Source organism: Helianthus annuus, chromosome 11 (genome assembly GCF_002127325.2).
Source record: "Helianthus annuus cultivar XRQ/B chromosome 11, HanXRQr2.0-SUNRISE, whole genome shotgun sequence".
Classification (NCBI taxonomy): Eukaryota; Viridiplantae; Streptophyta; class Magnoliopsida; order Asterales; family Asteraceae; genus Helianthus; species Helianthus annuus.
The window spans coordinates 133,837,254-133,981,432 of NC_035443.2; the positions used below are offsets into that span (position 1 = coordinate 133,837,254).

The 144,179-nt window shown below is 38.9% G+C and overlaps 3 protein-coding genes and 2 long non-coding RNA genes across 6 annotated transcripts; 1 reads left to right on the top strand and 4 right to left on the bottom strand.

Moving 5' to 3' along the window:
- Window positions 1-18,708: 18,708 nt before the first annotated feature.
- Window positions 18,709-19,294, bottom strand: LOC118484076. Its single transcript, XM_035979968.1, has 2 exons — window positions 19,143-19,294; window positions 18,709-19,074 (listed from the first exon to the last, which is right to left on the bottom strand). The coding sequence occupies exons 1-2, from the start codon at window positions 19,164-19,166 to the stop codon at window positions 18,709-18,711; spliced, it is 390 nt and encodes a 129-aa protein (XP_035835861.1). The 5' UTR covers window positions 19,167-19,294.
- A 5,140-nt stretch (window positions 19,295-24,434) lies between these two features.
- LOC110891283 lies at window positions 24,435-26,672 on the top strand. 2 transcript variants are annotated; one of them, XR_002565206.2, is made up of 5 exons: window positions 24,436-24,711; window positions 24,808-24,889; window positions 25,183-25,269; window positions 25,383-26,191; window positions 26,376-26,672. It is a non-coding gene; the product is annotated as an uncharacterized LOC110891283 (long non-coding RNA). The 2 variants fall into 2 exon arrangements; XR_004873204.1 differs by having other exon boundaries at window positions 24,435-24,711; window positions 25,183-26,191.
- Window positions 26,673-41,676: 15,004 nt separating this feature from the next.
- LOC118484289 lies at window positions 41,677-45,950 on the bottom strand. Its single transcript, XR_004873205.1, has 2 exons — window positions 45,409-45,950; window positions 41,677-42,253 (listed from the first exon to the last, which is right to left on the bottom strand). It is a non-coding gene; the product is annotated as an uncharacterized LOC118484289 (long non-coding RNA).
- Window positions 45,951-65,518: 19,568 nt separating this feature from the next.
- On the bottom strand, window positions 65,519-68,551 carry LOC110887416 (PHD finger protein ALFIN-LIKE 1). The gene is made up of 5 exons (XM_022135066.1): window positions 68,443-68,551; window positions 68,325-68,357; window positions 67,108-67,336; window positions 66,199-66,319; window positions 65,519-65,958 (listed from the first exon to the last, which is right to left on the bottom strand). Exons 1-5 carry the CDS (start codon window positions 68,549-68,551, stop codon window positions 65,680-65,682), a joined length of 771 nt encoding a protein of 256 aa, XP_021990758.1. The 3' UTR covers window positions 65,519-65,679.
- A 33,606-nt stretch (window positions 68,552-102,157) lies between these two features.
- Window positions 102,158-132,265, bottom strand: LOC110888905 (troponin T, skeletal muscle-like). The gene is made up of 6 exons (XM_022136402.1): window positions 132,049-132,265; window positions 131,617-131,739; window positions 130,216-130,714; window positions 130,034-130,134; window positions 129,209-129,331; window positions 102,158-102,522 (listed from the first exon to the last, which is right to left on the bottom strand). The coding sequence occupies exons 1-6, from the start codon at window positions 132,263-132,265 to the stop codon at window positions 102,158-102,160; spliced, it is 1,428 nt and encodes a 475-aa protein (XP_021992094.1).
- Window positions 132,266-144,179: the final 11,914 nt, after the last annotated feature.

Genomic DNA, 144,179 nt, shown 5'->3' on the forward strand with positions numbered 1-144,179 from the left:
TTGGACGAAATTTTTCGAGGTGTTACAATAAGCCTTTTGAGTGGGGACCCAAGCAAGAAGAAGCGTTCCAAACGCTAAAACAGAAGCTGTGTGATGCTCCTGTTCTATCTTTGCCCGAGGGAAAGGATGATTTCGTTGTCTACTGTGACGCGTCAAATCTAGGCCTTGGTTGTGTCCTTATGCAACGAGGCAAAGTTATTGTGTATGCGTCTAGACAGCTGAAAACTCACGAGAAGAACTACACAACTCATGATCTTGAGTTAGGTGTTGTAGTCTTTGCTCTCAAAACCTGGAGACACTACCTACGAAGTGTGTGGTTTTCACATACCACAAAGTCTCCAGCATATTCTTAATCAGAAGGAGTTAAACATGAGGCAACGACGTTGGGTCAAACTCTTGAGTGACTATGATTGCGAGATTCGCTACCATCCTGGTAAAGCGAATGTCGTGGCCGATGCGCTTAGTCGAAAAGAGCCAGTCAAGCTTCATTATGTTCGAACTCTATCTGATCTTCAAACTCGTGTTCTTCAAGCTCAGCAATTTTGTGTTTCACAAAATTTGATAAGTGAGGAATTGCCACGTCAGCTTGAGCTTAAACTCGAAGCGAAGGACGATAGATTGCTCTATTTCAAGGATCGTCTGTGGGTTCCCAAACAAGACGATCTTCTGTGACAACCCGAACTCTCGAGGTTAGTGTTGTCTAGGTTAGTGAGTCTTGTTCAGTATTATTCTATACGTCATGGTCTGCATTATACTGGGATGCACGTGTTAAGTTTGTTAAACGTGCTTATTAATTCTATGTCACAGTCTACAATACCTTAAACGTGTTATGTGCTTGACTACCCATGTTGCAATGGTATAGCCTCATGTATGTAATAGAGAAAGTATTTGTATTGAGAAAGTATTTGGTTTAGTTACACTTGGGCCTACACTCCTCTCAACAATCAGTCTCGGCCTATGTTACCTGAAGTTCAATCGGGTCTTAGTGGGCCGGTTAGTTGGATGTTAGATATATTCCCACACACCGAAACAGTGGTTGGGCCGGGTGAGGCCCAAGTGAATAATTGTTTTGTTTGGGGCCGGTTATACAAACATTATATACTCACACAAGAAATTACGTAACTTTTTAGCAAACACATATTCAAACCCTACCTATTTCTAGTTGGTGTGCGGCAGGAGACCCCCCCCCCCCCCCCGAAGATTTTTGTGATCGAACACGTCTTTCCCCGCCCTGGTTAGTATAACTTCTCAATGTTTTGAATCTGATTCTTTTGGTCGTGTAAACATGGAGGTAGCGATACATGGTTGTTGCTGCCGATCATGTTCATATCTGATGTTAAAAAGGGTTAACTGTTTGCTTGATAATAAGGTTTGATAATAGGGTATTAATCATTAATAATCTGTTGTTTATCTGTTGGTTAATGTTCTTGTGTTTGATAATGGTTACGTTGACTATTATGATTTAATTATTATGTCAATTATTTGTGATATATAAATAAGTCCTCGATCGAATCAAATGATATTGCTAACTCACGTGAATTGAAGTGTGAATTGAATTTGCTTGCTAATTGGTCAAAGAAGAGTAAATTGCATGTGATTTGTATCAAAAAGTCTTGATAACTCACGTGATCTGAACAAGATATCATCGGTCCAATAAGACAATATTTTAGTGCTCAAGTCATGATTAATGCATATGTTAGCATTGCATGAGTATCAATTCATGATCAGAATATGTAGTGGTTAATTTAGGGTAGCATGTATATTAGATTTGACTAGTGAGAATATGTTATGCATCTATGTATCGGTTGTGATGGTTACCAACTTATTATGATAATCAGTGAGGAATTATTTGCATATATGTTGTTATTTGATGTTAACAGTTAGTAATGCATGCTAGTCCGAATTTCATTTAAGAGGTAAAGGTCCGACTTTTTGTAGATTACATGGCCTGACCTTTGTTGGTGAACATGGTCCGAAATTCTTAAAATGTTGTGTGTGTGTGTCCGAGCTTTAAACCAAGGACAAGACTGTCCGAGTTTTAGTAAATGATGGATGGTCCGACTCTTTAAGCAAGGGGAGTCCGACTTTTGTTGTGTGTAGAGGGTCCGAGTTTTGGGGGAAGCCCCCTTGTCCGACTTTGTGACCCCCTTGCCCCTTGGTCCGAGTTTCAAACCCCCACCCCTTTGTCCGACCTTGTGAGGAGAAACTCTCCCATGTCCGAGTTTTGGGGGTGTTTCCCCTTGTCCGAGTTTTAAAAGGGCAAGGCCCTGTCCGACTTTGTGTGATGATTAAATTGAAGCCATGAGTTGAGTCTGTTAAGATATGTATGTTACTTTGCTAAGCCACTAACTCCGTTAAACTTGTTAAGTTTATTAACGCTGTTAAATGTATTAAGTATGTTAACTATGTTAACTCTGTTATGATAACTATGTTATGTGAGTTAACTGTAATATGTTTCTGATTAACTCTGTTATGCATATGAACTATGCAAAGTGTATTAATTCAGTTAAGTGCGGATGATATTGTTAGATTAAATTGAGAAAGCCTTTAAGTGAAACGTGGATTGTATGAATGTGATTAACTGACGTATGATGCATGATATCAACTGTCAAACATACTCTGTGGTATTAATTGCATGTGAAACTTTACGAACTTGAACTGATTAAGTACACGTGCTTACTATAGGACTTGATTAATTAATTGGAAGCACATAGTTAAGCATACCGAGCAAACTAAGGTGAGTTCACACTCTTACTAAGGCATGGGATTCCCAGGGCACGGGAATTGGGATTGAAGGAATGAGATTGAATAGAATCGTACTTACACTATTACTAGACTACCATACCATCGTCCTCGGTTGTGCAGGACAAATACGTAAAACCTACGTATACTTGTATTGTTCATTGTCCTCAGGTTGCGAAGGACACTCACGTAAAACCTACGTGAACTTATACTCATTGCTGCCTCGGTTGTGTCAGGCACTTACGTAAAACCTACGTAAACCCCCGCGTACCCCTATCCTCGGTTGTGAAGGATACTTACGTAAAACCTACGTAAATTTGTACGTATTACTGTTCTCGGGATATGTAGAACACTTATGGTTACGAATAGTCTAGTGGATATACAACATGGGAAGCCCCCACCAATAGAACGTACTATCGGCCCAGTAGAGCCACATGTTACCAACGAACTTACTATTACGCACTTACTTTCTGTGAACTCGCTCAACTAGTTGTTGATCCTCTGTTACATGCCTTGCAGGTCGTTAGATACATGGAGCTTGCACAGGGAGGAGCTGGTCGTTGTGGGTTTGGATCGTGATTGTTTTGTTAAACACTTATGACATTTGATACTTTATTATGATGGGTTTTAATTATACGCTTCCGCTAAACAGTGATAACTTACTTGTGTTTTGAAACACCTTTCATATGGATTTGGTTTGGTTTAATGGCAATTAATTTTACTATATATATATATTGTTCTATATGATTGGTGGCTTGATCCTGGTCAGTCACACTCCCAAGCGGTGATACTCCGCAGGTGGATTTTGGGGGTGTGACAGATTGGTATCAGAGCCATTGGTTATAGAGAACTTGGTTTTAATATGGGAAAACGTTTTTATTAAAACCGGACTATAACCAGAACAGTGCTCTCAACGATCCACAACGACGCTTCGCTCCACGTGCAAGACTCGACATCTTAGGTAATAAGGTTTATGTTTATTGCCTACTTGTTAGAATTGCATAGAACCTTGCTCGTAGTATGCTTAGATTACATTGCTCACTATTTGTTATTACTTGAGAACACCTGTGTGCTTACACTCTTCTGTCATCGCACTATTCGCGAACATCTCTCACTCATGTTCTCCTTGATATCAAGATCATGGGTGGACGCGTTAACCTAACTCAAGCCCAGTTGGCGGCTTCGATCACTGAACAAGTTACCGCAGCACTCGCAGCTGCCCAGGCAGGAGGTGTAACCTGCCATCACCACTTACTCTAGGATCTTTAGATCCTACTCGTGCTCAAGTATGTTTACTCTTACGCACACGACAGGTCAACACGCTCAGCCACCTGTCTGCACATTCAAGAACTTCATGGACTGTCGACCAAGCACGTTCAGTGGCACGGAAGAAGCAGTGGGACTACTCCATTGGTTTGAGAAGCTCGAGTCAGTATTCGAAATGTGTGAATGCCCTGAGGCTCGCCGGGTGAAGTACGCCACTGGCACTCTCGAAGGAATAGCGCTAACTTGGTGGAACGCGCAAGTACAGATCCTAGGGTTGGCAGCTGCTAACGCCACACCTTGGGAAGATTTCAAGGAACTGATCAAACGAGAATACTGCACACGCGATGACATCCACAAGTTGGAAGTGGAGCTTTATCATGTGAAGATGACGGGGTCAGAGATTGAAGCTTATACGAAACGGTCGAACGAACTGGCCATCTTGTGTCCAACCATGGTGGACCCTCCGATCAAGCGTATCGAAGTGTACCTCAAGGGTCTAGCCTCAGAGATTCAAAGTTATGTGACATCGGCCAACCTTGCTACTATCCAGGATGTTACTCATCTTGCTCATCGCCTCACAGGTCAGGCAGTGGAACAGAACAAGCTGCCTAGACGCATTGGTGCTACTACTACTACTTCTGCTATTCCCAGTGACAACAAGAGAAGGTGGGATGGAACCTTCAGCAAGGGTTCAATTTCAGTTCAGTCTCAGGCACGGCAACGAAAGATTGATGACTATCAGAGCACTGGTCGGCAATCTTCTGGTAGTCAAGGGTTGTAACCTCGTCTTAGTTGGTCAGACATTCTCCATCAACCTCATTCCCTAGTCTTGGGTAGTTTCGACATCGTCATTGGGATGGATTGGTTATCCCAACAGCAAGCGGAGATCCTATGCAAAGAAAAGATTGTTTGTATTCCCCGTTCTGGTCAAGAACCTCTCGAAGTTCAAGGCGACAAGAGTGGTGCTGTAGTGGGCATCATCTCCTTCCTTAAGGCCCAGAAGTGTTTGCGAAAGGGCCACACTGCTATGTTAGCACTTGTTACTGACGCATCATTGAGAGAGAAAAGAATAGAGGATATTCCAGTTGTACGCGAATTTCCTCAAGTGTTTCCTGAAGATTTACCTGGTCTACCGCCTCATCGTCAGGTCGAGTTTCAAATCGAGCTAGCTCCAGGAGCAGCACCTATAGCTCGCACACCATATCGTTTAGCTCCAACTGAACTGGAAGAAATTTCAAAGCAACTACAAGAGCTCTTGGATAAGGGCTTTATTCGTCCAAGCTCTTCGCCCTTGGGAGCTCCAGTACTATTCGTGAAAAAGAAGGATGGCACTTTCAGGATGTGCATAGACTACCGCGAACTGAACAAGGTCACAGTGAAGAACCGTTATCCTCTTCCTCGTATTGACGACTTTTTCGACCAGTTGCAGTGGTCGAGTTACTACTCCAAGATTGATCTAAGGTCAGGGTACCATCAGCTGAGAGTCCGGGATGAGGACGTCTCCAAGACAGCATTCAGAACTCGCTACGGTCACTATGAGTTTCTAGTCATGCCATTTGGGCTTACGAACGTGCCTGCGGTTTTCATGGACCTTATGAACAGGGTGTGCAAACCTTATCTTGACAAGTTTGTTATTGTTTTCATTGATGACATCCTGATCTACTCGAAGAATCGGGAGGAACACGAGAAGCACTTACGACTTATTTTGGAACTCCTACGAACGGAACAGCTATACACTAAGTTTTCAAAATGCGACTTCTGGCTTCGTGAAGTCCACTTCTTAGGCCATGTGGTGAACAGGGATGGGATTCATGTCGATCCATCCAAGGTAGATTCGATCAGGAACTGGCCTGCACCGCGTACACCAACGGAAATACGCCAATTCTTGGGTTTGGCGGGGTATTACACACGATTCATTAAAGACTTTTCGAGGATCGCACGGCCGCTTACTATGCTGACACAGAAGGGTGTCACCTACTGTTGGGGCAACACTCAGGAAACTGCTTTTCAGCACTTAAAGGATAGGCTTTGCAGCGCACCTATTCTCTCATTGCCAGAAGGCACGGATGATTTTGTGGTCTATTGTGACGCATCGATACAGGGGCTTGGTTGTGTATTGATGCAGCGTGATAAAGTTATTGCCTACGCTTCGCGGCAACACAAGGTTCATGAACGGAACTACACGACGCACGATTTAGAGCTGGGAGCTGTTGTTTTCGCGCTCAAGATATGGCGACACTACCTGTACGGTACCAAGTGCACTATTTACATCGATCACAGGAGTCTCGAGCATATCTTCAAGCAGAAGGAATTGAACATGCGTCAACGACGATGGGTCGAGTTACTTAATGATTACGAATGTGCCATCAAGTACCATCCAGGCAAAGCCAATGTTGTGGCTGACGCTCTCAGTCGGAAAGACACTCTACCTAGGCATGTACGAGCCTTGCAGTTCACTATTCAGTCTGATCTTCCTGCACAAATACGAGATGCTCAGGTGGAAGCATTGAAACCAGAAAACGTAAAGGCTGAAGCCTTACGCGGCTCAAGACAACGGTTAGAACAAAAAGAAGACGGCGCCTACTATGTAACAGGGCGCATTTGGGAACCATTATATGGCGGTTTACGAGAACTTGTGATGGATGAAGCTCATAAGTCTCGCTACTCGGTACATCCAGGTTCGGATAAAATGTATCACGACATCAGAACTACATATTGGTGGCCTAGCATGAAGGCCCATATAGCAACTTACGTCGGCAAATGTTTGACGTGTGCAAAAGTCAAAGTGGAGTATCAGAAACCAGCGGGCCTACTTCAGCAGCCCAAGATACCGCAATGGAAATGGGAAGAAATTTCCATGGATTCTGTTACTGGCCTACCTAGATCCCAGCGTGGGAATGATACTATTTGGGTGATCATAGATCGACTCACAAAGTCTGCTCATTTCTTGGCTATCAAAGAAATGGATAAGTTTTCTACCTTAGCAGACGTCTACTTGAAAGAAGTTGTTTCGAGGCACGGAGTGCCAACCTCTATTATTTCAGGATCGGGATGCACGATTCACTTCAGAACTATGGCAAGCAATGCACAAAGCTTTTGGCTCTCGATTAGACATGAGCACAGCTTATCACCCTCAGACGGATGGGCAGTCTGAGCGCACGATTCAAACCCTAGAAGACATGCTTCGGGCATGTGTTATTGATTTCGGCAACAGCTGGGAAAAGCATCACCTGTTAGTGGAGTTTTCATACAACAACAGTTACCGCACCAGCATTCAGGCCGCTCCATTCGAGGCATTGTACGGACGTAAATGCCGGTCACCTCTCTGTTGGGCAGAGGTGGGGGATAGTCAGATTACAGGTCCAGAAATGGTAGTTGACGCTACTGAACGAATAGCACAGATACGACAACGCATGGCAGCAGCTCGTGATCGCCAGAAAAGCTACGCTGATAAACGCAGAAAACCGCTCGAATTCCAAGTTGGGGATCGAGTGCTACTCAAAGTCTCACCCTGGAAGGGTGTGGTTCGATTTGGTAAACGGGGCAAGCTCAATCCACGGTGTGTTGGACCGTTCGAAATCACTGAAAGAATCGGCAAAGTGGCCTACAGGCTAAACCTACCAGCTGAACTCGGTGCAGTTCACAACGTATTCCACGTGTCGAATCTGAAGAAGTGTCTGTCAGATGAGACCCTCGTAGTTCCTTTTAAGGAACTCACTATCGACGAGCGGTTGCAGTTCGTCGAGGAACCAGTTGAAATCACGGACCGGGATGTCAAGGTCCTCAAGAACACTAGAATACCTCTTGTACGAGTTCGTTGGAACTCCCGTTGTGGCCCAGAGTATACCTGGGAACGAGAAGATCAAATGAAACTCAAGTATCCCTAGTTATTCGGAAACCGTGCAACCACCACTGAGGCTGAAGCTACTACTGCAGAATTTCGGGACGAAATTCCAAATCAACGGGGGGATGATGTGACACCCCAGGAAAACTAGTAAACGATGCAACTTACCTAGCTTCCTCAGTAACCGCATGCTAAATTTCGGGACGAAATTTCTTTCAAGTTGGGGATAATGTGACAACCCGAACTCTTGAGGTTAGTGTTGTCTAGGTTAGTGAGTCTTGTTCAGTATTATTCTATACGTCATGGTCTGCATTATACTGGGATGCACGTGTTAAGTTTGTTAAACGTGCTTATTAATTCTATGTCACAGTCTACGATACGTTAAACGTGTTATGTGCTTGACTACCCATGTTGCAATGGTATAGCCTCATGTATGTAATAGAGAAAGTATTTGTATTGAGAAAGTATTTGGTTTAGTTACACTTGGGCCTACACTCCTCTCAACAATCAGTCTCGGCCTATGTTACCTGAAGTTCAATCGGGTCTTAGTGGGCCGGTTAGTTGGATGTTAGATATATTCCCACACACCGAAACAGTGGTTGGGCCAGGTGAGGCCCAAGTGAATAATTGTTTTGTTTGGGGCCGGTTATACAAACATTATATACTCACACAAGAAATTACGTAACTTTTTAGCAAACACATATTCAAACCCTACCTATTTCTAGTTGGTGTGCGGCAGGAGACCCCCCCCCCCCCTTCAAAGATTTTTGTGATCGAACACGTCTTTCCCCGCCCTGGTTAGTATAACTTCTCAATGTTTTGAATCTGATTCTTTTGGTCGTGTAAACATGGTGGTAGCGATACATGGTTGTTGCTGCCGATCATGTTCATATCTGATGTTAAAAAGGGTTAACTGTTTGCTTGATAATAAGGTTTGATAATAGGGTATTAATCATTAATAATCTGTTGTTTATCTGTTGGTTAATGTTCTTGTGTTTGATAATGGTTACGTTGACTATTATGATTTAATTATTATGTCAATTGTTTGTGATATATAAATAAGTCCTCGATCGAATCAAATGATATTGCTAACTCACGTGAATTGAAGTGTGAATTGAATTTGCTTGCTAATTGGTCAAAGAAGAGTAAATTGCATGTGATTTGTATCAAAAAGTCTTGATAACTCATGTGATCTGAACAAGATATCATCGGTCCAATAAGACAATATTTTAGTGCTCAAGTCATGATTAATGCATATGTTAGCATTGCATGAGTATCAATTCATGATCAGAATATGTAGTGGTTAATTTAGGGTAGCATGTATATTAGATTTGACTAGTGAGAATATGTTATGCATCTATGTATCGGTTGTGATGGTTACCAACTTATTATGATAATCAGTGAGGAATTATTTGCATATATGTTGTTATTTGATGTTAACAGTTAGTAATGCATGCTAGTCCGAATTTCATTTAAGAGGTAAAGGTCCGACTTTTTGTAGATTACATGGCCCGACCTTTGTTGGTGAACATGGTCCGAAATTCTTAAAGTGTTGTGTGTGTGTGTCCGAGCTTTAAACCAAGGACAAGACTGTCTGAGTTTTAGTAAATGATGGATGGTCCGACTCTTTAAGCAAGGGGAGTCCGACTTTTGTTGTGTGTAGAGGGTCCGAGTTTTGGGGGAAGCCCCCTTGTCCGACTTTGTGACCCCCTTGCCCCTTGGCCCGAGTTTCAAACCCACACCCCTTTGTCCGACCTTGTGAGGAGAAACTCTCCCATGTCCGAGTTTTGGGGGGTGTTTCCCCTTGTCCGAGTTTTAAAAGGGCAAGGCCCTGTCCGACTTTGTGTGATGATTAAATTGAAGCCATGAGTTGAATCTGTTAAGATATGTATGTTACTTTGCTAAGCCACTAACTCCGTTAAACTTGTTAAGTTTATTAACGCTGTTAAATGTATTAAGTATGTTAACTATGTTAACTCTGTTATGATAACTATGTTATGTGAGTTAACTGTAATATGTTTCTGATTAACTCTGTTATGCATATGAACTATGCAAAGTGTATTAATTCAGTTAAGTGCGGATGATATTGTTAGATTAAATTGAGAAAGCCTTTAAGTGAAACGTGGATTGTATGAATGTGATTAACTGACGTATGATGCATGATATCAACTGTCAAACATACTCTGTGGTATTAATTGCATGTGAAACTTTACGAACTTGAACTGATTAAGTACACGTGCTTACTATAGGACTTGATTAATTAATTGCAAGCACATAGTTAAGCATACCGAGCAAACCAAGGTGAGTTCACACTCTTACTAAGGCATGGGATTCCCAGGGCACGGGAATTGGGATTGAAGGAATGAGATTGAATAGAATCGTACTTACACTATTACTAGACTACCATACCATCGTCCTCGGTTGTGCAGGACACATACGTAAAACCTACGTATACTTGTATTGCTCACTGTCCTCAGGTTGCGAAGGACACTCACGTAAAACCTTCCTGAACTTATACTCATTACTGCCTCGGTTGTGTCAGGCACTTACGTAAAACCTACGTAAACCCCCGCGTACCCCTATCCTCGGTTGTGAAGGATACTTACGTAAAACCTACGTAAATTTGTACGTATTACTGTTCTCGGGATATGTAGAACACTTATGGTTACGAATAGTCTAGTGGATATACAACATGGGAAGCCCCCACCAATAGAACGTACTATCGGCCCAGTAGAGCCACATGTTACCAACGAACTTACTATTACGCACTTACTTTCTGTGAACTCGCTCAACTAGTTGTTGATCCTCTGTTACATGCCTTGCAGGTCGTTAGATACATGGAGCTTGCACAGGGAGGAGCTGGTCGTTGTGGGTTTGGATCGTGATTGTTTTGTTAAACACTTATGACATTTGATACTTTATTATGATGGGTTTTAATTATACGCTTCCGCTAAACAGTGATAACTTACTTGTGTTTTGAAACACCTTTCATATGGATTTGGTTTGGTTTAATGGCAATTACTTTTACTATATATATATTGTTCTATATGATTGGTGGCTTGATCCTGGTCAGTCACGCTCCCAAGCGGTGATACTCCGCAGGTGGATTTTGGGGGTGTGACATCTTCGCACTTTCGTGATGGACGAATCTCATAAGTCTCGATATTCCATCCATCCTGGTGCTGATAAAATGTACAAGGATCTTCATACCAAGTTTTGGTGGCCTGGCATGAAGAAAGATGTTGCCTTGTATGTATCGAAATGCCTAACTTGTCTCAAAGTCAAGGCTGAACATCAACGACCTTCTGGTTTGCTTGTACAACCAGAAATACCGGTTTGAAAGTGGGAGAACATTGCTATGGATCTCATCACTAAATTACCGCGTACTTCCAAAGGTCACGATGCTATTTGGGTTGTCATCGATCGATTAACGAAGTCAGCTCATTTTATTGCGATTCGCGAGGATCTATCTGCTGATAAACTTGCAAAGATTTATGTGGACGAGATTGTATCACGACATGGTGTTCCTTTTGATATCATTTCCGATCGTGATGCTTGATTTTCATCTCATTTTTGGAGAACCATGCAAGCTGCTATGGGAACCCAACTAAATCTAAGCATTGCTTATCATCCCCAAAAGATGGACAATCTGAGAGGACGATTCAAACTTTGGAGGATATGCTTAGAGCATGCGTGATAGACTTTGGTGGTAATTGGGATTCTCATCTGCCATTGATCGAGTTCTCTTACAACAATAGTTATCATGCTAGCATCAATATGGCACCATTCGAAGCTCTTTACGGTCGAAAATGTCGTTCACCTGTCTGTTGGAATGAGGTCGGTGAGGCTCAGCTTACTGGACCTGAACTCGTCCTGGAAACAACAGACAAAATCAAGAAAATTCGCGAAAATCTTGTGATATCTAGAAGCCGTCAAAAGAGTTATGTGGATATGCGACGCAAGCCCCTAGAATTTCAAGTTGGAGACCATGTCCTACTCAAGGTGTCACCTTGGAAGGGAATGGTGAGATTTGGAAGGAAAGGAAAACTTGCATCACGATACGTTGGACCATTTAAGATTGTTGAAAGAGTTGGAAAGGTTGCCTATCGACTAGAGCTACCCCCAGAGCTTGGAAATATTCATCCGACTTTTCACGTGTCCAATTTGCGAAAGTGTTTAGTTGGCGCTGATCTTCACATTCCTCTCAACGAGATCCAAATCGATGAAACGATGCACTTTGTCGAGAAACCTGTGGAGATAGTGGACCGTACATTCAAACAGTTGAAGAACAAACGGATTAAATTAGTCAAAGTTCGTTGGGAGTCCAAACGTGGCCCAGAGTTTACTTGGGAACGTGAGGACCAAATGAAGGAGAAATATCCGCAATTGTTCTCACAAATTTCCTAAAGTAGGGGAGACTGTGACAACTGTGCTCTTTAATTGATGAACAATGCAAAACAACGTTAATTATCAATAATACAATGTGCTTTGGTGTTATTATATGTGTTTTAGTGTTTGGTTTCGATTTCAAGCTTTAAATCGCTTTCTGGAAAGTTATACGCAAACTGGTGCATAAACGTAATCAGTTAAACGCGAAAAACACTCTGGGATAGTGAAATAGGCTTATCACACCTTAAATAACCTTCACCTAACTTAGAAATAAGTTTTGGATGGTTTGGTGTATCGAAAACAAGTTTGTTCGATCGCATGGGACTATTTGTGTCAAACTGCGAAACTATACCAATTTGTATAGTAACGAACATTCCAGAACTTGATCATAATTTAAATATGCCCTAAATATCCTTTACATAGCTTAGAAATAGGCTTTGAGGTGTTTGGTGCGCAAAAATAAACTTATTGGTTATTCAGGGACTAAAAGCGTCAAAAAGTGCACAAGTTTGCATTTTCGCGCATATCTTACGTTCTGAATGTATCCGGACATCCAAAAAATTTATGTAATCATTAAAATATTTTATTTTAGTGATTGGCATGATAAAATCCCATTCGTCGCTTAATTTGGATCGTTATTGCGTTCGTTACGACTTTCGTCGTAATTAACCGAACAACGTAACCGTACGACCAAACGAACCAACATCCGAGATGTTTTTTAGCATGTTTTGAGTTCCCAATACTTTAACATCACTTAGAGCCTTGAAATGAGGTTAACGGGGCTTAAACGTGTCAAAAATGAGCCGAAATGCATGTTTTGCAAGTTCAGGGACTAAAACTGACAATCTGCCAAAGATGGTCAGGCGGAGCGCGTAAGACTAAGTGAAGTGTTACGCGGGGCGCGAGGGCATGCCAGACAGAAACATTGAATTTGGTCATTTAGCTCGTTTTTGCTGGTTTTGGTCTCTAGTTTTCAATGCTAGGGGCTGGTTTGTGTCTTCTCCAAGTCCCCCAATCAGTCCTTAACACTTGTATGGCTTGGATCATTGCCTCTTCTCCAAGGAATGATCCTAACGGTTTGCGAAAAACTATATATAGCCCATCCATTTCATTGTTTCATTGCTCATTTCTCTCCTCTCTTCTCTACAATCTGCTTTGGGAGCATTCTCAACTGATTGGGAACTTGGTTTTCTTGTCGAAAAGATAGCAAGGACCCTTAGTGAGCATTCTTTCATTCTTTTTATTGTTTTCCTAGTTTGAATGTCAAAAATAGTTTGACTTTCAGATTTGACCACGAGTTGGTCAACGCAAAGTTCGGTTGAACTTTGCAACGTGAATGTAATCACGTTGGTTATAATCCTTAGTGATTATACCCGCTGATTACCACGTTAACTAGGTGTAGTGACGAGTCAAAGTTTCGGTCAAAATGCGTTTTAGCACGCATTTTACAACGGAACTACTATTGGGTAACAAAACACTTTGTTTTGATACCAAATTAGTAGGTTAAACATGCTTTGACATATTTAACTCGTCACTTTTAGTTAGTGCTTGTTTAGAGTCGTAAGTCGAGCGGTCTAAACCACCGCTTAGACTTTCGAACTCGACCCGTTTGGTCGATCTTTAGGATCCGACCAAGCATGTTTAGTGACCATAGTTGCATAAGGAATAACCTTCCGAGGTTATACCTTATGGTCACCGAGTTTAAGTAGTTGTATGATAGGTAGATTATATGCCTTAGGTAAATTACCAAAATGCCCTTTTCATGCATAATTGGATTTTAAGCCTATGTAACCTAAACTTTTGTCACCTAACTGATTATGCAACCTATTTAAACATGTTTAGGCATATAATACTTGTCATAGGACTAGTTAGACGTCTCGAACGCGCGTTTGCGCGCACGACGTGTTAAAGTAGCGTAAGCTACCTTAATGGGTCGCAATGGGTCGAAAGCACTTAGGTTAGGTTCCAATTAAGAATGTAGGCTTTGTTAAACCATATCACATGAGTTCCATCACTCATTTGGTTTACAAGACCTCATTCTGTCCGATCTTTCGATTTACGCGTCTATTGTTTGACTAAGTGATTCGATTATTAGGTGCTTCTTGAGTTTCCTTGGTTTGATTGAGCTTGTTGAGTTCTTTAGATTGAGGATACTTTGCACTTCAATGTGAGTGCATAGTTCCCCTATTTTACTGTTTTCAATTGTTTTGGGGTGATTCATATGTACAAAACGAATTTCAAGGTTTAAACAATGATTTCAAAAACGATTAAGATGGTTTATACAAAACTAATAACGATTTCAATAATGTGAACAAACTTGTTGGTTGTAATTACATAACGAATGACATTCACTAGCTCTGATCAAGCCGACCAGTATTAGGTTATGGTACCATAGGATCTGACAAATCCCATTATCAGACTACACCCATGGTTATGTGTGGGGGTTATGTAGGTAACGACCGAATCTGTGATTATTAACTTACCCTTTGGTGGTTTGTTAATACGAGAAACGAGGTAGTCGAGTCACAAAGGTTTGAATGTTGTTAACGAGATGACCAAAAGTAGTTTCACTATTAAAACGAATACGATTTTGGGACGAGTTAAATGATTTGAAACGAGATACACAATTTGAAACGAGTTAGACGAATTAAACGATTGGTTTTGGGTAGTGATTAGATAATGGGACGGGTGTAGCATGATAAAAGCATGGTAGATACGCCGCTGGTACATCTTAGATATAAGTGCTTCTATCATATTACATTGCGTGTCATTATTTAGTTCACTTGGGAAACGATTTGAAACGATGTCACAGTTTTTGAAATGATATAAACCATACGAGTTTTATTAACGAGTTTTTAAGAGATGTTATACGATTTGGTTTATTAAAACAAATGTTTTTGGGTTAGGAGTCATGGCTACGAGATTTTATAAACTATAATCAATTCGATTTGAGTTGGTTAACTATGATGCAATACACTTTTCAAAACGAGGTTTGTATTTTGACTCTTGTAGTCTAATGAGGTAATGCAACATATAAACGAGCCATGAATCAAATACTCTCATAAAACCTATGTACTCGCCAGCATTTCTTTGTTGACTCTATTTTTATATATGTTTCAGGTGGTATTACTTGATGTTGCATGCTAGGAAGCTTGTGTTACATAGGACCTGGACGAGGCCTTAGTGACTTAAAAACAGTTATAAACAAATATGTAGTTTGTTTGTTTGATTTAAAGATAATGTACATTACTTAATAATTCAATAAAACGAAACATTTGGTTACCATGGTTGTGGAACAATAATTCTGTTGCAACACTCCCCGACGTTTCTGCCACGGTTTGTTGTTTTAACGTGGTCGGGGTGTGACACACGCGGCTAAATCTTACCCCTTTATCAGCACTTTGCGCAACTGCCTAAAGAAGGAACAGTTCCAATGGACCGTAGAGGCAGAGAACGCTTTCCGGGAGATGAAAGAGTGTTTGATTCAACTCCCAACTCTCATCGCACCACGAAAAAAAGAACCACTAATCCTATACCTGTCTGCCGCGGACAACGCGGTGGGCGTGGTACTCATAGTGGAGAGAGAAGGAGTCCAAACACCAATCTATTATGTCAGCAAAATGCTAAACGACCCAGAGACAAGATACTCCATCATGGAGAAGTTGGTGCTCGCGCTGGTACATGCATCTAGACGGCTACGCCGATACTTTGCAAATCATGTCATCATTGTGTTAACCAACTACAGGATCGGACAAATCCTCTCCAAGCCCGAAATCTCTGGAAGACTTGCAAAATGGGCCATTGAACTCGGCGCACACACCTTGATTTATAAGCCGCGCCCAGCAATCAAAGGCCAGGTATTAGCTGATTTCGCTGAGGAGGTACCAGCGAATCGCATCCAGGAATGCGAAGACGAACAAAGCCCTACACCCCCACCGTCCCCATCAGACATCTGGGAACTAAATACTGATGGTGCGTCAGACGAGGACGGTGCGGGTGCAGGTCTGCGACTCGTTAGCCTTGATGGCCAGGAGCTTACTTACGCCATCCGCCTCGATTTCAAAAGTACAAACAACGAGGCAGAATACGAAGCTTTACTAGCAGGGCTATGATTGGCAGTCAAACTCGGCGTGCCACATTTGGAAACGCATGTCGATTCATTACTAGTTGCTGGGCAAGTCCGCGGAAGGGGATATCATGATCCTCTATCTCGAGCAATCCAAGCAACAGACATCACAGTTCACCTCCTTCAACATTCGCATCCACCAGCTTCCAACACCTAGCAAAGGAAATACGTATTGAAATCCTGCAAAACCCTTCAGTACCCCTGCGCCATGTCAACGTCATCCAATACGGTACAACGTCTTGGATACCAATTATAGGATGCCTACAATCAGGTATTACCCCCGAGAGTAAAGCAGAGGCACGCAAACTACAGTACAAGGCGTGTCACTATCAAATGGGGGACAGTATCTTATACCACAGGTCATACCTGGGGCCACTCTTACGATGCGTTGACCCTCAAGATGCCACGTATCTTGTCAGAGAGATACATGAAGGAATATGTGGCATATACACGGGCCCGCGCATGGTAGTGGCCAAAATCATGAACGCTAGGTATTACTGGCCTGGCATGCACCTGGACGTGGTTAAGATCTTGCGCAGGTGTTTCAATTGTCAATGACATGCACCAAAAACATTGCGCCCAAAGAACAACCTGATCCCGGTCACCACTGCATGGCCCTTCCAAAAATGGGTAATCGACATGGTGGGACCTTTACCAGACGCACTAGGTGTAGTGAAATTTATCATAGTGGCCGTCGACTACTTCCCCAAATGGGTAGAAGCAAAACCGCTAGCCTCTACCACCGCTGTGTTAACAAGAAAGTTTATCTGGTAACACATCATCTACCGTTTCGGTCTACCAATGTGCATCGTAACTGATAACGACACCAACTTCGCTGCCGATGATTTCCAAAACTGGTTGAAAGAACTAAACATTGAACACGTCTTTTCTTTAGTGGCGCATCCGCAAGGGAATGGCAAGTTTGAAAGCATCAATAAAAGTTTAGTCGAAGGAATAAAGGCACGATTGGGAACAGCCAAGCGTGGCTGGGTCGATGAACTCCCAAGTATCCTATAGGCGCATAGGATGATGGGAACAGCCAGGCGTGGCTGGATCGATGAAGACAAGCAATGGTGAGACACCCTTCAATCTAGTCTACGGCTCTGAAGAAGTGATCCCAGCCGAATTTGGTCTCCCTTCACCCATAATGTTAGCTGTTAACAAAATTGAAAACAGCGACGAGCACATGCTTGACTTAGACCTCTTAGAAGAACGATGTGAAAATGCAACAATCAACGAGGCTAAGTACAAAAACAAAGCTTGAAAAATACTACAAATCGCGCGTCCGAATTTGCACATTCAATCCGGGAGGTTACGTTCTTCGCGACAATGAGCTTCTAACGTAGAGTGCCCAGGCAAACTTGCACCCAAATGGGAAGGCCCCTATCTCATCCAAGAGGTTTTGGGCAAAGGCGCATACAAACTACAAACGTTAAAAGGAGACACTGTCGCAAGGACCTGGAACGCACAGCAGCTCTGATGCTGCTCATTGTAAGCTGCAATTTACATTTTCTATGTAACCCAATGGCCCACAGGCCACCTATGAATAAATGAACAGTTCAATGCAATATTGTTTATCTTTTTTTTTATCACAAATGCGTGTTCCACTTTGCGGTATCTACAAAAACAGATTGGCAAAATCTTCATTCGCGATACCATACAAAGTGGAAACCACACACAAATATTGTAATAGGCCAGCACGGACAAACGTTGCAGTGTATCTAGCCGGATGCATACAGCGGGTTGCTCGCAGTTTTTTCAAACCTCCTAGGCCCTACCGGGATAAAAACGTGAATTGACTACTACTTACATGACAATGGTGTACAGTATGCTCGTTACTTCACGCATTCCCTAACCAGTGGAACGTGACGGATGAAAGGTGTCGACTCACTCGCGCTCTACAACCAGCAGAGTCACACATTAACATACTTGCATGCCACCTAGACATGCAAATGACAAGCGATGACTTAGTATTATTTACATGCGCCTGAAACATTGGCCTTATATATTATTACTTCACCCGCGCTCACACAAAGACAAAGTAAATATTCTTTAATTATATACTTTGAGCCGCACATACTTGCATATCACCTTGACATGCAAATGGCAAACTCTGACTTAATGTGATTTACAAAGGCCTTAAACATTGGCCTTATAAAAACATTAACTCGCACGCGTTCAAACAAAAGCAAAAAGTAAAAACACTTGCATACTTTGAGCCAAAGCATAAATTTTATATCCAGAATACTTATACACCTATCAGGTGCATAAGGAACAAACTTTACATGGTTTCTTGAACATTTACATCAAAAGAAAGCAAAAGAAGGCACACAGGCCCAACCTAATCTGCCTTTGTACCGCTAGTGCCTGCATCATTCTTCGCACCACCAGTTCCTTCATCCTCCTCCGGTGGATCAAACAGCAGGCGCAAACGATCCACGTAATCTTCTGCCTCCAAACATTTCTCAATATCATCAAGGTTGGGAATGGAAAGTTTGTTATACGCATCCACCGCAATGATGTAAGCAGCTTCGGTATCTACGCCATGGAACTCTGATCGTTCATCAGTAAGTCTACTAGTAACGAACAGGGTCACATCACTAAGGCATTTGTTGTAACCAGCCTTGAACCCAGCCTGACGTGTACGCTCGTTCATCTCAGCAACTGCAGTCGCGTTCTCAGGTGAGTCAAGTATGGTTTCCATAATCTGAAAACATGAGAGTAACAAGATTAACAAAGGCAAACACAAAGATAAAAAGGACACCAGGTACTTACATGCGCGATACCGTGCTCACGCATCCATGCACAATCCGCAGTAACCTAACCGAAGGAGGTGGTCAACCCATCTCTGACTTCCTCAGCTTGACTTGCCCGCACCTCAGCTTCAGTGGCACGGGAACTCACTTCCTCAATGATAGTTACTCGGTTCTGCACTTCAGCCTGTTCGAAATACGCACAGAAAAGTATAAGCGGACAATGTATTACACTTATCAAAACAAGGAAACAACTCATCATAGTCATAGTTCATACCTGGAGTTCCTCCACAACCTTGTTTAGCCTGGTGCGGTCAGCATTCGCATCCACAAGCTCTTGGGCAGCACGCGCCTCCGCCTCCTTCAGCGCGGTAGCACCGCGTGTCTCTGCTTCTTTAACAGCCGCTTCGGCTGCGGCCTTTTCCTTGACCAACGCGGTGTTTGTGGCCTTGAGATTATTCAGCTCCTGGCGAACACGGAAAAGTTTTTCATTCTATCTAGCACAAGCTTCTTTCCAAAGCTTGCGCTCATCAGAAAGTAGTTTTGCAAGAGAACGAACATGTTCAAGACCGGCAGATGCGGCCCACCTCTCAGTCTGCTTTAACTTCTCAAAAGCAGCTTTATCTTTCTCCAACTGCTCTGCCCCTTCTCGAGCAGCCTTCACCATCACCTCAGCTTCATCCCGCAGCCGAATGGCTTCCTCTTCTCTACGAGCTAAGACATTATAGTCTTCCATAACCGTATTCGCGATTATGGAACTTCCAACAAGCATGGAAGCAAGCTGGCCCTACAAATATGGGCGACTTAGGCTGCGAGCCTGCGCAGTCTCAACAGGGGTCCCCGAACCCCTCAAAATCTCCCTGTAAGAAGAAGGATCTTTCAACACATCATCCCCCTGTAAAAAATTCCAAGGGGGACGATGGAAGTCAAAACTCTGCTCTTCCGCATAAGAACGATAGTAAAACTCCAATTCACTCTCCCCCGGCTGAATTGAGGGTTAATCTTCAACCCCCGTGCCCGCGGCAATAGAACTGGATGTGTTTTCAAAAACAGGGGATTTTGGCTTCCCACCCCCTGACCACCATCATCTTGCGGATCAATTAAGTTGTTGGAAGAGTCCAACGTATCAAAGATTGTCCCACCCGCGGTTTCCTTTGAGGCCTGCTCTGCATGAACAGACGGCAGAGTATCCCCACTACTCACCACTTCAATAGAAGGGTTTTCATCACCCTTCTTCTGGGTTTCCACATCCACCACTTTCGGTGAAGAAGCCGGTGTAGCAAACACGGAGACCGGTTCCTCACGAGGTTCTACAAAAGCAAAAAAACATCTATCAGATAAACTGCGGCAATAACGCTTGTAAAACATACTATCAACTTAACAGTTGAGACCGCATGTTTTGGCATCGGGACCGCAGTCGCCCGAGTTTTCCTAAACTTAGGGGCCTTCTCCCCACCAGCAACAGAGGCGACTGCCTTCCATTTCTTATCATCAATGGGCTTAGTACCCGCAGTCGCACCACCTGCACCCGCAGAACCACCTGGAACACCCAAGCCCTCAAGGGTGTCAGACACTACTACGTAATCTTCATATTTGCGTAAACGAGTATGAAGGATACCTGCCACCTCCGGCACCAAGGAGGGAACAGAAACCGCCTCGTGCGTCTTCTTCTTACGTTGACATTTATCACCAAACTTCAGCACAGTCTCCTTTGGAACACCCTTTGCAGCAGGGTCTCCAAACGCCCCAAGATGACATGCGTTTTCATCACAAAATAGTCACCAGGAACAAGTTACTCAAGAACAGTACAGGAAGAATAAAGTACGATACCTTTGCCTCTCGGCAACACCGCATTCAACGCGGCTTAATCGGGCATTCGGAAGTTGCCAATATTGGTGCGGTTCCATCCTTCTTCACCCGCATTGCACCTCACTATATCAATCTTGCCCTCAAAGTCAGGGCAAAACATCCTCCATAAAGGAGCTTCCTCTGTCAACCCATCTACAAAAATTATTAACACAAACAGGAAGGCAAAATAAACACACAGATGAAAAGACACTTACCATCATTCTTCTCCCACAGAACAGGCCTTGCTTTCCTTTCTAGCCTTCCAATTATCATCCGAAGCACCCACAACTGCCTGTTATCCAACTTAACGGAACCAATGATACGCAACCTTGGGAACCAATCCACCGTCTCCTCTCTGGGGACACTAATGTTCTCGGTTATAATCGTCCCCGTCACATTCCTAAACTGCAGCTTTGCAGTAATCGCAGCAGCCTTAAAATAGAAGAACTTGGTCTTCCATTTAGTCATGCCCTAGGGTGGGAGCATCAACTTGGGAGCATGGTCTCGCTGACGGAAGGAAAAGAAGCCCAGTTGCACGGTCAACTGGTAAAAACGCCGGAAATCTCCCACCGACGGCTCTATACCTAGAGCACAAAATGTATACTCAAAGTTTCGAACTCGAATCATCCCTAACGGACTAAGTTGAGAAATATGGAGTTTGTAATATTCCAATATTTCCACCACAAACACTGTCAAGGGAAGCCGGAGATTGCAGTCCCTAAAAAAGTCGGCAAACATGGTGACAAACCCTGCCGGAGCATCACCGGCGGTGTCACCCTCCTGGGGATGTCTAGCCCCATATTCATCGGGCATTTGGGTGTTCGTCAACAACGTCTGGAATGCCGACTCCGTCCACCTCAAAACCGGCAAGTTCTTGCCAGGAGCGTTCACTTCAGCCTCCTCCTCCGCCGTCGGCGACGACGGTTCAGGATTTTCAACAGCAGTAGACACCGGATGGGAAGGCTCTGCCATTGAGAAAAGAAACTAACAGACGAGTGCAAGAAACTCTGAAAACTCTCACCGGAAAATCAAACTTTTGATCGGAGAAGACAAAGAAATCGGTTTTATCTCACCGGAATATTTTTGAAATTTCGATAAGTGAGGGGAAACCCTAAAGGGTTTCCCCTTTTATACTCATCGCAATTAATGCGATCACAGAAACCGAACAGATGTGCAAATCCGGAGCCCGTCATGCGTCGCCACGTGTCCAACGACGGTCTCTCTGACAGTTACCACGCGCGCATGGCCGCCCACACGCCTGACATTAAACGACCTTTTGCACTCCTGCTACAGTGCATTAATTACCTCGGGCAGTGCAAACGTCCTTTCATTTCAGCACCTGCCAGGTAAATCTCACCAACTTCTACCAACCCCTACGTGCGGTCTACAACGTTAACAAAAAGCGACAAATGAAGACAAAACTCATGTACACGGCATGTCGTTTTTTACATACCCCCTCAAAAAAGAAAAATATATATATACACATTGTGTAATGGGGGACAACCAAGATCTTCATATCTACATTTCCACACGTGGAATATGTGGAGATGACACACACGAGCCCGCATAGGTGTGTCAGTTACTCAGAACCAGCAATGTTCTTTGGACTGCGAAAACCGCACCGCAAGAACAGGCAAAGCACCATGCCTTAGAGCTTCTTCAAGCTTCAAATCCCTCGTTTCCGGTTCACAACCACAGAGGGGAAAGAAACAGCTCCTCCACAGGGAAAGGACATGTATGATGAGCGATCGCACATCAGCAACCCTGACTCCTGAACCTTCAAGAGCTACATCCGATGCGAACCTCTTTTAAAGCGAGTCTTCTGTTATAAACCGGAGACACTCATGATTCGCTGCGGTCGTCCCATGAATATGGAAACGGTAGCTACGGAAGAGCCACGACTAAGTCATCACACAGATGATCAAAGCTACTTCATGGAAAACTGTTCCTTAACTTCCGATGAAGGAATGTGGCTACAGAACGAATGCGGACGAGTTTCACCCAGATTCTTAACTATCCGCAGTGATCTCATTGAGCAACAAGCCAAGCAATGATGGTAACAAGTCTGCTTATGACTTTGTTTACCAACCAGCTGACTGCATAGAATAAACAATGGTGGGCTTTAAACATGCCTATGACCATGTTTATTTGACCATTGTTCATCTGAACGATTCGCATTATTCGACCAAACACGGTCAACAATGCAGGACAGACCCACACATTGTTCGACCAAACACGGCCAACGATGCGTGGGAACGAGGTAACCGCAAAGGACGTACGGTTACTTGAAAGCTAAACTGGAAGAAAACGAACACCCCACAAAGTAGGGATCATCGTTACATGTCCAGTTGATAAACATAAAGCAACAGCATGACACTTTCGTATTGCATCAGCAACCGCAAAGGTTACACCTAGAGTTGCGAGCAATAGAGAGTTCGTACTCATATTCGGCCACCATCTCAAAGGTTGGTTCGGCACACCAACAGGTGATAATCATGCTCGATGACATCAGAAAAAGGTAGGCACACTACCAGAGTCATCAGATGATGTTAGAGCATCAGCCTGAACTTGCTCACCGGTACGGAAGAGTCATCACACGACTCTACCAGATCTCCAGCTTGATTTACTTGAAGCAGGAGCCACCGGTCCGGCCTAGAATCTTCTCCAAACCGACTTCACAAACACCCACTCGACCTACTAGTCCAGTGTTCCTCCCACCGGCAACTTGCATGAGGAAGCAACCTTAGACTGGGGGGCCTTGAAGGGGTATGGTCCCAAATCTCGCACCAAAGCAGTCGCGAGTGACCATCACCCTTATCAAATACTCCCACCGGCTAAGACTTATCTGCGTCCGTGCGGGCACACTCGAACACAGATACCGAACCCAATCTGTCAAGTGATGAGAAGCCTTACCTTGTGTATGAAAAGGGATGTCACACATAGCGATGCGGTCCAACACCGCATCCTATACACATTTTCGTCACGAAAAGGGATCTAGGTAACAACAACGGTTACCGCATACGGCGATGCGGCCTGGCACCGCATCCCGTACACATCTTCATCATACCAGGGGACGCGGAAACAACTGCAGTTACTACGGGTTGCGATGCAGCCTGACACTGCATCCTATCCACAGAACAAGTGGGACTGACACCTTAACAGCAAGTGGCACCAATGACGGTCGCCTGTCAGCCCACACGTAAGCAGCACTGGCACACAGACTAACAGCAGCAGTGGGACGTGTTGTCACCTCCGTGACCAACAAGCCTGACACACTTGCAAGGGGCTACGCGTTGTCAGTCTAGCCACTCCATTACCCTCCTTCACTCCTCGGCTATAAATACCCATTCCGGACCAGGTTTGAGGTATCGCTTATCAAACTCTCTCACTCATACTACTATCACACACTTTGCTCTCAAGCAACTTACTGATTCTCACGCCGGAGAGTGGTAACAAGGAGCACTCGCCACCCCATCCTGCTTGTTACGAGTCACGGTGTGTTTCCTTGTGTAGGAGACAGATCAAGCAAACGATCCAGCCACCGATCCTCGAAAAGAAGGGACTAGTGAATTAACCTCCCTTGGTTATCCACTGTTTCATCAGTCATCCTCACCGTCTTCTCAACTCATCCACAATTTCTCTTCTAAACTCGGTATTATTATGATGCCCTAATTTGTAATATGCCGAGTTCATCATATTCTACAGATACAAATAGACACAAAGATGAGCAATCTTCAATCGCGGTCTCAACCCTTCATTCAAGCGTTATTTAATCACAATCTAGTAAGTGTCTAGATTTGATATATGGTTTCTAATGATTATGATTTTTGTGTTTACAGACCGAAAGATCGACCAAATGAATTTGGGTAAATCAGCAACAAGTTTGTCGAGAGGACACAGGTTCTGTTTGATGGAAATTCCGTAAGTGTTCCGATAAGCATTAATTTTGGCTACCAGTTAGCCATTAGAGTTTTGTTTAGTTCATGATTGATCCAATTTCAACCAACTTTGGAGCTTTTGGTATCAACAGTAATTTCTTCATCATCATCATCATCCACTTTTTATAATAAAATTTAAGACACGATCTAGGGATAGACGTCAACGTTTGGGGAACTAGACCGACCCTTTTCACGTCTGTATCGTAATTCGCATTTGTTGTGCTGGTTTTAAAGTTTTTCTGTTATTACTTACTGTTTTTATGTTGTTTGGACCAGCAATATGATTCAAACGGGAAGTTCATCCATAAGGTGGACACCAGGCTATCGGCACGGTGGACATAATTTGATTAGTTTGATTCAAACGTAAGCTTTTGCTTAACGATTTGATTTCATCAAGTTTTATAAATATATTAGTTTTTGCCTGCTATTTGTTACTCCAATGAACATGATTGCTATACATTCGGTGTCAAATTTAGGTTGTACATCAAACAATGTTCCTCGGGCTATTCAAATTTTTGAGTTGATGAGGAAGTTGAATGGGTAGAGTACAAAATCAAAGAAACCAACATGTTTACTGTATATAAATATCAATAGGTGAGCTTTTAGTGACATATTACATACTTAAAAATGGTGGACAATTCTGCTAAATATCCGTTGTAATTAGTGCGCAAATTGTTTTTTTATTTCACAAGAGAAAGAATCCAGCATGTTAGGTGAAGATGACATTGTCGAAGAATCACCAAAGTGAGTGTTGTAATCTCTGCACTTTTGATTGTGTTCAACATTATTATTATGATTTTTTGAACAAAAGTAGTATTGTGTTATGTACAAGTTGTATAATACGTAGAGGTATTATAATATGCAACTAAACTAGATTTCTCAGCCTTGTGTGAAAAAACAAAAAGAATCTTGATGTAATTCAATCGAGTGTACAATGCTTGAAATTGTGTGGAAGTCAAATAACACGTAAGGGTAGCTTGAGTCTTTCTTTGTGAATGTTTCAAATTTGTCTACAGGTGGTTTGCTTGGTACATGTTTAGTTATTATCATAAGATTTGCATTAATTTTGGCTTCCAATGCATGTTGATTGAATTGGGTAAAATCGCAAAGGGCTATTTTAATTTCTTCTCCTACTACCCCACCACATTGGTCGTCCAAGGTGGGTGACTGAACATGTGAATAGCTGTGTGTTGTTAGTAGGTAGAAGAGTTGGGGAGCAAGGGGCTAGAGTTTGAGTTCTTCTTAATCCCCTAAAGAATCACATAAAGAAATAGCACCTGAGAAGGTAAGCCTACATCTTCAGTTCTATTATTTTTCATGTTTTCTACTAATACTAATTTCTTTCTTACATCCCCCTCATGCCTCCGTTGGTTGCCTGGTGCTGTAAATGTTTGACCTTTTGTTGTCAGTGAACTAAGAGTAAGCGTTTTTTTTGCATGTGTTTGACCTTATGAAATGATTTTGTGCAGCATCGTAAAAAAAATCTAAGGATGTTAAAGGTTGTGATGATGCTATGCAACAACTTGAAGAAGTTGTGGAATAACTAATAAATCCACAGAAGTTTACTCGAGTTGGGGAAAGTTACCAAAGGTTTGTACTTATGTACATATGATATAAACTTGACTTTTGTGTTAAAAATTTATTTACATGTAATTTCTCTCATCATAATCACTTGACCTAAACATGTCGAATATCGGTGAGTGTTTGTTGTTTATTTATCTTTTTATGTTTATTTTTATTCAAGCAAAATGACCCTCTTGTTGCAATATGATATAATGCAGTGCTCACATTATGACGTGAATTTTCCTGTCCAACAGAAGGGTAAAGTACTAGTTAGTATTGAGGTTAAAATGAAAAATGTAAACTAAAAGGGTTAGAAAAATAAAAAGTAAAAAAAGTTGAAAACTAAAAGATGAAACTAAAGGGGTTTTGTAAGAGGAACAGAAGAAAGAGAACTTTTGTCTAAATTTGGTTATTTAGGTTGTAAATATGTTTTTACTATAGTTTAAACAAATCTGATTGTTAATGGTCAAATACATACAAAATGATTATGAAAGATCAAAGACAAAAAAAGTATAAAAATATTCGACAGTTAGTTTATCTCACTATGACGGGCAATAACATGTTATATATTACATTGTTTGGGTGAGTTTATGCATAAACTTGTAAAATTAAATTTGGTAAATGACTTTTTGAGTCCCTGTGTTTTATTGGTTTTAACCATTTGAGTTTAAAAGTAAAAAGTTTTAACGAACTGAGTCCTCATAAGTATTTTCTTTACCCATTTGAGTCCAAATTTCTAACTACATCCACCAATTCTGTTAACTATGAGGGTAATTTGGTTATTTACACACAAAGTACAAGTCTTATATGCACATCAGTACAAGTCTCTTTTCTCTCTCTCTAAACACCACCGCACAACCACCATCCCCACCACTGCCCCATCATCATCCCCACCACTGCCACTACCATCGCACTACCGCCACCTCCAACCACCCACCACCACCACCGTCTCACCCCCACCACTCTCACCCCCACCACCAGTGCTGCCCCACTGCCACCACCAGTGGCGCCCCACTGCCACCACCATCCCACTACCGCTACCTCCCCAACAATTATGTTCACATATTAAATTCCTTTTATACACTCTTCTAGTATCTGGAACTGTTTCAGTAAAGTATGAAAATTCCCATATAATTTTGAAGTTTAGTGGTGAAATGTTTGACTTCCAAAGTCAAAGGGTAATTAGATAATAACTTTCAGTGCAAAATAGCTGAAATTCAGATATACCCATGATTAATCAATGTAAAATAAACAAAAAAGGTTATAAATTTCTTCATATCATGACTGTAATCACTGTAATTTGATAAGGAATGATGGTGAAACCTGAAGAAGTCAAAGGAGAATGAAATAAAGAGGGGTGAAACTTATTGTTGAAGAAGGTGTAGCTAGGGTTGGGTATTGCTTGAACTGCTCTTATGGTTGAACCGAAAATACGATTCACCACCAAAAAACTAAAAAAATGAACTAGGAGCTTAATTCTTTCTTTCCTTCATCATTATTATTGAAGGTGAGATCGATGGCTCTGGGGTTTTTGATAGCTTCCGATGATAGACGACAAACAATATTCTAGTCTTTGAAATCGGAGTCGGAGAAAATGAGATCTTGAAGTAGAGCTTACCAGAAAATGGTCTCTAGTGTCCAACAAAGATGGAGAAATAAAGATCGATGACCAGAAAATAGTGCAGGTATTAGGTGGCTAACAACAACAGTGTAAGGTTGTAGTCACAGGTGAGCTTTAATCGTCTCCGATTTGGCTTTCAAATATTCGTTAGCATTTTCCGATGTGGTGCAGCGGTGGTAGAGGGGCTACAATGGTGGTGGTGCTGCGGTGTTGGTGGAGGTGGTGGTGCTGCGGTGTTGGTGCGGCGATGACGGTGGTGGTTGTGGTGGGGTGGTGACGGTGGTGGTTGTTTTGTTAAAAGAGAAGATAAGAGAGAGAAAGTGATTAGGTAGAGAGAGATGTGAATCTGGAGATAGAGAGAGATACGTGAATGGATGGAATTTGTTTATATATTTAATAATACTTTTAATAATAAAATGGTTTTTTAAGTACAAGGGTAATTTGGTCATTTAACAAAAGTTAACAGAATAATTCTAACCGTGTTAAAATTTTGAACTCAAATGGTTAAGAAAAGTGGCTATAGAAACTCAGGTCGTTAAAATTTTTGCTTTTAGACTCAAGTGGTTATTGGTTAAAACTCATAAAACACAGACACTTAAAAAGTAATTTACCCAATTAAATTTGCAGTTAACTTTAACATTTGTTATATAATTAAAAAATACTCAATTACTCATGCCCATAAAGAAAACTATGCCATTACTTAATAATACTTGGTACAGTAAGTGTCGTATAATATACTAATTTTTTCATGGGTTCTTTCGTAGCCTTTTAATGATTTCATTGAAAAGCTACCATTGAAACGGTCAAAGGTACGTGTGTTTGGTTCATTAAAATTATATCTTATGAAATTTTAAATGATTAAGTTATAAAAACCCGCTGAATAGAAAACAAAACAAGTTTACTCTTGCCAACTATTTATCGCCACTTTCTCCACAACCATTTACCACCCGCCATTCAAACCCCTGTCGCAACCCTTTTGCCTCTTCGTACGCCACCATCGACGATATCTAACCTTCAGTACAGCCCTATGCCACGTTGGCGATATCTAACAAAAACAGTGTGGATTTAAATTATTTGAAGTGCAAAGTTAGGTGACATTTAGGTGTAAAAGTTTATTATTAAAAAGGTCATTAATTTTATTATTTTGGAAGAATTAAAGGTAAAATATATACACATTGATCTTGTGTGATATTGCAACATTTGTTAGGGGTAGGGTGCTCTAGTTTCCATCACTCGTCACATCTAATAATGTTCCGCCACGTCATTGAACTTGTTTTCATCACTGGTGATGTATTTTAGTGGGGGTACCCATCACTCACCACACACAACAATTTTCCTCACATTTTGCAACTTTTCACGCGTCATGGCCATCACGAGTGATGAGTTTAACGAGTGGTGGAATTGGGTGGCAGCGGTGTTCCACGCTACTCCAAGAGTGATGGAAGCTCCATAACGTGGCGCCCCGACCCCCCTTACACCTTGAGGAGTTTGAACGAAAACTCGGCAGGGTCGGATTTTTAAAATACAAATCGGGGGTGAGGGGAAAAAGCCTCTTAAAAATCTAATATTTTACACTAAAAAAATGTTAGAAAATTTTCAGTAAAATTAACACTACCAATGAAAAATTGATAAGGGTCTGGGCGCCCCGACCCCAATAAAGCTTCACCCTTGCTTCAGGTTCTGTTTTTTTTATACCATACAAATTAAGCATTTTGAAATAGATTTTGAATAAAGATTATACTTGAGATATTTTTGAATAAATATTACACTTGAGATATTGAAATTGTTAAAAGTTTATGTATATATTAAAAAACCAACTTAATGCATAATACCTGAATCATTCAATACTTGCCACGTTGCAATCTTTTTTTTTTTCTTCATTTATTCACCTTCTATTAGAATACATCGATACGGTCTTGTTCGGTATTGGTACATTATCTATATATTAAAAAACCAACTTAATGAATAGTACTTGGCTTCTATTTTTAATATATAGATAACTATATATTAAAAATAGAATTCAATGACTAGTAACTTTATTATTATAATATTATATATAGTTTTTTTATACTTCTATTATTCTAATGTTCTAACCTATCTATATATTAAAAATAGAAGTCAATGAATATATAACTTTATTATTATAATATTATATATAGTTTTTTTTTACTTCTATTATAATTATTATTATAATTATATTTTTCCTCAATTATACAATTTGTTTGTCTATAAATATGTATGTGCACCTAATGATGTATAGACAAGAATTATATACATTAATTTTTAAAGGGCTTACCTCACTCATTTTTGTTGTAAATTTAACTGTGTTTTGATTTGGGGTTGTAACATGATTAATGGGGGTCTTGAGTTGACAATAACTCAATGACTGTATTTTTCTGTTACTGTTTCAATTTGAAACATTAGTTAATGTTATAACTTGCAGGGGCGGACCTAGTGTACTTGGAGGCGTAGCCTGGGCTACGGCTCAACTTTTAACCGGTAGTGTAAAAAAAATTTCCTGATATTTTCACTAAGGATACCCCTCAACAACTACTAGGACACCCCTCAAAAAAATTTTTAGAAACTGATATTAAGCCCAAATAATTCTGAATATATTGGCCCAAATAACCAAATGGTAGCCCAATATTAGTTAGCCCAAATACTTAAAAAAATAACCCAACAGTGTATTGGGCATTTGGGCGGCACCAGATTGAATTACGCAGGGAGCCAGGGATATCAAAGGTCGATCACAGATTCACAATTCTCGACAATTGCTGTCATCGGCTCATCATCGCAGTATCACGAAGACACGAACAGTCGAATTCGAACACACGATTACCGGCTCATCGTAGGAGGTTTGTCAGCGGCTCATCATCACAGATTGACACCGGCTTGCTGTTATCGGATCGGCTCATCGCAGGAGGTTTGTTCCAGACTTTCAGTTTGATTTATTAGATAAAAAGTTTGATTTTTTTGTTAATATTTGTGAGTACATGATCGGATCGTAAAAGATTACTAGATCTGCGGTGAATTCGATTTAACGTGCGGAATCCGTTAAATCGAACCGTAATCGTGCGCGAAGACGTAATTAAACAACGTTTATTACGTAACAATGACAACCGGACAGAGTTTCGACTCGATCTACACACTAGACACTCGTAATCTAATCAACGTGACGAAATCGGAGCGTTTAGATGAAGACGACAACCGGTTCTTGAAGAAATGGACTGTGTGAAGAAAAACTGGCAGCAATTTGATTACTACTTTGTGATTCCGCTCTTCTGATTCCTTGATTCCGTTTGAAATGAATGAACATGATATTTACACTTCACTGATTTCGCTTGAAAGACACTTTCCAATGTTCAAGCGAAATCATGTAATGTAATTTGAAGCGAAATCTCATTCCATGCATGCATGCTTGTTACGTACGAAATCAAAATTCCAGTGCATTCCTTTTCTTGTTTGATGATGTCATATGAATGATGTCATCATTAAGAATGATGACATCATTCTTGTTCAGATCCGCTCCCTTCGTATCGTGTCAAACCGTATACTGACCTAACATTATCTAACGACACCTAGCGAAACCTCTGTCCGGTATTTTACAGACTCAAGACACTAGACTTTACATGTACATTTAGATTTCTATCTATGGCCACACAAATAGTGCACTAACAATCCCCCCCTTGGACATAGCTAGAAATCTGTGATGTTTAGTCTTGAACTGCCTTGGATAACATCTTCAAGTGAAACCGCAGTCTCCCCCTTGAATGATGCCCCGAAATTCTAAGATTTGACGTTTAATCTTGCTCCCCCTTTCATTTAGCTTCCTGCACATTCTCTACCAAGAAATTAAAATCGAAATCTTTATGTTTTGAGTAGAAATTAATTGAAACATTCTCAAATTTTATCTTCACTTTTTCATTACAAACACACTCTCCCAACCCTGTTGTTCATCATGTTTAGCACTTGGGATTTTGAATATCAGCTCTCCAACATCAGTTGTCGAAAATCTTTTTGAATTTTTCAAAATTTTATGCTAAAACACACTAAAATCTTTTTGGGATTTTGAAAAGCAGTAAAGAAATATTTACAGACAATATTTTTATGAGTTTGTGAAAGAGGATCATATCAGTTTCTGAGACACATCACAAGCACCGTTAAGCTTTTAGACATTTTAAGTTCTAAACGATTCACATTGATTGACGATATAATTGTCCTCTTAAGCTCAATCTAAAAACTTTCGAAAATGCTTACCGATACTTTAAGGTATATTAATTTTGCACTAAAATCTTATGGACCCCACGATCTCAGCATATCCCCTTATCATGCAATACACTAACTCAAGTAATGCCTTTAAACTTTCATCAACTGTGATTTGTGCAAAAATAACGCAGAATGTTTAAACATTAATAATCAGGTCGATACTTCCGTATACGCAGAGAAAGTCCAATGTTTAAACAAAATAAGAAAATAAACAAGTTGAAATTGTTTAGGCTTTAACCACCATGTCGATACTCCCGTATACGCAGAGGAGGTCCAAAGCTTAAACGAAACACCAAAGAAAATAAAGCAGAACGTTTAGGCAATAACATCCAGTTCGATACTCACGTATACGCAGAGGATGTCCAATGCTTAAACAAAATAAAGAAATCAAACAAGTTTAAATCTTTGCAAAATGAAATGCACAATCACAGTGATTTTTCAGCAAAATTGTGAAAGTTCACAAATTTAACCAGTTTTCATGCTCTTTGCATTCAGCGATTACTGAGTAGGCACACAATCAAGAAGGACAAAACTAAGTACTATGCTTTCAATCATGTTTCCCACTAGAACCAGGCTTTTTCATTTAAGTTTGTATCGTTATCGCAAATCTACTAGTCTAGCTGAGCCTATGTCACATCTTTAGTGAGACCGTTTATCACATTTTACATTTCATTTCTTTAGCATGCTGTGATAGTCCACTGATTTACTATCATTTCCTCTTGTCTCAACAAAACTCATTTTTTATTTTTTCAATGTTTTGAAATTTTCAAATTTTCTAATTTTTTTTAAAATTTTTTCTCCCCCTAAAATAAAAATATATTACAATTTTGATTTTCTAGGAAAATTTGAAAAATAAAGCAGTAAACTATACAAACAAAGTGACAACTTGATGAGAATTGCTTCAATTCGCCACCCACTTGGCTTAAACAATCAGAACTCCCCCTGACAACAAACTATTTTCCCATTATGATTTCAAAACACTTAAGTTTGTTTTAATCCAAATGGTTTTTCCGGAAAATTAGTTTTGTGTGTCATTTCATAAACTCGGGGTTTCATCACCTTGTTCTTCAAATTACCACTTGTAGGAAAGATGAATCAAGTACAACTTAATTTCCTTAATTTATCTTTTGAAAGTCGAAATATCACCGAAGTGAATTTCTCAAGAAAGATGCCGATTCCTACTCCCCAATTACCAACCTGGGAGTTCCGGCAAGTCAGGTTTTTAATTTAAACAGTTTCACCCAAGCCTGACGGTCCTTGGGTGCTTTTGAAATTCCTTTTGACAATGATGGAAAAGTTTTATCATTCATTGTCAAACCGGAATCACCACTTTTTACCTCAACCAATGGCTCCTCTGGCTTTGACGAACCAGAATCATTGCCTGCATATGGCTTGTCTGACTTTGACTTATCAGATTCATCGCCTGAAGGTGGCTTGTCTGACTTCGACACGTCAGATTCATCGCCGACCATTTTCTCTTTCTTTTTTAACCTGTATGTCCTCAGATTTGTATCTGATGAACTCATTTTGCTTGATTTGTTAGTCTTTGAAGAGCAAATTGGTTTATCAGAACTTTTATTTGATTTTCCTTTTGTATCCGAGAACAAAATCCTTTCGAGATACTCTCATGCTTTCTTCCTTTTCTTCCTCAGTCTGTCTTTCTGCCCTTGTGAAAGCTTCACTTTCTGTTCTTTGGGCTTTACTTCGACTTTGACTGATTTCTTTATCTTTTTCTTAGATTCAGCCCTCGATCTTTCCTTTGATCTCATGGGCAATCTCTTGCAATATGTCCTTTGATTTGGCAGTTATAGCATCTTCTCGTCTTAAACCACTGATTTTGGCAGTTAACAGCAATGTGTACTTGAACACCACACGCGTAACACACCCTGTTATCATACCATTCACCACTTTCATACCACACACTCAGATCATAACATTGATTTGATTTGTAGTACGCATGACTTCTCCTATAAGCTTGATTTGACGCTTGAGCACTGTGGTCAAACCTGCACCACTGATTACCAACTTTTTGTGAGTTTTTGTTTTCAGATTTTTGTGATTGTGGATAATGATTGGATGACTGAACTGATGAGCTTTTATTTTCATTTTGAAAATTTTTCGAATTTTTAATTTTTTGTTTCTGTTCTACACTCTTCTTAACAGGTTTTTCTTTGAGCATTCACCTATTTCAGTAGATTGCAAAACAGTATTTTTAAACATTTCATTTAATTTCAAAAATATTTTTCTTTTTTCTTTTTTTTCTTTTTCTTTTCCGTCATCAGATTCGTCATCACAATCTTCAATTTTGACATTGTCAAAATTTGTGACATTGTCACTTATTGTAACAGAATTGATCGGTTCTTGACACACATATGGTGCAGAAGTCACAAAACCTTTCAACTTATTTTCTAAATCAACAATTTTATTCCGATCACTTTCAGCTTCTTTTTCAAGCTGAATGATTTTAGCAAGATGAGAATTTATTACAATTTGTTTTTCAAGATTACTTTTACTAAAAATATCTTTCTCATCTTCTAAAATTTTTATTTGATTTTGAAAATCTTTTTCTTTTTCTTTTAAAAATTTGTTTTCCAATGTCAAACTCTCCACATCCTTCAAGAGTTTGACATTGTCTGATTCAAATTTATCACATTTTGAGCACGTCTCGGTCATCTTTACAGCTTCAACTTTCTTCTCAACCTTGATAGCTGAAATATCTTTAACCTGCTCCTCTACCTCTTGAACAATTTCCTTAGATTTGAATTTTGCTTCATCAGTTGTTGCTTTACTCTTCTCTCTTGAATCAGACTTCAATTTTCTAATCTTTTGAAACTCAAGTTCTTGAGCTTGAATCCTCTCGACGAACGAGCTCAAATTGAAACTATAATATTCACCGCTCTTCTTCCAAGCTAACAAATACGTTCCCCACACATTTTTTGGTAAAGCATTCGCCAACTTGTCAACCCACGTCTCATCCATTTTGTTAATGTTCAAATTTCTCATTTCTATATGCAACTTGCAATACCTCTCGATCAATTCTTTTGTAGACTCTCCCTTGATACCAGTAAAACTATCAAACTTCTTCTGTGCAATATCTGCTGGATTCTGAACAAGCATACCATATCCGAAAGATGAGTTATACGACTCAGAATCCATGTTTCAGTATTGAAAGATTCACGAAGACAGATTTTCAAACAAAACAAAAATTCACACAATCTAAGATTAGTTCAATCACTTTATCAAACAACTGAATCAAATGAATATCCGATTGAGTGGCAAAAATCAGGTGACAACGGGCGGGTATCTGATGCTTGACAAATCACCTGAAACACAGACAAATAGAACTTATTAGGATCGGATCCGTTCGGATTACCACTCGATTCGTTGAACGTATAAAACTGGAACACACAAAATGCCTTGAATCAGATTGTGACCCGATTGAGTAGGTCAAACAAAGTCAATTTTCAATGAATAGGACCCACCACTTGATTAATAGTACTAAACGACAAAAACAATCTGATCACCTTCTAGAATAAACTTTGATTTTCAAGTTATTCTCACATTCCAACACTTTTGAAAATGGCCAACAAATTTAAGTTGATCTACAAATCTATTGGGCCGAGCAGATTTATTTAATGGACAAATATTGGGCCGACTCCAATTAATGTGTGAATTAGTGAGCTGACAACTTGATATAGACTTGTTAATTCAATTCAAATTTGTTGGACAACCTTAATTAACAACTCAATTCTCAATGGACCAAAATACCCACTAAGCCAATAACATTGTTTGATTGGACCTTTAAACGTTGAACAAACAAATGCAAAGTCTGATGAATTGTATTTCAATTGGACCTCTCATCTATTTTGTAACAATATTGCTGTCTTTTATTCTTTCCTTTTGTTATCGACACCAACCAACAACTTTCGGTTTAACCAACTATTAATATGTCACTAAAGATCTTATAACACCTGCAACTTTACTTCAATTCAACTTTCAACAGAAATCACAAAACTTTTTTTTTTTAAACCTACTATGAAATGTCAAATCTTTCACACAAACTGTCACTTTCAATTCCTTTTAGCGACAACTGAATGTCACATATGAAAATCACCACAAAAACCTAACGATGAACCATGTTTAATATCGATCCTGAACACATCTGTTTTTGATTCAGATTTGCACTTCAGTTCTTTTTTACGAACCAAAACCAAATTTTAACTCTATTCACTGTTCTTTGTTTTATCTTTTCAACACGCACCAAATCACTGACTGATCAAAACAAATAGATTTCAATCCAGAATTCAAGTTGTATTTTGATTCAAGATTCACGATTTAATTCGCAGCGAGAATAACCAATCGAAACAGTCCGAAACTTATCGAAAACTTTAACCGAAAGTTACCGAAAACACAATCAATTCAGTATACTGTTCTAAAACTAACAGAGACGTTCAGGCTCGATTCTATATACACCAAAATGATTTGAAATTCGTCGAAATCACGCGAAACAATCTAAATTTTTACCGAAACACTTTGAAACACGATGAGTCACACCGAAAGCAATATCGAGAACTAATGCAATAATCCAGATCTGAAAGTAACAAAATTTTGATCAGAAATTATCGATTCAGTCACACCGAAAGCAATCAAAACAGTCCGATATCAACAAAAATTCGAATCGATTTCATCGCACGATTCAGCAATGATCAGTTCAAACAAAAATAGATTCGGAATTCAGATTGAACAAACAATCACAACACCGATTATCGAATTTACACCTATCTCAACGCTGAATCAGAAACAACATATTCGCTTTCAACTCAGAATTTCAGCAACTCAGATCTATAACATGATTCATAGTTGAAACACAAATATGAAGTTTTTACGATTTTTATTGTATACTTAATTGAATATGATTTTATGAGATTATGAACACAAACTTTAGATTTCTGATCAGATCTGTTTATCAAATCAGTTCATCTTCAAATTATAATGTTCGAAAAACTTGAAATTTCAAATGAAAACAAACTGATATAGATGTAATCAGTTCTGATTTATCAAAATTTCAACCGTACATTGTCAAATCAGTTCGAAATCACAGAAACTCAACCTAAAACAGTTCAAAATCAAACGAAATCCAAATCGATTTCACCGAAACTCAACCAAAACTCATCCGATTTCACCGAAAATAGTGCGAAACTCGTCCGATTAGCAAACGATTACACGCAGAGCTATCCGTAGCTCTGATACCACTTGTAGGACCGGTTTTGACACCGTTCGATTGCGTAACGAACGTTCGACGTGCGGAATCCCTGAACGTGCGTGACTGAACACACAATAACGTACTAGAACCGTGAATCTATTGAAAGATATGACGTGTACAATACAAGAATCACGTAGAGAGTACTTTCTCTCTCTAGACTTAAATCTCCTAAATCACAATGAGCAAAAAGTCTTAAATGAGAACCCTAATGGTTCTATTTATAGGCCAAGGTATAAGGAGGTTCTCCTTATTTACCATTATGCCACCTTGCCTTTTAGTAACTAGATATTACAATATAATCCTAGATTTCTACAGTTTCAGCTACGGTTTGAATTGACGGAGGCGATAGACATTAATGCACCAACAATATTATTCATTCACAGTCACACGAACAAGACTACAGGAGTACAGGAGGTTTTGTTTCAGACATCAGTTTGGTTAGTTTCTTTATGTTGTTGTTACTTATAGTTTTTTTTATTGTTTTTGATTGTTTTCAGACTTCAGTTTGGATTTATTAGATAAAAAGTTTGATTTTTTTGTTAATATAATAATATGTTGTTGTTACTTATTGTTGGCAGTAGCATATCAATAATCGAGTCATCGAACGTACTCGCAAATTCACAGGACGATTACACGAAGTCACGAACAACAGAATTGTCACACGAAGATTCACACGAACAGGATTGCTTGCTCTGTCATCACAAATTCGCAGGAGGACGCAGAGTCGCAAATTTAATAAATATTGGTTAGTTTCAGTTTGATTAGTTTTATGATCGATTATGAGTTAATGTTCTAGACTTCTAGTTACTTGTTGTTAGTTGGTTTAATTGTTGATAAGTTATTATTGGCCGCTGGTTTATTAAATCTTCGAACAGAATTGGTAGCCGCAGCAGCACATTGAGTCACTCGAACAGAGTTGAACAGAAGATTAATTAATTGATTATTGGTTAGCTTGATCAGTTTTATTAGTTTTATTCTTGTTACTTGTTTTTATTGGCTGATTATTGGTTGTTAGTCTGATTGTTAATTGATTGTTTGATTGTTTGAATTCTTTGAAGTGATGACGAAACCAAAATCCAAAAAACAAGCTTTAATTGGGAACTTTTTCTAAACCGAGTGGGCTAAACACTGAAGTCGCTGAACAACAAGGATACCAAGTCGCTGAACACGGGCTGAAGGTGTCGCTGATGATCATTGATCGCTGCTGATTGCTGAAACAGTTCAGAACAATAATCATCGAACAGGCTGATTGGCTGAAGTCGCTACTGTTGTGCTGATTGTGAGTTGTGAGTATTCTTTATTTCTTTTCTTCTTGAGTTGTTGAATTGTTTAATTTCAATCTAAAAATTAAAAATAAACCTAGCCCAATCTAAAATCTAAAAACTTATTGCCAATATTAATTCATAAAGCCTAGCCCAAATGTGATATGCTCAATATTGATTCGTTAACCTAAATACTAATAACTTAAAAAAACTAGTTTATAAAATTTAATTCGGTAAGGCCTAAGGGCCTTTTTTTGGCTCACCCAGGGCACTTGAATTTTCAGGACCGGCCCTGCCCCGTAATGTAGGTAAAAGAAATTCTGTTCTATAAATGTATCGTAAAAGAATTTGGGATACCCCTGAATAGTTCTTCTAGTTCCGCCACTGATAACTTGGTCAAACTTTATTATGCTTATCACAAATGATCACTCGACCAAGTGGGAGAATGTTAGAAATAACCCGTTCATATGGCCTAACGGATCATTCGAGTAACGTTGACAATATGACACAACTACAAGTTCCTAACATTTACTTGGTGGAAGTAATTGTTATAAGTTAAAGGGACTTTACGATTTCCCCTTAGATGCCTTTAATAAAGAGAATACCAAGAGTTATTAACAAACCATGATTTGATCATAATTATGGATCATTAGTGATAGTCATGGTTTATAAATAGTTATATAAAGAACTCTTTTAAGAACACTAGAAATACACTTTCTCTCCTCATCCCATCAAGACTAAGGCATCATAACGGGAATCATGGCTTTGTCATCATCGTCTGTGAAGATAACCATTCCCACAAGTAAGTGCCTATAATTTCATGTTCATAATTATGTAATGCTTGAATAAACATGATTAGGGTTCTATGATTTTAACCCATGTTCTATGATTAGAAATACACTTTCTCTCATCATCCCACCCAGATGTATTTTCACAGGACATGTTTGTCTGTTTTGTTACTATTAATCATTTACCAACAAATTCATTTTGGTTAGTATTCTAATGTACATATATGTATATAATGTTAACTCATGGTATTTTACTGGGTGTGGTTATAGTTGGTGTTGTTGTTGGAATTATAAACTATACTTTTATAATTCTATTATGTATTATGTATTAAGTAATTATTATGGGTCGAATTATGGGTCAACCGAATGGTATAACTGCCATGACAAACGGTAGTCCTGGCGGTTAAGTTTAAGACTATATATACACATATATGTAATCAGATTATACACTTTTGGTTGTATATTATTTTTCTTTATTCAATAAACGGTTCCTTCCTTCGATCTCTGCATATCATATAACTGTAATGTTCTTCGAATTTTGTTCTAGATTTCTAACATAGTGGTATCAGAGCATCAGAAAACGATCCTAGGGATTTCGAAACGCTGCGCAAACCGGAATATCAAGAACAGTCAAGGATACGGTTGTGGTTCGTCTGTTACACGGGACAAATCAGATTTAAAGAAGAGCGACATATGCAGGAAGTCGATTAACATAAAAGATCTCTTTCTTAAGAAGAAGAAGTAGAGAAGATACATGTTCAAAAACAGGGGACGAATCAGATTCAAAGAGATCGAAGGAAGAGATAAGAACACACGGTGATAAAATCATTTTTTTATTGATCACTCGTATGGTAAAGAAATCAGATATGCAGGGAATTTAGATCAAACGATCAACCAAAAGTCAATCTATCAGAAAAGAATTAAGAATTTATGAAAGCGGACCAGAATTAGTGTCGAAAAAAATAAGAATGAAACAGAGGAAATCATCGCAGAATTACGACCCAGAATTACGAAGCGGGATTAATCGGATTCATATATGACACCGAGTTCATACTCTCATATATGGAAAAAGGAATTAATCGGATTCATATATGACACCGAGTTTATACTCTCATATATGAATGGAGATAATACGAACGAAACAACAAAGAGACAGGAGCGATGATGGGAAATCGATAAAGATCGATCGATATTATGAGATTCCGGGCACATCCGGATGAAGAAGGAAAAACAGGGGATATGAAGACGGACAAGAATCCAATCCCGATCGCACGACTCCGAGATCACGAATGTTTGCAAGAATGAAGCGGGAAACGATGTCATGCAAACGTTGTTCCGATGAAGTAAATGAAAGACGAAGATCGGAAAGGGAAAGAGTTGAAGACGACTATGGTATGGACCGTAGTATTCACGCAGACGGGGTATCATTCAAGAGTACCATACGGGGAAAAGATGAAATACCAAGTATGAAATTCGCAACACGTGCGGATGATGAAGAAGGACAGATCTGATACCGAAGAGGTCTCTGATAGAAGAGATAAAAGCAGGAACAGAAGTGACGATGAAGATAGTAACAATAGGAGAAGAAGAGACACCCGGAATGTTGACGGAAGCCGATATCGTAATAAGAACAGAACAATGGCGCCAAGGAATAATAAGAACAAGATGATCGATGAGGCTGAATGTTCTGCTGCAACAAACAAGATGAAGAGAAGTGAAAATCTGCATGGTGTGAAGGGGTTTACGTTCAGAAATCCAGTTACAAATGATAATATAATTCGGCCACAATGTAATTTTCCACAAGCAACATTATCGGGACCGGTTTCGGCACCAGTTTACAACAATCTCCACCTATGGATCGGGAAGAAACAAAAGAATGAAGGCTTCAACTGAATCCTAAACTAGTTACATAAAAGTCTAGTTTAAGGGAGGGTGTTGGAATTATAAACTATACTTTTATAATTCTATTATGTATTATGTATTAAGTAATTATTATGGGTCGAATTATGGGTCAATCGAATGGTATAACTGCCATGACAAATGGTAGTCCTGGCGGTTAAGTTTAAGACTATATATACACATATATGTAATCAGATTATACACTTTTGGTTGTATATTATTTTTCTTTATTCAATAAACGGTTCCTTCCTTCGATCTCTGCATATCATATAACTGTAATGTTCTTCGAATTCTGTTCTAGATTTCTAACAGTTGTCTGATGTACTTGGGTATACTGTCAGCTGGTGGGAACTCTGGTTTCTGGAATGGCAAATCTTGCGGTCTCATGGTGGATGTTGGAGAATATCGAAAACTTATGCGATATCGATGGGCTTCATCCTGAGAGTCCATGGACATGCACCAAGTTCAAGGTCACATTTGATGCTTGTGTTATATGGGGACTCATCGTGTAACACCCCAACCATGCTAGGGCTGACGTGTCACTCTTACAAATATCAAAACTAAGAACCAATCCATGGCATTAAATAAAAGATCCTAATTACATTTATTACATTACTGAAATAAAGAATCTTGGTCAGCAACCCCCTAACGCTCCTCATTGAAATCCCATATTATCCCAGGTTACCTGTAAAACAAATAAGACAAACACAAAAAGAAAATACGGCTGAGCCAAAAATTGCTCAGTAACGGAGAAATCAACAGTACAAGTAAAGTCATATTAGCGGAAAACCAAACATAACTGAACTGAAATGATCACTGACACGAGTACCAAAAACAGATGCAGACACAAGACTGACACAAAAATTGATACACGAACCGATCTGAAACGTTAACGGAAACTGATACGGAAACCAAAGTCAGCTATTGTTTTTAAAACAAGATAGTTGGCAAAACTATTTTCTTATCATGAATGTTTGAATCTTATCAAAATAGAATAATTTATCATATCTAATAGCAAAGCATTATTAGAGAAAAAAAAAACTAATTTTCTAAAGATGAAAAGTTATATATAAGAAATAGAATAATTCAACTTAGATTTCAGAATGAGATACTTATAAAAAAAATTTGTAAGACTGACATAGAAAGCCAATACCGAAACAAAACCAAATACGTAAGCCTAAATATTTTAAATACCATTTAAAATCTCATAATCTTTAAAAGGAAGGATTGTGGAAACTATTATCTTTAAATAAACGTTTAGAGTCAAATTCATATCTATTATCAATATTCATAAGTTATTATTTAGTCAAAATAATTATTTTGTAACTTTATAGATTTATATGCAGTAAACCGAAATACTTTAGATCATCTAAGTTTATATGTAGAACAATAAAATCCTTACGAAATTTCTTAAACCGATCGAAAAAATCGACACGAAACAAGGACAAATCACACGACAAATATCGGACAGACACCGAATCAAATACTGAACACAGATACTGACGGATACAGACTAAACATATAACGTAGAATCTACATCCAAATCGACACTGATTTAGAGACAGAACTAATACAAAGCGGTACAGATGTTGAGTCAGAACAGACATAACAGAATCGGATACTGAACATAGTCAGACGCATAATTAACCAGATGCATGATCGGAAACATAACCAGATGCGTACAACATATCAGACATATCAGAGCAGATGCTAAACATAATCGAAGCATGACCCGATAAACGATAGGGAACATAACCGGATGCGTACAAAACATATCAGAACTAATACTGAACATATTCACAGACATAAACATATACTAACCTACACGACAGATGTATATATCAACAAAATAAATCGTGTAACACAGAAGCACCCAAAGCCAGAAACAGAAACAGACTGGTACACAGCTAGCTAGTCCATGCACCTATGAGATGGTGAGTGTGGCGTGCACCCGTTATTCCATCTCCAGACAAACAAACTCAAACTCGGAGCTAAGATCGATCTATACGCCTCTAGTGGCCAAGGTGCTACACAAGCACAAGCTAGAGACGCCGTGAACTTTTATTACGCACCGTCACGACAAGTGCCATGCCGTTGACGCCCAAACGACAAGCCAGACATGCTTAGGTGACAGAGTATAAATATTTACGCCTTATAAATAATTTACAGGCAGCTGGAAATAATACTAACAGGAACATGCGACCATGAGTACAAGTCTGAGGTATGGCATGTTACAACACGCTAATAAACAAATACACAAATACAAACCGACTCCTATAACGTATCTCATATTAATTAAACAAATATAGGTATCAAATCATGAAAACAACACTATAAGATAGAGACAGAAATCCGTACTACAAAGTAACGGATATGATAAAAATAAATTCCATGATTAGAAGACTAGAGAATTCTTACCAAGGAAAACGAATTTAATAAATAAAGATATTACGATGTAATCAAAACAGAATCCATACTAACGAGTAACGAAAAATAAAATTATACTACGATATAAAAGAAACGGAATCCGTACCTTAATTTAGGTAGACAAACATAAAAGCAAAGACAAATCAAGACGTCCATAACAAATGCATGAACCTACACTTTAATTATATTGAATTAGATTCACCATACTTAGCTTACAATGCCCAGTTGTTTGGTTGACTAATGTACCAGCGATGGCGGTTCGATACTGTAGGTCCCTCTCGGAGGATCGAGAACAAACCTAAACCTTGTTATACTAACTCACTAGCGAGTGCGGAATCCAAGCTAGCAAGCAAACCGGGATGATGCAAGAACGAACACAAGAACACACAAGACTCAACGATTAACACCACTTGTATTAATACGTATGAAAGGTCACGGTTACAAGCACAATGTTTACAATCAGTTTGCAAACTCTCAAAGTGTGTGTGTGTGTGTTTCGGACAGAATGCTCTCAACTCTCTAACTTTCTGTCTGTGTGCATCTTCCTTCACTCAACACACTGCATGGGTATTTATACCCAGCTCATGTTGTCTATCCCGAAGGATCCGATAGATGGTCCGAAGGATCATCTATCGAGTACATTTCATTCGAAGGATGAGCAGGGACCTCGAAGGATGATCCTTCGAGGTCTAACAGTCGAACCATATCTATCGAGCACCTCGAAGGATCAACAGTATCCTTCGATGCTATCCTTCGATACAGACAAACATATTACAACTTATTGGCCAAGTCAAACTAGGAGGATAGTTGACTTGGTCAACTTACAGACTAACTTAGGACATCGTTTACATACAGACCGAATACAGACAAAGTACAGACACAAGTGCACCAACAGATACCCTTGGACATCGATTAATGATTTGAAAATATAACTTATGAATGTATGATTGGTATTATATGGATTTCATTAGTAATTGATTTAATCAATTAAAAGAATATATATATATATATATATATAGAAACCGTTTCTATAAAAATGGGTATGCCTGTTGATTCTTTTTTCTTTACAGAAGGGTAACAATTGAGTACCCATTCATGAACTATATGCAACAACTCATGAGAGCTACTCAATTATTAATATATACACACCAGAATAGGGTGAATATTGATTTTGACACAAAACAATATTTTCAAAGACGTGACATAAAAAAACGCATGTATTCTAGTTTCTATAATATATTCTAAATCCATCAGAGAATGATTATTTTATGTGAAAAGGAGTTATCATATAATATATAAAAAAAAAAAAGAAAAAAAAGGCTAGCAACCACACTCAACGGCCGTCTTCTCCGACCCGCACCGATCGCCGGAAATCATGTTTTTAAACAATAATTAGGTTCTGTAATTAGTTACCTCAAACAGTCGAAAGAACGGAATAGATCAAGGGCGGCGCTGGTGAATCATAGCAGTCCGGGGGTGGCTGGAATCGTGAACCCAAGGATGAAACTGATAGAGGCGGTAGTGACCCGAACGGCGGTGAGCGAACCTGAATAGTGAGGTAGTGGTCACGGCGGAGTAGCGCGGTGGCTGCACTCCGATTGAGGGTGGTCATGAACATAAATATTGGCCACATAGTTTCCAAACTTAGACACCGAAGAAGATGTTGGCGAGTGGCAGTTATTTGCGGTTGTGTGATTGTGAGTGGCAACATATGGTGATGTTTTCTGTTGAGTTTAGGGTAGCCGAACTAGTGTCAGTAAATCAGCAGCGAGCAATAGAAGGGAGAGAAGAGGAGTTCATGTTCATTCGGTTTCGGTGGGTTGTCTTTTACAGGCTCGAAACTAACGTTTTGTGAATTGGACGATTGTCGGTATCCTTTCATACACAACCCCTTCCATATTTGATTGATATAATTTCCTTTAAAAACCTTCTAAATGCCATAAAATCCGGAAGGTGATCGGTTCGCAAGAAAATATGAACCTCATACTTGTTAAGTCAATCCTAAAGACCTAGATAAATTTTATTATAAAACCCTATTTCAACGTTATATATAACTACATCAATTTCTATTTAATTAATCATAAACTTCAAGAATTGATTACTTTTTTTTTGTCAAAGTTACGTTCAAACACTTCTTATAACATTTAGCTTATTCATAATATTAATTATTATTATATAACTATTTAGTTATTAGTATATATTTGTTACTGTTATATATATATATATATATATATATATATATATATATATATATATATATATATATATATATATATCTATATATATATATATATATATATATATATATATAACACGTTCGGTTGATTTGTCGTTAAGATTTGATCTCTTTTACGAGGTATAACTCTTCTAAAATACAACACAACAATACATCTATTTAATCGATCTTTACGGTATTAGACTCATTTAAAAACCGACAAAATAAATCGGTATTTATTACTTTAGGCTTTTCTAATTTTCGGCTATTACAATTCTACCCCCCTTAAATATATTTGGTCCTCGAAATTGCTAAGTAGAGTACCTTATAGAACTTGTACAAGTATCTTATGTCTAGATCACGAATTACCAAAACCACAATATTCAAAATTTAGTATTAAAACTTCATAATTAAACATTTAGATGGCAGAGAAATAATATTATATCAAAATTCAAACTCTAACATAGTTGATTCGGATAATTAGAAATACCGTACTTGAAGATATAAATAGTTTTGGTTAAAATAAAGTACATTTTTTTTGTGTTATAATAAGAAGTTTTAAATTAAATTAATTAGTGGTGAAATTATTTAAATCACTAACATGTATTTACAACTAACAATATTCTATTTGATTAATATATTATTGTTATTAGCCATTATGTTTATTAATTAAGATTAAAATATTCATGGGGTTACAATACTACACCTCTTAAAATAATTTTGTCCTTGGAGTTAAGGCTATATCAAAACTACATGCTACGGTAACACATCTTGTTTATTCAAAATTCAAAGTTGAAGATAAATAATAGATTATTCAAATAGTCGGATTACTAATATTCTACATCTTAAGTTATTAGTAATTCAAATTCAAATGTCACGAATAAAAGTTTATATTTTAGTAGTATGCATCGTGAGCTAGTATATTATTTAGTACAATAATGGTAACGATGATGACAATAATACCAACTTAACCCCTTTTTTTTATTCTATAAATTCTACAAGATGAGTAAGTGTCTTAAGGCATCTAACATATACAAAACATATTTGAAATTGCATAAACATGTATCATACACAAATTAAATAATACAGAGTTACTAACATGACAACGTAAACGAGGACCGAACTAAAATAAATTTAAATGTGATCAAAACAAAAGCAAACAGAAAGAAGAAATTCTGATTACTAAGACATAAAGGGATTCAAATAGGCACCATCCACATAATAGGAATCCAAAAGCGCACGTATGTACCTGTAACTCACAATTACGTTCATGACCATAATTGTCAATCACCTTACATCAATGCCCTAACGGTCCTCCCATCATGCATCTCGATAACTTATCCAAATTGTAAGGCAGGCAAAGTGACGATAAAAGAATGATTATCGGTTGTTATAATTCTAAGACATAACTAAATAATAACTAAAGTAGATGTGTTGATCTTGATAGAATATAAAACTGATGTGAAACACCCCTTGAAGCACATATGGTAGCAAGGTTCTTATGGTGCGTAATCGAGTTCTTTCGATGTCATAGTCACTTTAATCGCGTTATCCACAATGTTCCTTGTCATTTGATGAATTCGATAATGAAATCACAATGATGATGGAATAACCATTCGATACAACCGAGATACATTTAATGACCCTACGGGTTTTTGTTTATATTAAGATAAGCAGCAAAACTATTTAGTTTAAATAACATTTGGATTTAATAGAAAACAAATATTTTATCGAATTTAACAACTAATCATGTATCAATATTTCTATAACTATAAAATTTATATTTAAGACACAAAATAACTTAGATTACATAGATATCAAAACAAAGTACTTGAGAACTTATGGAAATTTTGTAAACTGGTATGGAACTAGAAGCCGAGACAAAAACCAACGCACAACCAAATACTGAGATAGACACCTAAAATATTTGCGGATTATACCTAAACACGAACTTTGAATTAAAATTGTAAACCAAACTGACACCGAGACTAATAGCAACACAAAACTGAAGCGAATATTGCATTTGATAGATACAACAAATATAGAAATAGAATCAGATACTCAACATGATCATAGACAACTCTTGCAGCGATTGACAAAGGAAACGCCTCTAGCAGATAGACCCAAGATGACAAAATGAAGAGTAGGAAAATTGATCAGAAGATAAAATCCTAACCCAACGTCTACCCATAACCTCACCGGTTCAGTTTCTAAGGTTTAAGTTTTCTACAGGAAAGAGCCTTTGCTCTGATACCATAATTGTAACACCCCAACCATGCTAGGGCTGACGTGTCACTCTTACAAATATCAAAACTAAGAACCAATCCATGACATTAAATAAAAGATCCTAATTACATTTATTACATTACTGAAATAAAGAATCTTGGTCAGCAACCCCCTAACGCTCCTCATTGAAATCCCATATTATCCCAGATTACCTGTAAAACAAATAAGACAAACACAAAAAGAAAATACGACTGAGCCAAAAATTGCTCAGTAACGGAGAAATCAACAGTACAAGTAAAGTCATATTAGCGGAAAACCAAACATAACTGAACTGAAATGATCACTGACACGAGTACCAAAAACAGATGCAGACACAAGACTGACACAAAAATTGATACACGAACCGATCTGAAACTTTAACGGAAACTGATACGGAAACCAAAGTCAGCTATTGTTTTTAAAACAAGATAGTTGGCAAAACTATTTTCTTATCATGAATGTTTGGATCTTATCAAAATAGAATAATTTATCATATCTAATAGCAAAACATTATTAGAGAAAAAAAAACTAATTTTCTAAAGATGAAAAGTTATATATAAGAAATAGAATAATTCAACTTAGATTTCAGAATAAGATACTTATAAAAAAAATTTGTAAGACTGACATAGAAAGCCAATACCGAAACAAAACCAAATACGTAAGCCTAAATATTTTAAATACCATTTAAAATCTCATAATCTTTAAAAGGAAGGATTGTGGAAACTATTATCTTTAAATACACGTTTAGATTCAAATTCATATCTATTATCAATATTCATAAGTTATTATTTAGTCAAAATAATTATTTTGTAACTTTATAGATTTATATGCAGTAAACCGAAATACTTTAGATCATCTAAGTTTATATGTAGAACAATAAAATCCTTACGAAATTTCTTAAACCGATCGTAAAAATCGACACGAAACAAGGACAAATCACACGACAAATATCGGACAGACACCGAATCAAATACTGAACACAGATACTGACGGATACAGACTAAACATATAACGTAGAATCTACATCCAAATCGACACTGATTTAGAGACAGAACTAATACAAAGCGGTACAGATGTTGAGTCAGAACAGACATAACAGAATCAGATACTGAACATAGTCAGACGCATAATTAACCAGATGCATGATCGGAAACATAACCAGATGCGTACAACATATCAGACATATCAGAGCAGATGCTAAACATAATCGAAGCATGACCCGATAAACGATAGGGAACATAACCGGATGCGTACAAAACATATCAGAACTAATACTGAACATATTCACAGACATAAACATATACTAACCTACACGACAGATGTATATATCAACAAAATAAATCATGTAACACAGAAGCACCCAAAGCCAGAAACAGAAACAGACTGGTACACAGCTAGCTAGTCCATGCACCTATGAGATGGTGAGTGTGGCGTGCACCCGTTATTCCATCTCCAGATAAACAAACTCAAACTCGGAGCTAAGATCGATCTATACGCCTCTAGTGGCCAAGGTGCTACACAAGCACAAGCTAGAGACGCCGTGAACTTTTATTACGCACCGTCACGACAAGTGCCATGCCGTTGACGCCCAAACGACAAGCCAGACATGCTTAGGTGACAGAGTATAAATATTTACGCCTTATAAATAATTTACAGGCAGCTGGAAATAATACTAACAGGAACATGCGACCATGAGTACAAGTCTGAGGTATGGCATGTTACAACACGCTAATAAACAAATACACAAATACAAACCGACTCCTATAACGTATCTCATATTAATTAAACAAATATAGGTATCAAATCATGAAAACAACACTATAAGATAGAGACAGAAATCCGTACTACAAAGTAACGGATATGATAAAAATAAATTCCATGATTAGAAGACTAGAGAATTCTTACCAAGGAAAACGAATTTAATAAATAAAGATATTACGATGTAATCAAAAAAGAATCCATACTAACGAGTAACGAAAAATAAAATTATACTACGATATAAAAGAAACGGAATCCGTACCTTAATTTAGGTAGACAAACATAAAAGCAAAGACAAATCAAGACGTCCATAACAAATGCATGAACCTACACTTTAATTATATTGAATTAGATTCACCATACTTAGCTTACAATGCCCAGTTCTTTGGTTGACTAATGTACCAGCGATGGCGGTTCGATACCCTTGGACATCGATTAATGATTTGAAAATATAACTTATGAATGTATGATTGGTATTATATGGATTTCATTAGTAATTGATTTAATCAATTAAAAGAATATATATATATATATATATAGAAACCGTTTCTATAAAAATGGGTATGCCTGTTGATTCTTTTTTCTTTACAGAAGGGTAACAATTGAGTACCCATTCATGAACTATATGCAACAACTCATGAGAGCTACTCAATTATTAATATATACACACCAGAATAGGGTGAATATTGATTTTGACACAAAACAATATTTTCAAAGACGTGACATAAAAAAACGCATGTATTCTAGTTTCTATAATATATTCTAAATCCATCAGAGAATGATTATTTTATGTGAAAAGGAGTTATCATATAATATATAAAAAAAAAAAGAAAAAAAAGGCTAGCAACCACACTCAACGGCCGTCTTCTCCGACCCGCACCGATCGCCGGAAATCATGTTTTTAAACAATAATTAGGTTCTGTAATTAGTTACCTCAAACAGTCGAAAGAACGGAATAGATCAAGGGCGGCGCTGGTGAATCATAGCAGTCCGGGGGTGGCTGGAATCGTGAACCCAAGGATGAAACTGATAGAGGCGGTAGTGACCCGAACGGCGGTGAGCGAACCTGAATAGTGAGGTAGTGGTCACGGCGGAGTAGCGCGGTGGCTGCACTCCGATTGAGGGTGGTCATGAACATAAATATTGGCCACATAGTTTCCAAACTTAGACACCGAAGAAGATGTTGGCGAGTGGCAGTTATTTGCGGTTGTGTGATTGTGAGTGGCAACATATGGTGATGTTTTCTGTTGAGTTTAGGGTAGCCGAACTAGTGTCAGTAAATCAGCAGCGAGCAATAGAAGGGAGAGAAGAGGAGTTCATGTTCATTCGGTTTCGGTGGGTTGTCTTTTACAGGCTCGAAACTAACGTTTTGTGAATTGGACGATTGTCGGTATCCTTTCATACACAACCCCTTCCATATTTGATTGATATAATTTCCTTTAAAAACCTTCTAAATGCCATAAAATCCGGAAGGTGATCGGTTCGCAAGAAAATATGAACCTCATACTTGTTAAGTCAATCCTAAAGACCTAGATAAATTTTATTATAAAACCCTATTTCAACGTTATATATAACTACATCAATTTCTATTTAATTAATCATAAACTTCAAGAATTGATTACTTTTTTTTTGTCAAAGTTACGTTCAAACACTTCTTATAACATTTAGCTTATTCATAATAGTAATTATTATTATATAACTATTTAGTTATTAGTATATATTTGTTACTGTTATATATATATAGGGTAAGGATAGTGTAAAAAGGGCCTAAAGTGTGAGAAGTGTAAGAAGTGTATTATAACACTATATATAATACTATATAACACCATATAAACACCGTATAACAATATGTAACACCATATAACACTATGTAACACTATATATCATTATATAACAAATATAACACTATACATCTATCATAGACATGCTATCAGACAACATATAGTGTTATATTTTTTATATAATGATATATAGTGTTACATAGTGTTATATGGTATTATATGGTGTTACATATTGTTATACGGTGTTTATATGGTGTTATATAGTATTATATATAGTGTTATAATACACTTCTCACACTTCTTACACTTTGAGCACTTTTTACAGGATCCTCTACCTATATATATATATATATATATATATATATATATATATATATATATATATATATATATATATATATATATACTAGTCGTTTACCCGCGCGATGCGGCGGGAAACATATCATTTAGGTTGGTGAGTTTAGGGCTATGTACAGGAAAGTTTCCAATGTGGCATGCGACGATGATGGTGGCAGTGTAGTAGAACGTGAGGATCAGTTGTGGCCTTCTTCAGCGGCGGAGAATCAGCGGTGTGCGGCGATTGATGGTTTCGTGATGGCGTTTGGTGGTTATTGTGCGACGGCCGGTTACCGGGTTCAGGAGAAAACAAAGAAAATTGTGTGATTCTAGTTATGTTATGAGAGGTTTTAAAGATGTGGTTAAATCAACGGTTTTGAATGATGAATCGTATCATTAATTACATTACAATGAGGCCTTCGGCAGTGGCGAAGCTTGACATTTTCTAATAATGTTCAGGGCATTCAAAATTTAAAATCCTGCCCAAGAATTGAGGGTATTGTTTGAAAGCCAAAAATCTGACACGAGATCGAGGGTATAAAGGGTATCGTTGGAAAGGTGTAAAGTGTATTGTGCTTTAGAGAGTTTACACCATGCTTTGAATGTGTTTCAAGTAAAGTGACAAATTATCTTAAGCTGTTATACTATATAATATAGTATAGATTAATGAGATCTGTTGGTGCACTTGTGTCTGTACTTTGTCTGTATTCGGTCTGTATGTAAACGATGTCCTTGATAGTCTGTAAGTTGACCAAGTCAACTATCCTCCTAGTTTGACTTGGCCAATTAGTTGAAAGATGTTAGTCTGTATCGAAGGATAGCCTCGAAGGATACTGTTGATCCTTCGAGGTGCTCGAAAGATATGCTTCGAATATTAGACCTCGAAGGATCATCCTTCGAGGTCCATGCTCATCTTTCGAACATGTTGTGATCGATAGATGATCCTTCGGACCATCTATCGGATCCTTCGAGCAGACCTGCTGTGTTTGGGTATATATACCCATGCAATGTGTTGAGTTCAGTAGACAGACACACAGACAGAAAGATACCGAGAGATAGAGAGCCTTGAGAGCATTCTGTCCGGAACTCACACACACACTTTGAGAGTTTATAGAACATTTCTGTAAACATTGAGCTTGTAACCGAACCCTCATTGCATTAATACAAGTTGTGTTAATCGGTGAACTTGTGTGTTTGTTTCTCTACTTGCTACTAACTCGGTTTGCTTGCTAGCTTGGATTCCGCACTCGCTAGTAGGTTTGTATAACAAGGTTTAGGTTCGTTATCCACCGGAAAGGGACCTACAAGTGGTATCAGAGCCTCGCTCTTTACCTTGTTTAAAACCGGGTTCTTACAAGTTTTGGTGTGTTGAAACACTTGGTTTTGCACCTGTTTTTACTTGGTTTCTTGCATTTTCTTTGAGTAAAAACGTGTCTAAACTAACCGGGAGTGTTTAAAGTTGGGTTGGGTAACTTGGAAATTGGTTTTTAAGAAACTTTGTGTTTTCCGGCCAATTTCCGGTGTGTTTCCGGTGACCGGACTTGGTGGATAAGGTTTGCCATTTTTGGGCATTGTTTTTGAAAGTCAAAAAGTTGGTGAAGATCCGTGTGCAGAACATACCTTTCTGCCGAAAGTACTTCACCAACCCATCACCTTTTTCACCAACCTATCACATCAGATCAGTGTGTGTCAGAACCTCTCGAAAGATATCTTTCGACATCGAAAGACTATCCTTCGACATCTGTCGATCAAGGAAGGCTCGAAAGATTGTTATCCTTCGACCCATCCTTCGAAGTCTGAATCATATCCTTCGAGAAAGGAATCTTTTCGAAAGACAAGTGTCCGAAAGATAAGGATTTTTCGTATTGGTGAATCTTTCGAGATCTGTTGTTCGAAAGATAAGGATTTAACTCGAAAGATAAGGATCTTTCAAAGGGGAATCCTTCGAGTTCTTGAATCTTTCGAAATCATTGTTCGAGATTCAACAGTGATCTTTCGAGCACTGTTGATCCTTCGAACAAGATTTGATCTTTCGAAGTGTGGTCTGTTTATTGCTAACAAGTTTCTGTTTTCTTTTAAGATCTTTCGAACTAGGGTCCTTCGACTGTGTATGATCTTTCGGGTGGATATTATCCTTCGAGACATTGATATAGTATTCATCTTTCTGATCAAAAATGAATCCAGCATGGGGTAATCCGTCAATTGCAGAGAGCAATACGTTTTCTGCAAGATCCAGTATGCCATGCAATTCTGATATGTATTTTGGAACTTCCAGTACTTCGTTTGCAAGACCCGTTCCACATGCTCCATTAAAAACGGAGTACGTCACAATCACAGATTGTTTTGGGAATCCAAAACAAGTTCCTGTAAAGCCAGCTCCCACCACAGACATGTATGGAAATCCATTACCCCCAGTTGCCGTACAACACCATTATTCTACTGTAGAATCGTCATTTCTTAATCCCAAGAACAGTAGTCAGACAAAAACGGCGTTGTATGCTGAAATTGTCAAAGATGTCAGCAATGGTGGATCCTCGGGGAATGATAACAGTTCTGAACATGTTAGAAGTTCAGATGAAGATGTTTCAACTTCAGTTGAGGGTGATACAACCTCAAGTTCAAGTGAGGATGGATCTGAATGTGAATCATCAAGGGAGATTGTTGATTCTGATGCAGAAAGGCCAACACTTGAGAGTAATTCCAGTCAGGTATGTGTTGATGAACCAACTGCTGTAGATTGTGATAATTGTGCTAGATTAAAGGCAAACATGTCTGAGTTGCAAGGCAAACATGATGCTTTACAAGCTAGTTTGTTTGACTTGCAAGACAAACATGTTTCATTGAATGCCAAGTGGTGTGAACTGCAAAGCAAACACGAAGCTTTGCAAGAGAAATATGATGTGACTTTTACCCACAACCAGAAGTTGACCGTGGATCTTTCAAAATGCACAGAAGCCAATATGTTTTATGAAAACCATGAAAAAGAATTTAAGTCAATGATTGAGACATTAAAGAAAGATAAAACTGAATTGACTAAAATGGTTTCCAGAAAACAAACGGACATTAATTTATATATCTCACGTCTTGAGACAATGCAAAAAGAAATGGTCTGTGTAAAAACGGAAAGTGAGGCAATCCAACTCAAGCTAGATAGCTATTTGAGTTCTAGCTATGTGTTGGATCACATCATTGACGTTCAGAAAGAAAAACGGGATGTCACATGCATAGGATATAAGAAATGTCCACCACCTGTGAGACACAATTATGATGCGATGCCTGACGAGGAGGATAGAGCGTTCTTTGAACCATCTGTTCCTCTAGATGTAAAGGAGTTTACAGCAGGACTCGGATACAAGAAAGATGTATCACCAGACTCAGATACTTCAGCGGATGCATGTGTGTCTTCTGCTGAACTGAATCAGGATCCTCCAGTCATCATTGAGGATGCTGATTCTTCTGATGATGAATCTGATGATACCATCCCAGCAAAGTCCGATGCGGAAGTCAAAGATGGGGACATACCTCTCGAGAATTACATTCTATGTGATCCTCCTGCAAAACCCGCTAAGACTGTTGCAATCGAGTCCTCGTCTGCAAAAGAGTCGGAGGGTGTGAACTTGCTGTACACTCTCGTTGGTGATGATAAAATCTACTCTGACAAAGATTTTCCTATTAAAAATGTTAATCAATCTTTAATAAGTAAAGTCTTTGAAGATTCGACAAGTAAGTTTTTGGGAAAGACAGGACCACGTGTTACAGTTACACAGTGTCCTCCTATTCCAAAGGCCGAAATTCGAAAACAATTTGGGAATAAGAAATTACCAACAGAGAAAAGGCAGCCAAATCATGCCAAACCTAAAGGAAAAGCATCGACTCAGGGTCAGAAGAAACAGACCCAAAAGAAAAACAAGAATGTGAACTTTGTGAAATCTAAGGGAACGGACAAAATCGAAACTTTTGAGAACAAATCTAACTTAGATTTTGTTAAACAAGCAACTGTGTTGAAAAGAAATGATCCAAACTGTTCAAAACCTAGTACCTCGGGATCACAAAGTTCATCATCGTCGGCTAGACGATCACATGATGCTTCGGGGATTGTTGAACGAAGATATTGTTTTGAGTGTGGAACAATTGGACATATCATTCGAAATTGCCCATATCTTCATAAGTTGAAAGCAAAGGTTGATGATCCCCGTGAACAAAATCATGCCGCCCAAGAGAATAGAAAAGGCAAACAGGGCGAAAACAAGAAAAAGGTTCGGAAGATAAACCTCGTGAAATCTAGAGGGACTGATAAAATTGATACTTCCAAAAACAAATCCAATAAGGATTTTGTTAAACAAAGTAAAATTTTGAAAAGAAACAGTCAAAACAACTATACACAACACACAAACGGTTGTGATGTAGGACCAAGTACCTCAAGATCACGAAGTTCATCATCCGGCTATTGCAGTTATGATACTCCGAGGTTTGTTGAGCGGAGATCATGCTTTGAATGCTGTGAGTATGGGCACATCATTAAGAATTGTCCATATCTCACCAAGAGAAAGACAAAAATTGATGTCCCCCATGGTAACAATTACCATAAAAGATCTGTTTCATCAAAACAGGACCCTCGTCTTGTTAAACAGCGAGCAAAGAAACAGAAAAAGAAACAAAGAAAAGAAGTTGAAAAGTTTTTAAAACCGGAGATTATCCAAACAAAATCTGTTAAATTGGATGTTAAACATGAAAAACAGAAAGAGATTTGGATACCAAAACCGGTAACTGTTTCAGGGGGAGCTACATCAATTCCGAATCATCGGGAAATGGATGTTACAATTCTCGATGATGACGGACGACCCAAGTCTGTGAAGGCTTGGGTCCCACTCTCCAACTAATCTCTGAGTGAGTGTGCAGGAAGTTCCAGGAGGAACTATTGATAGTCTTAGGATTGTTGATAGTGGAATGTCCTTACACAAGATAGGCGACAGAAGAAATTGTTGCCTTTGATGGAGAGAGAGGAAAGGAAAAGAAAATGTGGCTGAATGAAGTTGCAAAATTCGACCAAATGAAGAACGTGCCAAAAAATTTGGTCATTCTGGTTTTTGATCGGGTCCTCAGGAACGAATGAAGTGAAATGTGTGTCGATGCCTTGGCGTGGATTGAACATCCGCACACCATTTCTGAAAGAGAAAGTCAAAGACCTTCGCTGGTGAAATGTGAAAGACCAGCCGGACCCGGAGGTTTATGAGCTTGTTGCTGTCAAGAGACCTTTCAGTAGTTGCAAATTCGACTTTGAAGTCCACACCGGGTGGATATCCAGTTGGGAGAGTGCTTAGATTCCTTGCAATGCACGGAACAGTTGCAGGATACGCCTTTAAATTCTTAATCTCTCCTATACTTGTCGATATTTAAGCTACTTTGTAAATTTTTATTATCTCGAACAGCACTCTTTGACCTGACACGTTGATCTCGGATATCACCTCACACGTGATTGTTTCAATGTGAAACTCATCAATGTTGTCATGGTCCGCACCGCTTACCGACATGCCAACTCATTTTTCCAAAATTTGTTAAATCTTTTCTGATAAAACTTAATTTTGGTAAACGGCATTAAGGTCAAGCACAAGAGTAAAACCAACATCGGAAAATCATTTTTGTAAATACCTTTGTGTTTTAAATTTATCTTAGTTTATTGATTTTAGGGGGAGTAAATCCAAAAATCAGAAAATCCAAAAACATCGAAAAATTTCAAAAACACAAAAACAATAGAAAAACAAAAATGAGTTTCCTGGCGAGCAAAAGAGAAAATGATAGTACATCAGTGGTCCATCCAAACCTCTTTAAACCTTAAATGCAAAACGATAAGCAGCTCTATATAAGATGTATCGGTAGGCTCACAATCATTTTAAAGTGTGCAGGGTGATATAAATCTTAATCGACTGAAGACCAGGTGGGAACCATTCATTGGCATATGGTCTTAGTACCGAAATTTCGTTTGATAGATTGCCGAGGTTCTGAGATATTCGGTCTTTATGCTGCTTATCATCTGGGTATCATGGTTGTATCTTTTACCGAAAAATAACGGGGACACAAGTCTAGATCTTCCATGATACTATACATACGTGTATATATTGCATACTGCATTCGTCCTCAATAAGTGATAAACAATCACATGTCCAATTCAAATAAGTGATAAAAATATCACATTTATCCGGGTGTCAAGTTCGTCTCTCTGCTGTACGAAAGTACTGACCTGTTCACGGACTTGCACCAGTGCCCTCATGCATATGAAAATCAAGTTCCTCATCAATAAGTGATTATATCACATAGGGCTTGTTTTCAAATCAAAATAATTGAGTATCTCACAATTTATACGGTCAAACAGATGATAATCGGTATACTCACCGGTAAGATGAACCCTCGTGCATACCTTGATACGGGAATGTGTCGTGATGTGGATGAACACCGGTCGGTAAGTATAAATCATACCTTAACGTATCCCCTCGCCATGATTACATCTGATAAGTTGAGCTTAAGTGGACAACAATACCGATAATTGTTATAGGATGCTTATCTTAATGTTAACTAACTGAACAACAAGAGTGTTTTGGCATGACCGTACACTGATATGATTCTCTTACCCTCGAAACTCGCAAAAAGAATGTTTGTATATATTTATTTATTTACTGCTTAACTTTTATTGTTTTCTTTTTAAACAGTTTCGTCGTTTGGTGCATATCAGCACGACATTAGCGGTGATGTCGTTTGATAACACTCAAAGGATTTTAAATTGTTGTCTTAAACTTTATAAAATACCAAAAAGATTTTATTTCTACTTTATTTTCGATCGTACGATGTTGGAGCTCTAGTCTTTGTTACCTGAAACCTGACTGAAAACCGAACTGACTAAATCTTCATAAACGGTCAAAATATTGCATGTTTGAAAGTTAAGGTCTAAAAATTGACAAATTTAAACTTTCAAACTGTCGGACGGTGTTTGATTATGACATGGTCATTCGTGTGTCATGTGTGTATGTTAACTATATTCCAAGCAGTTGTTCTCATTACGCGTTTAGATTTCTTGCATGTGCAGATTCTAAAGGCTGGGAGAACATAGTCGATGACAAGCTTTGGAATGAAGACACGACGAGAAGGCGCTCAAAAGATGAAGATGATCGAGTTGCCGCTGGCCATCATCAACACCACAAGGATCTCACTTCATAAAGATAAAGTCTTTTCACGAGCATAACTCAAGGGGGAGCTTATGTTAAGGGGGAGTTTGTCAACACACTTCCTACATGATACGGGTAGTTTGTTGATACACTCTCTGCTTTCAAGACGTGAAGACTTTGAAGATCCTCCGACATTGAAGACTTGAAAGGACATCAGAGTTTTGATAACTCGAAGACCAAAGACCGTCGAAGTTCAAGACGAGTCTACAACCATAGAAGATAAAGACAAAGCTACAGCCAAGGGGGAGTTTGTTGGTGCACTTGTGTCTGTACTTTGTCTGTATTCGGTCTGTATGTAAACGATGTCCTTGATAGTCTGTAAGTTGACCAAGTCAACTATCCTCCTAGTTTGACTTGGCCAATTAGTTGAAAGATGTTAGTCTGTATCGAAGGATAGCCTCGAAGGATACTGTTGATCCTTCGAGGTGCTCGAAAGATATGCTTCGAATATTAGACCTCGAAGGATCATCCTTCGAGGTCCATGCTCATCTTTCGAACATGTTGTGATCGATAGATGATCCTTCGGACCATCTATCGGATCCTTCGAGCAGACCTGCTGTGTTTGGGTATATATACCCATGCAATGTGTTGAGTTCAGTAGACAGACACACAGACAGAAAGATACCGAGAGATAGAGAGCCTTGAGAGCATTCTGTCCGGAACTCACACACACACTTTGAGAGTTTATAGAACATTTCTGTAAACATTGAGCTTGTAACCGAACCCTCATTGCATTAATACAAGTTGTGTTAATCGGTGAACTTGTGTGTTTGTTTCTCTACTTGCTACTAACTCGGTTTGCTTGCTAGCTTGGATTCCGCACTCGCTAGTAGGTTTGTATAACAAGGTTTAGGTTCGTTATCCACCGGAAAGGGACCTACAAGATCAAGTAATAAATGAATTTTAACTTTATTAGCACAACTTTTATCACGTGTTAAATTTGCAAGATAAGTAATATAGGTAATCGTTGGCCACTCAACACTCATTAGTTTACGTAATTAAATAGTCACTGAAAGAAAATAGGAGTTATATTGAACATATGTATAGTCAATAGCATGTAACGTGTCTACTGAAAAACAACCAATAAAATTCCAGGTACTTTGTACATTGAACTTCAGAGATTAAAGTTGTCAAGTTGGCCTTTAACCCAACAGCTTCTCTTTCGTTTGTCCAAACATCCAGCTGGCCCAATTATATATCATTCATGAGCACAAAAAAAAAATTAATCCAGAATATTCAAAGGAGGCGAAACCGCCTCACATATATTATCGTATTATTCCTGTTAATGTAATCATGTTTAACACCAGTTAAAAATGGACTAAAACATGTGCGGGTCAACCTAGCCCATACCAAAAGATTACCCATTTGAGCAATTACACAACTCGTTTGACCCACTCCTTATACCGCTTCTGGTTGGTGTCAGGCTGCCTTCATAAATTATTACAAGTAAAATCTTTAGTGATATGTGGGTCTGAATAAGAATCACAATAGATGCAAACAACCATAACAAGAGAGTTTGGTAGAAGCATCAACAATAAATAAATTATAACAGATCATAAAATAAGCTCTTGAAATTGGCAGCACCTGATTGTCGAAGAACTCACTGAGGCTAAATTGGCAGCACCTGAAGCAGCACCCAAACCACCTGGTGCTCTGCTGGTTGTAAACTTAGAAGAACCAAGTCGTACGGAAGCAGAAGCCACCACTGCTTGTTGCTGTTTAGGGGAAAGATAAAAGCAGGCACAACACTACAAAGTAATAAACTTATAATTAACAATAAACACTTACAATTTAGATAATAGAATCACTAAATAAATAAGCTAAAACATACCAGGAGTCAAATTCTTGAAAACAATTATAAAAAACTTTTTGAAAAGAAAATATAAACTCCAACGATCTAATTGATCTCTTGTACAACAAAGTTGAAAACAAAAAGTAGTATTCTTTTCCTTTTGGATTTCATGGGTATTGTAGTAAACTTTGTAACTTAAAATAAATTTTTTATTCTTATATTATTTTTGTAGGTTCATTATGTAACATTTTCCATAAAAAATATAATTTTGAAGGGAAAGAATTAACATGCCAAATTTAGAATATGGCCTAACAACCATAGTAGAATGTACGATAAATCAATGCAATTTAAGGAGGTAATTTAGGTCGGGGTAGGTTTAGTCTAAATGGGTTCGGGTTAGTTTCAGGATGAACCCGCGAACCCGTTTAGGTTAACCCGTTTAGAACATATGTCTGCAAGAAAGAAATACATATATAACTGCACTCGGACAAAAACAAAGCACTTGCATTTTTATAATTTAAAAGCTTGTAATAAGTAAATTTACCTTCACTGATGTTTAGTGCTTCACTCTTAACATCATAGTAACTTCTCGAGCAAAATGGCTTTCAAGAGCAACACGTTCATCTATCTTACTCCCATGGTTGAGAACCTTTATTGCCACAGTTGAATAAAGATCAATGAGCCAACTGTAACTTTATACTAATTACTTGAATTTCATTGTATATATAAACGTTTTTTATGGGCCTCACCAGACAGGATATTGCTTCTTGTAGGTTCCTTCTTGCCAATCACCTGAGAATTAAGTTGAACTTCATCCAGTAGTAAATAAAATAAACAAAAAGGAAAAAAGCTTATAAAAAATTAAATGAAGTCAAATCATGAGCCTGCACATGTTCCAACATCACCGATAGTTCCATACGATTCCATGTTAATTCAGGTTGGGATTCCGAATTATTCACGTCTCCACTCCCGAGCGCTTGTTTGATCATCTCTATACGAACGTTAAGAACTGCATGGAATGACCGAGCTAAAACCCTTCCACTAATAGCAGCAAGCAAAAATCTTCCTTGTTAACCATTAAAAATGATTAATTAATATAGTTTGCTAAAGAAACACAGTTCTAGCACCTTAACAACTTACATTGGCATCTTCAGAGTGAAGATTGAATTGTGGCTCGATAACATTTACCATGAAACGGCGAGTACCCTCTTCATCGGAGTCGTCAAATCCATGTTTGTCTATCGATTAACCGGAAAAAAGGATTAAAATCTTACATAAAAGGATAACAGCCTGTATATGTGATCAGATGAATATGGTTTTGTACCAATAACCCCAAATGATTGACTGTCTACTTTAGTAGAATTTGCTGAAGACGGGTTTAACCCGATGCCTCCTTTTGTTTAGAAAAACTTGCACCTTGACCAACAGAAGGGTTCTTTGAAACATCTTCATGAGAAGATTCCTTTACATATTGTGCTTGGTTCCCTTCTAGAAGCTTCTGCTGGGCATACTGATGAGAAGGACCTTTGTAAAGACCTTTGTCGTCTGCCACCGCCAAGATCTAATCTGTCAACCAGCTAAAATGATCTAATCTGTTAACACAAATGAAGCTGAAACATAAACAGATGTTACCTAACAGGCAGGCTAGTTTTGAAGCCGAATTTGGGTAGCCTCAACAGATGTTACCAAATCTGGGCAACTATCTTCAATCTTCAACAAAAAAAGATCAATTAGACCATCTCATTTGATTTTTCAATCCGTCAGTCCCTCCATATACTTGACGGGAATCGCATCTGGAACTCCAACCACCGAGATCTGATCATCATCAATTTAATCATCAACTTCTCAAAAACTCACTCTCATCGTACGGTTTCACTTCACCGTTCACTTTGTATTCTTAATAACCATTAAAAACAAACAAAATTAACCACTCAACCGCATCATTTTGAAAATTAATCAAACAAAATCAATATATTGATGCAAAAAACCTAGAACACTCATCGATAAATTTAATACGATTGTGTAAGATCAAAATCGTATTCAACACGAACAAATTATTTATACTGAGATCCGAACAAGCAAAATTAACAATTGAATCGCATAATTTTGAGAATGAATCAATAGATCGATGAACATTCATCGAAAATAATGGATTTCATTTGGATTTAATTCGATGAAAAAAGTGTGTATAGATCTAGAGAACAAACAAACACTTATACCTGAGAGATCAAATGGAGATTTGATGGGCGAGAGCGTGAAACATGAAATTGACGCCGTGAAATATTTCTTGCCGAGACCGATCTGGCGTAGTGTAGTAGAAATAGAACTGGCGAGCTATCATAACCTGAAAAATGAATATTCAAACCAATTTTTGAAACTTTTCTTATATTTAACTGATTAACCTTTGGCAACACGTATAGAAACAAAAAGGAATTCGAGATTAAGAGAAAACTCACAGCTTTTCTGACTCTCTCAGACATGGAAAACCGCTCTAAGATGAGTACACCTTCCACAGATCTGAGCTTAAAATAGTATTCATCTTGATGAGACGATGAGTACACCTTTCACAGATCTGAGCTTAAAATCCAACCCGCATCCTTCGTCGCCGTCCTCTGAATGTAAAACTCCTGAATATAAAACTCAGATCTGAGCTTAAAATGCATGTTCATCAACAACAAACCAACCGAAAACATCAAAAAATGACCTTAGATATGAGAAAACATTCAGCAGAAAAAAATAAACCTACCTGGATCTTTTTCTCATCGAGTACTACCCTAGATCTGAGCGAATCCAGTCAAATCGAAGATTTCGAGAGGTGAAACTCATTCGATCTTGTGTTGTATAGAGAGATCTGGTGTCATTGAGAAAGACATCTTGAATCGCCAACAGAAACCCAAGATCTCCTTTTGAATCGCCTGGAGAGAAAGCAGGTGGATGGGGGCGGATAAAATGTATTGAGAATGAGAAACCCTAGACTTGATTGGTATACCCCGTGTTTTGTTTAGTAGGAGGGTACAAGTGGAAAGTGATGTTTTCTGATGCTTAAAAGACTTGTACATTATGCTTTAGGGGTGTTTTAAAGAAATTTCAATGACCTTAAGAAATCCTTTGGATATGTATATTATATATAGTATAGATATAGATATATATATATATATATATATAACACGTTCGGTTGATTTGTCGTTAAGATTTGATCTCTTTTACGAGGTATAACTCTTCTAAAATACAACAAAACAATACATCTATTTAATCGATCTTTACCGTATTAGACTCATTTAAAAACCGACAAAATAAATCGGTATTTATTACTTTAGGCTTTTCTAATTTTCGGCTATTACACATCGACTCACAAAGACTCTTTGGCACAGGCGGGTTGTACAGAATCCTAATATACCGGTTATATGGTTCGGTTTTGCTGGAATGCCGGCAGCAACGCCGACATATATAGCCAGTTGGCTTGCCACAGGAATGATCTTTACATGTTTTGTGTTTAAGTACCAAAAGCAGTGGTGGCAGAAGTATAATTATGTGTTGTCGGTTGCGCTTGATGCAAGGACCGCTTTCATAGGGGTGTTGTTGTTCGTCATGCTGCAAAACGAGGTTGTTGAGTTGAAGTGGTGGGGGGTGAAACCGGATCACTGCCATTTGGCGAAATGCTCCAGGAATCAATGTCACAGGTTGCCCAGTTTTCTAGGCGTGGAATGGGGTATGCTACAAGTACTAAAACAAGATAGAATAAAGGAATGAATATGCATGTTTAGATACACCAAGTTTAAGTCGAGCTAACAAACTGTTTAACTAGCCTTTAATTTGATTGTGTTTGTGTTTGGATTTCCAAACTAATATTGGAGATGATTAACATGTTAAAAAATAAAGAATCGTACAAAATATTTTTTTTTTCTTGATTTAGTAGCTTTTCATTAGTCATTGACATTTACATGCATTACCCTCTAACTTCTATTACATGACAATTAAGTCCCTCTACTTATACAAAAACACGTGATCTTGTTGGTTGTTTTGGGGTTGAGACAAGAGGAACAGTTATCTTCTTAGTTGTTACTCTTATATGTTTAGTCATGGGCATGTTGGTTCTGCTTTAGAGGAAGTTAGGGAGGTTTCTACTTTGATCCTTAACTGAATTGAGGTAGCATAAACAAAATGAAATTGTATATTTACATGTAATGAAAGTAAACTTTTATCAATATCAGATTAAAAACTGTTTATTTGTTCTCCAAAATCTGCAAATGAGCATAACCTTAATGTAATCTATACCTCTTATCCAGGTTATGGCTCCTTTGTCAAACTGGTGGTAGTATGCTAAATCCAGCCAGTTACTGCAGAATATTGTTTGGTTCGTTTCTGGGTACAGAAAGGACATTTGTACGTGTCTATCTTCTCGGCCATTGTGGGTGTGACACTCACACACTTGCCATGATACCATAACTGACAGAAGTCACACGCGATCCAGAACTCATCCCCGTTGTAGTAGGCTTCACCACAGCTGCCACATAGTGTCACCTTGTGCTCTTCTTCATTCTCCGCGTCACTCTCTTCTAACATATTTGAGGTACTTTTACTCTGCCCATCCCTTGATCTCTGCAAATATCATATGATCATAATGACAATTTATCATATTTAAATGACACTAACTACTTCAAAAATGGAAAAAAGATTTAAACAGAAATTTTTGGGGTCGCCAAGTCGACCCGTTTTAACCCATACAATAACTATTCATTTTAACCACCCGAATACTAACAAATAAAGTAACAATTCTAGCTTTTATGATCGTATTTACCTATAGTAGAGACAGACTAGTACACATTTAAATTTTCTTACCTTTAGGGGTATCCTAGATTTGCTTCCGCTAACTTCACTACTTTTGTCTTGTACAGCTAACCATTCTCTTACAGCCTCATACACCGTGGGCAGATCGTTGATCAAGGTAAACAAACGATCCCTGTAACAAGAGATTTCTTAGAAACACTATATAAGCGACAGCACAAACTACTTTTAACCTTATCTTATTAGTTACTCATCTACAATTGTCTTTCATCATCAATATGTGGTAAACTATGAAGCACGGGGACTGCATATTGCATCGAGTACCCGTCCCAGGGACGGCTCTAGGACAGAAACGCGTAGGGGACGGCTCGGGAACGTTTCCCAAACGTACCCGGATATTGGGGACTTCTACAAAACCGTACCCGATATTGGGTACTTCCAAAACAGAGTATGGGGGACGTTTCTAAAATATTTAGGGTTTTAACCTTTTAACTTCCAAATACGTAAGTCGGCCTTTTATAATTATATATGCTACGTCGGCCTTCTATAAATATATATGCTGTTCTAAACATTCACGTACATCAAGTCTAATCATCATCTCTATTCGAGTATTCATCATTCATCGAAGATGTTGGGTTTTTAGAGGTTGCCGATCTTTCGCTAGATGAACCGGAATTTGAAAACGTTTTGATTAATGATAATTAATTACCTATGGTTGATGTAGTGTTTTTGAAGTTTAATATATTTTTGGACTTTGTTTAATATATTTTTATTTTTGGGACTTTGTTTAATATACTTTTATTTTTTTAAATTATTTTTTTGCGGTACCTGTATCTTATATTTTTTAGTTTTGCCATTCCCCGTACCCATATCGTCCCCGTACCCCAGTCCCGTACCCATATTCGTGCTATGTAGGTGGTAAATAGTATGAATCAGTAAGGAATGTCGAAAGAAAGTAAGAACCTATCAGCTGCATTTAGCGACAACCATGAGGCATAAAAGAAAGCCATAGAAATCAACCACGAGTCACTGTGGATTGCAACCGCGAAGAGCCAATCTTTTCGGTCCATGTCATCTCTTGCAAAGTTGATTCCAAGTGGTGGGTCGGGAATATCTGACGGGACATTCTCTGTTGGAAGAGTCACTTCCCAACTTCCATTTGGATATCCATATAAACATAGATTGTCTTTGTCTGTAACCACACAACCATACATTCAAGAGTATTAAATAAAACTTTCAAACAAATCGTGTCGGAACCACAAACACGTTTAGCTATAAGAGCCAGGTTTGGGTCAGCCTGATGGTTCACGGCGGGTTCACCGTTTAACCTATTTATTTTTATAAAATTCTTTTTAGAATGTGTGTTATATCAATAATATAAAGTGGAAGAACCAAAATATAGAAGTACGAAAAGAAATTAACACAATTATTTTATACACATTTGTACTTTTGGTTGTAAATTTGTAATTTTAGAATATTGAGATGCAAAAACATGGTTGAACGGGTTGCGCTGTCAACCCAACATACCCGTGTCGTGTCGTGTTCGGGTTCGGCCTACTAACACGATCCGACAGCCCTTATTAATCAATTAATAGTGATAATCTTTGTTCATAGCTCAAACTGAAAATTTCTGAATATAAAAAAACTGCCAAGAAATATGAATTTCTTATAATTTCCACAATAGACTTTTATGTCATAATAGCCAAAATCTAAAAGTTAAAAAAGAAATTACCATTAAGTTCTACAGTTTAAACTTTAAAGTTTATGCATAATTACATATTTGTATTTTTGGTTGTAAATTTGTTGTTCTACAATACTAATATGCAAAAGAATAAAAATAATGGGTTAAATGGGCCGTGTCCATGTCAGTCTACAAATAATAATATCGAGTTCGGGTTCATGTGTAGACACGATTTTTGGGTCCATGATGTGTTCTAATTTGACCCACCAACCCGACCCAACGCCCCTAATCAATTAACAAACTATGAACTTAAAATAAGTAAACCTTAATTCAAGATATCTGGAACAGAATTTCAACACAATTTACCCACAATTTTACTTAATATCGGTTGTAAATTTGTAGTTTTAGAATCTTACTACACGTTACATAAATTTGTAAATTTATTTGATCGAAAACAGATAACCGTAGTGACAGCGAATGTATGCAATTATAAACATACCTGGATCACAATGAGCAAAGAATGTATCAACATCTGAGAAAATTCAAACAACAAAGAAGATCATCAGTAACTTGAATCAATCGGAAAAGGATACAACGAGGGTTAGGAATTTAAGTACCATGGGTTAACGCGCGAACCAAACCAGCATGACGGCCTTTGTAATCTCTGAAGATCTCTTCAATTGTAGTAGGATTCCGAGAGGACGAAGAACCAGAAGCGGCTTCCATAGCGAATAAGAAAGCAATTTGTATTGGAATTTTAAGAGTGAATGATTCTGTGAGTGTTGTTGTGGAGGGATGATGGGGGTTTTATTGAAATGTAACGGATAAACTGAAAAGGGCGGGAGAGAGAAGAATAGTCTTCTTGTGTCAATTTTGTTGAATATGTGGGGGGAAATTATATTTAAATTTGTATATCATATTAATTAAATCACAAACAAATATTGTACGCTAAGTTCGTTCATAAATTTTATTTAAAATTTAAATTTGTATATCATAATTAAATTTGTGGTTGAAAAGGATTATGGGTGTTTTATGAAATGTAAAGGAAAAACTGAAAATGGCGGGAGGGACAAAATAGAAGATTTTGTGTCAATTATCTTAAATAAAAGTTTTTATATTAGTTTGATATTATTTATTTTTGTAAGAATATATATCACCTTCTAAGTTTAATGTTTTATTAGAATATAAAATTTTAAATATAAGTTCTACTAAAGTTTTAGTATTGTTTTATTATTGTGTGTTTTTGTAAAGGTTAGCATGGAAACAGAGGTGGCTTTTAATAAAAACTTGATCGATTTTTAGGAAACACATAGCTAAAAATTTCTATTTTGGTATTGGTTTAGGTTTAAAACTGAACCGTCTCATGCACACCTGAATTAAGACTTGGTTACTAACTAAGAAAATAAATTTAAATAGAGCATCATAGCATAAAGAATGGAACGAAAAACTAAGTTCTACTTTGTTAAAAACTGGGTTTCTTCAAACCATTATTTGTTATTCATCGTATTGTATGTATTGCTTTATTGATATATCTAAATGCTATTGTAGTAAATGAAAATAGTTTGAAAGAAATTAATAATATCAAGGGATTCATAGTCGGATTTGAGAGTATGCGGGAAGTACTCGGTCTAGGCGGAGAGTACTCGAAGAGTAATTGGCCTAGACAAGGAGTACTCGTGTCTCAAGCCTTGTAGCGAGTACTCGGTGAGTACTCGGCTTTCGAGACCTTATTTTACAACCATTAGACCATGCGTAGTGGGCAATATTCACCCTTGGGCGTTTTGCGCCATGTGGCAGCCCAGTCAGCAATGAGGCATTATGGGGCGTTTTCTAAAATGAGTGTAGTGGAGATGTGAGGATTGTGGGGCATTATGTTTGTATTAAATAAAATAAAAAAAACATGTAAAAAATCTTATTGGCCAAATAATAGAAGCTGAAATATGATTGGACAACAAAAACCCCCATTAGGCATGATTTAAAAAACGCCATAACCAAAAACGCCCCAAACACGCCCATGTGTAGTGGTATGTGGGCGATATTGGGTGTGATTGAGCACAAAAAACGCCCCAAAAGGCAACCACTACGGGTGTTCTTACAAAATATATCTTTAGTTAAGGACTTAAGTCAAAGGGTTTTGATTTTATTTCTTTTCAAATAGGTCGAGTAGCCGCCCTTTATAGTATAGAAATCGAATGAAAAGGAGCTCTCTAGTTGGGATTTACACGCACAGCCTTCTCCTATGAGTCTGCCTATGTTACGCGCCTGCCTTTGATAACCTTTCAGCTGGTTCCCTTCGTCAGCATCATTGAACCTCGTTAGCATTTCTAAAAGAATTGGAGGCTCAAAACGAATGGTCAAAGGAATTGATGATTCGTGTTTAGTCTCCGATCTTCGCCTAGTCTTCGAACCTTCACTGTATAGAGGGGAACAAGCTCAGACATATAGCAAGACTAGAACTCCTATTGCATGCATCGATACCAGACCAGGCAAACTAAAGCTAGCCCACTGCACTTTAGCATCGAGCCTACAACAATAGCTTACGCTTACCAAGCCTAAAAATAGGGCTACAGCAAGCCAAGCAAAGCAAGCTTTCCCCCTTCGTTTGTTGTGGGTCGCGCCTCACCGCAGGTACTGAATGAATGAAATGAGTGGAGATCTTCCTTCCCCCTTGCTAATTACCAAGAACTTCGTTGCCACTAGTGGCGAAGAATAATGAAAAACAAAAACAAAAAAACAAAAAAACAAAAAGAAAGAAAAAAAGAAATAAAGAACTCGGAGCCTAAAGAGAAGTAAGTCTACAAGAAGCTGGCAGAGCTTTAGCCATTGGACCACATCGATCTATCCTACCTAAACAGTAAGCCTTTTCTTATTCGTTCTTCGAATGAGGCTAGTGGAGACTAATTCCTTCCGGCTAATGAAGAGACTACTCCAGTCTTCCCATTCATTCCCATCCTTCTTCTCCCTAAGAATTGAACGAACCAAGTTCACCTATTCGAGAGTGAGGAAGAAAAACCAACAAGAAACTTCCCACTTTTGATGTCCTGCGATTCTGCTAGTTTAGAAACTAAGGAGAAGGACAGGGGGCGGAAGCAACGGTTGTTGTTGGGTGGATTTGGAATGGCTATATCCTTTGCTGTTAGCAGGCAGGTTTCCATTCTTTGTTGATGAAAGTATGGCATATGATCGAATAGGTGGGCGGCCTATCTCCTTCTCCAACTACTAGAGGTGCTGTATTTATCGAATATCCGCTTGAAGTGAGAACTCCTAGCTACTGGCTATAGCTGATGAGTTGCAGCAAAGGTGGGACTGGAATGGGTTGATAGAGTGATCTGGAGCATTAGAAGATCCCCGTATGAGACTCGACGTCGATCAGCTCGATGAGGGTGCTTTCTCTCCCATAGTGTGTTCATGAATGAAGCCCTGTAAGTCTCTTGCTTAGACTTATGGTTTCTTACTGAGGAAGCCTTCTGGTTCATTCGAGTTCGATGTACCTTTTGTAGTTGGGTTCCTCCCCGTTGTCTCTCCCCCGCGCTGTGAATGAAGTGAGTAATTCGTTGGTGCTTGCCCTTCAGTAAGTAGTTCGGATGGCTGGATACATGCTACGCTCTGCCACGCTTGCCTGACCGCGAGAAGCCTTAGGGTAAAATAATCTTTAACAGCAATTTGAGAGCATCTTTGGAATTGAAAGAAGGGGCTAACCTGACTTTCACTTTCATAAAAAGATAAAACTGGACTTGCACTTTAAGAAATGGAATTGCGATGAGCCAGAACCCTCCAAGTATCCATAAATGGAATCGGTTTGAGTGAATTACTTACCGCAGTCAAAGCCAATAGGGAAAGTCAGGTCAAGAGAGAGTCTCTTTCCGATTAGTGCATCTCGCACTTCCAATTCATTCCGAGTTAGAAAAAGTCAGTTCCTTCCCTCCCTTTTACTTTTTCTAGGGTAAAGTCCTCTTAAATGGATTACTAGTTCCTTCCTTCCCAATCAATGCTAACTCTATCTTCCTCTCTTGTAATTTAGGAGATTTCCCCAGCCCATAAAGAGCTGTAGAGATATTGGTGTATAGATCCTTCCCAGCCGGACAAGGAGCCTGTGTTACTAATTGGCTTGATAGTTCAAGTAGTAAAGGAGGTCTGTGGTAGTCAAGTATGTCTGTGGCTAGAGGAGAAAAGCAGTGAATCTTAGTACCCTGTAAGCGTGAAGTCAGGCTTTTCTAACTCCTAGTCGGCTAGTAGAAGGATAGAGACTAAAGAAATCAGGTATATTAACCTGAGAAAAAGACAAAGATGACTTGGAAGGAATCGACCCGGATAGATTATTATGAGAAAGAACTAGGCATTGTAGTTGAGCCAAGTCAGCAAGATTCTCTGGTATAGGCCCATTAAGATTGTGATTTCCAAGGTCCAATGTGTATTCAAAGGTCCTTTCAACTACTATTACAGCTCGTACAACCTTGAGTAATCTGTGTATCTCAACTAGTGAAATAAGTTACTTGCCTAGTGCTACTCCTCCTCCACAGAAGACTTGCTAGAATAGCTTGCATGGAGAGCTACCACCTTTCTCTCTTGACTTTGCTTCGGGTAAACTAACTTTCTTTAGTCTCTATCCTTCTACTAGCTGACTAGGAGTTAGAAAAGCCTGACTTCACGCTTACAGGGTACTAAGATTCACTGCTTTTCTCCTCTAGCCACAGACATACTTGACTACCACAGACCTCCTTTACTACTTGAACTATCAAGCCAATTAGTAACACAGGCTCCTTGTCCGGCTGGGAAGGATCTATACACCAATATCTCGAGAGGAAGTACTGCACTGCCTGGACAGCTAAAGGATGAACTCTAAAGTTTCCCATTGGATAAGATAGAGCTAATTCTGTATTACCCTCAAATAAAGGGGATTTTTCTACATCAAGAGAAGGTGGTTTAAAGAATAATGCCAGCTGGGACAGATCTTATTTGAAAGAAAGTTAGCAACCGTTGGCTTGTAGGACTGTGCTACTGGACTGGGTTGGCTACTCTCTGTGATCCCAGCTGCTATTATCAGATAGCTAGGACTGATTCTACAGCTCCTTCACACAGGGTACGGAGGGGGGATACCTAAAGAGAAAGTTTAGAGTTCTTACTTCCAGCCTTCGTTGCTTCACTCTCCTAGGAAGGACTTTACCTCTCTATCTTATAGATGTAATAGGATTTAGAATTCTTCCTCTTAGAGCTGTGACACCTTGATTAACAACTTTAACGCTCTTCACTATGTATAGTCTTAGTGTTAAAAGTGACTTTAATTCTATAACTTGATTGTCTCCATAAAGCACTTCACATAGGTGTTGAAGGGTTGCAACACCTTATCTAGACACGTTTGCTTTTTTAATGATTAGTCTAACACTTCTTTAATCATTATAGTCAACTAATGTATTCTTATGGAAATAAAAGATAAACTATTCAAAGGTTAAAACTTACAAACGTCATAGGTACATTGTGACCAACTATCACATGCAACCATTTAAGTGTTATAAGACAAATGTTGTGACCATTTATCACATGCAAAAAATAGAATGTACGTGGTCCACATATTTGTTGTACGGATAAAAATGTTATAAAGAGTAAATTACAAATGATTCTATAGAATCTTTATAATTAAATGATTCTATAGAATCTTTATAATTACATAGTGTTGATTCCTAACCTTTGAGAAATTATGATATGGTCTCATTTTTCATCAAACCATACCATATTTGATAATTCTTATCAAGAAACACACGATAAAAAATGATAAATTTATGTGAAATCAACATTACACAAGCCGATATAAGCGACGGCCACAAATCCCTAACTAAAATTGAGAAGGATTTACTACCGAAGGCACATTCGGAGAAATTACGATGAATGTACATGATAGTTCCAGTGTCAATGGTATCTATCTTCTACTATTTTCTTAGTAATAATAACGCACCGAACACGTCGTATCGGGACCGAGGCTCTGTCAAACTTGCTGGTTCCTGGATTAGCAGTGGTATCAGAGCAACAGTACCAATTTAATCGATCTAACAGTCAGTTAAATCACCCAAGCTCATCAATTTTGGGTTAAACAGGAGTTTTGACGTTAAAACAGAGAAATCATCAAAATAAAGGTCAATTCACGGATGGATTTTTGAATTGAAGACATCAATCTGTTCGGAATTGATTTGCGCACAATCCTATGAAGTTTCATCATGAAATTCAGACAAATAAAGATTCTGGATCGAAAAAACGTGATTTGTAGTGTTCTTGAGCTGTTTGAACATAATCTGATCGGATGACCATCCGAGCTATATCATTATCTTGTGTTTGATTGATTAGTTGGTTTTCACTCGAATGATCATTCTATCGGATGACCATCCGATCCACAAACACAAGTTCGTCCCTTTTTCCATTCAATCGGATGACCACCCGAGAGGATGATCATCCGAATCATATAAACCCATTCGATCGGATGAACAAATGCCTAAAAAATGCATTTTTTTATCACAACGACGAGGAGAGTCTCTAGAAAAAATTTGGCGATTGAAAATTTTTTCTGGTTTTTAACGACCAAGCTGGGTTGTTCGGGAACACCGTCTGGGGCTTCAATGAACATATTTGATGATGCGATCACGGATTGTGGAAATTAGTGTGGTAGTTATGATACTGGTGCAGAATGTTTATCATTCAGGTTATCTGACTATTTATGGGCCAAAACGTAAAATCCGCAATGATGAAAAAACTGATGTTTTGAGGAAAGTGTCATATTTTCAGCATCGTCGAGGTTTTTACAGGTGAAAGAGGACTGAATTGCTCAGTATGAGGGGGAATTCAGTGATAGAATTTGCAAAAATGAGGGGGAATAAAAATTTTCAGATGTTCTAGCATTTTTGAAATTAGTGACGCTGCAACAGTATTCGTGTGGTTTCGAATTCAGATTGTCAGGGGGAATGTGAATCTGATCGTGGGTTAAAGCTTTCGAGATCAAGATAATCTAAGATTTTGATATCTGATCGTGGATGAAAGCATCAGAGATCTCAGAGTGATCGTGGATGATAGCTTCTGAGATCTCGATTATCCGAGGAGATGAATCTGATTGTGGACGAATGCTTCAGAGATTGGATTACATTACCAGATGATTTGTTTTCCGAGGAAGATTTGCTAATTGTGGAGAATACCGTTTACACGGATCTGTCATTCTTACGGTGCGTTAACATTGATCACGGTAAACGGGATATCAAATTTTCAGGGGGAAGCACGGATTTGAAGTTAATCAGTGGGGTATTTAAAGTTTCTATCAATTGCCGGTTGAGTTTTTGTACATTCTTAGATCAAGCAAGCGGAATGCGAGATCGTGATGCTGACATGTCATATCAAAAATTTAGCTCGGATGCGGTTAAAGCTGAAACAGAGAATGCTGCATTGACTAGTTTAAGGTTGGTGATTGTAACACCTCGAAATTTTGCGTCCTATAATGTATTGACAAGTGTTATAAGTTTACACGTTTAATACCTCGAAATTTTCCGAAAGAAATGCGGAAGAAAGTGAGAGATTACAAACTACAGGGGTTAAATGTGTCGACATGTTTAAGTTATACCTCTGAGTGACCCTTTAACAAACGCGAGACTTTGTAACAGTAAATTTCGCTCACTAGAATGTACGATATAAATTTCGCAAGGTTCCGTTTTAAAACGAGAAAGTTATGATCGAATTCGTATGCGAAGGGTTAAAAGTGTCAACTTTGAAAGTTAGGTCTTTTCGGGTAGTAATAATTTAACCGAGGACTTAACGGCGAGGGTAAAAGTCACGAGGCCCTTATACGTAAGTTAACGAGGCCCAAAACGCAAAGTTACCCCTTCAAATCGCCAAAGGCCAACAGTAATAATTGAAAAGATTTGAAAAATCTCACTTTTAGGTCTCAGGCGGGCCGCGTAAAAGTAACAAAGGCCCTTACGCGGGCCGCATTGACAGTAGAAGATATGGGCTTGTCAGAAGGATTTTGGCGGGCCGCGTAAAGGTTGAGTGATCCTTTAGGCGGGCCGCGTCAACCTCCCAGATGCAGAAAAGTCGGACAGAAACACTGTTTGGTGTTTTAACCGAGTTAGGAGCAATTATGAGCAACATGGGCGCCCCCTAAATGACCCCTAGCACTCAGGGACACATGTTGATGATCTAAGAACACTTATAGCACTTGTTGTCAAAGATCTAAGGGCTAATGAACACTATAAGAGGCCACTTTGTAACAACAAGTTCTTCACACCTTCAAACAACACTTCTGATCATTTCTAGAGCTCAAGTGCCTTCAATACTCATCCCTGGTCGTGCATAGGACTCTTGTAAGTGTGCTCCACCCTTTCTTGGTTAAGTTTTGCTTAGATATAGCTTAAAAGTCAATCCGTCGTAATTAACGATTGACTTAACGATAAATCACAAATGGTCCAGTGATTTGTCGAATCAAAGGTAGATTACATGTTGGTAATTATGTGGGCATTAAACCCCTAAAAGGGCACCCTCTGATTCCCACTCTAACTAGTCCAAATGTCGGGTCAAGGTTGCTTAGAAAAAGTCAATAGAATGCTAACTTTCGATTTTATGCATAATCAGTAATGTAGATGGCGTGTAACCTGTTTTGACACTCATATAACATGATAATAAGTATTATAACTGGTCTAAGCTTGTTTGATCCGACCGTTTACTGTTTTAACCCGGTTCGGAACCGAAAGTCGCAAAGTTTTGACTTTCGCTTTGACTCCAGTTCTGACCCGATATGGTATGATTTAGATATGCCTTAGGACTCTCTTAGGACCAGGTTAAATGATGGTATACCCCTCTGTGATCGGTTCATTGTTTGTCCGAGTCTTTTGCACATTTCCGTTAAGTGCTTAAAAGTTGACCATAACGCCCTTTTTACTTTAAAACGAGAATTTTGGACATGTGAAAGGACAACAACCTTAGTTACTGATTTCTAAGCATGTCCCAAATTCACGTCAATCCGAGGTCTAGAATAGGAGTTATGCTAAATAGCGCAATTACGGAAACTTTAGTAATTAAACGGCGCAATTAGCATAAAGCCTATCTAAACCCAAATTTCGACACCAAACCTTTTACACGCTGATGTAAAATAATATTTTGGGATTTTTAAAGATTTTTAATTATTTTTAACCTGCTCGTAACCTGCGGTTATGGCACTGATTCGGTAAATACCAAATATACCCTTTTCGGACGTAAAATGAGTTCTACATGGTATTTTGACCCGAATCCAGTTGCTACTGACTTTAATTAATAAATAGAGTATTTTGGACTTTATAAACAGTTCGGAAAACTCAGATTTCCTGTAGAACTCGGAAATCTCTTTTATAATCTTTAAAATGACCAAAATACCCCCACGGGGCGTATATTGGATTTAAACTCGTTATGGGCATAATGGAAGGTATCCTACTGATACCACAACCTCTTTAGGGCATATTAACTTAGGAAACTTGTGTAAGACTCTTACGGTTACCCGTTACGCCTTTTACGCGTACGGTTCGGTTTATGTAACTAGTTTACATAAACTAGCCGAAACGGGTCAAACCTTATCGCTTATACTTCAAAATCCAGAGTGTAGTTATATTACCCATATAAAACAAGTCTTCAAACTTGTTGGGTCCAAACCACATTCCATTCCCAGTTTTCGCCTTTCACGCGATTAAACCGTAATTATCCTTTGAAACTGACCGGTCTAAGCTAAGGCTAAATTAAAGACCCGTTAGGATTCTAATAGGTTGTTATAAACCTCCGTTCCAGAATAGGAGACCAGTAAAAGATACTTGCATTTGTTTATTGAGGTTACTACTTGCTCAGGTAAATACTTTTAACTTATTTTCCGTTATACGGGCTTGGGTTACGGTATATAAAATACCGCTTGGTTGGGCAATTGACCCTAACTCATTAGTAGTTGGGTATTATCAATGTGACCCGTTTAAAAATTGGTTTTGTTGGCTTTACGCCTTTGGGAGCTTAATGACCATGTCCCGGATATCCCTAGCATCATTTTACGAAATGGCCACGACCTTGACACGCGGGTGTAGGCGTACACCCGACAATGTGTCTATATTTATAAAGGTATAACCGTTGGTTTTCCCGCCACAGCTTTATGCTATGTGGCGTGTCTGTTAACCTTAAACCCGGCACAACCCGGGCGACTGAACGCATAGTGAACATGTAATTCTTTTACAAGATTTAATTGATTAATTATCCCAAGTTATAAAGAGTTTGTGCCTTGTGCATTCAAATCGATTCTATTAAAACTTTTTTTACAAAAAGTGTAGGTTGAATGTATTTACCAGTGTAAACTGACGTATTTTCCCCAAAAAGATTAAATGCAGGTTCTACACGAAATAGGCTGGCCATTCCTTAGCATCGTTAGAGTCTCGCAAGCTTGGGATGCCATTATCTGTTGAACATTATTCCTATTTTATTTTGATCCACTGTGGATTATATTCGACTATTTGTGATACTTGGATATTACATTTAATGGTTGGAATATATCTATCTTTATGCTTCCACTGTGCATTTAAATATTGTGTGGTTTGACTATATTGTTGCCAACTACGTCACGGTAATCCCCTCCGGGCCCACTGGTGAAACGTGAGGGACTAAAATGGACAATTGAGAAACTAAATATAATAGAAAGAAAATTAAAGACACAAAATACACACTAGTGTGTGTGTTTTGGTCGACCAAGAATAGAGAAACAACGAGGGAACTTCTTAAGCCCTAAAAATCACCAAATCTTTAAAAATCATAAGGGAAACCAGGCCTAACATCAGTGCATGAACAAAATTAGTGATCACCAAGTGAGGAGATCACAAGGTATGTTAAATTTTGATATTTGGTGATGTTATGAAATTTTGATGAACATCCCTAGTTGCAAATCAAGTATGAATTGTAGATGTTATGGCAAGATTGAAATGTATACAAGTCTAGGAACAAACCCTAGATGAGAAATTAGTGATTAAATGCCATAATTTAAGTGTTTAAACAATTAACCATGTTTGTGTTAAATGGGTTTTGATAAATATGATGAACACTTAAATTGTGATAGTGAAATGGTAGAATCTGATGTTAAGATGTTGAATTCTAGGTGTTAATCACACACAGTAGACATAGAGGCTTGAAACGATGATAATATATGGTTAATAGCTAAATCATGAACTTGATAATTGTAGTATAAAATCTCGCCCACAAGATGCTTGATGTAACGCCTAAGTGACCTTGAATTGTTGAAAAAAGAAATCACGTAATTGACAAGTTTGACAATTTGCGTGTAATATGTTGTAATATGAGTTCTAAAGGATAAATTGGATTGAACTCTATAGGCAAATTGGGTGAACCATCAAGTGGCCAAGTCGGAACGGGCATCCGTTTAAAGGAAAGCTTTAAGATACGTGGCTTTCTTGCTTCGCGGTATTTTGCTTGATGGTTTTGGTTATTGATACATGATGGATGAGGAAATAACGATTTACGACATGTTTGGTATGTTTATAAGTGATGGATTTCACACAAACAACCGAACGGATCAAAATAAAGAAAATAAATAATTGGTTCGTTCATTAGTGATGGATTTTCACGCGAACAAACTAATAGATTGAAAGCGTAATCCGAGTAACGGAAACACGGATTTGTAATTGATGAATCCTAGAATGGGTTAAAACTTAGAGGATATGGATTCCTTTAAGTAAAGAAAAGTAAGGTTTATGCTTGGTTAGAGTTAACCAAGCGGAACAATAATCCGTATGCAAACCTGTAATGGGAGCTTAAAACGCAAGTTTAGTAAGCCCGAGGAAGGGGTAAAATGGTACGAAATTAATCCTTGCCATAAGATGTGATGTTGGTGCATGTTATGTGACAACAGCTTGGTTTGGTCTTTGGATATTAAACAAGATTGGATTACGAAGAATTTAAGGTTTTTGAGATTATTAGAAGCCCAGTCTAGTCCGAGTTTGGTTCGGTTCAGTCCAAGTTGAATTAGCATGTGTAGCCCGTTTTTGTTTAGAATGAATACGGGCCAAAGCCCAATTCGAATAGCATGGTTGTGACTATATAAACAACCTTAAGCTATAGGTTTTAGGTTAGACTTTTAGACATTTGAGAGAGTATTCGAAATTGTGAGAGTTAAAGAAAACACAGAATTCGATTGTGAGTTCTCAGGTTGATCTTGAGTGATTGTAAAACATTTGTTTGATAATCACAGAAGATCGGTTTTAATATTTTTTCTCGTGTTCTTCTACATATATTCTTGTTTCTTTTTAACCAATTGATCAAGGGGATTTCTCACCCTTGGTTGATTATCAGTTTTGTGACGATCCATCGAGAATAGGGAACCGACAACTGAATAGTGAGGTTTAATCCAAAACGGGTCGAATAATTTTGTAAAAGAATTATAAGCCGAAAGCTTATAAGTTAAGATTTTTTTTGATATGGATAGTGGATGTTGAGTCCATAATATAAAGGAACAAATTACGATCGTGTAGAAAGAAACAGGAGGTTAAACAGATAAGCAGATTAAAAGTTATGGTCGTTTTTGTATTAAGGACAAAACTGGAAAACAAAACTGCAAACCAGACCGTAACCTATGGTAGGAGGCCGTAGGATACGGAGCAGCCTTTCTGTCCGAACATTTCATACGGAACGTAAGCTACGGTATACGATCCGTAGCTTACGACGGGATCTTGAAAATTTTTTGTTTTCTTTTATTTTATGTCACACCCTGGCTTTGCGGAAGCGTGGTTTATTTGGTGTGACTTCTTAATACCCTAGCTTAATCATAACCAAGCTATATGAATTAAAAATATACAAGATCATCCATTAAAATAAAAATACCATAACATTGTCTTAACGGGATAACACCCTAACAACCATAATCTTGTTCACCAAACATTACAAATTCAATCTTAACATAAACATGATTCAAGGACTGTGACTTGTCCAGGAAAGAGTCACATTCCCCGAACCCTGGATGACCTCGGAGACTAATGCAGCGGGAAAAACATGCCATACCGTGCCAGATCTTTAATTCCCTGAAATACATGTAAGTTGAAAAATCAACAATAATGTTGAGCGAGTTCATGCGAAAGTGAGTAAACAAACCTTTGTATTTATCAAAAACCCTGGTATGTAGCAGATAAGGAAAAAGAGATCACCAATGGTTTGCAAGGCCATTGATATGTGTGAAGTGCAAGTAGGAAGACTCAAACCTAGCGGATTTATGCGTCGGGCACTAAGTCACCCCAAGGTCCGTTATGCTGGACCTGGGGCTGGGCTCGCTACACCCAGATAGATCTACCGCTCCTGTCCCTCGGTCCTACCATGAGGATTAATGGCCTCAAGTTTCCGCCTACCCACTCACATGATCTAAGTAACAAACCTCCTTACGCTAACCATACCATGTATAAAGTATTCATAATCAATGTAACATGTATTTCACCCCCGCAGTTTAGAAAACTGAAAACAGTTAAGAGAAAAGGGGGACATGAACTCACAGTCAGTGCGTCGCTATACCAACTACTCCGAATGTCAGGCAGCTGTGCAACGACCTACATATGCTAATTTTATTAGACGGATGGCCGTGCCTTACCTTTATAGTTTAAGTTTTTGGGAAATAGTTAGACAACTATTTCGTGTTTATATTTTGCATGTACTTTGGTAATTAATCTCCTTCCCAAGGATGGGGGATTTAATACATGTGTATTTGTATTATATCATTAAGTCCCACTTAATATATTTTTACTTCTACTTCCAAAATATAAATATTTTTCTCAAAAATATTATATTTTCACTTCACATAATACTTCCAAAATAATGCGTTGACAAAATACGCGTTCATGAATATTTCCGTATAATGCGTAAGTTACGTTTTAACGATTAAGTGGTAATAATAATTACCGGTGTAACTTATATGTTTGTCGTGTCAGCGTTTGTATTATTTTGGAGCTGTTATCGTTCGAAATATTATTTTTACTCTAAAAATAATATTTATGTATTTTCACAAAATAATCATAAACAGTGTGGTGAAAAATATATTTACTAAGTATATATTTATCATGTTTAGTTTTGTGAAAATCCCACCTCCGAATATTAGTAAATAAGTCGTGGCGAAATATATTTGGAAATCATATTAAAAATAGTTCTAACACTTGTAAATAATTCTAAGCGTTAGATTTTAGAAAAATTTCGCCAGAGTTTCCCCTGTAACTGGAGGTGGCCACGCTTTCAAGCGTATCATTTTCTTTTACAAAATCATTTCAACACTTCTTTAATCATTCAATCAACTCCCGACACATCAAACTAGTCGACAAGTATGTAAATCGCATAATCACATGAACTTGTAGTTTTTCCGAAAACTATAGTGTAGATCCCGTTATATTTGGTGGATCTTTGTATAAAATAGTTTAATCCCGTAAAAACCTCGTTTTTAGAATAAATCATCCTTTACAACTTCCCGTCATCTTTCTCAAAGATTGTTATTTTGTCGAAACTTTTCATTTCACAAGTGTTTATACACTTGTGGTTTGTAAAAATCATATTTGTTAGTGTGTCATCCGACTTTTATAAAACATGATTTTCTCGACACTTGGTTCTACGACAATACCACTTGTACATACGTAGATCCGCTAGTTTTAAATACTATTTTACAAGTAAAAATACTTTTACACAAGTTCATGTTTCTCGTGTGGTAGAGTTTCACCTTTTAACCCTTGTACCGATAGAAACAAGCTTATGTCAAGATCTATGATCTTAACAAAGTCAGGTTAAACGATGATCCGAGCTACCACAACGTAGATCAGGCCTAAATAATCATCACTTCCAAGTACTACAACTTTTACACGAGTATTAAGCTTTTAACCAACTATATTCATGTTTTAGTAGACTTTAAAGATTCGAAATGCAAGTTTCCGAGTTTTAACCGTTACAAATCTTATTAACCACTTTAGAATGATCCGAGTATGAGTTTCAAGTGTTATACTTCTAGCTCGGGGCTAGGGAAGATTCTAGGCGAAAAGGTGGTGGATAAAAGCAAGATAACGAGGTCCTTCCACTTCCGTTTGCTCCAAGGCTCCTTATGCGTAACCCGAAAGACTTGTATGATGTTGGAATGGAATGATCAAGAGCCGAAAATGGGTGTGTAGGGCGTGGGGTGTTCGGCTGAGAGCTATGGCAAGGGGAAAGAGAGAGAGTTGTGATGTTGAGTTATGAGAATGATCTTGTGTGTTTATGTTGAGTTTTATAGACAAAATCAAGATCTTAATCCATTGGTTACTATGCCATCTAGATATTAAGCACAAGCAATTAAAATAATCAAAATGGTACTACACTTGGACACAATGTGACCGATCGGCCCAAGGGGGGGGGGTATGCTAGTTCAAATCCAATCAAATGGTTAGAGTTTAGTTAAGTTAAACCAAGTTAGATTTAGGGTTAACTCGGTTAGTGGTGTGATGCGTTCTATAGCGGGTGTTAGGGTAATCAGGGACCCTAACTGGCTCAGAAAAAGACCAATAATATTTTTGTCAATATTTACATGTTCCGGGTATAGTCCGGTTGTTCGGTTGGATAGTAATCCGTTAAAGTGCTTAAGTAAGCTTTTAAGTGTCGTAATAATGCTTTAGTGACACATCTTATTCTGCAAAGTGTCAGGAATATTTTCCTCATGTTTTGGCACTTTATTAGTTAGCCAGAAGCTAGTATGTTAATAAAAGTACTGTGTTTCGTGCTTAGAGTACGTTTTAGGCACATCCAGTCATTATGTCTTATTCCTAGAGACACAGTTCTGCAACCCTTGTATCCCTACACTCACTATGGGTGTAGTAAAATATTTCTGGCTCATACAGGCCCTTAGAGGCAGTGTCTGCCTGATGCTGGCTTTATCAGCATGTTCAATAGGTTATCCGTTCTAATGCTACTATGCTTTAGTGCATCATGTTTGTCACTAAGGTTCAACTTGTAAATAGTGTAGTGACGGCAATCAAAGTATGATGCAGGAATATACAAGTACTAGAAATCAAGTAGCAGTTCGTTAGCAATTTCAGTTAAGCACAGTAATTAAGCAGCAATTATTTATTAATTAAATCGTACGGATACCTGGTTTAGTGAGGGTTGTCACATTCTCCCCCCGTTAGAAAAATTTCGTCCCGAAATTTTAAGTTCTGCTTGTAGAAGCAGGGTTCTCAGGAAATAGGTGGGGGTATTTCTCTTTCATTCGGTCCTCACGCTCCCAGGTGAATTCAGGACCATGTCTAGCATTCCAACGAACTTTGACGAGCTTGACACTGCTCCGGTGGGTCTTGTTAACTTTCCAATCCGTGACCTTGACAGGTTCTTCAACGAAATGGAGCGTGTCGTCAACATGAATTTCGTCGGTAGGAATGACAACGGTATCTTGTGTTGGACTTCTCTTCAGATTGGATACATGAAATGTATCGTGAACACCATTCAGTTCGGCAGGTAGGTCCAACTTGTATGCTACTAACCCGATTCTCTCCAAGATCTTGAACGGTCCAATATACCTCGGGTTCAACTTTCCACGCTTCCCAAAGCGTGCCACCCCCTTCCAGGGTGATACCTTCAACAAAACCATCTCACCAACCTCAAACTCTAGAGGTTTCCTGCTTCGATCCGCGTAGGCTTTCTGCTTGTCACGAGCCGCACTGATGCGGTCTCGTACCTGTGCGATCTTATCTGTGGTTTCCTGTACCACTTCAGGACCAACCAACTGTCTATCACCTGCGTCAGCCCAACAAAGCGGTGATCTGCACTTGCGCCCATATAAGGCTTCGAATGGCGCGGCACCAATACTGGTGTGGTAGCTGTTGTTGTATGAGAACTCAACCAAAGGCAAATGCTTATCCCAGCTACCGCCCAAATCCATCACACATGCTCTCAGCATGTCCTCCAATGTCTGAATCGTCCGCTCGCTTTGGCCGTCGGTCTGCGGGTGAAAAGCAGTGCTCAGATTCAACTTTGAGCCAAAAGCTTCCTGGAAGGATTGCCATATCCTTGACACGAACCTTTCGTCTCTATCAGAGATAATCGAGAGAGGTATTCCATGGCGCATAACAATCTCTCTCATGTAAATTTCAGCCAGTTTGCTCGTATTATCCTTCTCTCGGATAGGTAGGAAGTGTGCTGACTTCGTTAAGCGGTCCACTATTACCCAAATAGTGTCATGGCCTCTTGGCGTTCTTGGCAACTTCGTAATAAAATCCATAGAGATTTGTTCCCACTTCCACTTGGGAATCTCTGGTTGCTGCAGAAGTCCCGAAGGCTTCTTGTATTCCGCCTTAACTTTGGCGCAAGTTAAACATTTGCTCACATAAACAGCCACATCGCCTTTCATCCTAGGCCACCAATAGTAATCTTTAAGATCCTGGTACATCTTATCCGCTCCAGGGTGGATAGAGTACCACGACTTGTGAGCTTCATAAAAAATAACCTTCCTTAAACCACCAAACAGAGGAACCCAAATCCTTTTCTCAAAACACAACGTTCCTTCCCTGTTTGGTACCAATAACTTCTCCATCCCACGGAGATACTCTTCTTCGAGGTTTCTTTCTTTGAGAGCTTCCTTCTGCGCGGCACGAATGCGCAGAGGAAAGTCGGTTCGAATAACCATCTCCAAAGCCCTAACCCTTATGGGCTTGATTCTCTCTTTTCGACTTAGGGCATCGGCGACCACATTCGCCTTCCCTGGATGATACTTAATCTCGCAGTCGTAATCATTCAACAACTCAACCCATCGCCTTTGCCTCATATTCAGCTCCTTTTGGTTGAATATGTGATGGAGGCTCTTGTGATCTGTGAAGTTCGTACATTTCGTACCATAAAGGTAGTGCCTCCAGATCTTTAAGGCAAAAACCACTGCGCCTAGTTCCAAATCATGGGTGGTATAGTTCTTTTCATGTATCTTCAGTTGACGCGATGCGTAGGCAATAACCTTTTGGCGTTGCATCAACACACAACCCAATCCTTGACGCGATGCGTCGCAGTATACCACAAAATCATCTGTACCTTCCGGTAGAGCTAAGATTGGCGCGTTGCAAAGCTTATCCTTCAATATCTGAAATGCTTCCTCCTGTTTGATTCCCCAATCAAACTTCTTGTCCTTCTGCGTGAGGAGCGTCAATGGTTGAGCGATCTTTGAAAAGTTCTCAATGAACCTTCGGTAATAGCCAGCCAAACCCAATAATTGCCGAATCTCGGTTGGCGTCTTTGGCGTTTCCCAATCTTTGATCGCCTCGATCTTGGTTGGATCCACGTGGATTCCATCTCCATTCACCACGTGCCCAAGGAATTGCACTTCTCTTAGCCAAAACTGGCACTTAGAGAATTTGGCGTACAACTGTTCCTTCTTTAGCAGCTCCAGAATGGCTCTAAGATGCTGCTCGTGCTCATCTTCGTCTTTGAATAAATCAAAATATCATCGATGAATACAATCACGAACTTATCCAGGTACGGCTTGCAAACTCGATTCATCAAATCCATGAAACTGCAGGTGCGTTTGTCAGACCAAACGGCATAACGCGAAACTCGTAGTGTCCATATCGGGTTCTGAAGGCTGTCTTTGGGATACTCTCCTCCTGTATCCGTAACTGATGGTATCCAGATCGAAGGTCGATCTTTGAATAAAAGCTTGAACCTTGTAGTTGGTCAAACAGATCATCGATTCTTGGAAGGGGATACCTATTCTTGATCGTCAGCTTGTTCAACTCTCTGTAATCAATGCACATACGAAAACTACCGTCCTTCTTCTTGACAAACAAAACTGGAGCTCCCCAAGGCGAGAAGCTCGGTCGGATAAATCCCTTGTCTAACAACTCTTGAAGTTGTGTCGAGAGTTCCTGCATCTCAGACGGAGCAAGTCTGTAAGGTGCCTTAGCCACAGGCGCGGCGCCTGGAACTAAGTCAATGCGAAACTCCACTTGTCTTTGAGGCGGCAAGCCAGGCAAATCTTTTGGGAAGACTTCTGGGTATTCCCTCACGACAGGGATGTCTTCGATCTTTGGCTCAGCAGCCTTCTTATCTACAATGTGTGCCAGAAAGGCAGCACATCCTTTCTGCAAACACTTTCTTGCCTTCAGGCAGCTAATAATCCTCAACGGTGTCTCACGCTTCTCTCCGTGAACAATAATGGTCTCACCATCATCGGTCGGGATACGAACGACCTTCTCATGACAAACTATCTCGGCCTTGTTACTCGATAACCAATCCATCCCTACTACCACGTCGAAGCTTCCCAACTGGACTGGTAGTAGATCTAGAGCGAACTCGCGCTCTCCCAACTCGATTACGCAACCTCGAATCACCTCATTAGCTTCTACTAACTTCCCATTCGCTAATTCGATCGAGTACGGAGTATCTAACTTACTAGCGGCTAAACCAAGCATATTCTTAAATTCTAATGATACGAAGCTATAATCGGCGCCAGTATCAAATAAAACGGATGCATAGCGTTGGTTTACAAGGAACGTACCAGTGACAACATTGGGATCCTGGCGCGCTTCCCTTGCTTCTATGTTGAAAACCCTTCCGCGGGCTTGGTTCAATTCCGGGCAATTCCTTTTGTAGTGCCCAATGTCGCCGCAGTTAAAGCATCCGGGTCTCTGCCCATTTCCACCAATGTTTCCAGCTTGATTGTTTCCCTGATTTCGATTCATGGCGCCTGCTTGGTTTGCATGATTGACCCGATTCCCATCACCTCCATGGTTTCCTTGGGGGCGGTTCCCATTACCACCACGATTATTCCTATTCCCAGATCCTCCTTGGCCTCCCCGGCCAGCACTAGCCCAACAAAAATCCTTCGTATGACCAGTCTTCCCACATGATTCGTAAACTCTTAACCTGCAACGACCAGAATGATGTCGTTGGCATGAGTTGCACTTGGGTTGTGCACCCATATATCCCTTTCCTTTCTTCCTACCACCAGCTGTATCCTGAGCTGGCGCGTTCTGCTCTCCTTTCTTAACCACCACCCTAGTGCCCTGCTTGAAGTTCGAAAACTTTCGCTTGTTACCACCTGACGACTCCACATGAGTCTCTTTCTTCCTTGTCTCAACTTCATCAAACTTGTTCAAACGAATTGCCTCCTCGGTGAGAGCCACACTCAAATCAATGGCTTCTGTGATAGTCGCAGGTTTGGAGGAGGTCACCATGCTGATGATTTGAGGAGCTAATCTCCAAATGAAGCGTTCAATTCTCTTGAACTCAGGTGTGACCATGTAGGGTACCACATGCGACAAGTCGTGGAATCTTTGGACGTACTCAGCTATCTTTGAACCTTCCATTTTTAGATGCCAGAACTCGGTCTCCAATCTCTGGATCTCAGCGCGAGAACAGTACTTTTTGCGCATGAGTTCCTTCAGTTCAGCCTAAGTCAGTGCGTCAGCAGCAGCTTCGCCAAGTGTCTGTACTTGTAGATTCCACCATGATAGGGCTCCATCCAAAAATAGCCCTGAGATATAAGTGACTTGTTGATCCAGCGCGCATTTGCTCATGCGAAGAACGGATTCTATTTTCTCAGCCCAGCGGACAAAAGCGACAGCACCTCCTGTGCCATCAAAGTTTACGGGCTTGCAGTCCAAGAACTGTTTGTAGGTGCACCCATGAGGTGGATTGTTGTTGTTGCCAGTGTTGCCAGAGTTGCTTCCACTCATTCCTCCTTGAGGCAGCATATTGAGCAATAGCTGCAGCAATGACTTGCTGTAGTTCGTCCTGAGTAGTGGGCATTTGCTGTGTTTGACGTCTTGGCGGCATCTTCTAAAGATGTGTTTACGTCGGTCAGGCCATAGTAACGCGTACGTATATAGTAATAGTAATAGCACATAACATCTCATGTCATAAAAATATACACAACATCCCATATCATAATAATGTAAATAAGCAATCAAGCGAATCAAATATGATGAGAATACTGCGATTGCCATATATATCGAGACCACAACGTAAGTGTATCAGTACATCACTGTGTCATACAATCATCAATCAACTAGGGGCTACATCACCCCTGTCCAAAAGCTATATCAAATCAGTGTCAAATACATTAAATACATCAAGTATGTGTCAAAAGTCAGTATCATCATGTAGTCTCCAAAATGCTATGCAACCAAAAGCAATCGCGGTCCTCTCACCAACGTCTACACAAGCAGTACTGATGAGCTCTATACAAATGGTGGTGGAGGAGGGGGAAAGTAAGTGTAAAGCAAGCGACGTAACTGGAGCCAGTCCTCCTCCATAGCTTGCTGAGTACGGATGACAGAAGCAACCTGCTGCTCTAGTGTAAAGAGACGAGCAGCATAATCTGGGGGTAATGATCGACATGGCTGAAGAGGAGAGTGTATCTGACCATGGCATGAACATGGTGGCAGCTGAGCTCTCTCGAGCTCCTGGAGACGCTGCGTGTGTGACTCGTGCTGATGAACGAAGGACATCAAAACATCCTCTATAGTGTGTCCCACATGAAATGGATGGTAAGGATCAGTAGGTGGCATGACTGGTGGTGTCGACCAAAGCAAAGGCTCACTGGTGGGGTCAAATGGTGCCACATGAGACGGTGAAGTAGAGTGTGGAACAGATGACATCTGGGGCATGAAGGGAATAGACATCGGTATGTGCCCAAAAGGATGGGCTGAAGAGCCCTCTCCAGGCCTCGCTGGAGGTACAAACTGAGGAACCTGAAAAGTGAAATCAATAGGTCGTGTAACAGGGATCTGAGGGGGCAAAGGTGGAACATCCTCATCGGCAGGTATCCAACCGTGCTGTGCATGCTCATCCGGTGGATCCATGTGGTCTGCAAACAGTGCGTGCTCAGGCTCGAGTGGAACGGGATCAAATGGGGGAGCAATAATAGGATCAACTGGTGCAATGTGCTCAACAGGGATATCAACAATAGGTGGAGGAACAACAGGATCGACAGCAATAACATGATCATCCTCCAGATGATCATCAACGGGCGGGTCAGCTAGAACGGGCTCAACTGGGATGCCAGCATGTACGGGGTCATGCTCGGGCATAGGATCTAGAGCAGCTGCCTGCTCAGGAGCCAAGGCAGGCTCAGGGTCATCAAAAGCCATCTCGAAATCAAAATCGGGATCAATAGGATCAACTGGATCAGCGGGATCCTCCATGGGCTGGTCCATCGGGATAAACTCAATATCATGATCCGGGTCGAATCCCGGAGGAAAAATGGGATCAGAATCCTCTATGTCGTCATGCTCAAATGCAAAACTCGGGATAGGTGCGGCAGAGGATGCCTGGTCAGGATCCGAGTCGTGTGCAAAGTGCTGTGCGCTCACCTCGTGAGAAGGTGCGGATGCCACAGACTCAAAGGAGTCTGGGACCGGTGAATGTGCGGGTGAGTCCTCGGCAGGGGCATCAGCGATCATCAGAAGATCGCCAGCGGGAAGTAGGGCTGCGTCCGGGATCTCATCCTCGATAGGCTCATCCTCAAACAGATCGATATCGCCGTCAGCCTCGGCGTCAAGTAGTAAGTCATATGCGGGATAAACGGCTAAAGGTATAGGAGCCGGAATCACTACTAGGGGTAAGTACTCAGCAGGGGGGCCATCCGCAGGCTCATCAGCACCCTCGGGTAGTGCGAAGGGCTGGAAATCGTCGTCGTCCATGCTGGTGGAATCAGATGTATGCACCTCATGCTCCGAAGATGGGAGGTCATCAGATACGATAGGTAGGGGTCCGGTGGTGTCCGAGTCACCTGTGCCTGGTGAGTCCATGTGTCTGTAACACAAACACAAATATGCACAAATAATCAGTCATACAATCAGGTAATCATATAAGTCACCAAGTAAAAATCACATAATTCTCCTAGTCCCACTAGCCTCCCAGCCTCCCAGACTGCTTTTCTTAGTCCCACTAGCCAATTCTCCCAGCCTCCCAGACTACTCTTCCTAGTCCCACTAGCCTCCCAGTCTCTCAGACTGACTCCCTAGTCCCACTAGTCAGTTCTCCCAGCCTCCCAGACTGACTCCCTAGTCCCACTAGACAACTACCTCGATCCATTGGATCGAGCCTCGGCCTCCCAGACCGAGCCTCAGCCTCCCAGACCGAGCCTAAAAATAATAAATAAAATGCGCTCAACATTTGTTTATAAAAAGGTTTTGGATCTGGACTTAGGTGGTATGCAGTAAAAATGTTTTCGTGAGAGCCCTAGTGATCATTGTCTAGACTCGAGAAGGAATCCTAGTTCGCTATGATCAGAGCTCTGATACCAAGCTGTCACACCCTGGCTTTGCGGAAGCGTGGTTTATTTGGTGTGACTTCTTAATACCATAGCTTAATCATAACCAAGCTATATGAATTAAAAATATGCAAGATCATCCATTAAAATAAAAATACCATAACATTGTCTTAACGGGATAACACCCTAACAACCATAATCTTGTTCACCAAACATTACAAATTCAATCTTAACATAAACATGATTCAAGGACTGTGACTTGTCCAAGAAAGAGTCACATTCCCCGAACCCTGGATGACCTCACACACTAATGCAGCGGGAAAAACATGCCATACCGTGCCAGATCTTTAATTCCCTGAAATACATGTAAGTTGAAAAATCAACAATAATGTTGAGCGAGTTCATGCGAAAGTGAGTAAACAAACCTTTGTATTTATCAAAAACCCTGGTATGTAGCAAATAAGGAAAAAGAGATCACCAATGGTTTGCAAGGCCATTGATATGTGTGAAGTGCAAGTAGGAAGACTCAAACCTAGCGGATTTATGCGTCGGGCACTAAGTCACCCCAAGGTCCGTTATGCTGGACCTGGGACTGGGCTCGCTACACCCAGATAGATCTACCGCTCCTGTCCCTCGGTCCTACCATGAGGATTAATGGCCTCAAGTTTCCGCCTACCCACTCACATGATCTAAGTAACAAACCTCCTTACGCTAACCATACCATGTATAAAGTATTCATAATCAATGTAACATGTATGTCACCCTCGCAGTTTAGAAAACTGAAAACAGTTAAGAGAAAAGGGGGACATGAACTCACAGTCAGTGCGTCGCTATACCAAGTACTCCGAATGTCAGGCAGCTGTGCAACGACCTACATATGCTAATTTTATTAGACGGATGGTCGTGCCTTAGCTTTATAGTTTAAGTTTTTGGGAAATAGTTAGACAACTATTTCGTGTTTATATTTTGCATGTACTTTGGTAATTAATCTCCTTCCCAAGGATGGGGGATTTAATACATGTGTATTTGTATTATATCATTAAGTCCCACTTAATATATTTTTACTTCTACTTCCAAAATATAAATATTTTTCTCAAAAATATTATATTTTCACTTCACATAATACTTCCAAAATAATGCGTTGACAAAATACGCGTTCATGAATATTTCCGTATAATGCGTAAGTTACGTTTTAACGATTAAGTGGTAATAATAATTACCGGTGTAACTTATATGTTTGCCGTGTCAGCGTTTGTATTATTTTGGAGCTGTTATCGTTCGAAATATTATTTTTACTCTAAAAATAATATTTATGTATTTTCACAAAATAATCATAAACAGTGTGGTGAAAAATATATTTACTAAGTATATATTTATCATGTTTAGTTTTGTGAAAATCCCACCTCCGAATATTAGTAAATAAGTCGTGGCGAAATATATTTGGAAATCATATTAAAAATAGTTCTAACACTTGTGAATAATTCTAAGCGTTAGATTTTAGAAAAATTTCGCCAGAGTTTCCCCTGTAACTGGAGGTGGCCATGCTTTCAAGCGTATCATTTTGTTTTACAAAATCATTTCAACACTTCTTTAATCATTCAATCAACTTCCGACACATCAAACTAGTCGACAAGTATGTAAATCGCATAATCACATGAACTTGTAGTTTTTCCGAAAACTATAGTGTAGATCCCGTTATATTTGGTGGATCTTTGTATAAAATAGTTTAATCCCGTAAAAACCTCGTTTTTAGAATAAATCATCCTTTACAACTTTCCGTCATCTTTCTCAAAGATTGTTATTTTGTCGAAACTTTTCATTTCACAAGTGTTTATACACTTGTGGTTTGTAAAAATCATATTTGTTAGTGTGTCATCCGACTTTTATAAAACATGATTTTCTCGACACTTGGTTCTACGAAAATACCACTTGTACATACGTAGATCCGCTAGTTTTAAATACTATTTTACTAGTAAAAATACTTTTACACAAGTTCATGTTTCTCGTGTGGTAGAGTTTCACCTTTTAACCCTTGTACCGATAGAAACAAGCTTATGTCAAGATCTATGATCTTAACAAAGTCGGGTTAAACGATGATCCGAGCTACCACAACGTAGATCAGGCCTAAATAATCATCACTTCCAAGTACTACAACTTTTACACGAGTATTAAGCTTTTAACCAACTATATTCATGTTTTAGTAGACTTTAAAGATTCGAAATGCAAGTTTCCGAGTTTTAACCGTTACAAATCTTATTAACCACTTTAGAATGATCCGAGTATGAGTTTTAAGTGTTATACCTCTAGCTCGGGGCTAGGGAAGATTCTAGGCGAAAAGGTGGTGGATAAAAGCAAGATAACGAGGTCCTTCCACTTCCGTTTGCTCCAAGGCTCCTTATGCGTGACCCGAAAGACTTGTATGATGTTGGAATGGAATGATCAAGAGCCGAAAATGGGTGTGTAGGGGGTGGGGTGTTCGGCCGAGAGCTATGGCAAGGGGAAAGAGAGAGAGAGTTGTGATGTTGAGTTATGAGAATGATCTTGTGTGTTTATGTTGAGTTTTATAGACAAAACCAAGATCTTAATCCATTGGTTACTATGCCATCTAGATATTAAGCACAAGCAATTAAAATAATCAAAATGGTACTACACTTGGTCACAATGTGACCGATCGGCCCAAGGGGGGGGGGGTATGCTAGTTCAAATCCAATCAAATGGTTAGAGTTTAGTTAAGTTAAACCAAGTTAGATTAAGGGTTAACTCGGTTAGTGGTGTGATGCGTTCTATAGCGGGTGTTAGGGTAATCAGGGACCCTAACTGGCTCAGAAAAAGACCAATAATATTTTTGTCAATATTTTCATGTTCCGGGTATAGTCCGGTTGTTCGGTTGGATAGTAATCCGTTAAAGTGCTTAAGTAAGCTTTTAAGTGTCGTAAATAATGCTTTAGTGACACATCTTATTCTGCAAAGTGTCAGGAATATTTTCCTCATGTTTTGGCACTTTATTAGTTAGCCAGAAGCTAGTATGTTAATAAAAGTGCTGTGTTTCGTGCTTAGAGTACGTTTTAGGCACATCCAGTCATTATGTCTTATTCCTAGAGACACAGTTCTGCAACCCTTGTATCCCTACACTCACTATGGGTGTAGTAAAATATTTCTGGCTCATACAGGCCCTTAGAGGCAGTGTCTGCCTGATGCTGGCTTTATCAGCATGTTCAATAGGTTATCCGTTCTAATGCTACTGTGCTTTAGTGCATCATGTTTGTCACTAAGGTTCAACTTGTAAATAATGTAGTGACGGCAATCAAAGTATGATGCAAGAATATACAAGTACTAGAAATCAAGTAGCAGTTCGTTAGCAATTTCAGTTAAGCACAGTAATTAAGCAGCAATTATTTATTAATTAAATCGTACGGATACCTGGTTTAGTGAGGGTTGTCACATTTTAAGTTATACATGTTACCAAACCTCATTCCAATACATTATATCTAACATTTAAGATTATTAAATGTTATTTACGTCTCTACTATGGCGAAACGGATGGGATCAAGCTATGGACGAACCGAACACAAACGAAGTTAAAGCTTCGCTTTTGTTTAGTTGTCGTACTTAAACCAAACAATGTAAATGTTTTGTAATTGTACTTAAAACACTAATGTTTTAATCATTTGAAGGATTATGAATGTATTCTCGTCGTTTTTTTTTATAAAATTGCAAGAATATTTATATAAATTTTAGTAAAATATGACATGGGCCTTAGACTAATTTTCGTTCATACTTTGAGGAATAGGATAGAATGTAAATAAAGGTAAAAATAGAGGTGGAAGTTGTATTATTAGATATATTTATTTATTTATATGTACTTAATCTAGTAGCAATTATTATCATTTATATAATATGGATCAAAATATATTTAAATCTATAATATAATTAGTTGGTAATTGTTGATGGACCGATTTATATTCATTAACTAATTAGGTTTCCCCTTGGATGTATATAAGGAGATTACTAGGGTTAAGACTCTAATAATAACATCACACATCTCGACCTCCTCTCTCTCTCTCTCTCTCTCTCTCTCTCTCCATAATCACGAATTCCTAACCCTAAGGGATTTGGTATTACCATCATTCACATACATCCTAAAGAAGAACCGGATCAAGCTGACTGACATGTCAAATTCTATGACTGCATTTTCTTCAAGATTCTTTGCTAGTCTGGATGTTGTAGAAGTCACATACGGTTGTGGCAATGTGGCCACACTATCACATGCAACCACTTGAAGTGTCTAGGAGTCTATGCCACATTTGTGGTACGAGAATTAGAAATACCCATTTTTCATACCTTATTATACAAGAAGATTTTTAACACATACTCAACATCTTTAGGTATTATAAGTATATATCTGTTATAACGAGAATTATTGGAAGGTTCAAAACTTATAAATTGCTTCCCAAAATCATTTACAAAATGTTATGATTACCAGTCATTATTAAATCCGTGGTGCAAAATATATAGCTAGTGGAATAAGCAAATATATACTGAATATTTTCGTGCATGACGTCTAACCAAATAACTCAAGCATAGCTTTCATCATTGGTTTACATAATTGTATACATGAGATTAGGCATCATTAGCAACACTATTACACTAATGGTGTAAGGGGTCATCACCTCTCTAGGAGAGGTAAACTTCCATCATAACGAATCAAACCATGTCATCTCAACTTCCATCTCCCGCTCCCCTCTTGCACCAAAACATAAGGGGTGGTGTTCCCAAATAATTTTTTTAAAAAAGAAAAATTATGATTGGTTGAAAGAGAGTGGGGGCCACCATTAACCCACTCTCTCTTCTTCCTTGTGCGGTGATTAATCACCGAAATCAACCCCTCCTCCCCCCCCCCCCTCAATAAGGTAAACTTCGATGGTGGCGGTGTTCCCCGCGCAATAAAGGGAAATGAATACATAAATGCATTACAACCCGAAACACTTAAAGCAGATTTGCAATACCATGTTTAGACACTTTTGGTTTGTTGATGAGCAATCAACATTTTCTTAAATCCTTATATATTTGTAATAATCATTATGATAATAAAGATGTACTATATTATACAACCTTTAAACCATTAAACCATTAAAAGATGTACATTAATTAATGTTGTGACCAATGTTCACATGCAACCATTAAACCATTAAACGTAAGGTCCATCAATTGGGGGGGGGGGGGACTAAGATTCAGTATGGGGGCAGGCAAACTCAATGAAAAAAAAAATCAGTGTAATATGGTCGTCGCCCACCCCCCCCCCCTCCTCCCCCCCCAGATAGAAAATGAAAGGCAGAACAATCCGGCTGATAACCTCTGCTATAGAGGTTAACCAGTTAAGAAAAAATGAAAGAGAAGAAGATGACTAAAAAAGTTAAAAATAAATAAATAATAGATAAAAAATGATATAGCTAGAGGGTCTGATATTATAATCTGTAGACACCTTCATAGCCTTTAAATTACTTTATTGAAATTATTATTAGACCACTCGTAGTGGTTGCCCTTTTGAGCGTTTTTTGTGCTCAATCACGCCCCATATCGCCCATATGCCACTACGCATGGGTGTGTTTGGCTTTTTTTTTTTGTTATTGCATTTTATAAATCACGCCAAATGGGGGAGTTTTTTTGGCCAATCACATTTGAGCTTCCATTTTTTATCCAATAAGATTTTTCAATGTTTTTTTATTTTATTTTATTACAAACATACTGCCTTATAGTGGAGAGTTCAAATGAGAGTAAATTACAAATTAAGAATAAAGGATACAAAGGTAATTTGAACAAATCATTTAATGATATCATTTATTTTTGCTATTCAAATTAACTAACTCTAATAATTTAATGAGTGTATCTTACAAAATAGTTGTGCAGCTTACACAATAAAAACAATCATGCAGATGATCCTACATATTCAACATTTCCTACACCATTAAAACAATGTTTTGGTGTAAGGTACAAAATGTCTAGGACTCAAACACTTTTAAATAATTTTGCGACTCATAATAAAATATGTGTAGAACACAACACTTTTAAATAATTTTGTCACTCCTAATAAAATTAGTATAACACCCAACACATTAATAGTGATGAAGGAAGAAATTATGATGACATTAATAAGATTTGAGTAACTCTTTAAAATATTTATTAGTATTCTATATCAAATTGTTTATACTACCTTTACTAATTAAAGCATTAATTAAAAGTTGATAAAATGATATCTTGACTCACAACTATTGATGAAAAAAAAATATAAGGTCTAGATTAATTTATTTTTCTTCTTTTAAGAAGATTTTTCTCAAATGAACCTTCCCCTGTTTTTATAATTAACTAAACTTTTTCTTGTAACTATAAATTTTTTTTCTATGTTATAATGATATAAACCTTTTTCATACTTTATAATCTTTTGAGTGAATTTCAAATTTTATCCTTTATCATTATACTCAATTTCAAGTGGTGTCTTTTACTTCTAAAATTAACGAATTTTGTACTTAATGTTTTGAAATGTTACACGTTATGTCCTTTAACACTAACACAGTTAATTTTTTTATTAAATCTGGTCATGTACATTGCACATGAGGGCATATTTGTCTTTTCATTATTACAGGGACTACTGTGTAAATATTTTATATCAAGGAACTACTATGTAAAATGATGAAAAAGATATAAATAAATAAAATAAAATTGTATTTTCTCTCTCTCTCTCTCTCTCTCTCTCTCTCTCTCTCTCTCTCTCTAACCTACAAAAAACCACCATCACCACCTGGTTACCACCACCATCCGATTACCACCACCACTAATCTCAATCAAATCAACCAAATCAAAAACTTTTAACCAACCCAATACTTCAAAATCAAACCAATTTCATATCAGGTTACAAGTGTCATGAACATAGACCAAGCCCACATAAAAAATCACAAAAACAACAGTATAATAATACCCTCAATGAAGCTAAAAAACAAAATCAAGAAAGCATTAATCTGATCCCTATAAAAATACCCAACATCACCTAACCCACCAACAACACCCATAAGCAACAAACCAGCAAAGATGGTCGATGAATATGATGATGATGGGGATTAAGATGAAGTGGAGCGAGTTGAGAGCGAGAATTTGAAGTGAATCTGGTTATCGATATTTTTAAAAGCCCTTCAAACCTGCTGCAATTGCTTCCAAACTCACGCCATGTCACCTCTGTTCCACCTGAAACTCACCATCCATCTAACGAACCAGGTAACATTTCCATCATTACTAAAATTCCCTTTAAGAAGATTAACCCCAGGAATGATCCGGGTATTCAACCGGAACCCAAAAACATTCGGGTTTCGTCGGATCCGGTTGATAAGCTCTGACCCAGATAGACCTGGTTTTTGAGAAACCCTGACTTTGGGAGTTTGGGTTCTAGGGTTTTGTCTTGCAAGTTAGGATTTTGGGGACAAAAAAGAGAATTAAATAGATCTAGGTTTTTACAGGGGGTTTCAAGTGGTGTGGGGTGTTGGGTTGATGGTCATGGTAAGTGGTGGAAGGGAGAGGGAGAGAGAGAGAACGATGAGAAGAGAATGAAGAGTAGTTTGCTACATATATATATATATATGTATATATGTATATACATACATACATACATACAAGTATTTACACAAAGAGTCTCTAGAAAGATGAAAAGACAAAATTGCCTTCATGTGCAAGACACATGACCAGATCTAAGAAAAAAAAATTAACTGTTGTTAGGCCGTTATCTCAGGATCTGTTCGAGTAGAACGTGGCTGGATCAATCAGAATCAAGGTGCGGAATCCCTTGATAATGTCACAGAATCAACAACGACAAGTTCAACGTTTAACGTTTAACGTGTCTGAATTCTATTCAAAGACGGTGAAAATACAGAGGATCCGGTAGAAAGTCAGACGAGCAAAGCTTCGCTACAAGTTCAGCAAAAGGTCTAAAAGTTCTAGCACTAACCTGCTATTTATAGGCAACCAGGGAGTGGAGAAGTGTCACCGGATTGGATGGTGATTCGATCGGATGACATATGTTGTCCGACGGATTTCATTCTTACATTACAGCACCGTTCTCTGAGTTGTCTTGACACAAACATACATACATGTTCATAGATATACAAAAATACATACACAGCACAAAATACACAGGACTCGATGCAGATGGAATCTACAGACATATGTACTAACAGACTCCCCCTTGGATTTAGCTATAGTTCCTTCCTGCATAGTCTTCACTATGTCTTCCTGCTGCGCCTTCTCTCCTTAGCTATCTGTCTTCTCTTTTCTTCTCTCTTTTCAAGCATCTTTCGCCGGAGAGGCCTACCAACTTCATTCCAGTATTTTCTGTATTCAAGATCACCATCACGCTTCCTATCCCATTGAGGGATCTTGTTTTCTTCCTTTTCAATCGGTGTCTGGTCAGTTGGTGGAGGTCTCATCAACTTGTACCTTCCAAGCCTAGCAGCTTTATCAGCAATATCTTTAAATCTCTGACTGCGCTTGTACTTCTTCAAGAATTCATCAATCTCCAAGTCTCTCCACTTTGACTTCCAATATCTACCAGAGTTGATGTCTTTTGTGTAGCACAGATCCACTAATTTCTAATATTGCATAGCTTGAACTTTATCTGGCTTTTCGTAGACGATCTTGTTGTAGAATAAGCAATCAATATCTTTCTTGGAGCAGTTAACAAGCCACATCAGATCTAACACACTTGTCCTTCTTCATATACCAGTGGACTTGTCATACAGAGAGATCACCGCTTCCCCTGTGCTTTGGTTATACAACCAACCTTGAAAGTCTTCATAAAAGTCTCGCTCCATAGCACGTAGCGGCATATTCTTCAAACATATCGGCGGCTTTATATCCAACGTAATATCCTTCTCTCCTGATTCCAAAATAGTGACAATTTGTTTTGGAAACTGCGGCTTCCAATCTGGAAATCTTTCTTTTGCTTGCTGCTTAATGTATTTCCAAAAATGTTGATCATGTTGCTTTATATCCAAGCCATGATAAAATTGCTTGATGTTCTTTGTTTGTACCAATTCTTCAACATCCCACCACGGGAGGGTTTTAATGTCTGACAGAAATTCGAAGTACTGAACCCCTTGTTCCCGTCTGATTGCATACACTTGTAGATCTTCCAAGTAACCCCATGATAAGATATCTCCCCACGATATATCAGCATTATGCATGAAGTATTGAAGAGGTCGTATGAACTTTCTCTCTTTTGGCATCACCTTGAACCATTTCTTTCTTTCTTCAACTAAATTTTATCGCGGAATAGTTCTTAGAATACCTTCAGTAGTGATTTTCTCCACAATTTTTCTTCTAACTTCATCTTCATTTTGTTCTTTAAACATTTCAGCAAATGACGGAAATGTTTCATCAACACCAGAATAATGAAAAACCGTTTCTTCATCAGATGAATCTGATCCTTCTTCAACTATTACCTTATAATACTTATCAGCCTCATGAGCATATTTAAACTTATATTCCTTTTCAGGTGACGAAGGAATCTCATCTTCAATGTCAAACTTGAATTTTCCGTCATCTAAACCCAATTCTTCTAACATTTCACCCCTAGACCTAGGCACCTCTATCTCCCCCTCAACTGGAGCATTTAAGTAAATAACAGTTGGTTGTATGAGGAATACCTGGTCAGCATGTTTCTTTCCTGAAGAAGAAGAAGACTCCTGCTGTTGATCCTCCTCTTGTTCATTGATCTCATCATTCATAAAATCATCTATCTTCTGTTGAACAAAGGGATTCACTATCAATAACCATGTCGACCCTTGATCATCATCGTCCTTTTTGTCTATGAAATCATCCCATGACGAATCGTAATTATCAACTGCATCAAGCATGTCTTCTAACTCTTCATCTTCTTTCTCTTCCTCTTCCTCTTCTACTTCTTTCTCCTCTTCCTTCCATCTTAGTATCAACACTTTATGTTCTTTTGCCTTTCTTTTACGCTTTTCAACTTGCACACGATGAATAATGTCATCAAAGTTGTAAGATAAATGAGTAGCTTTACCAACAAGTACGAAGCCTTGAGCTTGATCAACTTCAGCATCTACCATCACAACATCAGCTTGACTTGAAGAACCGCCAGCTTCTTTAGTTTCGACAATTAATTCTTTCTTCTTCTTTGTTGCTTCTTCAGCTAACTCTTTCTCTCTCTGAGCCCTTCGCTCTTCAACTCTTTTGATCTCTATGTTGTTGTAGATGGATTGAACGTCGATACCCAGATGATATTCCATCACTGTATATAACATGTCGAGTTGTTCATCCTACATTGATTTATCCGCCCTAAGAGCTTCTATTTCTAGCTTCATCGCTTTGATTTCATTTGCAGACGCTTCATGAAGTTCACTTAACAATGAATTTATCGTCTGATTTATCTCATTCAACTTCTTGTTCTTCACATGCAAACCAGAAATCTCTGTTGATAGTAACTCAAACAGCTTTGCATTATCATCAACATCTCCTTCCATTTTCTTTATCTTCTTCACATGTTTGATTAAGACAGACTTTATCTCTTCATTCACTTTTGTCAACTCTTCAAGTTGCTTCTTTAACTCATCACGATCAGCCTCTTCCTTGGTTTTTTCTTTCTCAAGAATACTAACTTTCTTTTCCAGAGCTTTGACAGATGCATCATGAAACATATCGAACTCATCACCAGAAAGGATATCATCTTTATATTCACCTCGAATATTTAGAAAACCTTCAAATAGACCTGGAAGAATAGTATTCTTTGGTTGTGAAGACTCTGCATCTTGAGGAATAGATTGACTTTCTGGTGGTGGTGGTGGTGGTGGTGTAGAAACCCTTACATTAGTAATAACCACATCATCATCACCTGCTTTCTTTTCAACTTCAGGCTTTTTAACACTTTGAATCTCTGGCACTTTAGGAACTTCAACATGTTGTTCTTTCACTGCTTCAGGACCCTTTGAAGTTTCACTGTGCTTTTCACTCTTGCGGCTTTGACTTTCATGCATAGTAGCACCTCCTTTTCTTGCCCTGACATTCCTCGGAATGACTCCAGACTGAACTGCCTTGTGCTTTGTTCAAAGTTTCTTTTTCTCTTCAGCAGTTGGCATATAAGTAGAATCCTCTTCATTAGAACCTTTTCTTTTCTTCTGAGGCTTCTTTTTCAGTTGAACTTTCCCATAACCGACCTTTGCCATATCAATCTCTAGCTCTGTTTCTGTTGATTCATCGTCAGCATCACTTGAGTCATTATGAACAACACCTTCAGGCTCCTTTTCTTTAACACCTTCAGCTTGAATACTTGCACTTTGATCTTTTGCAACTGTAGCTTCAGTATATTGTTCAAACGTCACCTTCGTCAAATCAATACCTTCTTGAGGAATATAAGCTAGATTCACCACTAGTTCATCTTCCAATCTTGGTTGTGATTCCCTTGAAGGCCCTGCAAAACGAGCATTGAACATTTATTAGAAAAATATAACAATTAATGATCTAGCTTCTCTTATGACTCCCCTTTCAACTATTCCCTTAACAACTATCTTTGGTATTGACACTTTAGGAGCAGATACAGCTGGAGAAGTCTTCGGTGTTCTCTTTCTCTTCCCGTCCTTCACAAACTAATATCTTAACTTTTTCTCATGCATCTCTCTTAGGCTCTCAGTTTCATTTTCAGAATTGCTATTTTCGTGCCTCCAAGCATCATTTTCAGGTGCAACATTGTTTCTATTCAAAATCTTACATATCATTCTCTTCGCCCTTGGTTCAGATTCAGCTTTCTTTACACCCTTATATGAAGTTAATGTCACACCCCGTTATTTCCACGTATTACCAGTGGGCCCGGTGGGGAATATCGTGACGTAGTTGATATTATCATAGTCAAACAATACAAATTTTAAATGCACAACGGAAGCAAAAGAGAATGAATCACATTACAACCAAATTATAGTAATATCAAAGTATCACAAATGGACTGTAATGGATCCACAGACGAATCAAATAAAAAGGAAACTTTGTTCAACAGACTTTAACATCTAGAGCTTGCAAGACTTGATTATTGATGCCTGGAGTGGCCAGCCTATTTCATATAGTACCTGCACTTAGCCTTTTTGGAAAATACGTCAGCTTACACTGGTAAATACAACTTAACTGACTCTGTCACACCCCGTTATTTCCACGTATTACCGGTGGGCCCGGTGGGGAGTATCGTAACGTAGTTGATATCATCATAGTCAAACAATACAAATTTTAAATGCACATCGGAAGAAAAAGAGAATGAATCACATTACAACCAAATTATAGTAATATCAAAGTATCACAAATGGACTGTAATGGATCCACAGGCAGATCAAATAAAAAGGAAACTTTGTTCAACAGACTTTTACATTTAGAGCTTGCAAGACTTGATTATTGATGCCTGGAGTGGCCAGCCTATTTCGTATAGTACCTGCAATTAGCCTTTTTGGAAAATATGTCAGTTTACACTGGTAAAAACAACTTAAGTGACTCATTTTGAAAAGAGTTTGAAAATTAGTTTGAATGCACTTAGGCAAAAATATCTTTTATAACTTGGGACAATTATTCAAAAATAATCTTGTATACAGTTTTACTTATTTGTCGTCCATTAGAACTGGTTAGAAGAACCGACTTAGATTAACTGACACGCCACAGGTATAATGCCCACAAGGTTGATTCCTTCAAGTGGATTACCAGTTTTTACATATGCAACTGTCAAGTGTAATGCCTACACCCCGTGCTTAGGTCGTGGCTATTTCTTTGAATGATGCCAAGGATATCCGGGACATGGTCATTTAACCCCCAAAGGCCATACACCAAATAATACAGATTAAAAACGAGTTATGAAAATTCATTAATCACAATCCAATTTAAATGACTACACACCCGACCAAGCGGTATTTTTATAATACCGTATCCCAAGCCCGTATAGGGAAAATAAGTTAAGAGTATTTACCTGAGGAAGTAATATTCAAAATCAGCAAGTGTACGTATCTTTTACTGGGCTCCTAATCTGGAACGAAGGTTTTTTAATAACCTATTAGAATCCTAACGGGTCTTAATTAAGCCTAGACTTAGACCGGTTAGTTTTCAAAAGGAAGACACGGTTCAAACGCATGATTAAGCGAAGACCGGTTTGGAATGTGGTTTTGACCCAACAAGCTTGTATACTTGTTTAATGTGGGTATACTAAACACATTCTGTATTTTGAGATAAAAACGATAAGGTTTGACCCGTTTCGGTTAATTTATGCAAACTAGTTACATCAGCCGATCCGAACGCGAAGATGCGTAACGGGTAACCATAAGAGTCATATACAAGTTCCCTAAGTTAACATGCCTTAAATATGTTGTGACATCAGTAAGATATCTTCCATTATGCCCAAAACGAATTTAAACTCAAACTATGCCCCGTAGGGGCATTTTGGTCATTTTAAAGGTTCAAAAGAGTTTAAATATTAATGTGAGTTACGGGTCTAATATAATTAGTAAAAATACTTAATTTAATAAGTTATAATAGTAGGGTATTACTTATATGTGAAATTTATCATTTATAACCAAACTTTGCACCTTAGGGGCATTTTGGTAATTTCCTATAGGCTTAAAAGGTCAAAACTGGAAATCCAAGTTTAAAACTTTTGCATGCTGTTAAGATATAAAAATTTACTGAAAATATCAGTAGACATCAAACCTTATATGTTTAAAATAGTTTTAACTTATATTATGCGTTAAAAACGCTTAAAAAGGCGATTTTGGGTTCATACCGGGTTTTATATCGAAAGCTGATATTTTTATTATTCCAGAAAGCTTAAAATACTTTCTTAATCATATAAAATCAGTAGCAAAAGGTTTGGGATCAAAATATTTTGTAAAACTCATTTATAGGCCAAAAGGGCAAAACCGGCAATTACCGAATCAAAGGTATAACTCTATGTTATGCTCAGCCTAAAAATAAATAAAAATCTTCAGAAATCCCAAAATATTATATTACATCAGTGGGTAAAAAGTTTGATATCAAAATTTTGGTTTAAATAGGTTATTTGCTAATTACGCCGTTTAATTACTAAAAAGCTTTCTAATTACGCTAATGAGCATAACTCCTAATCTAGACCTCAAACTGATGTCAAACTTTAGGTACAAGTTTATAAATCAGTAACTAAGGTTTCTATTCTTTTACTTTTTCAAAAATCACTTTTTAAGGTGGAAAGGGCATAATAGTCAACATTTAAGCATTTAACAGAAACATGCATATGAATCGGATAACTAATGAACCAAGTTGTATAATCACAGAGGGTTATACTAACATGAAACCTGGTCCTAATAAAGTCTACTTTTTGTGACTTACGGCTCCGAACCGATCTTGAACTGAAAATTGTCGAGTTGAACATGTTTAGACATGTTCTTACATTAATTACTAAGTTATATTAAAGATAAAACAGGTTGCATGTCTTCTACATTGCTAATTATGTGTTAATTTGAAAATAAGCTTTCTGTTGACTTTTTAAGATTAACTTTGACCCGACATTAGACCTACTTAGAGTGGGAATCAGAGAGTACCCTTTTAAGGGTTTATTACCCACATAATTACCAACTCATAGGTACTTTCAATTCGAGATTTGACTGGACAAATTATGATTAATTACGAAGTCAAACCTTAATTACGATAGTTTGACTTTAAGCTAATTAACTAAGCAAAACTGAATTAAGGAAGGTTAAGGACACTTACAAAGGTCCTATGCACGACTAGGAAACTTAATAGAAATAGCTTGAGCTCCAAGAACTTCAGAGAAAGCCTTGAGGTGAGTTTGGAATGAGCAAACAAAATGGTTACAATTCAACCTCTTTATATAGTGATCCTAAGTGTACAAGATCATGCCAACATAGTCTACAAGTGTTCCCTGATGATCCCCATGTTCCCTATGCATGCAAACCTGTTGCCACACTCCTGTATTTGAATACCATGCAAATAAGGCGGTGTAACAGGCTGAACCGGCAGCTGTCCATTTTCTGCTGCCAGCGACAGTCTTACGGACTGTAAGCAAGAAGCCCCGCGGTCCGTAAGCACCTTGTCACACCCCCAAAATCCACCATGCGGAGTATCACCGCTTGGAGGCGTGACATGACCAGGATCAAGCCACCAATCATATTAAACAATGTATTTAAGATAGATAAAATCCAACCACACAATATAATTGGTGATCAATAGCTAGTTAACCAAGTTCAAATTAAACAGCGGAAGCATAAGACGTGAAACCAAAACATAAGTTTAATAAGTTCATAAAGTTCAAATATTAAGCACGGGACATAATAGTCCATATCCCACAACGACTTCCTCCTCGTGCAAGCTCCATAAGCATCTAACGACCTGTAAGGCATGTAACAACGAGTCAACAACAAAGTTGAGTGAGTTCACGGTTGGTTGTTTAGTTTAAAGTTGTTGCCGAAAACATGGTTTGTCTTTTGCTGGCTTACTTGCCATGGGGGTTACCCCATAGTTGAAAGTATGATTAACCAGTTCCTTCTTTATTACCCAAACCATATCCATAATCAGTGGGGGCTTTCCCATGTGAACCACTAGACCGTTACCATATCGACTACTAACGAAAATAAGTTGTGCCCTACGTCAATGTCTATCATCATTGACAGTTTGCCATAGTTGTTGGACCGTTGTATGACCCTGAATAGTCAGTTAAGGCAGCTCATCTCTGTGTACAAAGGCGGAATCAGTGTAGACAAAGTAACAACAACTTTTCCTCTTAATTTCCTCTTATATTACTGCTTTCTGAATAGATTTTGACAGAGTTTTGACACCTATAGCATGACCTGATTTCGCTCCAATGGATACAGAATGAAATCACACATGGGTTTATATAGATGGAGTGATTTCGTTCCAAACTGCAGGAGCGAAACCCCATGTGATCGAATAAGCGAAACCACCACGTACCTTGGAGCGTAACCCCTTAGTAACTATCTACATATGAGCGAAACCTACTCTAATATGCAGAGGAGCGAAATAACAAGCTATCTGATTTCGCTCAGAATGACACAAGTGTCATCTGGAGCGAAATTACCATCTAAAACCCTAATTTCTGATTTTCGACTCCGTACAACCTATCTAGACCAAAGACTCTATACAAGCGCAGTCAACAGACATTCAGTGCACTAACAAACTCCCCCTTGGATGTTGACGAAGTCTTTGGCTCTGAGTCTTCAGTCTTGGTCTTTTCTCCAACTTTGTCTTTTCATCGTAAAAACTCTTTCTTCACAGGTACAGGTTCACTTCCTAGCTTTGTCTTCAAACTTCCCCTTTGACTGTTGATCCAGACTCCCCCTCTCAGTATGCTAGACTCTGAGGTCTTGATCTGGTTCAAACTTTGACAATTAGCTCCTGTGGGAATGATGAAGTCCAAAACCTGTGTCTCAAACATCAAACATTACAAACTTATCTTTTCATAAAATCACACAATCTATCAGTTCTAGAAATCCACTCAAGTATTCAGGTCCAAGTTAATGACTCTGATTACTCAATTAATCTACCAAGTCCAACTTAATGACCTTGGTTGATCTTTTGACAATACATACTGATTTTGTTAAACATTTTCAACCATTTTTGATAAATGTAACAAGCATTAAACTAATGAACTTGTTTTAACTTGTAAATCACCCAAACTCTGTCAAAGTAAGCTTTCCTCATTCTTCAGCTCAGAACTTTTCCTACATCTGCTTCAATCTTTGAGAATCCAACGATTAACTCTCCACTTTGGTTTGCCAAAAATAAAGCAGAAATAAAATCTTTTTGGATTTTAACAAAGTGTTCTAAACTAAGAAATGAAATACAGAAACTTAAATTGCAGAGAATAAAGAAATTAAACTATTTACAAACATATTTTTGGTGAGCGTGTCAGGGAATCATATCAGCTTTTCAAACAAATTATAAGTATCGTTAAGCTTCATTTCATACTCAGACTTAAACAATTCACGTCGATTGTCGATATACTGATCCATCTTAAATTCTCACACAAATTTCAATTTACTCAGGATACGAATTAGATGTCTTATGAACTTAGCTCATTCATGTGTCCCACCTCTTGAATATACTCCCATATCCAGAATCCGAAATATTCAGTCTTACAGGTGAGTATACCACAGATGATATCAGTCAGGGGTTAAATGCGAGGGCCGTGAGAGCTCAGGTCGATACTTCCGTATACGCAGAGAGATGACGGCTTCGACTTTTCGGTGTGTCCCCTTTAGAGGATCTTTTAGTTACAACAGCACACGATTAGCATTTTGCAATGTTTCATCGTTTTTATGCTGAGGGGGGTTGCTATATTTCAAGCAATGCGGAAAGTATTATTCGGGGACTAGGTCAGAACTTCCATTCAGCAGAAGTCCCGGAATAATACCCCAGATATCACTGAGTATAAAGACCTAGTATCTTAGAATAAGGGACCTTTCAAACGAGATTTCAGGGGTTACCTATATATCCAAGTAGTGTTCTCCACGAATTACGCAAGTTCGAAATTTTAGGTTTATATCCCGAATAAATCTACTAAATGTGCGAAAACCTATCGACACATCATCAGCGAGACTGTTTAACTCATTTTAAACTTTACAATTCTTTAGCATACTGTAACTGTCTAGCCGATGTACTATCATTTTCCCTTTTTACACAAGCTCTTTTTCAATTTTCTATTGTTTTTGGATTTTTGCATTTTTTACTGTTTTTGTATTTTTCTAAAAATATATCTACTCCCCCTAAATACCAAAACAAGTAAAAAATCGACAAACCATTGCAGATTGTTTCTCATCTTCATCCGCAACAGTACTCTCATCAACGCCAATTATGCCATCCGACACCGAAAGAAGCTTCATACCGTTCAATTTTAACAGATATTTAAACCGTGTTTTATCAAAAGCTTTGGTATGTAAATCAGGTTTCTGTTCGTCAGTGTGGATTTTCTCAATTCGTATCAACTTTTTCTCGAAACAATCACGAATAAAGTGATGACGAATTTGTATATGTTTAGTTTTAGCGTGATGTACTGGATTCTTTGTTATATTAATTGCGGCCTCATTATTAACAAAAAGAGGTGTGTTATGAAATTACAAACCGTAGTCGCGCATCTGTTGCTGTATCCACAGGATCTGAGAGCAGCAACTGCTAGCAGAAACGTACTCTGCTTCACATGTAGATAATGCCACAGACGTTTGTTTCTTACACTGTTAGGTAACCAATCTAGGTCCAAAGAACTGGCATCCTGCAGTTGTTGATTTTGAATTGACTTTGCAGCATCCGAAATCCGAGCCGGAATACCCTTCTAGCGTAAAGTCGCCTATTCTAGGATACCACAACCCCAATGTAGGAGTTCCCTTCAGGTAGCGTAATATCCTCTTCACAATAATCATGTGCGAAGCCCTCGGGTTAGATTGATATCTTGCTGCGAGGCACGTTGGGTACATGATATCAGGACGTGAAGCAGTTAGGTACATCAAAGAACCTATCATAGAACGGTAGAACGTTTCATCAGCCCTGTCTCCGGTGAGATCTGGGTGAATCCCATGATTTGTTGCAAGTGGGGTAGCAGCTGGAGTAGAACTTGACATTCCAAATTTCTCTAGAATATCATGCACGTACTTCGTCTGGTGAATGAAAATTCCCTCAGGTAGTTGTTCAATTTGTAGTCCCAGAAAGAATTTCATCTCCCCCATTGATGACATTTCGAATTTTTGCTTCATCACCTGTTCGAAATCTTTGCACAGATTCGCATTCGTCGACCCAAAGATTATATCGTCCACATAAATCTGAACTATTAGAAGATGTCCGTCGACCTCTTTAGTGAAGAGAGCGGCATCCACTTTTCCACGTATGAAGCTGTTGGCTAGTAGGTGTTGAGACAAAGACTCGTACCAGGCTCTCGGGGCCTGGTGTAAACCATACAACGCTTTGTCCAATAAGTAGACTTTGTTCTTGTGGATCGTATCGGTAAAGCCCGGCGGCTGACCGACATAAACCTCCTCTTTAACCTTCCCATAAAGAAACGCTGATTTTACATCTAGCTGATAAACTTTGAAGTTCTTCCAAGACGCAAATGCAAGGAAAATTCTGATTGCCTCTAGTCGTGCCACAGGAGCATACACTTCAGTAAAATCAATCCCCTCCTGTTGACTAAAGCCCTGAACAACGAGTCGAGCTTTGTTCCTTACAACAACTCCTCTTTCGTCTCTTTTACACTTAAATACCCATTTCATATTGATTTTTCTGTGACCATCCGGCAAATCAACTAACATCCACACTCCCAACTTTTCAAACTGACTTAACTCTTCTTGCATCGCAATGACCCAAGAGTCTTCAGTAAGCGCCTCTTTATACGTTCTCGGTTCGATCTGCGAGATAAAACAACTTATTGAGAAATCAGTTTGTAAAGGTGCTACTATAGAATAAAAACATGTTAAGCCCTGGTCGATTTGACTCTCGTGTGAACGCCCGATTGCAATTCTCCTATGATCAACTCCTCTGGATGATATGAAAGAGTTGCGTCATTGCTTCGCTTAGAACATCCACATCGCCTTCCAGATTAGTAACATTTTGATCTGCACCTTGTTCACCAATTTGGTTTATTTGACTTGAATCATGAATCTGCTCCCCCTCAGAATCTGAATCTCCTCGATCAAATATCGGCATGTTCTCAGAATCTTGATTATCATTCTCAACCGTCTGATTATCTTGAGCAACTTCATTCCGTTGGACATCATCGTGTTCACCAGCATTGCTAGGACCTGCTTCATCGTCATTCCAAGTTTCCCGTGGTCGCCTTGAATACTCAGCTGGGAACCTTTGCTGTGACTCATACTCACGCAAAATATCCAATTCATCAAAGAAATCTTCTTCTTCTTCTTCTGTCATGTCAAACGAATCCCACAATTTGTCATAATGATATCTCCATGAATCTCCTGGATTTTGTGGCGGCATAGTATAACCTTGACATTCAACATTTGCAGCTTCAATAATCTGCTTCTCATTTGGAACGAAGACACGTCGCGAAGGACTTGAAATATCCAACAAATATACCCTCAATGCACTTCGGACCAAACTTTCCAAAAGGCTCTATAACAGTACAGGGTGACCCGAACGGTTCTAGATACTTCAAATTCGGTTTGCGATTATTGATCAGCTCAAAGCATGTTTTGTTGAACTTCTTGACAGTGAGAACTCTGTTGAGTGTGTAGCATGCGGCGGAAACAGCTTCAGCCCAAAAATTTATCGGTAACTTTGAATCTGCGAGCATAGTTCTAGTCATCTCGATTAGTGTCCGGTTTTTGCGTTCTGCGACTCCATTCTGCTGCGGAGTGTACGGAGCACTAAACTCATGCAAAATACCTTTTTCATCACAAAATTCTTCCATCTTGCTGTTCTTGAATTCAGTACCATTATCACTTCGAATTCTTTTGATACGCCTTTGGTACAGATTCTCAATTCTTTTGAACAACGCCATCAAACTGTCAAACGTTTCGTCTTCAAGAAAGAAACCCACAAAAATCTGGAATAATCATCAGTAACCAAAAGACAATATTTATCTCCCGTAATACTCTTGACATTCACTGGACCAAACAAATCCATGTGAAGGCTCTCCAGGGGTCTTGAGACTGAATTGACTTGCTTTGTAGGGTGTGACTTTTTCTTCTGCTTGCCTTTAACACAACTAATGCACTCCCCTTCCAGATGAAAACCTTTGACATGAACTCCTGTAACCAAATCATTTTGCACCAAGTGATTCATTTTTCTAAGATGTGTATGTCCCATCTTCCGGTGCCACAATCTCGATTCTTTTTCAGTTGCTCTGGACACGAAACAATGAGCCTGACCCGTGGTTGTAGTAGCTACGCTCATATCTAACACGTACAGATCATTAACTCTTGGTGCCCTCATGATAATCCATTCCTCAGGGATAACAAATCCTGGCTTCAAGATCAAACATTCTTTATCAGTGAAGTGAGTGGTATACATCCTGTCACAAATCTGCGAGATACTCAGCAGATTGTTTTCCAGCTCAGCAATGTAGTTAACTCTCTCAAACGTCACAATCCCATTGGATAACGTTCCTTCACCAATAATCCTTCCTCCTTGAATACCCGCGAAACCAACATAACCTCCATTGATATTCTTCACATCATATAACAATGCAGTCTTCCCTGTCATATGTCGAGACGCTCCACTGTCCATAATCCAGCGTGAAACTAATCTCGGAAGATCCTGCACATATCACAACATGATTTAAACACTTCAATAAAGATGCCAATTCATGCTTCGCGATCAAGGAAGCTCCGGCAATTCAAACTGCTTAGTCAACCATTGTGTCCACCCAAGCCTCATCAGTCTTGGGTGTGACCTTGACACTTTTAACTCTCGCAACTTGAATTTTAAAGTTTTCAGCCTTCAGAGGTGGAAAATTTTCATCATAATCAATGGGAATTGAATCCTCAGAAGGTGAAATCTTTTTCTCAGTTTTAGGTTTCCAAACTTGTTGAGATAATGCTACCCGTTTGTAAAATTTGTCATTTTTAGTTACCACTTTCTTTACGGGTTCATTTTTCACTTTGGTGTTGTCATTTTTCACACTCTTATTCTCAACAACCATTGGTGCTTTACCCTTCTCGTCAATTTTCTTCTTTTGAATCTTCACAGCTTCAGTCTTAGGCTTCACGTTGGTACACTTTCGTGCAATGTGACCAACTTGATTGCACCTGAAGCATGTTTGAGTATCAGTTACCTGACTCGTGCCTTCAGACTGAGATTGTGAAGCCCTCTTCTCAAAGAACTCTTCATTCGATTTTGAAAAAATCTCTTTCTCTTCATCAGCAAGTGAACTCGAACTGTTCACAAACTTTTTCTTTTCAACAAACCTTTTGTTTTGAACATTTCCTCTCTGATAATTCTTACCACCCTGATAACCACCCGACCAATTGTTTCGATTCTTGTTATTATAAAAACGTGGTGGAACAACAGGTTTCTTGTAGTATGATTTATCTTTTTCAAAGTTCATTTCTCTCTTTGTTTGACTCAAACTATTCACTTCTGACAATTCAACTTCAACCAACTTGAAAACATTTGTTAACTTTTTCACATTCACATTCTCAATTGGAAACTCTGAATCCGAATACAACTTATCAGATCCCGACATCTTGTACATGACAAGAGTAGGTTCATCATTTAAGTTGTTTTTGGACTTTTGTTTCGGAATGTATTTGTCCAGAAAACATCCATCATCTTCAGCTAAATCAGATATCAAAACACTTTCAGCTGTACTCTTAACAATCTCTGTCTGAACACTATCATCAAATGATGTAAAAGTAACATCAATGTTCTCCGGAAGTTTAACTTCATTCTCTTCCTCGATTTCAACCAACCCAGATTGCTTTTTCGAATAATTGTCAAGAAATGGTGGTGGAACTTGATGAAAACCCACCCCAGTTCCAACTGAGTACACATCTTCGCCTGCTTTATTTTTCCCGATGGGTTTGGGAACAATGTGTTGCAAAACAAAGCTAGCGGAGTTGTAACTCTTAAGCTTCAACTGGATTCGCTCATTTTCAATTTCAGCCTCTTGAACTTTAAGTTTCAGTTTAGCGATTTCATCCAGTTGTTGGTTGATTGATTCTTCTTTTACCCTAAGCACGACTTTTAGTTGAACATTTTCTTTATAAGTTTTACCGTTTCGATCATTATTATCTTTCATTATGGTTTTAAGCTTCTCAAATTTTTCAGTGATTTGACGGTTTTCATGAACTAACTTTTCATTTTCTTGTCTAATCCTCTCATGATCAGTTTTATCATTTTCAATTTTGTTAGTTAATTCTTTTATCCGTTCAGTTGAAGCTTTAACCATCTTGTCACGATCAAGAATTTGATCCTCAACGTTTCTGACCTTCGCAATTAGATCATCAACTTTCTTACCGTTGAGATACGTGACTGTGTTACAAAATTTGCATTCTTTGATGCAATTTTTGCAATCAACATCCCCATTGACTTTCTTACCTGATTCAGTCGTTGACGTGTTTGAACTGACCTGGCTTTTAGACTCAGAGACGGATTTAGAATCTACCTCAATGGCCTTAGCTGCCAGCACCTTGGCAGCCATCTTTCCAAGATTTTCAGCATTCAACTCCTGAGTAATGTCAATGATTCCAGTATCAACTTTCTTTGACTTCTGTTTCTCTTCTTTCTCCTTCTTCTCTTTCTCTTCTTTTTCTTTCTCGTCTGTAGTTCCCCACCATTTATTCTGCCAATAATCATCATCATCATCTTTAAACTCCTTGATTATGGCTTCTATGTCAAGAGTGTTATGATCAATGGCAATGTTTCCATATGGATCAAGATAACATTCCCTGTTTGGATCCCATCTGTTTGCTCTTTTCGCTTCGGAATAGATACCAGATAGTCTAATCAATCTGTTTGTGGCCAACAATCTTCTGTGATTATACTTCTGTTCTTCAGTTCTATTATCTTTCCAGGGAATAGGCTCTGTTTTTGCCATGAAAGCGTAACCAGCCGCATCTTCCTCCGGTAACAGCTCACTCCAGTCATAACCCTCATCATCATAAATCACCGCAAGAGCTTTAGATTTTTCTTTATTCTCTTCAATCTGCTTCATTCTTGGCGGCTCCGATTTGTTTTGATGATATATCGCCTTCTTGTAGTAATCTTCCCTGAACGGGTTCTCAGACTCATCAGCATATGCGTTTCTGCATTCACGTTTGAAGTGACCTTTTTGCTTACACTTGAAGCATGCCACCTTGGACTTGTCAAACCCCAACTTGGTAGATGGTCCACCAATTGACTTTCTGCCAGTTATTTCCATGAAACGCTGAGCTCGACGAACAGCACTGGCCATGCACCACCTTATGTCAATCAGTTCCATTTCTTCAGGATCTATTTGATCATAATCCTCTTTTGTTAAGTTGGTGTTGCCTATCTTCCCAGCTACAAGGCTTTCATACGATTCCAAAACCAATGCTAGGAAAACCATCTGTTGCTTAGCCGACTCCTCACTGAAGTTCTGAGCGTTCTTCATGTCTACAGCGATGTTGCAATGAAACAAATTCTTTGTATCAGACTGGTTAGAATTTGATGAAGACCCACTGTGATATCCACTGTGACAACCACTGCTTTGACTTTCTTTTTTCGTTGTGGAGACATTCTCAGCAGATACGCAGTTTTAGGAGATGTTGTTTTGGCATCATGCTCTTTGGATAATACAAATTCAAGTTCTGCTGGTATGATGAGTGATTGACTTTGAATGTCTTCTTCAATTCCAACTCGTGACTCTCGAGTTTCTCAATCAGCAAATCTACAGTCAACACTTCTGGGGCTTTGATAGTGTTTTTCAGCATCATCGCATAATATTGCCAATCCATCTCGTCTAGCAATGAATCGAACAATTTGTCTACTAGCTCATCTTTAGGAAACTTAATTCCATGTCTAGCTAGTTCCAGCATCAGGTGCCCAAACCTCTCGATCATTTTTGAAACTGATTCATTCTTTAAACACCCAAACAAATCAAATTCTTTCCTAAGAAGTTTCTTTTTGTTTTTCACGATTTCAGTACTTCCTAAACATTTCTTTTCTAGTTTATCCCAGAGATCTTTAGAACTAGAGTATTCGATCAGAGAGATTATATCTTCACGAACAGATTGAAATAGCAACGCAACATATTTCTGCTCAGCTACAAACGATTCTATTTCCTCAGCTGATGATAAAGTTTCACCCTTTTTGCCTCCGCCATGATATCCATTTTTGAGACTCTTCCAGCTCGGAAACGCAAAAGCCATCAATTAATCTTCGAATTTCTTTGCCCACCGACTATACTCCTCGATAGCCATCAGCTTCGGTGGTTTATTGTATGTTCCGAATGCACTTTCAACCTCCAAAGCATCCGATAATTTCTTCTTAGCATTTGGCGTGTTCTCATTGTTGTTGCTTGTAGATGTATCATCTCCCGAATTTCCAGAAAATGCATACATGTCGCTAAACGGGTTCATGAAAAATGTCATCCATCGTGAATGTACCTGACAAATCAGCAAACACTTAGAAAAATTTTCGAAATTTTGAAAAACAGTGATTTCGAGCGAAATCACCTATGAGCGAAATCAACAGAATGTACTTTGAGCGAAATCAGGGATATACTGATTTCGAGCGAAATCAAAAATGTACCACACGAGCGAAATCAAAAAAATTAAGTTCCTATGAGCGAAATCAGGATTTCTCTAAGAGCGAAATCAGAAAATTTATGTCCTTATGAGCGAAATCAAGTATTTCGCTTCAAATGTCCAAGAATTTTTCGAGCGAAATCAGCTTTTTGGGGCGAAACCTCTTCGATGACCATAAAAGCGAAATCAGGTTTTTAGCTAATTTTCACCATTTTTAGTCCGAATTTTAACCTGATTCTTTCTAGGATTTGTTATTTCTGTGTTTTACACGTTATACTCGAAAATTAGTCCATTTCAACCGTAGGAACCAGTTCAAATCAGAAAAGTATGAGAAGAAGTGAGTAGAAGTAAGAGAATCTGGTAGAATCAAGCTGTAGTAGTATGAACTCCTCGTCCTGAGCTCTGATACCACTTGTTGGACCGTTGTATGACCCTGAATAGTCAGTTAAGGCATCTCATCTCTATGTACAAAGGCGGAATCAGTGTAGACAAAGTAACAACAACTTTTCCTCTTAATTTCCTCTTATATTACTGCTTTCTGTATAGATTTTGACAGAGTTTCGACACCTATAGCATGACCTGATTTCGCTCCAATGGATACAGAATGAAATCACACATGGGTTTATATAGATGGACTGATTTCGCTCCAAACTGCAGGAGCGAAACCCCATGTGATCGAATAAGCGAAACCACCAGGTACCTTGGAGCGAAACCCCTTAGTAACTATGTACATATGAGAGAAACCTACTCTAATGTGCACATGAGCGAAATAACAAGCTATCTGATTTCGCTCAGAATGACACAAGTGTCATCTGGAGCGAAATTAGCATCTAAGACCCTAATTTCTGATATTCAACTCCGTACAACCTATCTAGACCTAAGACTCTATACAAGCGCAGTCAACAGACATTCAGTGCACTAACAATAGTCCATTAGTACACGCCCGTCCGACTGGCATGGTGTGAGGTTTGTTAAACCTAATAGCGCTATTAACTAATGACCCGCTCGCCATTGGCCTCGGCGATTAAGTCGATATAAAATGAGGGACTTCATGATAGAGTTTTGTCTAGTAAGTTTTAAGGTTGTTGTCCTACCCAAGGAGGACGAACGTACGTATTCTACCCAAGGAGTATACGTAGGATTTATATTGGCATCCTACCCATGGAGGATGGCGGTACATATCCTACCCAAAGAGGATATGTAGGTTCCGTTTTAATTCTCTAACCCATTCCCAACCACTAGGAATCCCATGCCTTAGAAAGTGTGTGAACTCACCTTGGTTTGCTCGGTTAGATTAGTTACTCTAATAATCAGAAATCAAGCACGTCCTAATAAGGTACAGATAACAATCAGTTTCTCATGCATAACACATATCCTACGTACGGTTTATCTACTCATTGCTGCTATCACGTACCACACAATTCTAATGTCTAGGTACTTTGTTTAGTTATATTATTTTACCCTAAAATAATATAACTATCTCACAAAATAAACAAGTATCCACACAAGTGTTCTAGTATAAAATATATATTCTAAATATATATATTTAACCATTTTACTTGTAAAAATCAACCTCCGATACTTTGTATTTTTGTAACAAAACTCATGGCGAAGTTTATTTTGAGAAACAAAGTTAAAACGTATTTGTGAACACTTGTTAGGAGAATAATTTCTAAGTGTTGGAATTTTTAGAAAATTTCGCCGGAGTTTCCTTTGTAAATGGAGGTGTCCATGCTAATAAGCATATCATTTTCTTTTCCAAACATTATTCAACAATCAAAAATCATTTACTAAACAATATTACATTCACCAAGTGTAAAAACAATGCACTCTACGTAGTAACACGAACTTGAGTTTTCGTAAAAACGCGTAGTAACTTGGTAAGGTATTTAGTGGTCCTAGTTACCTCCCGAAGTGTATTTACTTTTGTGAAAATCTCTTTCTCGGGATTTCTAGATGTTTACAACTTGTAGGTACTTTTTACAAAAATATTTATTTACCACATCTTCTTGTTCCAAAAATATTTCTACACTTATTTTGCTACTAAAAATAGTGTAGGTTTACTAAAAATCATGATCTTTCAAGAATCACCTTTTCAAACTTGGTTCCTTTAGGAAAATCATTCACAAGTCTTGGATCTACAAGATTACTAGCTCACTTTGTTTGTTATTTTACAAGAAATCATTTTATGTTCAAGTTCATGTCTAAATGTGAAGGTGATCATTTTATGTAAACCCTTAATCACCTCCTAACTTGTTAACTCATGTTTTTAATCATAATTTAACAAGTTCCATGTGATGATCAGCATCATATTTCTAGTAATCATCAAGCAAGCATCAACATATACCAAACAACATCATACTAGCAATATTTCATTATGTTTCATCTTTATGTAAAGCTTTATGTTCATGTTTCTTGTTTAAACCATTTAGTGTTCTTGTGATATTCCTCATACTACATCTTTTAACTACTCAAAATAGAAGTGAACAAAGGATAAACAAGAACATACAACTAGCTCAAAGCTAGGGAAGAACTTCAAGAGAAAAGATGGTGAAAATGGATAATGAAAGCAAGCAAGAGAACTCCTTGGTGATCCACAAGCTTCAAGCTCCAAGGAATCACCTTCTAGCACTTGGATGAAGCTTAAAAATGGTGGTGTGGTGGTGACAAGGTGGTGATGATGGCGGTTAGAGAGGGAGCCGAGAGGAGAGGGAGGAGTTGAGGGAGTTGGGGTGATCTAGTGAAGTAAGGTGTGAGATATGATAAGATTTGGAATGATACAAAAATCTCAAGCTCCATACTTATAATCTTCTTACAATATCTTGGCCATATTCTCAAGCAACATATCTAAATAAAATATGAAATCAAATCTTGTGGTGGGTCCCCTACATGGGCAGTAAATCATCAAAGGGGGGTTGGGGGTTAATTGTAATTTTGATGGTAAATAGTTAGTTAGTAATTCAATTTCAAGTATATGGTTACATATGTTAGTTAGTAGATATTCTAGTGGGTTTTATGGTGTACGAGGATCATAACTAGCCATGAAATAATACAACAATGTTTCTGGCAAAGTTTTGGTGTCCCGGGGTAATGTCCGGTTGTTCGGTTAGATACCGGTTCATTAAAGTGCTAAGTTATTCTGTATAGTGTCTTTTTTGTAACTATTTGTAACACAATTAATTCCCAACACATAGGAAAACATTTAGGACCATTTAGTCAATTTACTGCACAAGACTAGTATGTTAACAAGCACATGTAAGTATGACGCAGAAATCAGAAAGCAGTTAAGTAATTCAACACAGTCATCAAGCACTTTAATTAACATTAATAAATCGTACGGATGCATGTAATTATGAGGGTTGTCACATTCTCCCCCGCTTAAGGGAATTTCGTCCTGAAATTTAGCACGTGGTTACTGAGGAAGCTAGTTAAGTTGCGTGGTTTCCTGGTTTTCCTGGGGTGTCACATTATCCCCCCCGTTGGTTTGGAATTTCGTCCCAAAATTCCGCAGTAGCTTCAGCCTCAGTAATGGTTGCACTTTTCTTAAATAACTAGGGATACTTTAGTTTCATTTGATCTTCTCGTTCCCATGTATACTCTGGGCCACGACAGGAATCCCAACGAACTCGAACAAGAGGTATCCTGGTACGCTTGAGAACCTTAACCTCCAGATCAGTAATCTCTACTGGTTCCTAGACGAATCGCAGCTGGTCGCCGATAGTGAGCTCCTTTAAGGGAACTATGAGGGTCTCATCTGACAGACACTTTTTCAGATTTGACACGTGGAATACGTTGTGAACTCCGCTGAGTTCTTCAGGTAGATTCAACTTTTAAGTGACTTTGCCAATTTTCTCAATGATTTCGAACGGTCCGATATAACGCGGATTGAGTTTGCCTCGTATGCCAAAACGAACTACACCCTTCCGAGGTGAGACTTTAAGTAGCACTCGATCCCCAACCTGGAACTCGAGTGGTTTCCTTCGCTTATCGGCATAGCTTTTCTGACGGTCACGAGCTGCCGCCATTCGTTGTCGTATCTGAGCAATCCTCTCGGTTGTATCCACTACGAGTTCTAGGCCAGTGATTTGACTGTCGCCAACCTCTGCCCAACAGAGAGGTGATCGACACTTCCGTCCGTACAATGCCTCGAACGGAGCGGCCTGGATACTGGTGTGGTAACTGTTGTTATACGAAAACTCCACTAACTGGAGATGTTTTTCCCAGCCATTACCAAAATCTATTACACAAGCCCTAAGCATGTCTTCAAGGGTTTGGATGGTGCATTCAGATTGCCTATCCGTCTGTGGATGATATGCCGTGCTCATGTCTAATCGAGAACCAAAGGACTTATGCATAGCTTGCCACAATTCGGATGTAAAACGCGAATCACGATCAGAAATGATGGAGGTTGGCACTCCATGCCTTGATACTACTTCCTTTAGGTATACGTCTGCTAGAGTAGAAAACTTATCCGTTTCCTTGATAGCGGGAAAATGTGCAGACTTGGTTAATCGATCCACTATCACCCAAATAGTGTCATTTCCGCGCTGGGATCTAGGCAGGCCAGTAACGAAATCCATGGAAATTTGCTCCCATTTCCATGTCGGGATCTCTGGTTGTTGGAGTAGGCCTGATGGTTTCTGATATTCAGTCTTGACTCTAGCACAAGCCAAGCATTTACTGACGTAGGTTGCTATGTCGGCTTTCATACCAGGCCACCAGTATGTAGCCTTTAGGTCGTGGTACATCTTATCCGAACTAGGATGTACTAAGTAACGAGACTTGTGTGCTTCATCCATCACAAGTTCGCGTAAGTTTCCGTAAAGTGGGACCCAGATGCGCCCTGTTACATAGTAGGTGTCGTCTTCCTTTTGTTCTAGCCACTATCTCGATCCTCGTAAGGACTCAGCCCTGATGTTCTCTGCTTTCAATGCTTCGACCTGAGCATTTCGTATCTGAGTAGGAAGACTAGATTGGATGGTAAGTTGTAACGCACGTAAACGCTTTGGTATAGTATCCTTTCGACTGAGGGCGTCGGCCACAACATTGGCTTTGCCTGGATGATACTTGATCGCACATTCATAACCATTCAAGAGTTCGACCCAACGACGTTGTCGCATGTTTAATTCCTTTTGCTTGAATATATGTTTGAGACTCCTGTGATCGGTGTAAATGGTGCACTTGGTACCGTACAGGTAATGTCTCCATATCTTAAGTGCGAAAACAACTGCTCCCAATTCCAAGTCATGCGAAGTGTAGTTCCTTTCGTGAACTTTAAGTTGGGGTGATGCGTAGGCAATGACCTTGTCACGTTGCATCAACACGCAACCAAGTCCTTGGATGGAAGCGTCACAGTAAACCACAAAATCATTTGTGCCTTCAGGTAATGAGAGGATAGGTGTGCTACAAAGTCTGTCTTTTAAGTGTTGAAATGCGGACTCCTGTGCATCACCCCAATGATAGGTGACACCCTTCTGAGTCAGTGAGGTGAGAGGTAGCACAATCTTGGAGAAATCCTTGATGAACCTTCTGTAGTATCCTGCCAAACCCAAGAATTGGCGGAATTCTGTTGGTGTACGGGGTACAGGCCAGTTCTTGATCGAGTCAACCTTGGATGGATCAACATGAATCCCATCCTTGTTTACCACGTGGCCTAGAGAGTGGACTTCACGAAGCCAAAGTCACATTTCGAAAATTTGGCATACAACTGCTCGGTTCGAAGGAGTTCCAAAATAAGCCTCAGATGTTGCTCGTGTTCCTCCTGACTCTTAGAATAGATCAGGATGTCGCCGATGAATACAATGACAAACTTATCTTGGTAAGGCTTGCACACTCTGTTCACGCGATCCATGAAGACTGCAGGTGCATTCGTCAATCCAAAAGGCATAACCAGAAACCCGTAATGCCCATAACGAGTCCTGAATGCTGTTTTAGAGACATCCTCGTCGGACTCTCAGTTGATGGTAGCCCGATCTTAATTCAATCTTAGAGTAGAAGCTCAACCCTTGCAGCTGGTCGAATAGGTCATCAATGCGTGGGAGAGGATAACGATTCTTCACGGTCACCTTGTTGAGTTCGCGGTAGTCAATACACATTCTAAAGGTACCGTCTTTCTTCTTCACGAATAACACTAGAGCTCCCCAAGGCGAAGAGCTAGGACGTACGAAACCCTTATCCAAGAGTTCTTGTAGTTGCGTGGACAGTTCTTCAAGTTCTGATGGAGCTAGACGATAAGGTGCTCGAGCTATGGGCGGTGCTCCAGGAGCGAGCTCGATTTGAAATTCAACTTGACGATGAGGCGGAAGACCAGGTAATTCCTCAGGAAATACCTCAGGAAAGTCGCACATAATAGGTATGTCTTCTAACTTCCTTTCTTCCGAGGATGTATCAGAAACGAGGGCTAGAATAGCAGTGTGGCCCTTTCACAACCACTTCTGGGCCTTAAGGAAAGAGATGATGCCCACAACAGCACCACTCTTGTCGTCACGAATTACGAGGGGTTCTTTACCAGAACGAGGGATGCGGACAATCCTCTCGTTGCAAAGAATTTCAGCTTGCTGATGAGATAACCAATCCATCCCAATAACAACGTCGAAACTACCTAGAACGATAGGAATAAGATCGATAGAGAAGGTCTGACCAGCTAGGACGAGATTACAGCCCTTAACTATGTGTGTGGCTTTAAGACTTTTACCGTTTGCTAGTTCTACTGTGTGTTTGGTGTTCAGAAGTGCTGGAGTGCGCTTAAGCATTTGGCTAACTTTTAAGGACACATAACTAGTATCGGCACCCGAATCAAATAAAACATCAACAAAGAAGTCGTCCAGAAGAAACTTACCCGTCACAACGTTGGGATCGTTCCTTGCATCACCCTGAACAATGACGAAGGCATGACCTCGGGCTCCATTGCCATTATTGTTACCCCCGTTGTTGCCTCCATTTTTACCTCCATTGTTGTTCCTGTTTCCTTGGTTGTTGTTGTTCTGATTCTAGTTCAGCTAAGGACAATTCCTCTTAAAGTGGCCTTCACCGCCACACTGAAAGCATCCTTTATTGCCCTGCTGTTGTTGCTGCTGGTGGTTCTGTGGAGCTTGTTGTTGCTGTTGACGATTCTGATTCGCAGGACGTGGGTTCCTGCCATCCTTGGCTTCATGACCCAGTTTGTTACATCTCAGACAGCGACCCTTGTAGCACTGCCCGCTATGATGCTTGTTGCACCGGTTGCACTTGGGGTGGTTCCCTCGGTATCCACCCTGTCCTTGACTACTAGAAGATTGCTGACAAGGACTCTGGTAGTCATCAATCTTTCGCTGCTGGGACTGAGACTGAACTGAAGTGGAACCCTTGCTCGAATTTCCATCCCGCTTACGCTTGTTGTCATTGGGAGCATCAGTAGTAGTAGCGCCAATATGCTTGGGCAGCTTGTTCTGCTCAACTGCCTGATCAGTGAGACGATAAGCCAACCGGATGTTTTGCTGAATGGTGCCAAGATTAGCTGAGGTCACGTGGCTTTGAATTTCTGGCATCAAACCCTTAAGGTACAGCTCGATACGCTTGATAGGAGGATCCACCATAGTAGGACACAAGATAGCTAATTCGTTCGATCTTTTTGTGTATGCCTTGATTTCAGACCCTGTCATCTTCAAATTGAAAAGCTCCACCTCTAGCTTGTGGATGTTGTCACGACTACAGTACTCTTCCTTGATCAGTTCCTTGAAGTCGTTCCATGGGGTGGCATTAGCAACCGCCAGCCCTAGCAGTTGTACCTGTGCTTTCCACCATGTTAACGCAGCACCTTCGAGTGTTCCAGTAGCAAATTTCACCCTACGATCTTCAGGGCATTAACACATCTCAAAAACAGACTCAAGCTTCTCGAACCAGTGAAGAAGGCCTACAGCTCCTTTTGTGCCGCTGAAAGTACTAGGTCGGGAATCCATGAATGTTTTGAACGTGCACACAGGAGGTTGTGCAGGTTGACCTGTCGTGAGAGTAAGGAAGGGCAAAGTTTATCACAAGGGTTGGTTTATGAGAGTAGGATCTAAACATCCTAGGATAGGTCGAAATAGCAGGTTATACCTCCTGCTAGAGCTGTTGCGAGTGCCTCAGCAACTCGTTCATTGATCAAAGCCGTCAACTGGGCTTGAGTTAGGTTGATACGTCCTCCGCGTCCGTTCATGATCTTCACAACGAAGCAACGTAAGTGAGAAAAGTGTCGCGAAAGTGCGTGAGCGTGGGATGACAGAAGAGAGTAAGCACACAAAGTTCAAATAGCAGTTATCATGTTAAGTAATGCACAGCGTGAACTATCTAACCGACGATATAAACGTAAATCATGGCACCTATTGTGTCGAGTCTTGCACGTGGAACGAAGCGTCGTTGTGGATCGTTGAGCACTGTACAGGTTATAGTCTGGTTTTGTCAAAAAGCTTTTCTCTTTTTAAAACCAAGTTCACTATAACCAATGGCTCTGATACCAATCTGTCACACCCCCAAAATTCACCATGCGGAGTATCACCGCTTCGAGGCGTGACATGACCAGGATCAAGCCACCAATCATATTGAACAATGTATTTAAGATAGATAAAATCCAACCACACAATATAATTGGTGATCAAAAGCTAGTTAACCAAGTTCAAATTAAACAGCGGAAGCATAAGACGTGAGACCAAAACATAAGTTCAATAAGTTCATAAAGTTCAAATATTAAGCACGGGACATAACAGTCCATATCCCACAACGACCTCCTCCTCGTGCAAGCTCCATAAGCATCTAACGACCTGTAAGGCATGTAACAACGAGTCAACAACGAAGTTGAGTGAGTTCACGGTTGGTTGTTTAGTTTAAAGTTGTTGCCGAAAACATGGTTTGTCTTTTGCTGGCTTACTTGCCATGGGGGTTACCCCATAGTTGAAAGTATGATTAACCAGTTCCTTCTTTATTACCCAAACCATATCCATAATCGGTGGGGGCTTCCCCATGTGAACCACTAGACCGTTACCATATCGACTACTAACGAAAATAAGTTGTGCCCTACGTCAATGTCTATCATCATTGACAGTTTGCCATAGTCCATTAGTACACGCCCGTCCGACTGGCACGGTGTGTGGTTTGTTAAACCTAATAGCGCTATTAACTAATGACCTGCTCGCCATTGTCCTCGGCGATTAAGTCGATATAAAATGAGGGACTTCATGATAGAGTTTTGTCTAGTAAGTTTTAAGGTTGTTGTCCTACCCAAGGAGGACGAACGTGCGTATTCTACCCAAGGAGTATACGCAGGATTTATATTGCCATCCTACCCATGGAGGATGGCGGTACATATCCTACCCAAGGAGGATATGTAGGTTCCGTTTTAATTCTTTAACCCATTCCCAACCACCGGGAATCCCATGCCTTAGAAAGTGTGTGAACTCACCTTGGTTTGCTCGGTTAGATTAGTTACTCTAATAATCAGAAATCAAGCACGTCCTAATAAGGTACAGATAACAATCAGTTTCTCATGCATAACACGTATCCTGCGTACGGTTTATCTACTCATTGCCTCTATCACGTACCACACAATTCTAATGTCTAGGTACTTTGTTAAGTTATATTATTTTACCCTAAAATAATATAACTATCTCACAAAATAAACAAGTATCCACACAAGTGTTCTAGTATAAAATATATATTCTAAATATATATTTAACCATTTTACTTATAACAATCAACCTCCGATACTTTGTATTTTTGTAACAAAACTCATGGCGAAGTTTATTTTGAGAGACAAAGTTAAAACGTATTTGTGAACACTTGTTTGGAGAATAATTTCTAAGTGTTCGAATTTTTAGAAAATTTCGCCCGAGTTTCCTTTGTTGTAGGATCGTTTTCAGACCCGAACGAGTCGGTCAGAAGAGTAATTCACCAATTCAAGAGGCGGAAACTAATGAATCAGTGTTATTTCAGCCGTATTCACTTTAAACTGTTGTATTATTGATAAAAATGCCTTTTACAATCACGACAACACTTCGGCAGCACTTCGTGGCAAACCAGAATACAATCAATACAGATTTCGATCCAAGTTACCTATTTATAGGCATCTTATTCCGCTTGAACATAACATGTTCAGTTCAAGCGGAATCACTACATAACCAATCAAGCGAAATCAGCCTTTAACAAACTCGAGCGGAATCAGAATGATATGTGGTTTCACTTGAAATGACAAGATGTCATTTCAAGCGGAATCACTCCTAAAACTCATTTTCTTGGATTCCGAGCCTAAACTAGCTATTTCTATACAAGACTCGATACAAGACGAAGTCGACAGACGAATGCACCAACAAACTCCCCCTCGGATGTTGACGGAGTCTTCAGTGTCGAGTCTTCGGTTGTCAAACCTTCAGTCTTTTCAGTCTTCGTGCTTCTCTCTGAAGTATTCTCCATTGTAAACATCCTTACTCAATCTCTATCACCACCAAACTTCTCTCCCTCGAATGTTGAATTGTTAAACTTCATTATCATCAGCAATCTTAGAATCAGAAGTTGTCACTTTGTCCTTCAGACTCCCCCTCTCAAAGTACTGGAATCGTAGTCTGGAAATCACAAGATTCAAGATCGTTGCCTAGATCTTATCCTGCACAAATCTCTACCCAACACATATATTTCTCAAAGATTAAATCTTTTTAAAATTTAGAAACCATTTGCAAGAAACATTCAATAATGATTTATCTTCTGAAAATCTCTTGGAAAATACAATCATTTTCGTCCATTCTTCATCCAAACCTGTTCATCAAGTTTAGCACTTGGAATTTTGAACGTCAGCTTTTCAATATCAGATGTCAAAAATCTTTTTTTGAATTTTTCAAAAGTTTATGCTAAAACACACTAAAATCTTTTTGGATTTTTGAATGAATATAAATGCAGGAAAGACACTATTTACAGACACTATTTTTGAGTGTTCGTGCAGGAGGATCATATCAGTTTTTGAGACAAATCACCAACACCGTTAAGCTTGATTTCATTTTAAGTTCTAAACAATTCACCTAGATTATCAGTATACTAATCCATTTAAATTTTCGCACAAATTTCAACTGTTCCGAGATACGAAATTAATGTCATAAAAACTTAAACTTATTCGCGTGTCCCACCTCTTGAATATACTCCCGTATCCATATCCCAATATTCAGTCTTACAGGTGAGTATACCACAGATGATATCTGTAAGGGATTAGATGCGAAACCGTGAGAGCTCAGGTCAGAACTTCCGTTCAGCAGAGGGATGACGGTTTGACTTTCGGTGTGTCCCCTTTAGAGGATCTTTTGTACAACAGCAATGATTATCAATTTTATTATTTCATCAATTTGCTGAGGGCGATGCTATGTTTCAAGCATTTGCATAAAGTATTAGTCGGGGACTAGGTCAGAACTTCCATTCAGCAGAAGTCCCGGAATAATACCCCAGATATCACTAAGTATAAAGACCTAGTATCTCAGGAAGAGGGACCTTTCAAACAAGATTTCTGGGGTTACCCATATATCCAAGAAATGTTCCCCACGAGATAAGCAAGTTTGAAATTTAGATTTATATCTCGTCACAATCTACTAAATGTGTAAAAACCTACTGGCACATCCACAGTGAGATTGTTTATCACATTTTTAACTTTCCATTTCTTTAGCATGTTGTGATAGTCCACTGATGTACTATCATTTCCTCTTTTATACGACAAAAACTCATTTTCATTTTATCATGTTTTTGGCTTTATCAATTTTTCTAATGTTTTTGGATTTTCTAAAATTTTTAAATTTTTACTCCCCCTAAAATTCAAACACATTTAAAGGAAATTTGAAAACAAACTGTACAAGAACATGACAACTGATATTGAATCGCCTCATATTCTCCATCCACTTGGCATAAACAATCAGAACTCCCCCTCACAACAAACTATTTTCCCATTATGATTTGAAAACACTTAAGTTTGTTTTAATCAAAATGGTTTTTCCAGAAAATAAGTTTTGTTTATCAACCACTTGTAGGTTTGGGGTCACTTCATCACTTTGTTTACCAAAACTTTTGAATAGATAGTTAAATCAAGTTCAACTTAATGACCTTGATTAACCACTTGTAAGATCAATTATCAAACACTTGTAATAATGCTTTTCAACCAATTACCATCTGTTGGTTGAATTTTGAAAGTGCCGATTCCTACTCCACACTTACCAACCTGGGAGTTCCGACAATTCACACTTCTCAATTTAAAATTTTAAGAAATATTTTCAAGAATGATGCCGATTCATGCTCCGCGATTACCAACTTGGGAGCTCCGGCAAGTCAGGTTTCTATTCAACGAAGAATATATCCACCCAAGCCTGACCAGCCTTGGGTGTAACTTGTCCATTCTCACTTGGGGTTCCATCTTTCCTTTTTGATTGATAAAACTCTTTTACCCCTTTAGCCTTCCCCTCAATCATTTTTCCAAAAATATTTTTCATTGCGGGGTTAAAGGCTTTTTCAACATCCAATTCTTTCTTTATAGAAAAGAATTGGTTTGAAATTTCAACTTTCCCAATTTTAGATTTCAATTTTTTAGCATTTAGTGGTGGAAAATTCACATCATCCACTAGCGGAACTTGCTTCTCTTCTTTGACAACAACATGCGACTCCTCTGATTTTATGGAATCAGATTCATCACCAGACCTTGCTTTTGATTGCTTAACAACCCAGATTTGATTGTTAAGTTTCTCCTTCTTTTTGAAAACATTTTTCGAACACTCACCAACTTCATAAATTGAATTTTCAAAAACTTTAAGTTTGTGTGTTGGTGGTTCGATTTTCTCAACAATTTTTCCTTTCAATTTCTCAGAAACTTCCTGTTTTGGTTTGAATGTTTTGGACAATTCCTAGCAACATGACCAGCAGTTTTGCACTGAAAACAGGTTCTCGTTTCTATCTTCTTTTGAGCAACACTCCTCTTTACTTCTTCTTGCTTCTTGGCAAGGAATTCTTGATTTGTCTGTTTCCTGAATACTTGCCCCTTTTCAGCTTCTGAAGATTTTCCTGAAACAAACATAGTTTTTGGTTTATAAACTTTTACATTTTTATGATTTTTCTGTTGATTAAATCCAAGACCTTTCTTTTTGCAATTACCATTATGGTTTGGTTTCTTTTGGAAACTATAACCACAATTGTAACCCATTTTCTTGTTAATTCTTTGTTGATCTCTTGAAGTGTATTGTTTAGGTTTTCCAGAAAGATTTAAATCTTTTATTTCAGAAATATTAATTTCTGTCATTTTGAATACCTTTTGAATCATTTCAATTTTAACACTCCTTATTGGAAAAATTTCATCAGAATATAATTTGTCAGAATCTTTCAAAGTATATGCTACTTTGACCGGTTCGTCATTCAAATTAGATTTTGATAGCAAAAATTCCTTATCATAAACCCGTTTATCCTTTTTGATTGTTGACTTTGACATATCAGACTCCGACTTTGACTCGGATTTGGACTCCAGTTTTGAATCCTCAATGTCATCTTTATCCAACACCTGATCGACCACACTTTTTATCAACTTTGACTCATGATCAGTGTCGGACGATATGAACGTGACATAAATATTTTCTAGCAAGTTATCCGACGGCCCAGACTCCCATTGTAAGTTAATTTCCTTTTTGACTCTTTTGGAATTTGGATTTCGAGGAGTATATCCATTTTCGACCGGGGGCGGACATCTATTGTAGACAACACTTGATTTCTTACCAGAAATTTCCACTTTATCATCTTCTTTTGTCTCGGACTTCTTTTCTTCTGATGTCTTTTCTTCATCAAACGTCTTCAATCTTTCCACAATCGGATAAATCCTATCAACAACAAAAGTAGAACATGAGTAACTTTTCAATAAATTGTTAACTTTTTCAGTTTCAATTCTTTGTGTTGCCAACTTCAATTCAAGCTCAGCACACTTCTCTGTGTAGTAGTCGACATTGTCAAGCTGTCTCATGTATGCTCCTTTGAGTGTATTCATTGCAACAGCTTGTTCACTGTTCGATTCGGTGTATTTGTTCATTTCTCTGTTCAATGTATCATATGATTCTTTCAACCTTTTAATGTTGTGTAGCAACTCATTGTTTTGTTTAATCAAAGAATCATAATTGATGCACTTCTCAGGAACTTTGACTGCTTCAGTATCAGCTTTGATCTCAAATTCTGGAACTTCTTTGACTATTCTCACTTGAATTACTTCTGCTCTTTTCTTCTTCTTTTTCTCAGCTTCTGCTTTCCTCCTTTCCTCTTCTTCTTCTTCTTCTTCTTCTTCAATTCTTCTCCATTTCTCCTCTTCTGCTTCCCTAATTTTCCTGTATTTTTCCGCACAATATACATCAGAAGCATTAGCAATAAACGCTTTAGCATTTAACATCTCTTTCTCCATAAATTCTTTGTCTGGGCAAAAATTGTCCCAACTGAAACCTTCTAGCAATTTTTCATCATCTTGATCTGCTAAACACACTTTACTGTCTATTGGAATGTATTTATCCCAGCTGAATCCGCCATCTTTACCCTGTTTAACCAAACTCACTCTCTTTGAATCTTCAATTTCTTTTCTGCCATGTGCAGTTTGAGCCTGTTGTTGTTGATATGGCTGTTGTGTAACTTGATGATAAATCTCCTTTTTGTAGTAGTCATTGTTTCCGACCGGATTTTGAGCTCCACTTGCTTCACGATTTGTACACTCTCTCTTGAAATGCCCCTTTTCCCTGCAACGAAAACAAGTAACTTTAGACTTATCAAAACCTAAAGTTGAAACATGTGCCTCGCGAAAATCATCTCTGCCTGTAATTTGTTTGAACTTTTCAGCTCGTCTCAACACACTAGCCATACACCATTTTATATCCATCAGTTCCATCTCCTCAGCATCAATTTGATCGTAATCCTCCTTCGTGAGCATTGGATTGCTGATCCTCCCTGCAACTAAACCTCCATAGGATTCAAGCACCGTCACCAACAAAGACATGTGACTTTTAGCAACTTCCTCAGTATAATTCTGATCATTTTCAAGCTTTAAAGCAATGTTGCATTGAAGAACTTTGCCACTCTTTGTTGTAGAGAACTGTGGATCATATGTTGGAAATGAAGAAAATCCTGTTGTGCTGCTTGATCCCTGAGATGAATTTTCTGAAGAACCTTTTGCATTAAAAGCAGTTTCAACCTTTGGAGAAAAATTTGTCTTCTCACTAACACCATTTTTGAAATATAAACCGATATCTTGTTCTCCATCATAGTTCTTCATCCTAGCATCTTTCTCTGCTCCATCTCTTGAGCTTCAAGATGTTTGATGAACTCACCTGATGTTAACTTTTTATATTCCTTTCTATTGTTTCTCAACATCATCAGATAAGTTCCCCAAATATCATGTGGTAATGCATCTGCTAGTTTTTCAATCATCTCATCTGTATCCTTTTTTATGCCTAATTTCGTCATATTTCTCACCAAGTTACAATATCTTTCCATGATCTGCTTGGTGTTTTCTGATTTTAAACCCCGAAATAAATCAAATTCTTTCTTCATAAGTGACATCTTGTTCTTGAGCATATCATCACTTCCCATAAATTTTGCTTCCAATTCATTCCAGATCGAATAAGCACTTCCATCATGTTGAAGCAAAATCAAGATGTCCTCCTTAATCGCTTGCTGTAACAGACTCACCATCAATTTCTCATCTCTATACTTCTTTTTCTCATCAGCACTCATTTCTCTGATTGGTGTTAACTGATTACCGTTCTTTGTTAACCTTTCATATGGTTTTTCAGTATGTTCCCAAGCATCCAAATGATAAGCTTCAACCCAGTTACCAAAATGTTCGGACCAACCGTTATAATCATCAATATCCAAAAGCTTAGGCGGTTTTTGTGATGTCCCTATTTCATTTTCAAGCAATGCACTTTGAGTAATGTTCATTGGACCAGCAAAGGCATTATAAAACTCATTCTCCATCGTTCAATTTTCAAAAATTCACAACTTTTCAAGTTTTAAGCGGAGTACCAAGAACACTTTCAAGCGAAACTATCTTTTGAAGCGGAATCAACAAAGTAAGTTCAAGCGGAATCAATCCTTTAAGTGAAGTCGGGTTGATTCAAGCGGAATCAAACACAATCTCAAGCGGAACCTTTTTTTCGAGTGGAATTAAACCAAACTTTCAAGCGGAATCCCGAAATCCAAGCGAAATTAGTGTATTCGAGCGAAATCACACCACCTTTTCAAGCGAAATAAGGATCAATTCCAAGCGAAATCACAATGACGTCATTATATCGAATCAAATTTCAAGCAGAATAGCAAAAATATTAAGTTTTAATTCGATTTTACTTTTGAAACTTTCAAGGATTTATCAAAACATGATTGCGCGTGTTATGAGAAAAATTGAGCCAATTTTACAGTGAAAAATTTTTAATTTTGAAGAAGAAGGTGTAGAAAAACAAAAAATACAGCCGAAATGGCAAGAATTCTTCCTCCTGAGCTCTGATACCACTTGTAGGATCGTTTTCAGTCCTGAACGAGTCGATCAGAAGAGTAATTCACCAATTCAAGAGGCGGAAACTAATGAATCAGTGTTATTTCAGCCGTATTCACTTTAAACTGTTGTATTATTGATAAAAATGCCTTTTACAATCACGATAACACTTCGGCAGCACTTCGTGGAAAACCGAAAGACAATCGATACTGATTTCGCTCCAAGTTACCTATTTATAGGCATCTTATTCCGCTTGAACATAACATGTTCAGTTCAAGCGGAATCACTACATAACCACTCAAGCGAAATCAGCCTTTAACACACTCGAGCGGAATCAGAATGATATGTGGTTTTGCTTGAAATGATAAGATGTCATTTCAAGCGGAATCACTCCTAAAACTCATTTTCTTGGATTCCGAGCCTAAACTAGCTATTTCTATACAAGACTCGATACAAGACGAAGTCGACAGACGGATGCACCAACATTTGTAAATGGAGGTGTCCATGCTAATAAGGATATCATTTTCTTTTCCAAACATTATTCAACAATCAATAATCATTCACTAAACAATATTACATTCACCAAGTGTAAAAACAATGCACTCTACGTAGTAACATGAACTTGAGTTTTCGTAAAAACGCGTAGTAACTTGGTAAGGTATTTAGTGGTCTTAGTTACCTCCTGAAGTGTATTTACTTTGGTGAAAATCTCTTTCTCGGGATTTCTAGATGTTTACAACTTGTAGGTACTTTTTACAAAAATATTTATTTACCACATCTTCTTGTTCCAAAAATATTTCTACACTTATTTTGTTACTAAAAATGGTGTCGGTTTACTAAAAATCATGATTTTTCAAGAATCACCTTTTCAAACTTGGTTCCTTTAGGAAAATCATTCACAAGTCTTGGATCTACAAGATTACTAGTTCACTTTGTTTGTTATTTTACAAGAAATCATTTTATGTTCAAGTTCATGTCTAAATGTGAAGGTGATCATTTTATGTAAACCCTTAATCACCTCCTAACTTGTTAACTCATGTTTTTAATCATAATTTAACAAGTTCCATGTGATGATCAACATCATATTTCTAGTAATCATTAAGCAAGCATCAACATATACCAAACAACATCATACTAGCAATATTTCATTATGTTTCATCTTTATGTAAAGCTTTATGTTCATGTTTCTTGTTTAAACCTTTTAGTGTTCTTGTGATATTCCTCATACTACATCTTTTAACTACTCAAAATAGAAGTGAACAAAGGTTAAACAAGGACTTACAACAAGCTCAAAGCTAGGGAAGAACTTCAAGAGAAAAGATGGTGAGAATGGATGATGAAAGCAGGAAAGAGAACTCCTTGGTGATCCACAAGCTTCAAGCTCCAAGGAATCACCTTCTAGCACTTGGATGAAGCTTAAAAATGGTGGTATGGTGGTGACAAGGTGGTGATGGTGGCGGTTAGAGAGGGAGCCGAAAGGAGAGGGAGGAGCTGAGGGAGTTGGGGTGATCTAGTGAAGTAAGGTGTGAGATATGATAAGATTTGGAATGATACTAAAATCTTAAGCTCCATACTTATAATCTTCTTTCAATATCTTGGCCATATTCTCAAGCAACATATCTAAATAAAATATGAAATCAAATCTTGTGGTGGGGTCCCCTACATGGGCCGTAAATCATCGGGGGTGGGGGGGGGTTAATTGTAAATTTGATGGTAAATATTTAGTTAGTATATATTCTAGTGGGTGTTATGGTGTACGGGGATCATAACTAGGCAAGAAATAATACAACAATGTTTCTTGCAAAGTTTTGGTGTCCCGGGTAATGTCCGGTTGTTCGGTTAGATAACGGTTCTTTAAAGTGCTAAGTTGTTCCGTATAGCGTCTTTTATGTAACTATTTGTAACAAAATTAATTCCCAATACTTAGGAAAACATTCAGGACCATTTAGTCAATTTACTGCACAAGACTAGTATGTTAACAAGCACATGTAAGTATGACACAGTAATCAGAAAGCAGTTAAGTGATTCAACACAGTCATCAAGCACATTAATTAACATTCATAATAAATCGTATGGATACGTGTAATTATGAGGGTTGCCACACACCTCTTGCGGATCGTAAGCTCTTGGCTTTGCGGTCCGTAACCGACCTTCATCTGAAATGCCCAGTTACCAGCCTTACGGACCGTAAGCCCTTGGCCTTGCGGTCCGTATCCGTTTTTTAATTAAAATCGCCCAGCTCCGCCATCTTACGGACCGTAAGGTAATTTGTTTGCGGTCCGTAAGCCTTCATCAGAAGACAAAATCTTTGTAAACTTTTAGGCTTGACCATGCATTCTTTTATAGCTCGAATCTTCAGTCATAATTAGAAGGAGGGGACCATAGAGACAGGCTTTGCATGTCCTTGCATGTGTTGCTAAGCACATGAGTTCTCTTGGACTTATATAAAAGACTTTAATTTGAGATTTTTGTCGTGAAATTTCATAGGATCCCTTTCTTTAAAAACTTTGAATTGTGCAATTTCAGGAATAACCAGATTTGAGTATATTTTAGATGTTTTTCAAAATGTAATAAGGTTTGGGATTTGTAAGTAGGTCGCTCAGAGGTGTTGGTTAACATGTCGACATTTTTAAATCCTACTATACATCTTTTAACATGTTCCGGGTGTATAACATGTTTGCTTTACATGACACGTGTCTTTATTTCATTGGGCATGATTTTACGAGGTGTTACATCCCCACCCCCTTAAAAGAAATCTCGACCTCGAGATTTACTGGAACAAATAAGGGTACTTTTCTTTCATTGTGGACTCTACTTCCCACGTATACCCGGGACCTCTGCGGGCATCCTTCTAGCAAGCAAGAGAACTCCTTGGTGCTCCACAAGCTTCAAGCTCCAAGGAATCACCTTCTAGCACTTGGATGAAGCTTAAAAATGGTGGTGTGGTGGTGATGGTGGTGGTTAGAGAGGGAGCCGAGAGGAGAAGGAGGAGCTGAGGGAGTTGGGGTGATCTAGTGAAGTAAGGTGTGAGATATGATAAGATTTGGAATGATACTAAAATCTCAAGCTCCATACTTATAATCTTCATACAATATCTTGGCCATATTCTCAAGCAACATATCTAAATAAAATATGAAATCAAATCTTTTGGTGGGGTCCCCTACATGGGCCGTAAATCATCAAAGGGGGGGGGGTGGGGTTAATTGTAAATTTGATGGTAAATAGTTAGTAATTCAATTTCAAGTATATGGTTACATATGTTAGTTAGTAGATATTCTAGTGGGTGTTATGGTGTACGGGGATCATAACTAGCCAAGAAATAATACAACAATGTTTCTGGCAAAGTTTTGGTGTCCCGGGTAATGTCCGGTTGTTCGGTTAGATACCGGTTCGTTAAAGTGCTAAGTTATTCCGTATAGTGTCTTTTATGTAACTATTTGTAACACAATTAATTCCCATCACTTAGGAAAACATTCAGGACCATTTAGTCAATTTACTGCACAAGACTAGTATGTTAGCAAGCACATGTAAGTATGACGCAGTAATCAGAAAGAAGTTAAGTAATTCAACACAGTCATTAAGCACTTTAATTAACATTAATAAATCGTATGGATACATGTAATTATGAGGGTTGTCACATTCTCCCCCGGTTAAGGGAATTTCGTCCCGAAATTTAGTACGTGGTTACTGAGGAAGCTAGTTAAGTTGCATGGTTTCCTGGTTTTCCTGGGGTGTCACATCATCCCCCCGTTGGTTTGGAATTTCGTCCCGAAATTCCGCAGTAGCTTCTGCCTCAGTAGTGGTTGCACTTTTCTTAAACAACTGGGATACTTGAGTTTCATTTGATCTTCTCGTTCCCAGGTATACTCTGGGCCACGACAGGAATCCCAATGAACTCGAACAAGAGGTATCCTGGTATGCTTGAGAACCTTAACCTCCTGATCAGTAATCTCTACTGGTTCCTCGACAAATCCCAGCTGGTCGTCGATAGTTAGCTCCTTTAAGGGAACTATGAGGGTCTCATCTGACAGACACTTTTTCAGATTTGACACGTGGAATACGTTGTGAACTCTGCTGAGTTCTTCAGGTACATCTTGTAAGCGACTTTGCCAATGTTCTCAATGATTTCGAATGGTCCGACATAACGCAGATTGAGTTTGCCTCGTTTGCCAAAATGAACTACACCCTTCCAAGGTGAGACTTTAAGTAGCACTCGATCCCCAACCTGGAACTCGAGTGGTTTCCTTCGCTTATCGGCATAGCTTTTCTGACGGTCACGAGCTATCGCCATTCGTTGTCGTATCTGAGCAATCCTCTCGGTTGTATCCACTACAAGTTCTAGGCCAGTGATTTGACTGTCGCCAACCTCTACCCAACAGAGAGGTGATCGACACTTCCGTCCGTACAATGCCTCGAATGGAGCGGCCTGGATACTGGTGTGGTAACTGTTGTTATATGAAAAATCCACTAACGGGAGGTGTTTTTCCTAGCCATTACCAAAATCGATTACACAAGCCCTAAGCATGTCTTCAAGGGTTAGGATGGTGCATTCAGATTGCCCATCCGTCTGTGAATGATATGCCGTGCTCATGTCTAATCGAGAACCAAAGGACTTATGCATAGCTTGCCACAATTCGGATGTAAAACGCGAATCACGGTCAGAAATGATGGAGGTTGGCACTCCGTGCCTTGATACTACTTCCTTTAGGTATACGTCTGCAACAGTAGAAAACTTATCTGTTTCCTTGATAGCCAGAAAATGTGCAGACTTGGTTAATCGATCCACTATCATCCAAATAGTGTCATTTATCAAAATAGTGTCATTTCCGCACTGGGATCTAGGCAGGCCAGTTACGAAATCCATGGAAATTTGCTCCCATTTCCATGTCGGGATCTCTGGTTGTCGGAGTAGGCCTGATGGTTTCTGATATTCAGTCTTGACTCTAGCACAAGTCAAGCATTTACTGACGTAGGTTGCTAAGTCGGCTTTCATACCAGGCCACCAGTATGTAGCCTTTAGGTCGTGGTACATATTATCCAAACCAGGATGTACTGAGTAACGAGACTTATGCGCTTCATCCATCACAAGTTCGCATAAGTTTCCGTAAAGTGGGACCCAGATGCGCCCTGTTACATAGTAGGCGTCGTCTTCCTTTTGTTCTTGCCGCTGTCTCGATCCTCGTAAGGACTCAGCCCTGATGTTCTCTGCTTTCAATGCTTCGACTTGAGCATTTCGTATCTGAGTAGGAAGACTAGATTGGATGGTAAGTTGTACGTGCAAAGTTGTAACACACGTACACGCTTTGGTATAGTATCCTTTCGACTGAGGGCGTCGGCCACAACATTGGCTTTGCCCGGATGATACTTGATCGCACATTCATAATCATTCAAGAGTTCAACTCATCGACGTTGTCGCATGTTTAATTCCTTTTGCTTGAAGATATGCTCGAGACTCCTGTGATCGGTGTAAATGGTGCACTTGGTACCGTACAGGTAATGTCTCCTAATCTTAAGTGCGAAAACAACTGCTCCCAATTCCAAGTTGTGCGTAGTGTAGTTCCTTTCGTGATCTTTAAGTTAGCGCGATGCGTAGGCAATGACCTTGTCACGTTGCATCAACACGCAACCAAGTCCTTGGATGGAAGCATCGCAGGAAACCTCAAAATCATCTGTGCCTTCAGGCAATGGGAGGATAGGCGCGCTACAAAGTCTATCTTCTAAGTGCTGAAATGCGGACTCCTGTGCATCACCCCAATGATAGGAGACACCCTTCTGAGTCAGTGAGGTGAGAGGTTGCGCAATCTTGGAGAAATCCTTGATGAACCTTCTGTAGTATCCTGCCAAACCCAAGAATTGGCGGATTTCTGTTGGTGTACGGTGTGTATGCCAGTTCTTGATCGAGTCAACCTTGGATGGATCAACATGAATCCCATCCTTGTTTACCACATGGCCTAGAAAGTGGACTTCACGAAGCCAGAAGTCACATTTCGAAAATTTGGCATACAACTGCTCAGTTTGAAGGAGTTCCAAGATAAGCCTCAGATGTTGCTCGTGTTCCTCCTGACTCTTAGAATAGATCAGGATGTCGTCGATGAATACAATGACAAACTTATACAGGTAAGGCTTGCACACTCTGTTCATGAGATCCATGAAGACTACAGGTGCATTCGTCAATCCAAAAGGCATAACCAGAAACTCGTAATGCCCATAACGAGTCCTGATTGCTGTTTTAGAGACATCCTCGTCTCGGACTCTCAGTTGATGGTAGCCCGATCTTAAGTCAATCTTAGAGTAGAAGCTCGACCCTTGCAGCTAGTCGAATAGGTCATCAATGCATGGGAGAGGATAGCGATTCTTCATGGTCACCTTGTTGAGTTCGCGGTAGTCAATACACATTCTAAAGGTACCGTCTTTCTTCTTCACGAAAAACACTGGAGCTCCCCAAGGCGAAGAGCTAGGATGTATGAAAACCTTTTCCAAGAGTTCTTGTAGTTGCATGGACAGTTCTTCAAGTTCTAATGGAGCTAGACGATAAGGTGCTTGAGCTATGGGCGGTGCTCCAGGAGCGAGCTCGATTTGAAATTCAACTTGACGATGAGGCAGAAGACCAGGTAATTCCTCAGGAAATACCTCAGGAAAGTCGCGAACAATAGGTATGTATTCTATCTTCCTTTCTTCCGAGGATGTATCAGAAACGAGGGCTAGAATAGTAGTGTGGCCCTTTCGCAACCACTTCTGGGCCTTAAGGAAAGAGATGATGCCCACAACAGCACCACTCTTGTCGCCACGAATTACGAGGGGTTCGTTACTAGAACGAGGGATGCGGACAATCCTCTCGTTGCAAAGAATTTCCGCTTGCTGATGAGATAACCAATCCATCCCAATAACAACGTCGAAACTACCTAGAACGATAGGAATAAGATCGATAGAGAAGGTCTGACCAGCTAGGATGAGGTTACAGCCCTTAACTATGTGTGTGGCTTCAAGACTTTTACCGTTTGCTAGTTCTACTGTGTGTTTGGTGTTCAGAGGTGCTGGAGTGCGCTTAAGCATTTGGCTAACTTTTAAGGACACATAACTAGTATCGGCACCCGAATCAAATAAAACAGTAACAAAGAAGTCGTCCAGAAGAAACTTACCCATCACAACGTTGGGATCGTTCCTTGCATCACCCTGACCAATCACGAAGGCACGATCTCGGGCGCCATTGCCATTATTGTTACCCCCGTTGTTCCCTCCATTGTTGTTCCCGTTTCCTTGGTTGTTGTTGTTCTGATTCTGGTTCAGCTAAGGACAATTCCTCTTAAAGTGGCCTTCAGCGCCACACTGAAAGCTTCCTTTATTGCCCTGCTGTTGCTGCTGCTGGTTCTGTGGAGCTTGTTGTTGCTGTTGACGATTCTGATTCGCAGGACGTGGGCTCCTGCAATCCTTGGCTTCATGACCCAGCTTGTTACATCTCAGACAGCGACCCTTGTGGCACTGCCCGCTATGATGCTTGTTGCACCGGTTGCACTTGGGGTGGTTCCCTCGGTATCCACCCTGTCCTTGACTACCAGAAGATTGCTGACCAGGACTCTGGTAGTCATCAGTCTTTGACTGAGACTGAACTGAAGTAGAACCCTTGCCCGAATTTCCATCCCACTTGCACTTGTTGTCACTGGGAGCATCAGTAGTATTAGTGCTAATACGCTTAGGCAGCTTGTTCTGCTCAACTGCCTGATCAGTGAGACGATGAGCCAACCGGATGTTTTGCTGAATGGTGCCAAGATTAGCTGAGGTCATGTGGCTTTGAATTTCTGGCACCAAACCCTTAAGGTACAGCTCGATACGCTTGATAGGAGGATCCACCATAGTAGGACACAAGATAGCTAATTCGTTCAATCTTTTTGTGTATGCCTCGATTTCAGACCCTGACATCTTCAAATTGAAAAACTCCACCTCTAGCTTGTGGATGTCGTCACGACTACAGTACTCTTCCTTGATCAGTTCCTTGAAGTCGTTCCATGGGGTGGCATTAGCAACCGCCAGCCCTAGCAGTTGTACCTGTGCTTTCCACCAGGTTAACGCAGCACCTTCGAGTGTTCCAGTAGCAAATTTCACCCTACGATCTTCAGGGCATTCACACATCTCAAAAACAGACTCAAGCTTCTCGAACAAGTGAAGAAGGCCTACAGCTCCTTTTGTGCCGCTGAAAGTACTAGGTCGGTAATCCATGAATGTTTTGAACGTGCATACAGGAGGTTGTGCAAGTTGACCTGTTGTGAGAGTAAGGAGGGGCAAAGTTTATCACAAGGGTTGGTCTATGAGAGTAGGATCAAAACATCCTAGGATAGGTCGAAATAGCAGGTTATACCTCCTGCTGGAGCTGCTGCGAGTGCCTCAGCAACTCGTTCATTGATCAAAGTCGTCAACTGGGCTTGCGTTAGGTTTATACGTGCTCCGCGTCCGTTCATGATCTTCACAACGAAGCAACGTAAGTGAGAAAAGTGTCGCGAAAGTGCGTAAGCGTGGGATGACAGAAGAGAGTAAGCACACAAAGTTCAAATAGCAGTTATCATGTTAACTTAATGCACAGCGTGAACTATCTAACCAACGATATAAACGTAAATCATACCACCTATTGTGTCGAGTCTTGCACGTGGAGCAAAGCGTCGTTGTGGATCGTTGAGCACTGTACAGGTGACAGTCTGGTTTTGTCAAAAAGATTTTCTCTTTTTAAAAACAAGTTCACTATAACCAATGGCTCTGATACCAATCTGTCACACCCCCAAAATCCACCATGCGGAGTATCACCGCTTGGAGGCATGACATGACCAGGATCAAGCCACCAATCATATTGAACAATGTATTTAAGATAGACAAAATCCAACCACACAATATAATTGGTGATCAAAAGCTAGTTAACCAAGTTCAAATTAAACAGCGGAAGCATAAGACGTGAAACCAAAACATAAGTTCAATAAGTTCATAAAGTTCAAATATTAAGCACGAGACATAACAGTCCATATCCCACAACGACCTCCTCCTCGAGCAAGCTCCATAAGCATCTAACGACCTGTAAGGCATGTAACAACGAGTCAACAACAAAGTTTAGTGAGTTCATGGTTGGTTGTTTAGTTTTAAGTTGTTGCTGAAAACATGGTTTGTCTTTTGCTGGCTTACTTGCCATGGGGGTTACCCCATAGTTGAATGTATGATTAACCAGTTCCTTCTTTATTACCCAAACCATATCCATAGTCAGTGGGGGCTTCCCCATGTGAACCACTAGACCGTTACCATATCGACTACTAACGAAAATAAGTTGTGCCCTACGTCAATGTCTATCATCATTGACAGTTTGCCATAGTCCATTAGTACACGCCAGTCCGACTGGCATGGTGTGAGGTTTGTTAAACCTAATAGCGCTATTAACTAATGACCCGCTCGCCATTGGCCTCGGCGATTAAGTCGATATAAAATGAGGGACTTCATGATAGAGCTTTGTCTAGTAAGTTTTAAGGTTGTTGTCCTACCCAAGGAGGACGAACGTACGTATTCTACCCAAGGAGTATATGTAGGATTTATATTGGCATCCTACCCATGGAGGATGGCGGTACATATCCTACCCAAGGAGGATTTGTAGGTTCCGTTTTAATTCTTTAACCCATTCCCAACCACCGGGAATCCCATGCCTTAGAAAGTGTGTGAACTCACCTTGGTTTGCTCGGTTAGATTAGTTACTCTAATAATCAGAAATCAAGCACGTCTTAATAAGGTACAGATAACAATCAATTTCTCATGCATAACACGTATCCTGCGTACGGTTTCTCTACGCATTGCTTCTATCACGTACCACACAATTCTAATGTCTAGGTACTTTGTTAAGTTATATTATTTTACCCTAAAATAATGACTAGTAAATTACGTTTTTGGCCCCTGTGGTTATATCACTTTTACTATATTAGCCCAAAATAAGAATTTTTAACATATGTGCCCTCATGGTCTCTATAACTAACTATTTTGACCCCTAAGTCTAACCAAACCCCAAACTCTAGTTAATTAATTCTCACATGACAGGCACATGATGTCTAAAATGGCAATTCCCCCCCCCCCTCGGTCATCTTCTCCAACAAAGTTATTCCGTATAGTGTCTTTTAAGTAACTATTTGTAACACAATTAATTCCCAACACTTATTTAGTAAATTTACTGCACAGACTAGTATGTTAACAAGCACATGTAAGTATGACGCAGTAATCAGAAAGCAGCTAAGTAATTCAACACAGTCATCAAGCACTTTAATTAACGTTAATAAATCGTACGGATACATGTAATTATGAGGGTTGTCACACACCTCTTGCGGACCGTAAGCTCTTGGCTTTGCGGTCCGTAACCGACCTTCATCTGAAATGCCCAGTTACCAGCCTTACGGACCGTAAGCCCTTGGCCTTGCAGTCTGTATCCGCTTTTTAATTAAAATCGCCCAGCTCCGCCATCTTACGGACCGTAAGGTAATTCCTTTGCGGTCCATAAGCCTTCATCAGAAGACAAAATCTTTGTAAACTTGTAGGCTTGACCATGCATTCTTTTATAGCTCGAATCTTCAGTCATAATTAGCAGGAGGGGACCATAGAGACAGGCTTTGCATGTCCTTGCATGTGTTGCTAAGCACATGAGTTCTCTTGGACTTATGTAAAAGACTTCAATTTGAGATTTTTGTCTTGAAATTTCATAGGATCCCTTTCTTTAAAAACTTTGAATTGTGCAATTTCAGGAATAACCGAATTTGAGTATATTTTAGATGTTTTTCAAACTGTAATAAGGTTTGGGATTTGTAAGTAGGTCGCTCAGAGGTGTTGATTAACATGTCGACATTTTTAAATCCTACCATACATCTTTTAACATGATCCGGGTTTATAACACATTTGCTTTACATGACACGTGTCTTTATTTCATTGGGTATGATTTTGTGAGATGTTACATTCTCACCCCCTTAAAAGAAATCTCGACCTCAAGATTTACTGGAACAAATGAGGGTACTTTTCTTTCATTGTGGACTCTACCTCCCATATATACTCGGGACCTATGCGGGCATCCCATTTTACCTTTACGATTGGTATCTGCTTCCTTCGAAGCTTCTTAACCTGTCGTTCCTCAATCGACAAAGGTTTTTCCACAAATTTCAAGCTCTCATCTATATGCACATCCGTATGTGGTATGACTAGTGATTCATCAGCTAGACATTTCATCAGATTGCAGATGTGAAATACAATGTGAATACCACTGAGCTTTTCAGGCAAGTTTAACTTATAAGCCACTGTTCCTACACATTCGATGATCTCGAATGGTCCTATATACCTTGGGATTAACTTACCTTTCTTACCGAATCGCATCACCCCTTCCAGGGTGATACTTTAAGCAGA

Bases quoted from the DNA above. Each gene is read 5' to 3' on its own strand.
- LOC118484076 (XM_035979968.1), bottom strand. From the start codon at position 19,166: ATGCGTGAGCACGGTATCGCGCAT. The intron at 19,075-19,142 runs GTAAGTACCTGG...TCATGTTTTCAG, and splicing joins GTGAGCACGGTATCGCGCAT to ATTATGGAAACCATACTTGA.
- LOC110887416 (XM_022135066.1), bottom strand. From the start codon at position 68,551: ATGGAAGCCGCTTCTGGTTCTTCGTCCTCTCGGAATCCTACTACAATT. The intron at 68,358-68,442 runs GTACTTAAATTC...GAATTTTCTCAG, and splicing joins GGTTCGCGCGTTAACCCATG to ATGTTGATACATTCTTTGCT. The intron at 65,959-66,198 runs GTAAGAAAATTT...TGATATTTGCAG, and splicing joins AATCTAGGATACCCCTAAAG to AGATCAAGGGATGGGCAGAG.
- LOC110888905 (XM_022136402.1), bottom strand. From the start codon at position 132,265: ATGGAGAATGAGTTTTATAATGCCTTTGCTGGTCCAATGAACATTACT. The intron at 131,740-132,048 runs GTAATCAGTTAA...TGACGAAATTAG, and splicing joins TGAAAGGTTAACAAAGAACG to GCATAAAAAAGGATACAGAT. The intron at 130,715-131,616 runs GTGAGTTCATCA...ATTTTTGCCCAG, and splicing joins ATATAAAAAGTTAACATCAG to ACAAAGAATTTATGGAGAAA.